Source organism: Ornithodoros turicata, chromosome 1 (genome assembly GCF_037126465.1).
Source record: "Ornithodoros turicata isolate Travis chromosome 1, ASM3712646v1, whole genome shotgun sequence".
Lineage (NCBI taxonomy): Eukaryota > Metazoa > Arthropoda > Arachnida > Ixodida > Argasidae > Ornithodoros > Ornithodoros turicata.
Window position 1 is genome coordinate 192,437,999 of NC_088201.1, and position 144,179 is coordinate 192,582,177.

Below are 144,179 nucleotides of genomic sequence, written 5' to 3' on the forward strand. Positions count from 1 at the left end.
GGAGAGGGATGTAGAGAGTATACCGGAATTCCCTCACTGGAAATCTGAGAAAAAGTCACTCGGACAAGGCCAATCACAGAGCGCCCCGAACTGCCGGCGTGTGGGAGGGCGTATACAGGTAGCTGAGAATCTGTGCTTGTGTAATGTCACCTTGGTCAGCGTCGGACGTGTTCGTACTGCCAGGAGCGTAACACCTTGATAATCGTGATGTCTCACAAGTAGTTTGGCTGTGGTGACACCGTCCACCTTCTGGTATTTAAAGGGAGCACTCCGCTGTCGTGGTTGTGATCACACCTGGCTGGGCAAAGAAGAAGCTCGTGGGGGAAAACGTGCAAAGTGTGTGACGAAAGGGGCACAGACAGAAGTGCACGGGCGATTGGGTTCTGCAAGGGAAGAAAGACCCCTTAGTGGCTAATGGCCACTACTCCGAGGACGAAGAAGAAGCACTTCGGCTTCGAAAGACGAAAGCTTCGAAATGTATCGGCTTCGAATTCTACCGCCTGGCTCTTGGTTCCAACTTCTATCTGGTCCTGGGCACGACCTACTACTATACTGAGAGACCTGGACATCCGCAAAGCACCCAGCGCAGGGGTTGTAGTTCTGGCAATCGCCGCTTGGCTACGGGATTTGGCGCTAGTTCGCACTATTCGTTACCACGTGACTTGCCGAAACCGCGGCAATGCATGGTGGGCTGTGTTGACAACGACGACGAAGCAGTAAGAGAGAGAATAGCGCGTGCTTAGCAACAGCTTGGTAGCACGAAAGACGGTGGCAAGGGTGACAGCGTCATTCCCTCTCCCCAATAATGCTATGTGGCGCTTGCAGTGGCCACTGCCGTAACTATCCCATGACCCGGCTCTCCCATAGGCGATTGCCAGTTGTACAGGTCTCTGGTCCTGGGTTCCGGCTGCTGGTCTGCCCACCAGATTCTTGCCTCTGCCTCTGGCTCGGAGTATATCGCTTGGATGCTGGCGTTGCGGTGTCCGCGCCGAAGGTTACTTCTGCTGGGCCTGCGTGGGAGGTGCACTGTGGTACAAGTACAAGCTACAGGCCCAGGGTCTCGACCTATGCTCACAGTAAAGTTTCCATACAACCTTGTTTGACTCTGTCTCATGCTAGCTTCTACCCTGGGCCTGCTTCTTCCGAACTACCCTGGGGCCTGCATGTGCATGCGCCTTCCTGTAGGTTCTGGTGTCATCCATATCGCACGACAGTGGCATAGCCAGAGCTGTTGGGGGGGGGGGGGTTCAAACCCTTTCCGAAGCCGTACCGGTAGTACATTTGGGAGAGGGAAACGTCGGTGAAATCCCCTCCCCCATGTAAAGTTCCCATCAAACCACATCAAACCTCTCCCGAAATATTTTTCTGGCTACGCTACTGTCGCACGAGGAAGTTACCAAGCCCGTGGCCGAAACTTGCTAAATAGTGAGACTACTTGTGACGTTACTCTGAGTACAGGAGGGAGCCTTCAAGAGTTTCGGTTTCCATATAAGCTTCAAGGCTCATTTGGCAACTACCGAGACCACGACCCCCGAAAACAACTTTGTTAATCATTCCTGAAGATTGTAACCCGGGCTTACTTATGAATCGACTTCACTCAAAGAAATGGTACGGAAAATATGAATGCAGGGTGTCGAACCGCAAAAAATACGGGTTCGGTTCGGGTTCGCGTTTCTTAGATTCCGTTCCGGTTCAGTTCCACGCCAAACATTCGACCGGATCCCAAACCGGTTCAACGCTCCCATTTTATATCTCCCATAAAACTGCTTCCACGAGGAAATGCGTGGCTAATAGCCTACTCCTGTTGTCTGCATTAGGCAGAGATGTGCTGTAACTACCTTTTTAACTATAGCTACCAACTATTGCATCGAATTGTAGTTTAACTACTAGTGTAGCTACATCACGGCCGCACTGGTTAAAACGAGTACTTTGCAACTGCTAGAATGTGCTTGTTTAACCAGATTTGCAACAACTCTGACATTTTGTGTGCGTCGTTATACCCATGATCGCTGGGGCGTAAAAATAGCGCGTGGGTGCATGGGAAGCGAGAAGACAGCGATCTCCCACACTCGGAACAATCATAGCACGCGCCCCTCCATACAATACTGATGCAGTGACATGCCATGCAATGATACAGTTATGGCCCCCAATCTGACGACGGAGGGGGCGTAAGCTTTTTAAATGTGCTGTGTGTGTCGATAGCTATGTACCCTGATTAGCACAAAAGACATACTTTCTGCTCATGTACCATAGCATTTCTCTCCGGAAACTTGACAACGAATATCTTCATTCCGCGTCTAACCAGTCTAATTCAACCCGTTTGACCTATGCTCCGACAGCTGATGGGCCTGTCGCAGCACGTTCGAAACCGCGTATTCAAAAGAGCGACATTCCCCAGAATATTCCAGCGGAAGGGGCGAAAAACGTCATTGCTTTCTGCTGTCACGTGAGTGCTCAACCTCGTGCCTTCATGTACGCTGTGTGCCGCCGCGCCGCCGCCGAGTGCATAAGCCTCGCCGCCGCCGCCGATACTGCAAGAGCTAGACGTGGCAAGAGGCCGTACAAGAGCCCGTACACGTTCTTTGTATTGGTTAAATCCGAAATATAACTCTGCTGCTCTGCTACTGCTAGCCGTGTTGAGTATCCTGCCACAAGATATACTGCGTAGCAGACGACAGGAAACCACGCTGATGGTGTCGTCTGCTAACTGTGCAGTACGCCACTCCCAATATTCCGCACCGCGTGAATGATCAACATAGCACGGGACGGAACTTCGGTTCTCATAGAGCAGTGCTCTCCCTTTTTCTTCCACTAGAATCTTCCGCGAGGATGTCGTTCGTGTGAATACACGGATACTCTCCTGACTCCACCGCCGAAACCTCTTCTCGCCCCACGTGATTCACGCGTGTGTGCCATGCAAAACATGCGTGTCTGTGCAGCTGCGCTGAGCGTTGCAGCACGTTATGCAATTCTCCCTGTATCACAATGCTGGATGAGCTTTTGCTGCCTGCATCAGGTGCACAGTGTGTGTTATTCGCAAGATGAAGAAATTCTCAGAGTTGTCGTTCATAAGCACAAAGAAAGAAGGCTGTGAAGCACACGGAAAACTAAGTGAAACAATGCGAAGTAGTTGTAGCCCGTCTAACTACTGCAGTTAACTAGAAAAAAAGTTTAGATAGTTTAGTAGTAACTACCATTTATGCAACTAGTTTCTATCTACTTTTTAGCTACCATGCAGTAGTTTAAGTAGTAGTGTAACTGCAAGTAATTAACTGCACACCCTTTACATTGACGTGTGGTCAGGTACTCACATTTGTCGAGGGAAAGGAGAAATGGACGAATGCTTGCAAATAGCGTCCACGCTCATGAAGCGGTGCAGTCCTGCTATCTTCTGTTCTCAAAATCTCTTTTTTTCACACGCACAGTGCCCGCAAGTGGAAGTCCAATAAGATGGACAGCATTTTACATAGACGACGGCACTCGCCGGCACACCGCATTCGCGGCGTGAATGGATCTGAAACCGTATTGAAGGATGTTGAAAGGCTGCCAGTGTTGCTCTGTTCCGGCTCACAACAGTGTAAAGGGAAATGTTGGGCGCTTCCTTAATCGCATATTCGTCCTTTAGAGCTACACAACTGGCCGACTTCATTCCTGCTTCATTCGTCCGCGTGGCGCCTCCTCTCTGAAGAGCAGACGCGGCAGCGCGTGCGTGGGGTGCTAGCCGCGGCGCTCACAAGGATAACTGCGCTTCAATATGTTAAAAAAAGACACTGAAAGCATACTTACTATACGTCCTCGTTTGACTGCTAGGTGAAAATTTGCGAAATCCATGATATGGAGACCAATGTGTCCTCGTTCGGGGATTGAGAGATTAAAATAGAAATTTTATGCTGACTTCTATACCGCGTGCTGTAATTTTTCCACCAGCAATTTATTTGTATTGCGCGCCGTCAGAAAGCGCATGCTCGGGTTCACCTTTGACCATGCATGGCCAAGACGGCAGAGGCCTCCGGAGCAGAGGACTCGCAGAGGAGCGGATCCGATGAATCGGATGCGGAAGAATAGAAGGCAGGGGTGCAGGGCTCTAGTCTGTACCATGTTACCTTTCTTCTCTCCCCGCGTGTATTATGTAGTCCCACGGTTGAGCTCTCGCTCTCTTCTATCTGAAACTCAAGGTGAAATACCAGGAAAGTTTTTTCACCTCTCCACGAAGTCTATCTATCGGACGAGTCAGTTTTCTTAATCATTCTGATGAGGCCAGAATAAACGCACTCAAAAAGAAGGGAAAACATTCCACAGAAAGACCACTGCGCGTACGTAGTCAGAACAACCGCCCGACTCAGTTGTACCGCGTTTTCCTACGTGCCCCAGCTGTTCCACACGAACCACTTCATAGGTGAGAAAACCCCACTTTTCAGGCGCAGGACATGGACGTTCATCGGGGTAGGGGACATATTTATTAGGCGAAAGGAAAAAAAAGAAAACGGGGGAAAGGTCCACCAAACGGGACGTCGGCTTGCTATTCCGCAACAAAAAGAAAATTAATGAAGATACAGAAAGAAGAATGAAATAAATAAAAAAGAAAAGAAGAAGAATGAAGATGAAGAAAGAAGAATAAAATAAATGAAAATAAAATAATTGTGGAAGTAAAGGATAGACCAACCAACGGTGAAAGAAGGGATGAGACAGATTAAAGACAAAGATGACAAAAGTAAAGATGACTAACAAACATTGAAAGAATGATGAGATGTATTACGGAAGACGACTTTAAAAGAAAAGCATGAGGTTAATGCGACGTTCATCGGGTGCAACCAAGTGCTCTGTGTTCGATCGGTGTAGCTTTCTTCCCGTACCGTACGACCAGCGCTCCAGTCGACGACTCTGCTAATGACGGTGCCTGACCCGTAAAGAGTGGATCCCCCGCTTCGTCGGAAGCCGCGCTTTTTGTCTGTCTGCTTTTCCGTCCATCACAGACCTGTCATCCTGTGGCCCGCCTCTTTCCGGTGTGTTCTTCATGCATAAAGAAAAACGTTTCCTAAAGGTGGTGGCGCACTCGATGACAGGAACCGGTTGTTTGAAACGTTCCTCCCCAACGTCAGCTGCTCCAATGTCATCAAAGGCTGCACTTGTGACGGGCAAAGTTTGCAGCGGTGAATAACCAATAGTGGATTTCCGTACGTGAGAACATATAGGCCCAACTAGCGCCGGATTTAACGGGAGATGGGGGGGGGGGGGGGGCGACAGTGCTATGCCCCATTGCACCCTATATATGTCCATGAAACGGGAACTACCAATCGTTTTCTTTTTAATATATTTATATATTTATATTTTATAATTTATATATTATATATTTTAATTGTCATATAGAGATCATTTGCATCCAGTCAGTTTTTATACAGCACAATATTAGCACTCTATAGGGTGCTAAATCAATTTAATCAACTAATTAACTAAAATCAATCTTTTTTAAATTGATTTTTAATGGTCATAGAAGGCACTTATTTCCGATCAGAGTTTCTATGCCGTAAGCGCCCAACTGCGTAAGGGGGGGGGGGCTCAGCCCCCCCCCCCCCCCCCCCCCACACACACACACACACCAGGAAGTTTCCCAGTGAGGCCAGGCCCCCTCGGGAAAGTCAACCCAGCTTACACATGAGATGAAAGTTTCGAGGGATATCCTAAGAATCGCATGTTGCATGCGAATGATCACGCACATCATCCCCTTTTTTTTTTTCACATCACATCAAGTCACATCATGAAAATCTAAAAATTTGCCTCACAACGTCACAACACGGAATTCCCGACACCCTGCCCGACGTCTGTGCATGAAGGGGGTGAAGAAGGGGGGGAGTTGTGCTTCGACCCCCTCCGGCAGATTGAAAACTCTCCGCTCTAATGTTCTACACAGTACAATATCTGCACCCTATAGAAAAACGGGCCACACCAGTCTTTTTTTTTTTCGATTATATATATATTTTTTAATTGTCATAGAAATCACTTATACCCAGTCAGAGTACGATATTGGTGGTAAGGCAAAATAAAAAAAGGAAATATCGCATAAGACGAGCACCTCAGCGTCATGGGAGGAGGACACTACACGGTGGTAATCGACGTTCTTCGACATTTGTCGCGGAGCCAGTAAGTTGAAATTATAATTTTTTTATTAATACTGTAAGCCAATATGTGACCCAAACAGGAGTGGCATACATGTTTGACACATATTCAACAATGGACAACAAAACAGATCTCAGTAAATTGACCCATCAAAACACGATCATACACTATATCTATTAAATCAACACCACAAGGCATTCCATTGAGATCAAAAATAAAATTGCTCCACGTTACTTATAAAATTATCTGACTCGAAAACACTTCCGGGCAATGAATTCCAATCTTCTATCGTTCGAGGAAAGAAACTATATTTAAATGCATTAGTTCTTGCAAAAATTGGTGCTAGCATTTGTTCCCGCTGACTGTGTCGTGTTCTTCTCAACAACGTAGGTTTCAGAGAATTTGGTAAATTTAATGCGACATTTCCCATCAGACCCTTACGAAGAAATAATATCCGACTAATTTTTCGGCGCAGTTCAAGTGTCTGAATGTTGTTTACCTGCATCAGCTTACTAGGTGAGTCAGTTCTTCTGTATTTCCCAAAAATGAATCTTATGGCTCTTCTCTGTACCCTCTCCAGTAGTGTAATATCCTTTTTCTGATACGGAATAAAAAGAAATAGGAATAAAAAATAACAAAAATAGAAATAAGTGAATTAGTGTTGTGATGACGTAGCTTTTGCTTACACGAGCATGAGAAGATGAAGTTGTAGCTCAAGCGCGCACGAACGTGTGACTTCAGCGTCATTCTTTTTGCGTCGTTCATGGAATAAACTGGTGTCTGGTACCTTCGGATGTACAACCACGGGCAGTCGTGTCTCCTGATCAGCAAGTATTGTTACTCGATTTAATAAATGAAAAAAGTAAACTGTACACAGAAAAGACGGGCAGGTCATACTGAAGTTATAAATCTGTAAATCTTCCTCCGTCCACCTGAACCACTATGCAGACAGGTAATACGTAATTTATTTGCAGCTTTTGCAGTAGATGTACACGATAGGTGTGCCAGGTAATGGACCATTTCCATGCACACGTCGCTCCTGGCGGCGAAATGACGAAGTAACACCACGTGGACTTGGCTGCTATTTTTTGAGGCTATAGCAGGACGACATTTGTTTAGAATGGTATTGCTTATATGGTATAGAAAGGAAGCAAACAACACGTGATGCACAAAAAATACAAAAATAAAGAGCATGAAAACTGCCACTCCGGACTCAGAAAGCGGCGTGTATTTTATTTAGTCCATGAAAAGAAGGTGCGTCAAGGATTCTATACGCGAAATTTCAATGCTGTTTAAGAACGCTCTGCATTTCTGTCAATTCTCGAAGATCTACTAAGCCTCCACGAGACGCGAAGACGCGAGGAGCGGGTGACGTTATCATGAGTCTTCAAATTGCAATGATGTCGTGTTCTGGAGAGGTACTCGTCTCTAACGACGAACGTGGTGGAAAAATCACGTGACGCTGATCGAAAGAGGGGAAAAATGGAAGAGGATTCCACCATTCCACGTACTCGTCTGAGGGTTCGCAGTGCTTGGATCTTTGACGCCTTTGTGTTACGTCCTTAACTCTAACATCGCTAAGCAGAAATTACTCGTATTGAAATACGAGGGACTCGTTTTACGTGCGGTATAAATAGAATACAAATGCAGGTTCATCATCTCATTTTTATTGACTTATATAGTTACGTACTTTGTAACACATAGCGCAGTCAAAGAAAATCCGACAGTTCTCTTATGGCATTTGTGTTAAAAACAGGTGGTTGGATTGTAAGATCAACCTGTTTGTAACACAGGATTTATACGAGTGCTGTCATTATTATTATTATTTTCTTTTTTTTTTAAACAGCGCTTCGTGTTAGAGATTATTTCTACAGTTAGCGTGGGCTACGTACATTCACGTTGGGTGGGCCGGCTGCTGTTTCAAAGACGTTGATTATTCAAACACTTCTCGTATCACAGCAGGCTCGTAGTCCAAGAGCCTGTCACTGTTGTGGACAGACGTTCTATATGGCGGAACCGTCTGATCATGGACTCTCTCAGGGTACGAAAGATAGCTTCATATGCCCGAACATCTGTTCTTTCTCTGTTTTTTTTTTGTATGTGTGTGTGCCTGTATGTGTTTCTGTATCAAGTTTTCCCTTATTTTTTCCCGCCGTCCACAAAAGGACAAAGCACTTTGCGGCGGCTGGGCCCATTGTAAGTGGTAACAAACTTCAGTTCTGGCATAACGTGGGGACGGCTGCGCCAAAGGACACAAAAGTACAAAGACAACTCTGAGTCCAGCAGTATACCCTGCATTTTGGGGTTGAGCTCAATGAACGTGACAGGTCAATGTTGATTGGAAATCACAGTCAGACAGTACTTTCGCCCACGGTAAGTAAAAGAATAGAATAACGTGATAAGGGTGGGGGCCAGTGAAAAGAATGCGACAAGGATAAGTTTTAAGCCCTGCGGCCTACGATTCCTTTTCAGTTGAGCTCAATATGCTTGGTAACAAGCATATCCGTTCTTGCATAGCGTGTTACGGCGCTAGGGGCAATGGGACATAAACGTGCAAAGGCAAAAGGGGGACTCGCCGCCGTAACCTACAACACAACCTCAGGATTTTCTGGCTTATTTTTTTTTTCTTTTGTGCGTGTGTGGTAAGAAGAGAGAAAACACCGAAAAGTCTTCACTGTTACCTGGCATATCACTTCCTTATTTAATACTACGTACAGCCCAATCGTTCTGCAATGAACATTGAACTTTATTTTTCGTCGGGAATTCTGACCAGCATGACGCTTTGACTGGTGGGATCTCTTGACTCGCCTGTCACATGACCGGTTGGATCTCCTGACTCGATGGATCTCTTGACCGGGTTGGAACTCTTGACGCTTTGGATCTTTTGACTCGCCTGTCACGTGACCGTTTGGATCTCCTGACTCGATGGCAGAGGCGGAGAGTTTTCATTTTCCCAGAAAGGGGGGGGGGGGGCAAGGGCGCACCGCGAAATAAGTACTGTGGCGGGGGTGGGGTGGGGGGGATATGTTTATTAAGAAAAAAAAAAGAAAGGTAAGCCAGATGGATGTCGGCGTGTTATTAAAAAAAAGTGAAAGGGGGAAGACAAAAAAGGAAAAGAAAAAGAAAGCAAAAGAAAACAAAAAGAAGGAAATAAAAGAAAAATGAAGAACACAAAACTAATCACACACCCTGGCGGGATTTTATGATGTATGCAGAACTGGTATAGAAATAAGAGGAAGGAAGAACAGAAAAAAAAACAAAAAAACAGAGAGAACGTAAACAGTGAACATGTGCACAACTGAAGGCGTTACGCCTTTGAAAACTGAGTGCAAAAGAAACAAAATGCATTGAATCCTCGGTGTTTGACCCGAAATGCGCGCAATATTATGAATATGGTCAATGAAATGGACCAGCAGGAGTTGAACCAGCTAACAACGGATATGCGTTCCGAAGATTCTACCGTTGCACCTCACTGGCAGCTGCAGGTACCTTTTCGACTGCTTTCGTTTCATTGATCTGATTGCTTTGGGCGAAATTCAGGCAATGTGTTGTGTCATCCTCTGTGTTTCTTCGCCTCACCTTCTACTGTGATAATGAGTATGGTGGGCGGATACATATTTTACAAATTGCAAGATGCATTTTTAGGGTTGGTGCCTCTTCGCTCTTTTGACCCGGGCGCTCCGAGCCCCAAAGGTTGGTGTCAGTCTCTTAGCGGGACTTCCCGGGGGAGGCGGCGCCCCCCCCCCCAGTTCATGTTCCGGGGGGGCAAGGGCCCCCGCGCCCCCCCCCCCCCCCGCAGTCGGCGCCTATGCTCGATGGATCTCTTGACCGGAAGCGATGGAAGAGGTGTCTTCTCCCTCCTTTGTGTTTTCTCCAAGGTCGGAGCGGTCGTATGATATGTCACGTGAGGCTCCGCTAACGGAGAGCAAAAAGCGAACCCCCGGAAAACACGAAGGGCAACAATGCTGCCAGATGAAAGAGAAAATAAAAATTAATTTTCTCTAGCTTTCACGTCACTTAGTGCCAAAATATTTTGCAGGAATGTAAAGTGAGACAAGAAGATTTCAGTACCATAACTTTGGTAGGATTCTGAGGACACGAGATTTAGTCCATTGTGGCACTTTAAAACGTGCCAACGATCATATCGATGCTCGTACAGTTTAACGCAACGCGGTACAGGCATTGCGAGAAGCTTCAAACCGCATGTGCAAACACTGGCATAAAGAAAGAGGTTGGGGACGGAGAGCATGACACGTGAGTTCTTCGTCGGCATCAACACGGAACCATCCTTCAAAGCTCCCGCGTCTTTTGGTGATGCTTTTCCGGTGGGAAGCGGAAAGTTACCGAACAGACACGTAAGCCTAGAATGTTTCGGCAATCGACGACGCAACAGATTACGAGGCATTGCGAGAAAAAGCTTCAAGTCGCGCCACTGCCTACAGCACGTTTTCATGTCAACAAATATAGCGGCCGCCGCCAGAAGTGTCTCGGCATGCGCATACGCATGTGGCGAGGAGCTGCACGTGACCGCAGATGATTTCGACCACCTTATGGGTTCTTTTGAGGTACGCCGGAGATCTCAGACACATGGTGCTGAAAGAAATGTTTGCCTCCTCCATATTGCTAGTCGTCGGCCGGGATCGAACCCACCATCTTGATTTCACCAGGCGAACACGTTACCAGTTGAGCTTCCGAGGGCGGCATGCATACGGGCTTCCACTGTTATAAATTCGAAACTGGGGCCAATCAGGGCCGTGGCTTCGGAGGGCCCGTGACTTGCAATCACGTGATCACCACTGTTTCCGCTACGCTGAAACGGTGTAACCATCCACAGAAGCAATAGGGAGTTTCAGGAAATCGTAAGCGCCCTCCGATTCCGACTCCGTATCGCTGCCAGCCAATCAGATATCAGCAGCGTGATATGTCAGCCACTCCAAAGGAATCACGCGACTGGCTTATCACGATTCTGGAAACGTTATCGTGAAACTTCTACGTTTTCCTAAAACTCCGTATTGTAAACGAAAAATTAAACGATTTCACGAAACCTTTATTACAATTTCAAAATGATTTCCACCGAAAATTTGCCGGCAACGATGCCCCTATAAAGCTACGGCATTTAAACGCAACCCCCATGAGAGCGGTTAGCACCGCGATGCAACTGTGGCAGTAAGCAGGTAATAGATCTCTACCCGTGAAACGTCATCATGACGTTGGTAGACAGACTAAAACCGAAACAAATCGGAAGGGGAGGGCTGGGTTCCACAAATGGACCTAAGGTCGCGTCCCTTTCAGGGACTATCGTAATCCCCCCAAGACCTTGGCTTTCGGGTGCGACCTTGTTCAGATAGCTTCGAGCGTAATTCAACTCTACCAAATTGGTGGCGCTGTCGAACACTGTGACGTTATTTGTTTACAAACAGGAGAGGCAAGCAGTGCCTCGAACCCTATCTCATATCAGCTCATAGCGGCTCTACTCCAACTCATAGCAAGAAAACTTCGGTTTAACCATCCTTCATTTCTTGTGGTCAACTATTATGGCATTATTGGTGCGCGTCACTCGCTTTGTACGCCCCCAATGCTTCCGGCGGCTGGTTCTCTCCACCGCACGTGCATACGATGTATCGACGAAAAAAAAAAAAAAAAAAAAAAACTCCCCTGTTCCCAATGCAAAACGTAATCTCACTTCCCAATTTTCGTGCGTTCTAAGGGCCGCTGTGCTGATCATTATGCCCGCGCACAACATATGATTTCGCGACGACCGCCATACCTAAGTTTTGTATCTGTATCATAGTTTCAATCGTCATAGTTTTGTATCGGACTATATTTTGCAACGTTACACATATTGGTGAGCTGACAGGGACCGTAGGGGAGTCGGGAGCTCTGAGATCGTAATATCGGAGTCATCGCTATACCGAAGATCGCAATAAACGGGTCTGACTGTATGACAGTTTATAGAGCAATCTCGTCACTTTTGCGTTCCCGTAACTTCACGAATAACTCGTTCCTCTTTTTAGGTAATTTTCTAAGGAAGTTCCAAGTTTTTTTTTTATTAAATCCACCGCAAATTTAATTCCACCGGTTTAATTCAACCGCAAAAATAATGCGAGCTGCGTCCTTCATCTCTAATGAGATGACATGAGAAGTGCGCAAATCAGTTGCGCGTGCATGGTGCCTCCTCGTCAGATCCCACTCCCTTGCTGGGTGGTGAACACTACAAATGCAGTCTTGGCTACGTAGTTTGAGAGCGGTCATCATAGTGGTGAGCAGTATACTACTTCTAATGGCACAGTTTTTTTTAGTTCCATGTTCACGCAGTAAGCAATTGTGGCTATGAGCGCCGTACAGATGTGGACAGATGGAGAGAAGGCAGCAGGGCTAGCATGCGTCCTGGGCCGACTTCAGGAGAAACTGTGCCGATACTAGTCAGAAAAGTCTTTGGAAAACCCAGGGAAAGCCTCAGACAGCACAGCCGGTGGTAGGATTAGAACCCACTGCTTCTGTCTTCAGCTCCAACCTTGGCTACCACCAACGAGTGGGACGCCTTAACCTGCTGTGCCATATGTCTCTGGTCACAAGACACTGTCTAGAGAGATAAAATGTTCTATGAAACAGAGGACGGCAATTCACTGAACCTAAAATGCCGATGCCCTGCCATCTTACAGATCCGAAGATTGATGTAATTTTGGCACAACAAAACAATTAGAAAAAATCTTGCAATACCGACTGTGACATCAAGATATGAACATTTTTATAGAAACTAGTTGTTTTCCAAAGGTAACTTGGGAACAACTTTCAGTTCCTTTCCATACCTTGTAATTTTGTTTGTTACTTATTACGATTTTTGGCACTGTAATTTGACTTGTAAAGGGTTCATTTTGTCGAGATACTTCATGTCTTCTTTCACCAGCTGCGTTCCAAACCATAGTTTGACATTTTGTCTTGCGGTTAAATAAAATTAATGTGCCTAGGTTTCATAACCGCAAGTATCACTAGTCTCTGTCCCACTGACACATTTCCACTCCCTTACACCAATGAATTAAGTCATCTTACGCTTCACCATGACCAGCGCCACAAAAAATATGTAAACCGGAACCAATTAATTACTGCGACAAATGACCCGCTTCAGTGGCAGATTTTTCTCTAAGAGGTGTCCACTGAAGGGGCCAAGGGGGTAGTACACATTTTAATGCCGACAGTGCCCTGCTTTAGAAGTTATGTTTTTTCACGAAACTCATTTGAATTTTTATTTAAATAATGAGCACCTTGCACTCATTCACACGGTGCGCAGCTTGTGGGTGGGATCGGACAGATACTTGTAGAGAAAAAAGTTTGTCGATTGGTGCACCCATCCGCGAATTATTTAGCCCGGGGATTTAACTGCAACACCCGGTATAACAATGAGTAAGCAATGCACCCATCTTGTGTGTACCTTCAGATAAAGAAAAAAGTTTGTCTGACACAACTGTTCCAATGCTTGCAACCAATACCAGGAAGGAGACCCATGAGAATTTTATCAATGCCAACACCACAATCTTCTTCCAGAATATTTCAAACTGTGGAGACAACAATTTCCTGTTGCCATAGTCCAGTATGACTTCAACGTATGTGCCACTAGAAGGGTCTGTATACAGGGTGTTTCACCTAAAGTGATAAAAAATTCAAACTGACGACATATTCCCCGAGGAACTATGGGACTTTGGGCGATTACCTTCTGGAAACCTTTGCCACCATACTGTAAAAAAAGAGTGATGATGGCTTGGCAATTTTCAAAGTTTAATTAAAAAAAAACTAATTTCTCTCAATTAAATATTGTCAAAAACCTTTCTAAATGGTGGCAAAAGTTTCCAGAAGGTAATTGCCAAAAGTCCCACAACCCTCCAACGAGTATGTCGCCAGTTAGAATTTATCACTCTAGGTGAAACACCCTGTATGTCGTACAAGCAGCAAACGATTTATTCAGTTTAATTAGCTATTTGATTGTTCAATCATAATTTGTTTAGTTATTATTACAGCACAGATTTTTGTGCAAATGCACGCTTTTTTCTTGGTATGGTTTCGTATCTGAACGATGAAAAAACACTTCTGGTTTTGGACCGACCGATCAGGAGTGTTCTATGGTGAATGCATGTTATGCACGTTGCATCATATTTAGGGCCTGACTTTTTTGGGTTTTATTTTTGGCCAAATTCGGGGGGTAAATATCGGGTGATATTTTTCATTTGAAAATTCGGGTGTATTCAGGTTAAATCCCGTTACGGCATATTCTGTCGTCAGGAATTCGGGCGTATTCGGGTAATTTTTTTTTGTTTAAGAAAAATTTGTCTTAACATGGAACTAATGTTTAGCAATGTTATCAAACTTTATTTTAATGCACACTTATGAGTGTGCCACGCGACCCGGATGTTTTCGGGTAGATTCAGGTTAAACCCAAATTTTACAGATTTCGTTCGGGGGGTAAATATCGGGCGGATACGGGTTTAACCCTAAAAAGTCAGGCCCTAATCATATTACACATGAAAGTGCATATTTATCCATGTTTGGTATCGTGGAATGCTTCAGCTGGTTTTGAGTAGTCTTTCGAGAAAATTGTGCAAAGTATCGACTAGTTTCCATCGTTCGGTGAGATGATGTGCGGTGTTCATTCTGTACCCTCCCTGCTCCATCCTCCATTGTGTGCATGGCTGATGGGCTGTACTTCACCTTCGCCACATTTCAATTACAAAGACTGGCGGCGTTCTCATTATAATCCTCATGATGCAGTGCCATATGCAAAGCCGAAGAAACAAGCCTGAGCATGGGAGACAAAGAAAAATATGAACATATTTGCATGTTTGTGTTGCCCATGCTCAAGCTTGTTTCGTCATGACTTTTGTCGTTTACATGAACTGACTTGTCCTTTGATGCAAAAAGTATGACAAACTCACATTAAAAAGATTAATGTTCATCATTAAAATTAAAACCACTAAAGTTACATACACACGTTGTTTACATGAACTGACTTGTCCTTTGATGCAAAAAGTATGACAAACTCACATTAAAAACATTAACGTTCATCATTAAAATTAAAACCATTAAAGTTACATACACATGTCATTTACATGAACTGACTTGTCCTTTGATGCAAAAAGTATGACAAACTCACATTAAAAAGATTAACATTCATCATTAAAATTAAAACCACTAAAGTTACATACACACGTTGTTTACATGAACTGACTTGTCCTTTGATGCAAAAAGTATGACAAACTCACATTAAAAACATTAACGTTCATCATTAAAATTAAAACCATTAAAGTTACATACACATGTCATTTACATGAACTGACTTGTCCTTTGATGCAAAAAGTATGACAAACTCACATTAAAAAGATTAATGTTCATCATTAAAATTAAAACCACTAAAGTTACATACACACGTTGTTTACATGAACTGACTTGTCCTTTGATGCAAAAAGTATGACAAACTCACATTAAAAACATTAACGTTCATCATTAAAATTAAAACCATTAAAGTTACATACACATGTCATTTACATAAACTGACTTGTCCTTTGATGAAAAAAGTAGAGACCTATCTACACACAGAATATACACAAAGTGTCACGTTCCTTGATGTGGAACAGGTCAGGGCCGCCGAAGCTTCCTGGAACAGAAAAAATAAGTAGAGATGAGAGCGGGTTAGAAAATTCGTACCCGCACCGCACCCGCGGGACAACGACCCGCATCCGCACATCCCCCGATGGGTAGTCGCACATCCGCAGGTGCACCCGCAGCCCAATGCGCAGCATGCTTCAGTTATGCCACGTAATCATCACAACACGTCGTGTCGAAAGATAGCCAAAGTTAGCCAAAGAGTGACAATAAGAACAACAGCAACAATGATGAATGGGGGAGTTTAGGTGCCAGGGGCGATACCCTACTCCATTTTATATTGCCCACGCTTCCAACCTTCCCGGGTCTCGTAATCAGCTGGACCCTCGCCCTCCCTCTCTCCTCTCAAAGAGTAAGCATAGAATGTGGTATCAGTAAATGACAAATAGAGCCTGAAGTTTTCGGGAAATATTTTTTCTAAATTCGGGGGGTAAAAATCGGGTAAATAAACATGTGCGCTAAATTCATGCGAATTCGGGTGAAAAAAACTTCCAGTATACTAAATTTGGGGAGAAATTGGGCTCTATTACAAACAAACTGTACTGGTTTGGTACAAACAGTGATGTAACTGCATTTGCTGCAAAACGAATAAGCTATTGCACTCCTACAGACATCCCAGTGAAGGCAATTTGCCGGGTAAAAATTCGGGTAAAAATTCGGGGCGCAAATTCGGGGAAGAATCGGGTAAAACCCTAAAACTTCAGGGTCTAATGACAAAGCTGTGATCACCTCGGAAGGACTGCATGTGGAACGTCTTGGAAAATATTTTGGGCACAATGTTTGCGGTAAATTGGGGCGTACACCAAAAGCCGACAGGCTGGTTTTGTGCTTGCGGGTATACCCGCACAATCCGCGGAGGCAGTGCGGGTCTACCCGCGCCTTACCTGCGAAGACACGTAAATGTGTACCCGCGAAAAAGCAAACTTGCGCGGATACCTGCAGGTATACCCGCACCACACCCATCTATAGAAATAAGCCACCTAAAACTCACTCACTCACTCAGGACCCACAACACACAACACGAAACGTAGTCAAAGTGTTGTCTTACGTGGACATGTAACTATAGCCTGAAGTTTTAGGGTTTAACCAGATTCTCCCCCAAATTTGCACCCCAAATTGAAGGTTGCCTCTTTAGGGTGCAACCCGGTTTTTTACCTGGCAAAAGGCCCTCCCTGGTACTTCTGTAGGAATGCACACTACCTTGTTTGGCAGCAGATGCAGTTACACCACCGTTTGTACCAAACCAGTACAGTTAGTTTCAGTAACTGAACCAGACTTCTCCCTGAATTTTAACAAACAAAGTTCTTTCACCCCAATTCGCATAAACTTAGAGGACACATTTATTTACCCAATTTTTACCCCTTAAATTTAGAAAAATATATTTTTCCAGAAAACTTCAGGCTCTACATATAACACGTTGTATGAGGTATTGAGTGTGCGAAAGATTTTACGGACACAAAGGAGATATCGCTCGTCAACAATCCTCCCTTCCTGTTGCTTCGCATTTTAACATACCAGAACATTACTTTAATATGCACTTAAAAATTACTGGACAGCTACAATTGTGTAACATATGAATTTCAACGGTAGCTGTTGTGTGTGGATGTTGACACTTTTATACGTGACACTGATATGTGCACAACTACTTTAGAGTGACGACTGCTGCCTTGTGATCTGTGAAGTGAGTGGTGACGTGTAGAGCTGGGATTAGTGGGTCAAAAATATTACTAAAATCTGGACAAAAGTGGGACGAGAAATGCCGAAAAATCAGGACACTTTTCGGGACAATGTACCCATCTGAGTATGTCAAAATTGCTTTTATTAGCTTTAGATTATTTGAACTTTTCTTGCATCACCGAAACAGACAGTCAACAGACAGGAGAAGAAGAAGACAGAAGGAGACAGAGAAGAAGAAAAAAGAAGAGGAGGGTCTTGTGATACAACCACAGCGATTTCCTGAAACCTTCCCGCTAGCAGATACCGCTGTAAAAGGCTGTCGTACAGCAAAAGAACACGAAACAGGTGCTAAAAAAAAAAAAAAAAAGAAAAGAAAAAAAAAAGAAAAAAAAAACGAAGCTGTGTGACATCGCACTGGCTTGGGAAAACAGCGACCAGAACTCGTGGAGGGAACCAGGGAGCATATCGGGACAACTTCTGGCAACACTATACATGTCACCATTCCGCAAGTCGGCTTCACCTAACACCTGCATGCTTTAGGAGAAGCTCGCTTTAGAACACTGTCGCGCGACTCGCGGGTGGAAAGCACGTGTTGGACCTTTTGAATCATCCCGCGAATTTGAGCAGCACTGACCAAATACAGAGACACAAAAGCGTTACCACATACCTCTTTCACTGACAGTATTGGAAAATGAACAGTCGCTGTCTATTTTCTTCCCTCGATTTTTATTTTGGTTTAATTCTTTTGATGCGAATTTCGGATGTCTCTGCAGTCTCCATCGCTGTACGCGGGTCGTTTCCCCATAGAAAGAATGTATATTTTTCACGGTAAAGTCACAAACCATCGTTTTACGAGGGATATCATTATATGCGACATCGCTATCCTCGGGTTTTACTGTTATAGAACGGGACTTTCAGACACAGTCCACCGACCGATAATTGAGACTTTCCAATTTTACGGACAAAACTGTTGGCAGTGTCAAAGGCCACATAGAACCAATGTACAGGGTGGGTGCTCTAAAAGGTCAGTCACATTTCGTGCAAGACGTGATACCTACTTGACGCACAGACTTACTCTGCCTCAGAGTAAAGAATTTATGCCGGAGAAACCTACGAAAAAATTGTGGTTACCAAGCACTCTTTAAAAAAAAATAAATACGACCAAGCAAACTTTCGCTTCCATCCATCGGTGCAGCGCATAGAAAATACATGAAGACGAAAGTTTGCGTGGCCGTATTTATTCTGTTACGCACTGGCTGGTACCACGATTTTTTCGTAGGCTTCTCTGGCATAAATTATTCACTGTGTGGCACTGGAAGTCTGTCTGTCAAACAGGTATAGCGTCATGCGTTAAAATGGGACTGACCTTATTGAGCACCCACTCTGTACTATTTCAGAGTCCAACAAAAGACGACTTCAGAAACTCCCAGGGAGCTTAGTGCCGCCTTGAACTATGGGGACTTGCTGGAATTTTTTTACAACGATTTCTGGGGTCACCTCAGCGCTCCTTTAATGCTTGTTCTGTTTTTTTATTACTTCCCTCACCTCCAGTGTCAAAGGGTCACGTGTACCTTGGAGCTTGTACACGCGCGTTTATCTGACGCTCTTTTGCGCGAGCGTGCAAATAAACTTCTCCCGAGACGCTGCACATCGTAGTAACCGTCCACATCACGCCAATCACGTCCTTCAACCCAGTCGAACTTCAGCGAAATTTCGAGCAAAATAAGAGATTCCGCGAAATATTGTCAAACGAAGCATTCTACGATTAATTCTGCATTTCGCAAAATTTTTCTGAATCGCGGGAAATTGGGGGCCTTCTACATGAGTAGAGCCTGGCGTCTTCGGGAAATATTTTTTTCTAAATTTGGGGAGTAAAAATCAGGAAAATAAACATGTGGTCTAAATCCATGCAAATTGGGGTGAAAAACCGGGGGGTCCCCGAAATCCACCATTAAGAATAAACGTTTAAGAGTAAAACATTCAAGAATAATCCGCTTAAAAAATACACAGTTAAAATATATCTCCTAAAACAAACCGCTTACTATCCCCGCTTAGAGATCACCGTTTAATAATCCACCATTAAAAATAAACTGTTTCAAAATCCCCTCACCATCTGGCACGGAGGCGGACTGATTGCAATTTATGCCGGGTTATATCATGTTATGTTAGGTTAGTTTAGTTTGGTTTCGGTTAGCTTGGGATAGTTTAGGCTAGTTTGGTCCTGTGAGGTTAGGTTAAGCCCCTTGCTTGCAGTTCACCTTGATTTGAGCCATATCACATGACTCTAGCAACTGTAGGGTGGATTTGGGGGGATTCTGAAACGATTTATTTTTAACGATATATTCTTAACCGTGGATTCCTTAGCATTTATATTTAAACGGGGATATTTTGCCGATTATTTTTGTGCGTTTATTTTTAGGCGTATATTCTGGGAGATATATTTTTAACAGTGGGCACTTACACGTTTATTTTTTAAAGATTATTTTTAATGGTTTCAAACGGCATACACCCAAAATCGGGCTCAGTTAGTCAAACTGGTTCGGTACAATGGTGATGTAACTGCGTCTGCTGCCAAACAAGTTAGTGTGCATTCTTACAGACGTCTCAGTGAGGGCAATTTGCCGGGTAAAAATCGGGTTTCACCCTAAAGAGGCAACCTTCAATTAGGGGTAAAAATTCGGGGAAGAATCGGGTTAAACCCTAAAACTTCAGGCTCTATACATGAGACAACGTAGTACATTATTATAATTTGGGGAGAAATTAAATTTAATCCAAACTGGTCCGAAACTGATTCTGGAGGGAACAATGGGGCGGAATCGGGTACAACCCAGAAGAGTCGAACCCTACTTGTATTCTACAATCTACATCGTGTACAGCTTTCTCACCTGAAGAAGTGTGGGCTTTGAGCTTGGGCTTTGAGCTTTGAGAGGGCATGAAAGCTTGTATGTAGTTTATTAAACTAAGACCCTGAAGCGTTTCAGTCTGTTTTAAGTTTGTTCATTAAAATAACCTCTAACTTGTTTTGATTGGTGTTACCACAGATGTCTTGTGGACTATTTCTACCAAGCGAACAACCAAGTCAGATCAGCGAGTATATGAATACGGACACTTACTTTTTCAAGGTGGGTTCCGTGTAAGAGACCGCCTTGGATGCCCGTCGTTTCGACCGCTTCTCCGTGGAATTCAGCGCTGCAGGTGTGTCATCACGTCAACGTTAATGCACTTTGCAAAGCCTCCCATTCATTTATACAGTCAAACTCCTTTACAACGAAGCTCAGGAGACAGCAAAAAAAGTTCGCAGTAAAGGTATTTTCGTTAAAAAGGATGTCCATTATTGGACCTATAGGCTCCAGCGGGACCGCAAAAAAATTTTGCTGTAGTGGTATTTTCGTTAAAAAGGTGTTCGCTATAAAGGAGTTTGACTGTACACGTTTCTATGCATATCTACATTAGCAGGACCTGCGAATGTCATTAAACAGGTCACGTCTGGTGCAAGTCACGAGGTACCAGACCTGTACCACAGCATAAACTTGTGTGTCCGCTGTTTTTATGAGCAACCATTTTAGGCTGGCACTGGCTGACATACCCAATGGAACAATGTGTGCCCAAATAGTGTTGGTCTGTTCTGTACTTCACTTGAATGCCATTCTTTATCACTACCTTATACACAGTGCCTATAAAATAGACCGACGCGTTTTCTGGTTTAATGTTTTTGAAAATTGGAGGGTGAAATTGGGTTGTACCGGGTTCGCCAAGATAAACTTCGGGGTTTGTAACGGAGATAAAACAAATAGAAACAGTGTCGGGAAGCTCAAGTAGATGTTAGAGGACGTATTATGCCCCAAACTTTTATGTCCGTACTGCCACTTGGTCCGCTTCTCTGCGGATAAATCGTGAAAACTAAAAAAATTGCCACTACCTGACATTTCCAATCGGCTTTACCTGTGTTTCAGCTCCTTCCGTCAGATTGTGAAACGGTTGAACGTGGCGTTGCAGACGATATTGAAACCAAGTGAACAAGTGGAACTGAATGCAGAGGACTACTGTGCTGAGCCGTCTGCAACGCCGCGTTCAACCGTGTCGCCATCTGGCGGAAGGAGCTGAAACACAGGTACAGCCGATTGGAAATGTCGGGCAACGGCGTTCTCTTTTAATTTTCACGATTTACCCGCAGAAAAACTGACCAAGTGGCAATATCGACATAAAATTTTGGGGCATAATACGTCCTCTAACATCTACTTTAGCATCCAGGCACTGTTTCTATTTGTTTTATCTTAGTTACGAACCCGAAGTTTATCTTCAGGCGATCCCTGTACTTCAAGAGCTCTGAAAAAGGGTAAAATCAGGGTGAGAAAAAAAAGATTGATTGATTGATTGATTATGTGTTTAATGGCACAAAGGCAACAAAGGCCATAGAGCGCCAAAACTATGGTGAGTGTGTCGGAGATGATTATGGGAAAGATGATGTGAGAGAGAGTGTGGTAGTTAAAACCTATCTACAGGTGTGAGCGATGAGCGATGATTGATTGACCAGGATAAGAGACAAGTGTGACAATGAGATATTTACATGAGGAGTTCGGTGATAATGGATAAAAGCGGAGCAATGCTTATCATCTACATCTGACTAAGAAACCCACACGTGGTCAAAAATTTGATTACGTTATCAAACGGCACAAGAGGGGTGTCACCCAGTAGAAGGGCTGGGTGGAGTGGGACATGGTATCTGTAGAATGCGGTGAAATACTGTTGGCGTTGGTGTTCGAAGTGAGGGCAGGATGCCAGTACGTGCAAGACAGTCAAGCTGTCACCGCAGTGCGCACAAGCTGGCGGATCCTGACCTCTGAGTAGGTGGTGATGCGTGAGCCATGTGTGTCCAATCCTCAATCTCGCGTAAAGAACTTCGGATGATCTGTTGATGTGTTCAGTCCGATGCGGGGGAGAAACGTGTGGCTGTGTGAGGTGTAGCTTGTGTAGTGAGAAAAAAAAGAGCCTTTATCGCATATCAGGAGAACACGAGATGCTGAGCGGCTGTGCTGAACTCACAGTGCTTAGTGTTCTCCAGTGCCTCTATTAATTGCACTTTGGCAAGTTCATTTCTGGGGTTTCTAAGCTTTTACTGTGTTTTAAGCCTAAAACACACCTCTACTATCAAACAATCTCAAGTCATAACAATAAAGACACGCTAGATGAAGACATGAAGGATGGTTAAAAAGAATGCAAGTCGGAAGCATAGAGCGATGACGAACACCGAAAGAAAACCATACCGAAAAGACACGTGCAACATTTATCTTGTTGTTCCTAGGCTGTTTCTTTTTTTCATTATGGCAAAAAACGAGTGTTCAGATCACGACCTACTACAGAAGACGGGGTTTATCCAACTCCAAACTTTGCGGACTGGTAGCCATTTGTCGGAAGTTTTGTTGGAATGTTTTTCGTGAGCGTTATAGTCTTGTAGAAGAAAAATTAAAAATCGAGCAAAATTTCACTCTACGCATTTTCTATGGCCCATCTCACTCAAAAGCCGCCATTTTCTCCCGTGTGCGCTACATTTTCGTTTCACCACACACACAAATGGCACAAGCATACTGAACAAGACACGGAACAAGAGGATTGGTGCATAACGCCAGAATCGGCATGTCACATCGTTGTTGGCAGCGCCGCCTGTGCGAAGTGATGTGAATGTGAAGCGGACGCAAGAAAAAAAATGGCGTTTTTTTGTGTGGGATAGGCCATTGAAAATGAATGGGACGAGATTTTGCTTCATCTCTAATTTTCTTTCTACATGACCATAGCACTTACAAAAAATTCAAATCAAACTTCAGACAAATATGGCTATCAGTCTGCAGAGTTTGGGATGGGTCAAACCCAGTCTTCTATTTTTACAATGCGATCGAAATATTGTAACGTTTGTTAGAATAACCCTGTAGATTATAATGACCATGTCACAATCGGCAACTCCTGTGACGAGCCCGTCCGAACGATCCGCTACTCATTGGCGCGTGAGATCTACATCATCATTGGACAATGGAAATTTGAATTTTGAACGCGCAGAAGCGGACGTATGATTTCCATAACAGACGACAGCAACAGCTCTTACAAAAATGAATGCTTTGTATTTGTGAGGAATGATTTGTACTTCGTATCGAAGTACTCTGCATTGCCTGTGCTCGAGGAGGAAAGGAAAGAAAAGACAGATGTACAGTCAAACTCCTTTACAACGAAACTCAGGGGACAGCAAAAAAAATTTGCAGTAAAGGTATTTTCGTTAAAAAGGATGTCTATTATTGAACCTATAGGCTCCAGTGGGACCGCAAAAAAAAAAAATTGCTGTAGTGGCATTTTCGTTAAAAAGGTGTTCGCTATAAAGGAGTTTGACTGTATACAGTATGATTCAAAAGGCCCAGCACGTGCTTTCCACCCGCGAATCGCGCGACAGTGTTCTAAAGCGAGCTTCTCCTAAAGCAGTGCCAGTGATGGCCAGTAGTTAACTACATGTAGTTAAACTACTAGTTAAACTACCTGATTGTAGTTAAAAAGTAGTTGTCAACTACTTGCAGAAATGTAGTGGCAACTACTAGTTAAACTACTATTTTAAGTAGTTAACTACAGTAGTTAGGTTACTGAAGGCGCCAACTACTTCCGATTTTGCCGTAACCTTTACGGCACGATTGTGCTTCCGACTTTTACCTTGAGCTACTTGTTTGATGAGAACGGAGGTGCAGAGCAGTTGTGTCGTGCATGTGTACTAAATCTTCACTTTTAATGCTTTAAAACAGGTTGCTTGAAAAACATTGTTTAAAACTCTGTTCGAAATATCGGCAGCTTCTGTCCTGAGGCAACTCCCTTCCTAATGTTTAAAACAGGTTGTTGAACGTACACCATAGCTGATCTGTTCTGTTTCCCACCACTGTACTACCGCACATGCTTTATTTATTTATTTTTTTTTGTAATGTCCACAGTTTGATTCCAAAGCGTAAGGATTTGTGTAGTTTGTTGCAATCCTGTGAATATGACCCTGTTGCACTTACTGAAACTTGGTTATCGCCAGATATAAGAGACAGTGAGCTGTTACCAGAGTGTCCTGGCTTTACCTTCTATCGCTGTGATCGTGTAAATAGACGAGGAGGTGGTGTTTGACTCGTCGTTAAAAACTGTTTTAAATCATATATGCTGTTCATTGTACATTTCCTATTGAAGTAACGTGGGTATTGATTGACTGCGTCACGTGTAGATTAGTAGTTGGTGCATGCTATCGACCTCCCTCAAGCAATGCATTCATCTCAGAATTACACAAATCACTACATCATATATTTCCCAAATTCAAAGGTTATTCTTCTTGGTAATTTCAACTACCCCTCAATTAATTGGAGATCCACCTCAGCCTCTGGCAGTGAAGAACGTTCTTTCATTGATTTGTGTCATGTGTTTGACCTTCATCAGGTGGTTCATGAACCCACCCGTGTAACTCCCACCTCGTCAAACATCCTAGACCTAATCCTCACTAACGACTCAGATATAGTAGGTTCTGTATTTTCTCCATGCGCCTTGAGTGATCACAAAGTACTACACTTTACAATATCTGTCCCCAGCGTGCCCCGTCGTTCCTCGTGCAAACGCATAAGATTATACGATAAGGGTAACTACGACCAAATAAATTCTGAATTATCCAATTACTTGGCTAACTTTCTCGCTAATTTTGAAGTACGGACAGTCGAGGAAAACTGGTATTTATACAAATCCAAGATTAATGCACTTATTGAAGCCTATATACCCTCCATTATCATCAAGACACATTGTCATGCCCCATGGTACAATCATGAAATCAAACTGCTCGCCCGTAAAAAGAAACGTCTGTACAGGCTTGCCAAAGCGCTGTAAGTCTGCATCATCACTGCTAAAATATCAAGAGTGCGCCCGGAAATAAAAATCATTGGTGACTTCTTCAAAACGCATGTTCTATAGCGAGGGCCTCGTTAACCTCTTGAAGCACAACCCCAAAGCATTCTACAAAGCTATAAACCCAAAATCTCCATCGGCAAACATCCAACTGAAAGATCGTGATGGTAATTTTGTTAGAGATAACCAATGTTCTCTGATCTTCAATAACGCATTTGCAAGCGTGTTCACCAATGACGACACAACTCCCCCTGCCGCGCCTCCCACATCCATCTTCAATAGCATGTCACCGATAGCGATATCTCCTGCTGGCATTGAAAAGATTCTCTCTTCCATCAAGGTTTCCTCCTCTGCTGGTTCCGATGGAATAAACAGCAAAATTCTTAAAAACACAAAGGCTCACTCGAGCAGATTTCTTGCTGCAATATTCCAACAATCACTTAATAGTTCATAGATTGGTAGAAATCCAGCGAACCGGTACAGATGTAGGGAGGGAGTTGCCTCAGGACAGAAGCCGCCGATATTCCGAACAGAGACTGTTCTTCTTCAGGGCACTGTCCTCATCATTGGCATGGTTTAAAGGGACAATTCGCATGAACCTTTAAACACGTCACACCTAACCCTTTATATACCATGCCAATGATGAGGACGGTGTCCAGAAAAAGAACAGTCTCTGTTCGAAATATCGGCGGCTTCTCTCCTCAGGCAACTCCCTTTCTACTTGATAGTTCAGTTCTGCCAGAAGACTGGCGTCGGGGAATGATAATACCAGTCCATAACAATGGTGTCACTCATTCACCGTTCAACTATAGACCAATCTCCGTTACCAGCGTCCTCTGCAAAATCATGGAACACATTATATATTCGCAGGTAATCAACTTCCCAGAGTCAAATGCTAACTTTTCCCCCTGCCAGCATGGCTTCCGTAAAAATTTCTCACAACTAGCTGGTTTTATCCACGACCTCCACTCAAATATGGACAGTTCTACTCAAACAGATGCCGTGTTCCTGGACTTTGCTAAAGCCTTTGATTCTGTACCGCACGCTAGATTAATGGTTAAACTCTCACAACTAGGCCTTGATGCACATGTTCTCTCCTCGATTCATATGTTCTTAACTGACCGCCTCCAGTCCACTTTCGTGAACAACCATTCCTCGTCCTTTTGTCACGTATCATCTGGTGTCCCCCAGGGTATGGCCTTCGGGGTATGTGAATAAATAAATAAATAATGCTTCTCTAGTGAAGGCTCATTTGCTGTGAAATAATTCTGCAATTTAGTTTATCGCGTAGGCACAAAAAGAATTTCGCCGCAAGCTTTGTATTTGACGATCATAGCAATGGCTTGAGCCAAAGTTTATCATTGCTTGTGATTCATATTTAGGTGTCCAAGAACACTACAAGGGATTGGTGTTGACGGACAACGTTAAGTAGTTATAGATGTAGTTAAACTACATTGCAGTAGTTAAAGAAGTAGTTTTAACTACTCCCTGAAAAGTAGTTGAACTACTAGTTAAACTACTCAATTGCAAAGTAGTTAGTAGTTATAGTTAAACTACTGTAGAAGTAGTTAGTGGCCATCACTGTAAAGCACACAGGCGTTAGGTGAAGCCGACTTGCGGAATGGTGACTTGTAATTAGAGCCTGAAGTTTTCGGGAACTACTTTTTCCCTAAATTCGGGGGGTTAAAATCGGGTAAATAAACATGTCCACTAAATTCATGCGAATTCGGGTGAAAAAACTTCCAGCACGTAAAATTCGGGGAGAAATTGGGCTCAGTTATTCAAACGAACTGTAGCGGTTTGGTACAAATGGTGATGTAACTGCATTTTTCTGCCAAACAAGTAAGTTAGTGCATTCCTACAGACATCCCGGTGAGGGCAATTTGCCGGGTAAAAATGGGGGTTTCACCCTAAAGTGGCAACCTTCAATTCGGGGGTGCAAATTCGGGGAAGAATCGGGTAAAACCCTAAAATTTCAGGCTCTACTTGTAATGTTGCCAGAAGTTGTCCTGATATGTTCCCTGGTTCCCTCCGTGAGTGCTGGTCGCTGTTTTCCCAAGCCAGTGCGATGTCAGATAGCTTCGTGTTTTTTTAGCATCTGTTTCTTTTTCGTTTGCAGCACACTTTTGCTTTTCGGGGATGCGCTATTTAGGTCAGCCCTCATTTAACGATGTACCCCGTATAGCGATGGAATTCGCGATTACCGTGAATATCGTTATACACGCGTTTCACTGTATTACTTTGCCTGCTGACAAGACTGCACAGTTTAGTGGCAGGCAATCTTAAGTGTCAATGGCAAGGTATCCTCGCACTCGTTCGTTTTATACGCTATACAAGTAGGTGAGGGAACAGCACATCACCACAGCTGCCTCCTTTCCCTGATTGGTTGGGCTTCAAATAAGGGGAAAAACAAGTGTGAGGTGGACAATGTCTGCTCCCACATGGACCCAGCATCAGAGACAAAAGCCAACCTGGCTTACAAAGCCATATACCCCAAAAATGAAGACCACGTGCCCATGATTCCCACTTAATTTTGGGCTAAAAATTCGAGGGTATTCCAAGGGTCTTTAAGGTTCAGCTGTCATTTTGCCCGGGATATAAACCATGGTTCATGGCCAGGCCTTCAAAATTTTGCAAAACCTTTCGTAAGCTACACGTATTACAAAACAGTCTATACATGGGCACAGAATGCAGAAGTCATCTGGTCCATAGGTGGGAAGCAATGCATTACATTTGTATAGTGAGTAATCGTAATGCATTACAATTTGGGAAAAGTCATCAGTAATGGTAGTGCATTACATTTTGACCTAGTCATCCGTCATGGCATCACTCATTACTCTCCTGGCAACAACTCTCCTCTCATGCGCAAGGCACAGAGTCACAGCCTATCATTACTGAATGAAGTTTTTCTTAATTCGCGGAGGAAAAGGTTGCTAGGCTTACATGAATCACGAGGCGTGTCCTGAGGATCTTCACGAGCCACATCCTGGGGATGTTCATGAGCAGGTGGCTGCTCAATGTCCGAAGGGGTCTCCGGCCTGAGTGATTGGTCACCAAGCACTTCTGACTTTTGTGGGGACCTGGAGGGACGTGGCTCTGCAGGTGTCGTCTGCTGGATCCTCTCGGATCTCCTCCGGTTGCCCAAACTCAAACGGAATGTAGACGTGCCGGGTGCAATGCTGCCGCGCCTTCTTCCGGATCTTCTCCTTGGAGACGGTTTTGGGGGACAGATGGGGGTGCTGGAAGTCGGCACTTCTGTAAAGGGAACAACACTTATTTAAAGCGGAACTAAAATGTAAAAAATAACTTGCTCTCAAATGAAAGTCCGTGTTTCAATTAGTGTAATGCAAGCAAAATTAGTTCACACAGCGTGACCGTTTAGGAGAAAAATGCAATGAAAACAGCTGAAACGACGTTCACTCGTTAGCGCCCAAGCAAGAAAGAGTCCAGTATAATTTGGATTGTAGCTCTGTAACGGAATCGAAGTTTTGAATTATGATAACAAGCAGTGATGGCCAGTAGTTGACTACATGTAGTTAAACTACCTGATTGTAGTTAAAAGGTAGTTATCAACTACTTGCAGAAATGTTGTGGCAACTACTAGTTAAACTACTACTATAGTTAGTAGTTATAGTTAAACTACTATAGAAGTAGCTAGTGGCCATCAATGATAACAAGTATGAAATTAACATAGCGTGTAACGTAATTTGAAGTGAACTTGTTTTCGCATTTTAATGCTCTTTTAATGACTGATTACTTATGCAACAACTTGCAGACGAAGTGGAGAATCTGCATGAAAGCTCGCGAATAAAACTTGGTGCTCCAAATGGTTTGTACCCTAAAGAGGATACCATGAAGTCATGAGGGGAACAAAACATGACCCGTTATCTCACATATAATTATTTCTGTAATTCCAGATGACATCTTCCTCAGTGTATTTATGGTAGTAGTTATCATATTTAAAGTCTGTATTTATATTTTGTATTTAAATAACCGCACTGAAAAGTATTTATGAAGAGTATTTAAATACCTTTTTCAAGAACGTATTTTGTACTCATATTTAAATACTCAAGATAATGTATTCCGTTCGGTTATCTGGACAAGAAGGGATGAGAGGACTCCCAAGGCCTCCGGATAATGAAGACTGTACTATGACTGTACTATTTCCATTTCTTTTTCTCGAAACTAGCAAAACATTAGATTATTTCACAAAAGAATAGCGTTTTGGACGACACTCAGTTGGCTAAGAACCACTAACTCAGTCGAACTAGAACTCAGTTGGCTAAGAAAGCAAAGACAAATAAGAAGCCTATCTGGACCACACTTGGCAATATGGCGACTCGGAACGAAAGCCTGGGGCTGTGAAGTCATCACGGTAAAAACCCGAGACAGGGGGCCAACAACGAAAAGGCACACCGTGTTTTTATATTTTAATATAGTTTGTGTCGTGTCTTTTTTTGTAGTGTATTGCATTACTTATGTCGTGTGCTCCAATACTATGGCAACGGTGGCCATCCTTGGGAACAATAAAACATTTTTTCAGTAATAATAATTATTATTATAGGAGATCTGTACCTTGTCGTCCCCTGGCTTTTTACTGAATCAATTCTAGTCCCCAGATCTCTTGCCACTGACCATGTCATGTTTTTCGAATTGATTTGTACACTCGATTCGGTATGTTGGACACCTCCCCAATTATTACACGATTTTGCTGCACCGCAGGTTATCCAACATCGGGAGGCATCACTGTAGAAATACAGTGGACTCCTCTTAAATGGAACTCCAAGGGAATGGAAATATTGTTCCATTTATCAGAAGTTTCATTTAAGCAAGGTATGCAGATTCAATGAAATGCAACTTTATTTCAAGATAATCAACTTCCCCTATTGTCGGTAGCAAGAAAAAAAAAAAAAAATAATTTACAGCTGTTTGCTTCACATTTTTCGATTTTTTTACAAAATATACCTGCATGAATGAGGCTTGGAAAAAATTTCATGTGGATCTCAATCGTCTGCAATGAGGTTTATCCTTCTGTTCTGCCAGGCAAACTGTGCATCCTCTTCCCGCGTCCAGGTTTCCGATATTACATGTCAGTATCATGTCGTGTCACCCACATCACCATTCAATGCGCAGCCTGCTATGACGACAGTGTTGACCTTGGCATATCAAATTTCATAGTTTGTTTTTTGGTTTGCTCTCGCGATCATGTCCCCGAATTATCCGCAATATTGATGGAAGTGAAACCCCTCAATATGGCTGTATCTTGAAAGACTTCATGAAGACACATGTGGACGCGAGCTAAGCCTAACATTGTACTACAAGTGACTGAAGGATTGGATTGAAATGGCTATGACTTCCACCCGGTGTGTCAGACGTGAATGGTAATCTTCCGGGTACGGCGGTATCTCGGTACTTCCACTTCGTTCCAATAACCCGAGGTACATAAAACGGGTTGTTTCAATTATCCGAAGATTTTTATCATTGCATCTATAGGAGACCAACCAATCGTGACCCTATTGTTCCGTTTATCCGTAACTTCCATTTAACCGAGTTTCGTTTAGTGGGAGTCAACTGTAATTGTCAGACCGTCACAGCCTGTAGCACGCGCTTGCAACTGTAGCCATTTACCCTGTGTCACGTCCAAGAAGCTCTCTTCAGGCGTCTGCAGTTCCGTTCTCTGCAGATCCAGGCTGTCCGCAGACACCCCTTTATCTGGTGGCCCTGTTAGCGGGCTGGAGCACCGTCTGCACAAAATCTTTTCTTCACTCCGAGCGTTCCTCTTCGTTACTGGGAATGTGAACGCATTCAAGACATCAGCTTCAGTGATTAAGGGCTGTTTCACGTGATGCAACGTTTTTGCATAGAACGGTTTCATGGAAGTAACACCCCTGTCACATGGCATATTGAATGTCGCACTGAACGGTATTTATTGCATGACACACGATGAAGCCAAATGACATTCGGCCAGCGAATGAACTTGTGGAACACATTCGCTTTCCCCCCTCACACTGTACTGTGTACTCTTCATCAGGAACAACTTCAGCAAGAACAACGATAAACCAGTAGGAGAAATGAAACACAAATTAAAAGGATAACTCCAATGTTATCATGTTTACTGGCAATGTTTACCATGAAGTTGATAACTTTTGACGTTGAGGAAGGAACGCTTAACATTGTTTTCCGGAGTACCACCGTCGTTCTCAGTCGCCATTCTGCCGAGTGTCGTTCATATGGACTTCTTACCTACCTTTGCTTGTGACACTTGGATTCAAACCCGGGTACCTCCCAGAGACTGGGAGGTACCCGGGTTCGAATCCCGGTGCAGGCTGTGCCATTTTTCCTGGGTTTTCCTCAGAGACTTTCAGACATATGTCGGCACAGTTCCCTTAGAAGTCGTCCCAGGACGCACATACCCCAAGGGCGTCAGCCCACCTCTGTGAGGCAGACGACGGCAATCCCTTTCACCAGCAAGGATACTTGGCAATCTCAGCATCACACAAAACGCAATGATTTGGTGAAATCGTCTATTGTTTTGGTAGTTTCGAGAAAAAGAAACAAATACTATATCGTATATAGCTTCCTATATGTTTGGTGTCTCAATAATTCTATTCATTATTGTAGCTGAATGCAATACAAACGAATGACATTACAATGTCATTTGCTGGAAATGCCATTCAATTTGCCATGTGACAGGGGTATATAAAGTGTCCCACAATCACGTGTATTTCACACGATAAAACTGAAGGGCACAAAATATCATAAGTAGAGCCCGGATCTTTAGGCACAAAAAGAACCTTGTTTTAGGTGCCTGTAAAAGGCTCTCAAAATGGCATTATAGGCACAATAAATTGTTGATTTTTTCCATCTGTAGCTCTGAAAGTGCCCAAACCAAGTGAATAAATCAGTCCCATCTGCAAGAACAATTCCGTAAATGACAGTTGACTGTTTTCTATTCCTTTTGCTGCACGAAATGCAAAGCCTATCCATCCTACTACGGTCACAAGGCTTCTAGCCTTGCGACTCTGGCCTGCAGCAGGTATTGTCATGAAATTGTGTAGCACAGTGGATCTCAACTTATGTTATAGGAGGGAACCTGTGCTCATGCCAGCCTGACCTTGGGGAAGCAACCCCTGGAAGCAACTTTCTAGAAGGGGGTCAGGCAAACTAGGTCTTTATTTTTTATATGTATTAAAATTTAGATAACCACATAATTTTGAGATATTCTCGTCATCTCCTACGGTAGTCGTACGACTAGTTTTGTGCGTTTAAAATTCAAATTTCAATTGTCCAATCGCGATGTAGGTCTCGCGGGTCGATGAGTAGCGTATCTAGCGGACAGGCTCCTCATGGGGGTTGCCAATTATGACATGGTCATTATAATCTGGTAGGTTGTGGAACTCACACAGCTGAACTCGAGCTGAAGCCAGTATCATCACAGCAAAGCCAAGCAGCAGTCAGCGGTTCTGAAGTCCTGGTGTCAAAACGTCACTGTCGTCCGCTGTTGCCATGCTGGGAATCGTACTCGCACCCATTTCACAACCCAACTCTACAGGGTCCCAGAAAACGTGTCATTGAATTATAATAAAAAAACTACACCACCTAGAGTACCGCAGCCAATGGCGTTTGTTCCTACTGGGTTTTTGCCACCTCCCCACGTGAATGTCGTGTAATGTAAGTCTAATTATGTAAATTTTTGCGAGCTTAAGTCGGAAATTTGCCTAGTAAAGGTCACTTTTTTACCCCACCAATCTGAAGAGCGTGTCTAATCTAGTCAATTTAATGATAATTGACAGGGGTATTCAGGAGCTATCCCATCAGAAAAAATAGCCGAACACCATGCTCTACGGAGGTCGCACAGAATAGCACACGATGAATTTTTCAGCGCAATCTTTGTCAATCCGACGAAAGGAGGTTGGAAACCCAGCCCTCTCAGACATCGCAGAAAGAGATAAAACAGGCACGGCTTATCACGTCCGACTTTCGCTGGAATAATGCTTTCCCTCTCCCAATTTTAGGAACTGTTACTTTTTCTACTATCACTCTGTGGGCTGGCTTCGGAACATCCTTTCGTCGCACTGAGAGCGATTGTGCTCAAAAAGTCATTGCGCGTTATGGTCCGGTGCTCCGAAAAGCATGATATTTGGCTATTTTTTCCGATGGGATAGCTCGTGAATATCACTGCGAATTATCATGAATTATCATGAATTCGGCATGGTCTTCATATTGGTGGGTTATAAAAGTGACCTTTACTTGGCAAATTTCCGAGTTGAGTTCGCAAATATTTACATAATTAAACTTGGAGTACATCACATTCACATTAGGAGGCGGGAAAAACCTAATAAGAACAAATGCTCTTGACCACATGATTCTAGGTGGCGTAGTTTTTTTTATTATAATTCAATGACACGTTTTCTCGGACACCCTGTAGATCGCCTACCCACTTGGTCACATGGTACAACTCTGTCACGTGACCAACTCCTACTCGAGAGTTTGTTTTGGAATGGAGCCCGAATAGCTACGGAGGCTGGTTGGAAGCCTTGTCATACCCTAGGCCAACTAACCATTATCCAGTGCCCGCCGTTCAAAGTGCACATGAAGCTCTTTTTTTATCTCAGTTTTCTGAGAAACAGTTTTCTCATGTTGTTGTTGTTGTTCTTCGTCCTCCTCCTCCTCATAGATGACTGATGCATGTGTCTGAAGATGGGAACCTGGAGGCCGAAGATCCTTCCTGCAACATAAAGTGCAGTGAAAACAATAATCGACAAAGTGTGCATGGAAGATAGATTGCACTCACAAAAATGTACTTGGATGATCTGCGTATAACAGCAGACAGACTGCAATGCAGCAACCTGTTCAGCCCTCAAGCAGATTTTCGTCGGCACGGCGATTAATTAGTGCAGCTTTTTTTAGAAACCCTAGAATTGTGCAGCTAACAGTCCCCTTAAACTGGTCTTCTAGGTCGGTCACTGTGAACTACACGTACACGTCATGGTTCCCACTGAATTTTGGAACAAAAATTCGAGTACCTTTTAAGGTTCAGACATTGTTTAATCTGGCATGCAAAACGCAACTGATAGCCAGGGTTTCAATATTTTGCAGAAATACAGGTATCACGTGAGAGACTACATGGGGACTGCACAATAGTGACCAGTACACAGATGTGGCTAACAAGTAGGACAGAAAGAAAAAAAATGTATTAATATAATAGAGGATGCCACTTGTTTCTTGCTGCTGATTCCTACTGCAATAAGGAATGATAACTTCTGCGATTTCAAAGCTACAGCTCAGACTAAGGAACAGTGTAATTTGCACGGGCAGCTCTATGAGAGAAAGAAAAAGGTGCCAAACCGAGGGTTCTCGAGGATAATAAAAGAATTGCAGAATTTTCCAGACCTCGAAAATGGCATTTTCAAATTCCAGGCGATTTCGAGGGTTTCAAGGACTGGTGGGAATGCACGCCACATGCATTTCTTACAGGCAGGGGATACGACGACACATTTTATTAAATGACTAAATGATACCTTGGAAAAATCTACATACATCACCATTCCCTACATAAATGGCATCGATTCAGAACAGATACTGCAGGCCCTAGCTCAAGCAAAACATAAAACTGCTTTTAAGCCTCAACCCACACTCAGGAATCTGATTAGCAATCCAAAAGATAAGATACGACGACACCAAAAGATAAGATACGACGACACCAAAAGATAAGATAGGACGACACCAAAAGATAAGATAGGACGACACCAAAAGATAAGATACGACGACACCAAAAGATACGACGACACCAAAAGATACGACGACACCAAAAGATACGACGACACCAAAAGATACGACGACACCAAAAGATACGACGACACCAAAAGATACGACGACACCAAAAGATAAGACGACACCAAGAGATAAGACAACACCAAAAGATAAGACAACACCAAAAGATAAGACAACACCAAAAGATAAGACAACACCAAAAGATCAATGTGATGTCGACAAGATATTATACCAAGAATGCCCAGCGATGTACATCGGGGAAACCGGGAGAAGGACAAAAACCAGAATGAACGAACATAAAAGAGATGTTGAAAAGGCCGCAGAGAAGCAAACTGAACTATGTGGACACCCGGTAAAAACAGGTCACAGATTAGGTCTCGATAACCTAGAATTTCAGCTTGTGAGGTCGTTGGCACAAAAAGATAACCAAAGAAGCTATCAATAGGAATCCGGGACCCCTATCGAAATGCTACACACCCTTGATACATAAAAAATGGGACCCACGTACATACCCATTAAAAAGTGCAAATTCAGCCACCAATATGGGCACTGGAGATTGCTAAGCGCTGTAGGTTCAGCAAAGCTGTTCCACATCTTATGTCAATCTAAAACACGAGAAGTGGTCTTTTTAATTTTCTACTCGAAAATCAACTTTGCACCCCATATCACGGCTCCTGAAATAAAATCAAATTTTTACTTCACGATTTTCAAAAACCATAAACTCATAACTAAACGTAACTCTGGATAGGACCCCTCTCGGAAGAGTCCAGGAATACAAATAACTAGGCGTCATTTTTTGTAGCGACCTCAGGTGGAAGACCTCACATTAGATATACTGTTACTCTATATTGTTCAGTACTGTACTGTTACCGTATACTGTGAATACTATACCGCACATTAAGGTTAGCACTACGGTTTTTAAAAAATGCGCCTACCAAGGTCAAGGAAACAATGCATTTTACGCACATTAGGCCGATGCTTGAATATGCATGTATCGTATGGGACACAAAATATCTCAAACATCTCACATATCACAAACTCATCTTGTACACGTAAACTAGAAAAAATACATAATCATGCAGCCAGGATTGCGTGCAATCGGTATCATATTGCAGATAGTGTTACCGAAATGAAAACCATGCTGGAATGGCCTTTACTGTCAGCCCATAGAAGAAACCTTCGTCTAAAATTTTTGTACAGTATTTACGACGACCAAACCATTTTCGCCCCTTTGAAGTACGTACTTGCAAACCACAACGTCCAGGCTAAACTAGGATTGATCATGTTCAGAAGATATGTGAATATAACACGTGGACAGATGCTTTTAAATTTCCTTCAGGTTTCAGTGTCATGTTGGAAGACATGTTTGTCTTGTTGGTACAACGCAAGCCACTGTTACTTTGTGTTTCATGCATAAATTCCTTGAATTGTATGTGCATTTTCACACCATCATTTCCAATTATGTTTTGCACTCTGTATTGCATTTGCATGAGCCAAACGAACGAAACACTGAAAGATATTGCCTCAAAATGAGGACCCGCCACTAGGAAGTCCCTACAGTGTCAATGACGACGGAGGAGGAGGAGGAAAGTGCGCATGCAGGCACCCTAGCAACATTGGTTGCCGCTATCCATCCATCCATCCACAGAAGGAAGCAGAGTTAGTGCAAAATTTGGCCGCCCCGTTGTTGACATGAACGGCGTTAGAGCAGCAACCTGGGATGGGTTCTTTGGGTAGTGAAGGTGCTAAACCAACTGAAATTCCCCGCAGGATGAAAGCACAGTACGGTGATTCGTGTGTGTCTTTGTAGCGGATGAAACCTGGTTGCACTATCATCAACAGCAAAAAGATCTAGCAAGAAGTGCCACCACAGCTAGTCGTCAAAACACCAAAAATTTCGCAGCCAACCATCAGCAGCAAAAGTCATGCTCACTATCACCTTTGTTGGAAATGAGTTGTTGAAATTGATCAAGTGCACGAAAGAGAGAGAGAGAGAGAAACAACAACTTCATTTTAAGATGATGAATGGGAAATTTCGTCGCTAGGGGCGATACTCTACCCAGCTGCTGGCGGTGATGAGGGTAATGAAATAATGAACCCTTTCACAATAAGGATCCAAGTCCTATTGTGTCCAAAAAGGTCAAGAGAGCTTTGAGCGCAGAGCATTGCTGGGCTGGATTCGGCCAGGGACCGAGCAATTTCGATAGAGAGAGGGGCCGAGAGTCCAGCTGATTAAAAGACCTGGAGAGTTTGGTTCGGGAGGATTGGTATTGTGGGCAATGAAGAAGAATGTGCTCTAGATCTTTAACGGCACTGCAGTGACAGCACCTTCAGTGTGTCTTCACACTTGCAGATATGAAGGTAAAATCTAGCCCTGAACTCACTGAACTTTCTCTTTTATTTCACCATGAAGATTGATCGTAATGCAATGACCATAATTCCACTGCGGCACCTTGATGACAAAGCACACGCTAAGGGGTAACTGTGCAGAGATTGGTCTGGAAAGTATGTCAGAAAACCCAAGGAAAACCTCCAACAGCACAGCCAGTGGTGGGATTCAAACCCGCCACCTTCCAGTGTTAATCTACACCTTGGCTACCACCAATGAGCAGATGCTTTTACGCGATCGACCATACTGCTGGTGCAAATTGAGTTACAATGAAAGCTTGCCTCTCTGGAAGCTCCTCTGATTCTGAGGTCTCCAGTGGAGTGAAGGAGAGGCTGCAATCTGGATCCAGGATGTGCCTCAGCAGCTCCACTGAGTTGATGTGATTCAGAGTGACCTTCCGCAGGGCGTCTACACTGTCTTCCATCCATGACTTGATCTGCGACACAGAGAGGATTAATGGCCCTAGAATTAATAACCACCCCGCGGTGTCATCACTACCTACCCTGGGCAAGTGGAGGCTGAAGATCTCGCGCTCACGATTCAGTGCCTTGCACTGCTCCGTGAGCTCCTGTTTCGATGCAGCCAGGCTCTTTGCCAGGGCCTTGTTTTCACGAAGGCACTGCTTGTGTTTCCTTTTCAGTGTGCCTGGAATACAAGGTGTGCTACAATTAAGGATACGCATCGACCATCCTTTACAACACGCTTGCAAAATTACAAGAACACTCAGTGTACGTACTGTCACTTATTTATTATTATTATTATTATTCGGGACGTCAGCCAGTAAGCAGCGTAGCAAGGATAGCCATAAAAATGTTATGGGGAGAGTTCTATGGGAACTTTACATGGGGGGTTCTAATAATAATAATAATTTGGAATTTTATTATATATATATTTTTTTATTATTTATTATATTTTATATATTTTATTATTTATTTATATTTATTATTTTTTATATATTATTTTTAGTAATAATACTAATAATAATAATAGTTAATGTATCACTTCTGCGAATGGGAGGAGGGAACAAAAAGTTCAGAGGACTTGACAGAGGCCCCAAACTCCCAGCAGCGGCGTACAAACATCAGTCATGGGCTCTTGACATCAAAAACAAATATAAATCCACTACAGAAGCCATGAGCATAATCAGTTCCAGACAAAGGAGGTTTTTGCGATTTTACAACACATAAATAAATTATGGGTGTAGTGCAATGTGGAAACACTCCATTGCATGCATAGGTTGCATACCACAAACAGAAAAAAAAAAAAAAAAAAAAAAAGGAGAAAGGTAAAGGTATTCACACCCGTTTCACTATCTGAAAGGCGTAAACCAATTGGGAACGACATCTACGTTACGATGTGTTGCTTTAGAGATATGATACACAAAACAGTGTAGGCCACAGGTAGAAAAATGGAGTGCAAACCCAATGTTGAGGCAGTAACTTTCACCCCGAGCAAGGTGGTTCGCACATTTTCAAAAATGTATTCCTTTTAACCGTGTCCCCCAAAGCTCTTCTTCGACTAGAAATCCTTCTGCTCATTCAAAACGTCAATCTACAAATCCTTCAATCTATAAAAGACTTTTGAGAAATCTTGGCAATATACGCGCCGAGAGCTGCACAGAGACTGTACATTAGACTGCATAAGCAACACATCCAAAAAGGCCTTAATTTAAAATTTCTCAAGGACTGTATCGGAGCTTGCACTTGATGAAGTTAATTCCAGTAGTTTCGTAGTATTTCTGCACTCTCGTGAGATATGGCACAACTTTCAGACAGGTGGCTTTTCATGTTGGCGTAATCGGACTGACAAACTCAAAATTTATGCCATGGGTAGTCCTTCCATTTGGAATAGACGATATGCAAAACGCGGCGCCCTCTTGTAGCGGACGTGAAAACCTCCGGAATTCCGCCATGTCTGAGGCTTCCTCCTCGACCCGAGTCACACACACTACTACTCACCTCCAGCTGTTCTATCGCGTGTCTTGCCTCGCACATGTGCTGTTTCGGTATGTTATTCACGTGGTGAGACGAGGGGTTCAAAAGGGAATGCAAGCAAGGTAGGAGTAATTCTGGATTAGTACTTGTTGCATTGGAGCGTGGTCATTTCGATTGTGGTGAAGAGAATTACATTAACCCAGTGCAAAGCTGCTCTTTAATGCCACCCTATGACATATTTAGACAGTTCAGTACAGTCCATTTAAGAACTATTTAGTGCGCCGTATACGCATAAACATTTACATTTGGTACAAAATAAAAGCTTAGTACGATTGCAGCAAGTATGGATGTTTCTGGACACTATATCGAAGGCTTATCGATCGTTTTGCATCACGCGTTCCCTTGGTAGTTTTCACTCTGGCTTATCCTCGAATGAGAAGACTGATGGCACAGCAAATTCATAGAGTCTTTCATCGGCACGTTTGGGACAAGATCCGTCTATTTGAAAGTGCTGTGAACACACCTTTGCTGTGTCAGCACTGAACTTATCTTTTTACTTGATGGCTAGCACTCATTTCTGTCTCAGGGAAGCCGTTGAAGGTGACTGTAAGGCGATCATGAAATGTCCTCGCACAAAATGATTGAAGCAGTCAGAGTGCACCGACTGAGGAGCACATTTAGGGAGGACTATCAGTCTGGTAAACAGTCATATGAAATGCAGTGCAACCAAACGTGACAATTATGTGGGAGATGCTCAGATGACGAAGACTCTCAGATTCACCAAGCTGAGAAAGGCCACATTTTATACCAGTACGTAACGGTGTGTATCACAGCGGGTTTCATAGCAACAACTGCAATCGCACTAAAGTTTTATTTTGTACAAAATGTTTTGTTTCTCAAATGAGCTGTACTAAGCTGTATAAATTTCTCGTGGGATGGGATAACAAAGCATCGTTGCACTAGGTTAAATTAATTTTCTTGCCCAACTTACATTACCGCGCTCAACGCTTCCAATGCAATAAGGAATACAGATATTTGAGGCTGTCAATCATGGTTTACATTCCCTTCTGAAACCCGCGTCTCATCAATCACACAAATAAGTTAGTGAAACAGCATATCAGCGGGAGTGCTATGAGATGGCGCTAAGTTTTGCATGTGGTCTATTGTATCAGAATCATCGCAACGAGCATTACTGCAAAAGCGTTACAGATGAATGCACACTTTAAGGGGTTGAGACACTTTCAATGATGTGGTTCATTACATCACGGACACATTGTACCTTACACGCCAGAATACGGAGGAAAAAAGAATTATTCTTCTACGGGTCACACTTTGGCGAGATACAAGTCCTTGAACACACTCCTCTTCAAAGCGCAGATGTCACAGACTTTACAGTTGCAGCCATTCATATTGGGAGCCATAAGCATGTGACTTCTCGGGCGCTGCCTTATTGGTGGCTGCGAGTGCTGTGATGTCACAGCTGCACGAGTCAATTTTCTCAGCTTCTATTACCCTCTTCATTGTGAAACTTTCAATACAAGTTCAAGTCCATGCAAAACACCGATCAATGTAAAGGTTGCATTTATCTAGGATAACCCGAGACGACCTGTTACAACCCTTTAGGGGGGCAATAAACAGGTATAAGAGGCACACTTAAAAAAAATCCATCGTGATATATTGACGATGGTGAACGTTTTCAGAAAATCGAAGACACGGTTCCATAGGTGGGGAAGTTACTTTTATTTTGTAGTGCACTACCGTTACTCACTACTTCTTCAAAAAGTAACGCGTTACGTTATTCGCTACTGTTGCAGTAGTAAGTAACGCGTTACTGATGCCATTACTTCTGATAAGTAATGCTGTTACTTTTGCATTACTTCACGAGGTTTTGCTTATAACATGCACCATTTTTGGTTGAGTCACTTAAGTGCATTCCGCAAATCAATACAAGCAATGTTGGGCACAAACAAGGGTCACGCATGAACACAACTTACACTTACGCTTTATTGCAACGCAGAAGTAGTTGATGTTCAAAATTTTCGTCTGTGAGCTTCGCCCGCAGGGCTGAGAGGACGCCTAATGACCAATGAGTGCTCCTTGTCAAGGTTGATAGAGACGGTGACCTCTTATCTCACATAGTAAAAATCCAAACAGCCAATCCCGTGGTACTTTGTTACTTGTTCAGATGGTAGAGCCTACTTTTCTGCAGCTTTTTCCCCCATTCGTCCGAAAAACACCAGAGGGAGTGAAAAACAGGTGGCCGGTTTCACGTGAATTCAGGCAGGGAGGTCCCATCGACTTCTTGGATTTTCATTATTTTTTTATATTTAGAAGCTCATCGTACATGATGAACAAAAACGCCAAAATGAATTATTTCTACCGAATAGTTTTTGTGCAAAAAAATCGAGAAAATGTGGGCCTGAATTCGAGTATTTCGCTTTTGTCGTTTTTGCACGCGTATATCTCCTGAGTTTTAAAAGCTATTGTTCTGCAGTTTTTTTACGCTTTAGCATGCCTACTGACAAACAGGCCGAGCACAAATTTTGGAGCGCAGGTGCAACGCTCTGTGATATAGAAAATGCTGAACATGCTCTAGAGCGCAGTTTTGTTCCAACTTTGACGCGTGATTTCTCTGGCTGTAGATGCCCCTCATTACCGTATTTGGTATCAGTTTACTCAGCTTTTAATGCTCTTTTATTTGATATGTCTCTCGCATGTGTACCTTCTACAGGTATCTACTGAGATTGACAAACGTTTAAGCATATTTCGAAAAAACAAGGATTTTGCGCGTCTGTTTCTCAAAAAGGCCCCTTTTGATTTCATTGATTTTTTGCCAGGACATGGCCCGATGTTAGACCTTCACCTGATATAAAAAAATTTTGCTTCAAAAGGTGTGCGCTGGCGATTAGCGCGTTAAAACGCGGCCCTACTCTGCGCGCGAAGTTGTCGGAGTGGGGCTGACCGTACCGTGCGATGGAGACCTCTTGTCGATGCGCCCTTCGTTTGGGCAAGGCTGTCTGGCTTTCTCCTTACTTCAGCTATTCGTCGGCAAGCTTTTGACTTCCTGCTAAACAAAGAATCCACCCCTGGGAGTACGTTGCTGTGTAGGTGTCCTTCAACTTCAAGAGGACTAAGTCTTCAACGAAAAGTCCATGACAGCTGCATTCTAACGACTAAATGGTCAGCGAATGTAAAACTTCTCTCTCGCAAGCTGCATACACGGTGACGTGCATACTGTACAAATAAATTTAGAGTTAGAAGCTGCTTTTTCAGGAAGCTCCCACAAGTTCCTACGAGGCTTTCTTTACTTCACTTTACAATATTTTTAAGTTATGCCAAGGGCTTTAGCTCAAAACGCGTGTTCTGTGCTGACTACAAGAGGAGGCATAAAAAGAATATTTTTCTGAACCAGCGACAATGGAGAAAGGTGAGCGACCTGAATATCAGGGCTCTTAAAGGGTTCTGTTTGTCTGTCAACGAAGCATCGCTGGTGTGTGAACACGACTATCTCTGTCATCACTGTTTCAGGTTCTATGATGCTTCCATCGTTCAAGCTCTATCTCAACAATCTTCCTCTTCGTCGTCTGCGAGTCAAGCGACATCCGTTGATCAACCGCGTCTAATCCAGCTTGATGCAACTGATGACGTAAACCGTAGTCTTGTTGCCGCAAATATTGATGTTACGCCTTTGAAGACCCTTGGTACAATGAAGCAACGACTACGAAAATCGTACGTCAGAAGAAAGAAGAGGGAGATCCAACAGGAGATGTCACAGAAAGTTAAAGCAGCCTATGACGTTGAGACATCTGAGCAGGACGAGTGCAACGTCTGCTCCCAGTGGGTGGAGGGCTTCCGTAAAGCCCTTCAGAAATGCACTTCGTATCAAGATCGGTGCCGACTGTACACGCTGCTTCCTACTTCCCTCAGGAAGAAAGATATTCAGCGCTTGGTCCCAGAATCCACGAAGCATATGATTGAAAAAGCGCGCAAGCTGAAGGATAAGGCAGGAGTATGGGCTGTTCCGGACATCTACGAGGGAAAAAAGGCTAGAAAGGAAGATGTGGACGTTGCCTTGAAATATTACACAGACGACGACTATAGATGCTCTGTGCAAAGCCCGAACATGAAAGACGTGCTCACGGTGGTGATCAACGACGAAAAGGTCCAAGTTGTCAGGCGCTACGTGACGCGAACAGAGCGTGAAGCGTACCAACTTTGCAAAGATGAAAACCCAGCTACAAGTCTAGGCCTCACGAAATTTTACAGCCTACGTCCAAAGTGGGTGAAAATAGATACTCGGCAGGACGTTTGGTTCTTGCATTTACTGCGCAAACTTCCAGTTATGTGTGTGTACCGTACAAAATAGTGGTCGTTCTGCAATAACAGCCGAGGAAATCAAGTCATATATGATGTGCGAAGTGAATACTGCATCTTGTTTTCTTAAACTTTGTCAGTGTTGCCCAGGAGAAGAGGGTTTATCTCTTGGTAAAGTCGGCATTGACATGGACGATGATGTGACAGTTGCCTTGTGGGAATCCAGAACTCTAGTCAAAAAAGAAGTCCCGGCTGTACATTTCCTCTCAGAGCTAAGGAAGTGGGCGGGTTCCCACATTTGTCATAATTACGTCAGAAACGTTCAGAGCAAAGCTATACGGGAGAAAAAGACTAATACACCTACCAAGACGCACATAATGCACTTTGACTTTGCTGAAAACTGGTCAGTAGCTCTGCCTAGTGAAATACAAGCATACCACTGAGGAAAAAAACATATTTCCATATTCACATGTATGGTTACAGCTGGCACGGAAACTTCCAGTTTTGGTTTGGTGAGCGAAGACCTGTGTCACGATTCAGCACACTCGCTGTTGGCTTCCATCGCTATTGAAGAGTGGCTTGACGAGAATGTTCCTCTTGCAGCTAATATGATTTATGTGTCAGATGGAGCGGCGAGCCATTTTAAAAATCGGTATAGGCTTTATGAGCTCTCCAAGTCTACTTCTGCGAGTGTGACATGTCTGTTCACGGGAACAGGCCACGGCAAAAGTGCGTGCGACGGGATCGGTGGAATAATCAAGCACCATGCCACGACACATAACCTGCGTTCACGTGAGCAAGACGCCATCCTCGGATCACAAGATATGATAACATGCTTGCCAAAATACCTAAAGCGTGTCCAGTTGCTGCATCTACGCGCTGAGGACGTCATTTCTTTTCGAATGGAAAAGAAAAGGGAATGGGTAAATGTATCGCATCAACCTGGCATACAAGGTTCGCATGTGTGGCAAAGCAAGACATCGGAAACTGGAAGCCGAGAAACATTCATAGCTCGTACCGCGGACAGCGAATGCAGAAAAGTGACATTTTCATAGAAACTCAGTGAAATCATTTCCTCTGTCACTGCTATTGCGAAATGCTGCTTCTGATTTTGCAGTCTTGGAAATACGTCTATATAAATTACCACTTTTGATTACACAAAGTTGTTCATTTTCTTGTACGACATCGACAGAGCGCCGACACCCCGCGGTACCGGCAGCCCCACTCCTACACCTACGCGCGCAGAGTAGGGCCGCGCTTTAACGCACTAATCGCCAGTGCACACCTTTTGAAGCAGAATTTTTTTATATCAGCTGAAAGATCTTACATCGGGCCATATCCTGGCAAAAAATAAATGAAATCAAAAGGGGCCTTTTTGAGAAACTGACGCGCAAAATCCTTGTTTTTTCGAAATATGCTTAAACGTTTGTCGATCTCACTAGATACCTGTAGAAGGTACACGTGCGAGGGATATATCAAATGAAAGAACATTAAAAGCTGAGTAAACTGATACCAAATACGGTAATGAGAGACATCTACAGCCATAGAACTCACGCGTCGAAGTTGGAACAAAACTGCGCTCTAGAGCATGTTCAGGATTTTTTATATCACAAGAGCGTTGCACCTGCGCTCCAAAATTTGTGCTCGGCCTGTTGGTCAGTAGGCATGCTAAAGCGTAAAAAAACTGCAGAACAATAGCTTTTAAAACTCAGGCGATATACGCGTGCAAAAACGACAAAAGCGAAATACTCGAATTCACGCCCACATTTTCTCGATTTTTTTGCACAAAAACTATTCGGTAGAAATAATTCATTTTGCCATTTTTGATCATCATGTACGATGAGCTTCTAAATACAGTCAAACTCCTTTACAACGAAACTCAGGGGACAGCAAAAAAAGTTCGCAGTAAAGGTATTTTCGTTAAAAAGGATGTCTATTATTGGACCTATAGGCTCCAGCGGGACCGCAAAAAAAATTTGCTGTAGTGGTATTTTCGTTAAAAGGGTGTTCGCTATAAAGGAGTTTGACTGTATAAAAAAATAATGAAAATCCAAGAGGTCGATGGGACCTTCCTGCCTGAATTGACGTGAAACCGGCCAGGTGGTAAACAAAGGTGACATCTCAACCAGGGTATAGGTCAATAACCCTTCTATCGCGTTCTTTGTGGGTGTCGATGTGACCTTAATCCTTGTCATCGTTGAATAATTGGAGAATGTTCGTCAATCTGTTTTGTGCCCCGTTAAGCCTCACAAACACATGAATGGAAATGTAGTGGACACTACAGCCCAGTTGAGGTGAAGCTGGTGAGCTTTAGTTTTTCTTCAATATTTTACTCAATAATTTTCCAATATTTGCAAAGGTTGCGTAATGTGCAAAGAACATGTGCTGCGTGCGCTGTGCACATGTACTCGAGTAGTGTTGCCTAAAAAGATGCGCGTTTTCACAGTTCGTGGTAGGACGTTAGATTCCGTCGCGCGTCTGTTTTCGACGCACGGACGTTTAGTCGAACAAGGCGTGGCTTTCAAACATTTTGACGCCACAGGATCACTCACGTAGGTTTTTGGCGAGAGATTCCATTGGTGCTTTCTTTCTGCTAACGTTGGACATTCGTAACTTTATGTGGTAACGCACGCTGCCGGCTGATTTCTGAAAAAACAAAACAGCAGCGTTAATCAATTAACAAAGATTGGAGATGAACATATCTTCAGAGAGCAACTGTATAACAGCACTGAGCTTGTAACAGATAGAAAAGAAGTAGAACGCAGTGATTTACCACGCAACACCATTTCTTTCCTCGGCACCGCATCCGTTCCATTCTGTAACGCCTTGTGACACCGCTGGCTCCCAGCCAATGAACAAACCGACATTTTTTTCCCCATCTTTGCTGATGTAGAGTTGTTCAACACATGCTTCAACACACCTCTCACCACGATGCTGCACTAATTCAAATGCGAGTCGATGCAGCTTTTACAGCTCAGTGGCGTTACCACTTGAGACAAATTGGCTCTCCTCAGTGCAGTCACTGCGGTGCTCTAGAGCACACTATTCTTCATTGCCCACACTACCAACTGTTGAGTTTGGGAAGATTGAGACTCCGTTGCTCACGATGAACCCGAACTGTACTGCTTTCAGGACTACATATGTCTGTTCTGCAAGAAGGGATACGCCCGACTGGCGCATTAGCGTGAACCACGAAACCAGAGAACACGCGCTTCCCCGCGATACATGATCTTCTCGCGCCAAAGCGGCGTCGTCGCACCTGGCTGAATCGTACACCTGGCTGAATCGTACACCACGCACCAATACACAACACCAACCTTCCTGAACCGAAACTCCCCATTCATCATCTTAAAATAAAGTTGTTCTACGTAGAAAACAGCGCAGAGACGGGACACCGTCTCTGTACCGCCTCTGCGCTGTTTTCTACGTAGTTATGTACCAACTTGCCCGAATCTCCGCCTTAACCAGCTAAAGTTGTTCGTTTGTTTCACTGTATACCCCGTGCAGGGGTGGGGGTGGGTGCTTTGTTGTTTCAGTTGGGGAAAAATATGTCTGCAATGACCACCGTGGCAATAACCACATAGAGCCCCCAGACGAAAGTTCCCAGAATCGCGTCCCCGTGGTTACCATTATGGATAAGCCACTGTTTGAACATATGCACAGAGCTGTGAACGCTGGGTGCAGTTAAGTGCGGCTCGTGACCGCGTGACAATTTTACTCGTAATTTTACTCGTGACAATTTTACTCGTCATTATCGATCCACAACATTAGCTCCTGAAGACATCCGTAAACTTACTCTCATTGTTTATAGACCGCACAACTCTTGTAACGAAGCAATGGGGGAACAGCCAACACAACACCACTGTCACGCAACCACGCACGAAACCGCCAAATGTTTGAAAACTCGAAGAGAGATATGAGATATAGCGTAAAGCGTAAATACGGAAATTACACAAGTTCAACATAAGAAAAGCAACTGGGAACGAGATTACAGGAAGTGACGTCATTTCTCAGCGTGAGGCAAGGCGGGTCGTTTTTTTGAATAGATGCCGTAAGTTTTTTGTCTTTATTTGAAATAATTTAGCGTTTTTATTGAAAATAACTGCTTAATATCGATAGATTAGTCGTTCCTCTACCTGCTGCAACCGTTTTTCTTTCTTTATACACGATTAAACTATAGTTAACACGATTTTGCTGCATGTCGTCCCCAGCGACGGATTATTATGCTTTTGTCATTTTTCCTAGTCTAGTCCTCATATCACGGAACACACTGACGCCAAATATCAATTGATTAGTGCATTCTGCGTCTAAATACATCTACTTCTCTTCATATATCCGCTGTTTTATTACAGGATTCCCCCTTACTTCACGTTTGCTGAAGGAGCACAGAATCCACGGCTACATGCGCACACTAAGCAATGCTATATTGTCCCTAAATACGTTACCATTTCAGAAATTGAACTCATTTAATTTGACTAATGAACTACCTCACGCGACACACCTCCTGGCCGAAGCATTTCTTCGCATTTCAATGTAAAGCTCACAAGAGTGTTTTTTAATCCAGCCTTAATATAACTCTACTAAAGTAGTAGGCATTATGGTATATTCCAGAAATCAGTTTCACCTCCTTTCCCCAATTTTTTTCATCACTCCACTCTCACACTTAACGGCATGACACATCTCCCATCCACTTACCGATGATTCTTTCCAATCTTAGAAAGTTTACTCCCCCACTGAGTCTAAATATATTTATGTTGTCTGTAACTAGTAAGCATGCCCTGCCCTAGAAATGAATTTCATGTCATTTGTTCAATTCTTTATTTCCAGAAATTACATGGTTTGTCCTACATTCCATCCAAGCCGTCAGCAGAAATTATTGCATGTTTTAAAAATATTTATTCACTGCTCAGACTAAACATATATAGAGCCTACAACTAGAAATCAAGCTGTGCTCTAGAAATGCATTTAATGCCATTTGGTAAATTTCTTATGTGCAGAAATGACACGTTTGATCCTGCACTCCACCTCCCAAGTTGTCATCGGAATGTTTTGCGTATGTTAAAAATATTCCTCCCGCACTCAGACTAACCATATTTATATAATATAGTGTACAACTAATCATCATGCCTTCCCCTAGAAATGAATTTCATTTCATTCACTTCATTTTTTATTCACATAATGACCACATTTTGAAAACACTGCGCGCGTCTGCAGAAGTTTGCGAAGTTTCTTTCCATTTCTCCCCACTGATATTCAATAGTCAATTCAATCAAATTCCATATCCTATAAGCAGACATTCTGAAGCATTCTAGAAGCAAATTTCATGTCATATGTTCATTGCTTTACCACTCAACTCAACTTGCACGTTCCAGGGCGTGTCATCTCTCCGAACCACCTGCCGATGTTTCTTTCCAATGTTCGAAATATTTTTACCTCACACACATTCAAGGTAAGTTCATACTCTATACATGGGTTGCACGTGACGTCACACCATAGCTTTCCTAGTGCTTTTTCCCCTCTTTCTTTAGGGCCGGTGCAACCCATCTATAAATATACACATTCTAAACCCTTCCAAAAATCAATTTCACCTTACTTCCCACTGCTTTATTCACTCACCTCATGCATTTTGCTGCACGTCCCATTTTTGAAGCACTTGCCTAAGTTTCTTTCCAATCTTAAAAATTTCTCTACCCCACTGTGATTCAGTTGAAGTCTCTATCCTTCAAATACGCACTCTGATGTCCCCAGAAACCAATTTCACCTCATTTACTCAATGCTTTCCACACACACCACTGACATTTTGCTGAATGGCCCATCTCCGAGGCACTTGCCGACATTTCTTTCATATGTTAAAAATATTTCCACCCCAACTGGATGCAATTTAGGTCCATGTCCTACAAATAGACACTCTGTAGTTTTCCAGAAACCAATTTCACCTCATTTGCTCAATGCTTTCCCCACCCACCTCTGACATTTCGCTGCAGTACCCATCTCCGAGGCACTTGCCGACATTTCTCTCATATGTTAAAAATATTTCCACCCCAACTGGATGCAATTTAGGTCCATATCCTATAAGTAGACACTCTGTAGTTTTCCAGAAACCAATTTCACCTCATTTGCTGAATGCTTTCCCTACCAAACTCTTACATTTTGCTCAAAGGGCCATCTCCGAGGCACTTGCCGACATTTCTCTCATATGTTAAAAATATTTCCACCCCAACTGGATGCAGTTTAGGTCCATATCCTATAAGTAGACACTCTGTAGTTTTACAGAAACCAATTTCACCTCATTTGCTCAACGCTTTCCCTACCAAACTCTTACATTTCGATGAAAGGCCCATCTCCGAGGCACTTGCCGACATTTCTCTCATACGTTAAAAATATTTCCACCCCAACTGGATGCAGTTTAGGTCCATATCCTATAAATAGACACTCTGTAGTTCTCCAGAAACCAATTTCACCTCATTTGCTCAACGCTTTCCCTACCAAACTCTTACATTTCGATGAAAGGCCCATCTCCGAGGCACTTGCCGACATTTCTCTATGTTAAAAATATTTCCACCCCAACTGGATGCAGTTTAGGTCCATATCCTATAAGTAGACACTCTGTATTTTTCCAGAAACCAATTTCACCTCCTTTGCTCAACGCTTTCTCTACCAAACTCTTACATTTCGATGAAACGCCCATCTCCGAGGCACTTGCCGACATTTCTCTCATATGTTAAAAATATTTCCACCCCAACTGGATGCAGTTTAGGTCCATATCCTATAAATAGACACTCTGTAGTTTTCCAGAAACCAATTTCACCTCATTTGCTCAATGCTTTCCCTACCAAACTCTTACATTTCGCTCCAGTACGCATCTCCGAGGCACTTGCCGACATTTCTCTCATATGTTAAAAATATTTCCACCCCAATTGGATGCAGTTTAGGTCCATATCCTATAAATAGACACTCTGTAGTTTTCCAGAAACCAATTTCACCTCATTTGCTCAATGCTTTCCCCACCCACCTCTTACATTTCGCTGCAGTACGCATCTCCGAGGCACTTGCCGACATTTCTTTCATATGTTAAAAATATTTCCACCCCAACTGGATGCAGTTTAGGTCCATGTCCTATAAGTCGACACTCTGTAGTTTTCCAGAAACCAATTTCACCTCATTTGCTCAATGCTTTCCCCACCCACCTCTTACATTTCGCTGCAGTACGCATCTCCGAGGCACTTGCCGACATTTCTTTCATACGTTAAAAATATTTCCACCCCAACTGGATGCAGTTTAGGTCCATATCCTATAAATAGACACTCTGTAGTTTTCCAGAAACCAATTTCACCTCATTTGCTCAATGCTTTCCCCACCCACCTCTTACATTTCGCTGCAGTACGCATCTCCGAGGCACTTGCCGACATTTCTTTCATATGTTTAAAATATTTCCACCCCAACTGGATGCAGTTTAGGTCCATATCCTATAAGTAGACACTCTGTAGTTTTCCAGAAACCAATTTCACCTCATTTGCTCAATGCTTTCCCTACCAAACTCTTACATTTCGCTCAAAGGGCCATCTCCGAGGCACTTGCCGACATTTCTCTCATATGTTAAAAATATTTCCACCCCAACTGGATGCAGTTTAGGTCCATATCCTATAAATAGACACTCTGTAGTTTTCCAGAAACCAATTTCACCTCATTTGCTCAATGCTTTCCCTACCAAACTCTTACATTTCGCTGCAGTACCCAACTCCGAGGCACTTGCTGACATTTCTTTCCAATGTTAAAAATATTTCCACCCCAATGGGGTGCAGTTTAGGTTCATATCCTATAAGTAGACACTCTGATGTTTTCCAGAAACCAATTTCACGTCATTTGCTCAATGCTTTCCCTACCAAACTCTTACATTTCGCTGAAAGGCCCATCTCCGAGGCACCTGCCGATATTTCTTTCCAACGTTAAAAATATTTCCACCGCACATATATTCAAGTTCATATTCTGTAAAGAGACACATTGAAACGTTCTAGAAACCCACTTGATTTGCTGAATTCTTCCATCACTTACCATGCATGTTTTGCTGCACTGCCCATTTCTGAAGCACTTGCCCATGTGTCCTTCCAATGGTAAATAATTTAACCTGAACTGAAATTTAATTGATAAATAACATAACATATATATAGACACTCTGAAGCAATCCAGAAATCAATTTCACGTCATTATTCACTTCATGTGCCAAATTTTGAAGGCACAGCTCCTGTCCGGAACAGTTTGTGAGGTTTCTTTCCAATGTTAAAAATAGTTCTCCCCACTGAGACCCAATTTAAGTCCATATTCTGTAAATAGAGATCTGGTACGCTCCAATAATAATTTTCATCTCGTTCACTCCATCTTTTATTCACATAGGACAAATTTCAAGATAACGCTTGTGTCTTCAGCAGTTTGAGAAACTTCTTTCCTGTGTCAAAAAGATTTCTACACTAGAGAGATTCAATTTAAGTCCATATTCTGCATGTAGATGCTCTGATGTGCTCCAGAAATCTGTTTCATCTCATTCAGTTAACTTTTTATTCACATAATGGCCACATTTTGAATATACAGGTCCTGTCTGGAGCAGTTCGCAAAATTTCATTCCAATGTTAAATATTGTTCTCCACTCATTTCAATCGAAGTCCATATCCTATAGGTTGACATTCGGAATCTATACAGAAATTGAACACCCTGTAACCGGGCGTTATGAAGCATACCAGTAAATTATTTTCATTGCCATACAAGTTTTCTTTTCTTTTTTGATACTTTGCAGCTTTCCCCCATACTATAACGCCGAATCCTTCTAAGAAATCCCTGCAAATGTAAGAAATGCTTAATGTGTGACTTTTATGACTACAAGTTCTATGCTGTTGTGGAGGTTACTACTGTTAATTTTTTTGCCTTCCTTTTTATGACAATTGCATGTCATGAAATATATGCTGTCCAACATCTACTTCTGATATTGCTGTGCTTCCGTCTTGGTATCCTGCTTTTCTTTTTGTTTTTCAGAGCTCCGTTCTCCTTCAACTTCACATAGGTGGAGAAAGAGCACTTTCATGTACCTTCTTCCAAGCTGCATCCTAGCCGGCTAGCCAAGGAACTAGGACAACAGAACCATGTAACCAGCAATTCCTGCATCTCTTGTGTGGCAATATGGCAATTTTATTTCTAATTCTAACCAAGGTAAACAGATGTTTTCACATTGTATATCATTTATTTTGAACTATACACATGTTTTTACATTTCACAATCTTAGACAACAGTTTATCTGCACACTGAATCCGGTACACTAAAAAATTCAATTAGGATTCCTTAACTCATACCAATCAACAATGTAATGGTGTGGGGCTAAAGTTGTCTTGTAGATAGACGCGTTAGTCATTGGAGTCGAGGATTTATTGCACAGTAGCTGAAGTTGCATTGTAGTACAGTTTTAAGCCAGTTAAGGAACTTGCTTCACCCTTGCTAATGTTGCTGCTGGCAAAGGAAGTGTGTCAGGGAATGGGGGATGTGGCTGTGTAGGGCTTAGATGGGTGCTACCAAGACTCTGTGCCCCTATAGTGTTTCTCACGACAGAGACGGTGATACTCGCACAGGACGGAAAGGATGCTGGAGAGGTGGAATGTTCTCGATGGCGTCACATGGTGTGTTCTTACTCCTCTAGTAGAGGAGACTTCCTCAACCTCAGGACCATCAGGAGGAGATGGCTTCCTCAACATGAGTTCTGACTGGCAGTGATGGAATGTACAAGCGAGCGCACATTTCTGGCTCCACGTGTGGCCACTGCCGTTACAACTGACTAACTGTCACGCCTTTGCAGGCCGCCAAAGGTCATTTTTTTTCTTGCACGTTGCCTACATTGTGAAACACTTGGACCATTGTAGTGGATGACAGGAACATATGAAGTCCTATAATTTGCGGTGTTCACTCTAGAGGTGTCACCCGATGAAGTGTGCCGCTTTCACTATTACGAATAATCTTGACTGATTCGTAGTCCTCAAAGTTGATAGTTTTACACTGTTGGTGTTCATGTGGGGCAAACAGGCACCTCAGGCATCATTGCTGTTGTTTGACCTCTCTCTTTTATAGACTTGGGCTGCACAAATGGAATCCTGTGGATCAAACAGATCTGGCTGTCCACTGTTGAGATAAACCTAGTCACTTCTGAAACGAAGAAGGCCACAAAACGAGATGATTTGTCTTTCAACACAGTGCATGGGTATCATTATATATGTTCAGACTGACGACCACAATGCAATATTTACTAACACCTTTTTTTTTTTCATGTATGTATATATACATGTGTGTGTGCTCCATACTGCACAATGATTCTCACAAGGGTTCCACGTAGCTTCACAATCTCTTAGTTTTTCTTTACATCGAGCCAGGAGTGGATTAAAAATTGGTACGATGTTAATATAAGCAGCACACAAAAATATTTCCAAATTAGGTCCACATGTACAAAACTGCACAACGTGAATTGAAAAGAATGTGGAAAAAATGAAGAAATTGAGCCTATTAGAGAGCAAAAAATACAGCACAAGTGTACAACATGTGGAATGAAAACACATGCACACATAACCAGTTCTTGAATTGCTTGACGATGGTACCGGGAAGGCGGTTCCACTACAACGACATACGAGGAAGAAATGAATTCAGAAATGACTTCCTTGAACATCAGGGAATACCCACTTTCTACAGGTGATCGGCACGATATGAGATATATATATAGCCTGCTAGACCAAAGATTCTCTGAGGTGATTATTATGAATGATAATAAATCTTGTCGAAACAAGGACTAGTTATGTTTTGACAAGTGCAAAGTAGAAGCAGATGGAGGATATGTTTCATAGCAGTGATACTGGCATTGTAGTTACCAAATATGAACAGGCTGTCCTGCATTGTACTGTTTCTATTGAGTTTGAAATGTTGATGTAGTCGGTATCCGACACAGAGCTGTGTCTTCCAACTTAGGAAGGGCTAGTAATTTATACAGTCACTATAGTTGGAGTGGATGAAAAAAATTCAGAGGTGTAACCTGGAGCACAAGATTTGTTGGTAGTGATGTGTTCAACATGAGGGAGCCAGGACAGGTTAGATGAAATGAAAATTATGAGGTATTTGTAAAGTGATACACAGAGACCATGGTGATACTGATTCAAATGGAATGCTTTTAATGGAATAAGTCACATGCACTTTATTAGAGCGAGAAATTATCACCAGAATTTGGTTCTTTTTTTGGGGGGGAGGGTATATTTACATGCTTGTCACTCAATATTCTGCAATCTCGCTAGATTTTATGGGGGGGGGGGGGGTCTGGATAAATCACTGATGTAAGATCATTTGGAAGGTTGTTAATGTATAGTTATGCTTCGCTTATCCGGATTTCACATATCTGGAAAACTTGCATTACCGAGAACGAGCCAGCTACCATAGGACTTGGTCCCGGTTATCCTGGAAGAAGACCAACTTTCTGAGACATTAGCAGGTTGACTCAGTGCATGCTGTGGGTGTGACCAGAATTCTGTCACACATTACTATTGATTGCAATCGGTTCCCCTTGCATGATTTTTTGAAGTAATCTTTTTTTTTGTTCCCTTTTCTGGAGCTATAAAGGAGAGTTTTAAATTTGTCGGGTTTTCCCGGAAAGGGCTAAAGATGGGACTGTTTGGTGGCCCATACTTTCAAATTGGTAAAAATTCATGTGCCAGGGAACAAACAAAAAAGACCCAGGGAGTAGGCAGGAGTATCAATTTTAAGGTTTTCCCAGAAGCTTGCTTGGTTCAGTTATCTGGTATCCAGATGAAAAGGGATGACTACTGAAGTGTCTGGATAATGAGACACGACTGTATATGAGAAAGAGAAGTGATCCAAGGACAGAATCTTCGCGAACTCCAGAGAGGACAGGCGTTAGACTGGATTCATTATCGTTCATAGAGACAAACTGTGAGCGATTAGTCAAGGAATGTATCCAAGATAGAATTTTATCATCAATGCCAACATTGTGCAATTGATGAAAAAAAGAAAAAAAAGAGAGAGTGTGATACGTTATTGGATGCCTTCGAGAAGTCAAGAAATCTGCAGTTCGTGCAGAACTTGTGATCCAGTGTGACATGAAAGTCATAAGAAAAGGGACTAGCCGCATTTCACAACAATTTTTTTTCTAATACCGCGTTGATATGGAGAGAAGGAGGAACAGAATTTTAGGTGTTAGATAATGTGCACTAGTATTGTACATGAAATTATGGGGCAATAATTGTTGCTCCTCTTGCACAATGCTTGTCTCCTGATTTATGGAGTGGTACAGCTTGGGACAAAAGTTTGCGGAACACGGCACTGGCACATTTCTTCATCCGAGCGGCCCCCTGTTAGATATTAGGAAGAGATCGAACAAGAAACAGGTGACCGGCTATTCTGTTAATTTTTCAGTATGTGTGTCTGCTCCTTTTGGCTGCCAGGGGGTCGTCCCAACAGCTAAATGCGACACCTCGGTGTTCCGTAAACTTTTGTCCCAAGCTGTACCACCTTTCCAGTCATGTGGAAGAATGATCTCTCCAAACAACATCAGCAATCGGCACCAGCATGCCTTCTGTTGAACTCCCCCTTCCAATTTTACACTATCTTTATCTATGAATTCTAAGTCCATTAAAAGTATGTGATGGTTTGAGCCCAGTGTGTGTGGTTAACTTTCTTTTCTTAGCCAGACTCAAGTGCATCTTTCTACATTCACCGGTGTGCCTCATATTATTTTCTTCATGAACTTACCTTGAATCTGTGTGAGGTAGATATATTTTTAGCATTGAAAAGAAACATTGGCAAGTGGTCTAAAGATTTGTCACTAGAATGTGCAAGTTCAGTGATGAAAGAATTGAGTAAATGACATGACATTTGTTTCTGGAATGCATCAGGATATCAGATTTGCAAATTGTTCCAGACCGGAGCCGTATTTTAAAAACGTGGCCTCTGAATAATATAAAATAATGTGTAAAATATAATATAAAATGTTTTTCATAATCTGTGAATAAAATAATGAAGTGAATGAGGTGAAATTGATTTCTGGAATGCTTCAGAATAGCTACATTTAGTACATTGACTTAAATTGCATCTCGGTGGAGGAGAAATATTTGTACCTAACATCGGAAAGGGATATGGGCAAATGCTTCAGAAACGGGCAGTGAGGAGAAGTGCGTGGGGAGAGTGATGAAAGGATTGAGAAAATGAAGTGAAATTGATTTTTGGAATGTAACGTAGAATATGTTTAACATTGAAAACAAACATTGGCAGGCGGTTTAGAGATGTGCCCTGGAATATGCAACTTGAGTAATGAAAGAATTCAGTAAATGACAGAAAATGTGGTTCTGGAATGCTTCACAATGTCTACTTATAGGATACTCAATTAAATTCAATCCCAGTGGGGAGAAAATATTTTTAATATCAGAAAGAAATTGTGCAAATTCTTGCAGACACGAGCAGTCTTTTAAAAATTTTGCAAATATGTTAACAAAAAATTGAATGAAATGAAATTAATTTTTGGAGCTCTTCAGGCTATCTACTTATAGTATACTGGAGGCGTCCACAACCTCAGTAGAGGTTCAACCTAACCTAATATACTTAACATTGACACACGTAAGTGCTTCAGACATAAGCTATGCATGCAAAATGTGTGAGGCTAGTAATGAAAGAATTGAGTACATGATGTGAAATCTGTTTTTGGATTCCTTAGAGATGTCTAGTTATAGGATATGAAGTTATCTGCAATCTGTTTGGGGAAGAAATATTTTTAACATTGGAAAGAAATTGCTCAAGCTGCACTGGACAGTAGCAGCGTGTTCAAAATTAGGCCTCTGTGAATAAAAAAGTGGAGTGAATGAGAAGGAACAGATTGCAGGAGTGCTTCAGAGTATCTTTTTATTGGACATGGACCGAAACTAAACCTCACTAGGGTGGAAATATTTTTAACATTGAAAAGAAATGTTGGCAAGTGCCTCGGAGATGGCTACTGCAGCGAAATCTAAGAGGTGTGTGGGGAAAGCATTGAGCAAATGAGGTGAAATTGGTTTCTGGAAAACTACAGAGTGTCTACTTATAGGATGTGGACCTAAACTGCATCCAGTTGGGGTGGAAATATTTTTAACATATGAGAGAAATGTCGGCAAGTGCCCCGGAGAGGGGCCGTTCAGCGAAATGTCAGTGGTGTGTGTGGAAAGCATAGAGCAAATGAGGTGAAATTGGTTTCTGGAAAACTACAGAGTGTCTACTTATAGGATATGGACCTAAACTGCATCCAGATGGGGTGGAAATATTTTTAACATATGAGAGAAATGTCAACAAGTGCCTCGGAGATGGGCCTTTCAGCGAAATGTACGAGTTTGGTAGGGAAAGCATTGAGCAAATGAGGTGAAATTGGTTTCTGGAAAACTACAGAGTGTCTATTTGTAGGATATGGACCTAAACTGCATCCAGTTGGGGTGGAAATATTTTTAACATATGAGAGAAATGTCGGCAAGTGCCTCGGAGATGGGCCGTTCAGCGAAATGTCAGTGGTGTGTGTGGAAAGCATTGAGCAAATGAGGTGAAATTGGTTTCTGGAAAACTACAGAGTGTCTACTTATAGGATATGGACCTAAACTGCATCCAGATGGGGTGGAAATATTTTTAACATATGAGAGAAATGTCAACAAGTGCCTCGGAGATGGGCCTTTCAGCGAAATGTAGGAGTTTGGTAGGGAAAGCATTGAGCAAATGAGGTGAAATTGGTTTCTGGAAAACTACAGAGTGTCTACTTATAGGATATGGACCTAAACTGCATCCAGTTGGGGTGGAAATATTTTTAACATATGAGAGAAATGTCGGCAAGTGCCTCGGAGATGGGCCGTTCAGCGAAATGTCAGTGGTGTGTGTGGAAAGCATTGAGCAAATGAGGTGAAATTGGTTTCTGGAAAACTACAGAGTGTCTACTTATAGGATATGGACCTAAACTGCATCCAGATGGGGTGGAAATATTTTTAACATATGAGAGAAATGTCAACAAGTGCCTCGGAGATGGGCCTTTCAGCGAAATGTAGGAGTTTGGTAGGGAAAGCATTGAGCAAATGAGGTGAAATTGGTTTCTGGAAAACTACAGAGTGTCTACTTATAGGATATGGACCTAAACTGCATCCAGTTGGGGTGGAAATATTTTTAACATATGAGAGAAATGTCGGCAAGTGCCTCGGAGATGGGCCGTTCAGCGAAATGTCAGTGGTGTGTGTGGAAAGCATTGAGCAAATGAGGTGAAATTGGTTTCTGGAAAACTACAGAGTGTCTACTTATAGGATATGGACCTAAACTGCATCCAGATGGGGTGGAAATATTTTTAACATATGAGAGAAATGTCAACAAGTGCCTCGGAGATGGGCCTTTCAGCGAAATGTAGGAGTTTGGTAGGGAAAGCATTGAGCAAATGAGGTGAAATTGGTTTCTGGAAAACTACAGAGTGTCTATTTGTAGGATATGCACCTAAACTGCATCCAGTTGGGGTGGAAATATTTTTAACATATGAGAGAAATGTCGGCAAGTGCCTCGGAGATGGGTACTGCAGCGAAATGTCAGAGGTGGGTGGGGAAAGCATTGAGCAAATGAGGTGAAATTGGTTTCTGGAAAACTAGAGAGTGTCTATTTATAGGATATGGACCTAAACTGCATCCAGTTGGGGTGGAAATATTTTTAACATATGAGAGAAATGTCAACAAGTGCCTCGGAGATGGGCCTTTCAGCGAAATGTAGGAGTTTGGTAGGGAAAGCATTGAGCAAATGAGGTGAAATTGGTTTCTGGAAAACTACAGAGTGTCTATTTGTAGGATATGGACCTAAACTGCATCCAGTTGGGGTGGAAATATTTTTAACATATGAGAGAAATGTCGGCAAGTGCCTCGGAGATGGGCCGTTCAGCGAGATGTCAGTGGTGTGTGTGGAAAGCATTGAGCAAATGAGGTGAAATTGGTTTCTGGAAAACTACAGAGTGTCTATTTGTAGGATATGCACCTAAACTGCATCCAGTTGGGGTGGAAATATTTTTAACATATGTGAGAAATGTCGGCAAGTGCCTCGGAGATGGGTACTGCAGCGAAATGTCAGAGGTGGGTGGGGAAAGCATTGAGCAAATGAGGTGAAATTGGTTTCTGGAAAACTAGAGAGTGTCTATTTATAGGATATGGACCTAAACTGCATCCAGTTGGGGTGGAAATATTTTTAACATATGAGAGAAATGTCAACAAGTGCCTCGGAGATGGGCCTTTCAGCGAAATGTAGGAGTTTGGTAGGGAAAGCATTGAGCAAATGAGGTGAAATTGGTTTCTGGAAAACTACAGAGTGTCTATTTGTAGGATATGGACCTAAACTGCATCCAGTTGGGGTGGAAATATTTTTAACATATGAGAGAAATGTCGGCAAGTGCCTCGGAGATGGGCCGTTCAGCGAAATGTCAGTGGTGTGTGTGGAAAGCATTGAGCAAATGAGGTGAAATTGGTTTCTGGAAAACTACAGAGTGTCTACTTATAGGATATGGACCTAAACTGCATCCAGATGGGGTGGAAATATTTTTAACATATGAGAGAAATGTCAACAAGTGCCTCGGAGATGGGCCTTTCAGCGAAATGTAGGAGTTTGGTAGGGAAAGCATTGAGCAAATGAGGTGAAATTGGTTTCTGGAAAACTACAGAGTGTCTACTTATAGGATATGGACCTAAACTGCATCCAGTTGGGGTGGAAATATTTTTAACATATGAGAGAAATGTCGGCAAGTGCCTCGGAGATGGGCCGTTCAGCGAAATGTCAGTGGTGTGTGTGGAAAGCATTGAGCAAATGAGGTGAAATTGGTTTCTGGAAAACTACAGAGTGTCTACTTATAGGATATGGACCTAAACTGCATCCAGATGGGGTGGAAATATTTTTAACATATGAGAGAAATGTCAACAAGTGCCTCGGAGATGGGCCTTTCAGCGAAATGTAGGAGTTTGGTAGGGAAAGCATTGAGCAAATGAGGTCAAATTGGTTTCTGGAAAACTACAGAGTGTCTATTTGTAGGATATGCACCTAAACTGCATCCAGTTGGGGTGGAAATATTTTTAACATATGAGAGAAATGTCGGCAAGTGCCTCGGAGATGGGTACTGCAGCGAAATGTCAGAGGTGGGTGGGGAAAGCATTGAGCAAATGAGGTGAAATTGGTTTCTGGAAAACTAGAGAGTGTCTATTTATAGGATATGGACCTAAACTGCATCCAGTTGGGGTGGAAATATTTTTAACATATGAGAGAAATGTCAACAAGTGCCTCGGAGATGGGCCTTTCAGCGAAATATAGGAGTTTGGTAGGGAAAGCATTGAGCAAATGAGGTGAAATTGGTTTCTGGAAAACTACAGAGTGTCTATTTGTAGGATATGCACCTAAACTGCATCCAGTTGTGGTGGAAATATTTTTAACATATGAGAGAAATGTCGGCAAGTGCCTCGGAGATGGGTACTGCAGCGAAATGTCAGAGGTGGGTGGGGAAAGCATTGAGCAAATGAGGTGAAATTGGTTTCTGGAAAACTAGAGAGTGTCTATTTATAGGATATGGACCTAAACTGCATCCAGTTGGGGTGGAAATATTTTTAACATGTGAGAGAAATGTCGGCAAGTGCCTCGGAGATGGCCCTTTGAGCGGAATGTAAGAGTTTGGTGGGGAAAGCATTGAGCAAATGAGGTGAAATTGGTTTCTGGAAAACTACAGAGTGTCTATTTGTAGGATATGCACCTAAACTGCATCCTGTTAAGGTGGAAATATTTTTAACATATGAGAGAAATATCGGCAAGTGCCTCGGAGATGGCCCTTTGAGCGGAATGTAAGAGTTTGGTGGGGAAAGCATTGAGCAAATGAGGTGAAATTGGTTTCTGGAAAACTACAGAGTGTCTATTTGTAGGATATGCACCTAAACTGCATCCAGTTGGGGTGGAAATATTTTTAACATATGAGAGAAATGTCGGCAAGTGCCTCGGAGATGGGTACTGCAGCGAAATGTCAGAGGTGGGTGGGGAAAGCATTGAGCAAATGAGGTGAAATTGGTTTCTGGAAAACTAGAGAGTGTCTATTTATAGGATATGGACCTAAACTGCATCCAGTTGGGGTGGAAATATTTTTAACATATGAGAGAAATGTCGGCAAGTGCCTCGGAGATGGCCCTTTGAGCGGAATGTAAGAGTTTGGTGGGGAAAGCATTGAGCAAATGAGGTGAAATTGGTTTCTGGAAAACTACAGAGTGTCTATTTGTAGGATATGCACCTAAACTGCATCCAGTTGGGGTGGAAATATTTTTAACATATGAGAGAAATGTCGGCAAGTGCCTCGGAGATGGGTACTGCAGCGAAATGTCAGAGGTGGGTGGGGAAAGCATTGAGCAAATGAGGTGAAATTGGTTTCTGGAAAACTAGAGAGTGTCTATTTATAGGATATGGACCTAAACTGCATCCAGTTGGGGTGGAAATATTTTTAACATATGAGAGAAATGTCGGCAAGTGCCTCGGAGATGGGTACTGCAGCGAAATGTCAGAGGTGGGTGGGGAAAGCATTGAGCAAATGAGGTGAAATTGGTTTCTGGAAAACTAGAGAGTGTCTATTTATAGGATATGGACCTAAACTGCATCCAGTTGGGGTGGAAATATTTTTAACATATGAGAGAAATGTCGGCAAGTGCCTCGGAGATGGGTACTGCAGCGAAATGTCAGAGGTGGGTGGGGAAAGCATTGAGCAAATGAGGTGAAATTGGTTTCTGGAAAACTAGAGAGTGTCTATTTATAGGATATGGACCTAAACTGCATCCAGTTGGGGTGGAAATATTTTTAACATATGAGAGAAATGTCAACAAGTGCCTCGGAGATGGGCCTTTCAGCGAAATGTAAGAGTTTGGTGGGGAAAGCATTGAGCAAATGAGGTGAAATTGGTTTCTGGAAAACTACAGGGTGTCTATTTGTAGGACATGGACCTAAACTGCATCCAGTTGGGGTGGAAATATTTTTAACATACGAGAGAAATGTCAACAAGTGCCTCGGAGATGGGCCTTTCAGCGAAATGTAGGAGTTTGGTAGGGAAAGCATTGAGCAAATGAGGTGAAATTGGTCTATGGAAAACTGTAGAGTGTCTACTTATAGGACATGGAGCTAAACTGGATGCCATTGGGTTGGATATATTTTTAACGTTGGAAAGAAACACAGGTAAGTGCTTGAGAAATGGGCCATTGAGCGAAATGCATTGTGGGTCACGAAATGATTGAAGTGATATGAAATTGATTTCTAGAAGGGTTTAGAATGTCCATTTATAGCATATGAACTTACCTTAAATCTGTGTGAGGTAGAAATATCTGTAAAATTGGAAAGGTGCTGAGGAGCGGATGGTTCGGAGGCGTGACGCACCCTTGAAAGTGCAAGCTGAGGGGTGAAACGAATGAAACGACATGAAATTTGTTCCTGGAATGCTCGACAATGTCTAGTTATAGGATATGCAGTTAGCATGAGAATAAGTGGAGTAGAAATATTTTTAAAATTGGTAAGAAACATTGACATGTGCATCGGAAATGGGCCATTCAGTGAAATGCATGAGATGCGTGATGAAAGGATTGAGCAAATGAGGTGAAACTGATTTCGAGATTGTCTAGGGGTGTTTGTGACAGTATATGGAGTGAGTATATGGAGTAAGGAGATTGTATCTCAGTCAGGTAGAAATATTCTTCACATTGGAAAGAAAATTCTCAAAGTGCTCCGGAAAGGACGAGCGTTTTCAAAACGTGGCCATTATGTGAATAAAAAATGAATGAGGTGAAATCGGTTTCTAGATTGCTTCAGGGTGTCTATTTATGGGATACTGTTAAATCTTGGTGGGGTAGAAATATTCTCAACATTAGAAAGAAACATCGGCAAGTGCTGTGGAATCGACAACCCAGGGAAATGTGTGAGATGAGTGATGAAAGCGTGGAGTAAATGAGGTGAAACTGATTTCTGAAAAGCTTCAGAATATCTATTTATAAAATGGTGACCAAAATTGAGTCTAAGTGGGGTAGAAATATTTTTAACATAGGCAAAGACTTTAGAAATGGGTGCAGCAGAAAAATGCATGACGGGGATGACGAAAGCATTGCGCAAATGAGGCGAGACTGGTTTCCGGGGACATCAGAGTGGATATTTGAAGGATAGAGACACAGAGACTTCAACTGAATCACAGTGGGGTACAGAAATTGTAAACGTTGGAAAGAAACATCAGCAAGTGCTTGTGAAATGGGACATGCAGCGAAATTCATGAGGTGAGCGAATAAAGCATAGAGAAAATGAGGCGAAATTGATTTCTGGAAGGCTTTACAGTGTGTATATTTATAGAATATGAACTTATCTTTAATGTGCGTGAGGTAGAAATATTTTTAAAAGAGGCAATAATTTCTCCTGACGGCTGGGATGGAATGTAGGATAAACCATGCAATTTCTGGAAATAAAGAATTGAACAAATGACATGAAATTCATTTCTAGGGCAGGGCATGATTTCTATTTACAGACAATACAAATATATTTAGTCTGGGTGTGGGAGTAAAATTTCTAAGATTGGAAAGAATCATCGGTAAGTGGATGGGAGATGTGTCATGCCGTTAAGTGTGAGATTGGAGTGATGAAAAAAATTGGGGAAAGGAGGTGAAACTGATTTCTGGAATATACCATAATGCCTACTACTTTAGTAGAGTTATATTAAGGCTGGATTAAAAAACACTCTTGTGAGCTTTACATTGAAATGCGAAGAAATGCTTCGGCCAGGAGGTGTGTCGCGTGAGGTAGTTCATTAGTCAAATTAAATGAGTTCAATTTCTGAAATGGTAACGTATTTAGGGACAATATAGCATTGCTTAGTGTGCGCATGTAGCCGTGGATTCTGTGCTCCTTCAGCAAACGTGAAGTAAGGGGGAATCCTGTAATAAAACAGCGGATATATGAAGAGAAGTAGATGTATTTAGACGCAGAATGCACTAATCAATTGATATTTGGCGTCAGTGTGTTCCGTGATATGAGGACTAGACTAGGAAAAATGACAAAAGCATAATAATCCGTCGCTGGGGACGACATGCAGCAAAATCGTGTTAACTATAGTTTAATCGTGTATAAAGAAAGAAAAACGGTTGCAGCAGGTAGAGGAACGACTAATCTATCGATATTAAGCAGTTATTTTCAATAAAAACGCTAAATTATTTCAAATGAAGCTAGAAAACTTACGGCATCTATTCAAATAACGACCCGCCTTGCCTCACGTTGAAGTATGACATCACTTCCTGTAATCTCGTTCCCAGTTGCTTTTCTTATGTTGAACTTGTGGTTCAGCCCGTAAATACCCACATGTGCCCAGAAGTGCAAAGAGGCCTTCGGCGCGTTGCCTCCGCGGAACAAAATAGCCCCTTGCTGCTTTGCGCATGCGCCACGCAATGGCGGCCGTGATCGTTTGATCAGGTCGTTCGCAGAGTGGAGACCACTCTAAACCCATAATAAAGAAGGAAGGATTGTGTGCCAGTCTCCTGGTTGAGGATCTGCTATCGCTGTCGCTTGCTCGCGGCAATGGCTTGCGCAGCCGAAGGTTGTAAAAACGTACAGAACCGTTGGTGTACTGCAGCGTTCCACAAATTTCCGCGAGACGCTGAATTACGACAGAAATGGGTGGATGCCATTGGCCGTACTGGATGGACGCCGAAGAAACGTAGTGTGGTGTGTTCGGACCACTTCGCGGACGAGTGTTACCAGCAGAGATTGTCTATTCGTAGCCAACTGGGGTATGCCATGAAGCGTGCCAAGCTCAAACCTGGAGCTGTACCTTCGAAGAAGTTGGTTGAGGCTACACCGTCGAGTCCGATGACTGCAAAGCGAATGCGCGTGGAGGTAAATCTTCCGAAATGTTCGTTCCCCGTGCATGGCCCGATAATGCTATTTTCGGGACACCTTAACTGACATACGCAGGTCGCACCAAGTCTAGTGTCAAATTGAACGCGCCCGCATATATCAACGCGATAAAGAGAGCTCGGTAGATTGATCCGGATGAAAATAGAGGTGCAAGGCCATCAACGGGCTGTCGATATAGTCGACTATCGCAGAACTATATACAGTCAAACTCCGTTACAACGAAACTCGGGACAGCAAAAAAAATTCGCAGTAAAGGTATTTATACATTTTTTTCTATATATTTTATATATATTTATAAAGGTAGGTATAAAGGATGTCCATTATTGGACCTATAGGGCTCCAGCGGGACCGCAAAAAAATTTGCTGTAGTGGTATTTTCGTTAAAAAGGTGTTCGCTATAAAGGAGTTTGACTGCACCAGTTGTCTCTGACAGTTAACTATAACTAGCGCAATACTATCAACAAAAACAGCACGAGGAAAATGTAAATGACCATTATGCTGTTAATCAAAATCATTCTGTGTGTACTAGAACAGTCGATCGGAATTGTAGCAAAAATAGCGCATAAGTGCTCAAACCCTCCTCTGGAATGGAATAAAAGCATCGCTAGTGAGGACAAATACGCGAAAAAGGAAAAGAACAGTGGAGTCCTATCTATAGTCCACTGTCATTAAGCTGTTGATAGTTCCTCGACGTTATTGATACTTAAAAAAAATTGATAGTATCTATAGTAATCTTTTTAATAGTCTCGTATCACTTGTTGAGGGCGGAGTTTAGGGCGGAGCCTTCCTGCGTTGCCACGTCGTTATGAGGTATCTTAGAAGAGAGTGTTGGGGAACTAGAGATTAGGATTACAAAAGCCTGGGACACACATTCGCACAAAAGGGGCAGAACGTAATCTTAGAGCGTAATCGCCGATACTGCTTGACTGTCTTGCACGTACTGGCATCCTGCCCTCACTTCGAACACCAACGCCAACAGTATTTCACCGCATTCTACAGATACCATGTCCCACTTCACCCAGCACTTCTACTGGGTGACACTCCTCTTCTGCCGTTTGATAATGTCATCCAATTTTTGACCACATGTGGGTTACTTAGTCAGATGTAGATGTTCAGCATTGCTCCGCTTTTATCCTTCATCACCGAACTCCTCATGTAAACATCTCATACTGTATCACCTCATCGCTCACCTTTGTAGATAGCTTTTAACTGCCATACTCATTTCTTATCGTCATCCTCCTCTCTCTCTTATCCCGGACCATCTCATCGCTCATACCTGTGGATAGCTTTTAACTACCACACACTCTCTCTCTTACATCATCTCTCCCAAAATGCACAGTTCCCCTTGAAGTCGGCCCAGAACGCATACTAACCCCCGTCTCCCCACCCCTTCCAGCTGTCCTCTCTCCATCCGTCCACGTCTGTACGCCGCGCGTTGCCACAGTTTTTTTCGCGGCGCTAACACGGAATTAAAAAAAAATTGAGTGATTCTTGGGGGGGCCAATGAAAGAGTTCTCTGTCAACCAGACGCGAGGAGCCGCTGTGCGAGGTCGTCCGTCTGCACCCCACTCTCTAACAAAGCAATTTTCTCAGTAAATTTGTACTTACGAAAGGAGATACCATATTTTCCGGTGTATAACGCGGGCGTTATACAATAAAAAAGTGCTCTGAAGAGGTCCCGCGCGTTATACACAGAAATATTTTGCTGCAGAGTTCCTTTTCAAATTCTAGCCACTTCCAGGTTGTGCTGTCGTTTTCTCCCGTATCTCTTAGGGTCAGTTGACAGATCCGGCGAAAGGACACTGGACTTCATAAACGGTCAATAATCTTGAATTCATTTCAGAAAAATGGCGCGATTGAGAAGGGACGTGGAACGGAAAGCAGAGAGGACACTGAAGTATACTATGACGTTTACTATGGAGTTTAACGGATTTGACTAAATGTGTTTCAAATATAGCATATGCATGATGCACCGCTTTGGTTTTATTGTGTATACTGGTGGCAGAACAGAATGTTGTAGCACCATTGCGGTGCGCGTTGTACGTCAAACATTTTTCAAATTCAGCCCGTTTTTAGGGGTGCGCGTTATACACCGGAAAATACGGTACCTTGCGTGACGGTTCCTGAAAGTAGTGTGCCCATAGGATGGTGTACAAAAAAAAATGTTCAAAGTCCATTCCATGCTCCTTTAATTGCTTTCCACTGCACAGGTATACAGTGCTGCATCGAGAAAGGGTGCAAGACCTCAGGCGCAATGTCGGTCACAGTCTGTGCAAGGACCACGTCCTCTCGAACCAGCCACACGTTCGAAGTATGTGCAAGTTTTCGTACCAAAGAATTGGAGCCGAAGCATCGGCATTCAAGCAGCGAAACCAACAAGAGTGATGTGTGCATGTAAGATAATTTTTTTTGCGAGCCATCACGAAGCGAAAGTTTTTTTTTTTTCCAGTTACAAAACTAATTGCCTCTCCACCATCAATACTTCAGTTACACAGACCGAGCCACTGGTGATGAGTACCTTTTCACAATGAGTCTGCTGTCTGAACTGGTGCTGCGGATGAACAGCCGTGCCATGGAACCCTGTGCACTCCGCTCCGAAGGAATCCGAGGCCCATAGTGCAAGTAGCCGTTCGAGCGACCATGATGAGTACGGAGAGCCGTGTCAGACATCCCCTTTGAGTAAGCATGCTAGCAGATTGATTGTTTTTCTTTTTTTTTTGTTATACAGTACTAAAACCCTATTAACTCTAAGTCACAAGAAACTGGACAAAATTTGAGATAAGTGTGGATTCAAGATAAGCGAATTTCCGAAATTTTCTCCGTAGACGCTGCATATAGCTCGAAGTTTGCGTTGCAAATATTCGTTTGGCAAAAACAAAGTGAAAAAAAAAAAAACTAAGAACGATCGCAAACATGCATAAGACACGAAAGTACATGGCGCGTGGTGCTGTTTGGGAATGGTGCAGAGATATTCAAAACTGGACACGGAAGAACTGATGTTCTGAGGCTGGAACAACGTAGAAGGGACAAATACATACAAAGCCTCAATTTGCCTATGAAATTAACGATGAAAGATGAAAGTCCAGAAAGATCCAGAAGGCAATCCAGAAGATGTGGGTTCGAGTCCTACAGCTGGCTAACCTTTTCGGTGGCTTTCATCTTTCAAAACTGGAAGCAGGTGTCCATGGGACAAATAATTTATTGCAAGGAGGAAAAAATAGCATTTTCCCATTCTCCGCCTCTAACGTTCTCCTCTCTCACTGATGAGCGAGGAGCCATGTGGGGACGGTAATTTTCATGGAGATTTTGAGATAACCGAACGTCCCCCATAAAACCCTTCGAGATAAGGGGTGAAAAGTAGATGGCGTATGTTTTGTGATGCGAGAAACTTCAAGACTTAACCGAGATTTCGAGATATGAAAGTTCGTGTTAACGAGGTATTACTGTGCAGGGTGCTTTTTATTCGTTACAGAATTTTTATAAAAAAACTGTTGTTCTAGCAGCTGGGCTACACAGCCAGGCGAACATCATGTAGGACAGTGTACGTAACCACTGGATGACTAATAAGCTAAAATGAATTAAGTTATTAATTAACCTTTTTGGGGAATTGCGAGATAGCAGCATAGATTGAGAAGTTACCCGTCAAAAAGAACTCGTTACAAGTTAAGTTACCGCGTGCAAAATGTGACTAAGTTAATAACAAAGTTCTTCAGCATGAAATCTAACTCACAGTTACTGAGTCACTTAAAAAAAAGAACGAGTTACTTCTAAGTTACTTCGGACACAAAATAGCATTACGCAGGTGCAGCGCGCGTGAGGAGTTGAGTTAGACCTGGAGTTAGAGCCTGCGGAGGAGTGCAACACGCTTAGATCGTCTTTGTTTATATGTTCAACAATAGACCTCTCCCTGTTTGTAAATAAATGACGTCATGGTGTTTGACAGCGCCAAAATTTGGTAGAACTGAACTACGCTCGAAGTTAGAGGTGAACAAGGTCACGCCCGAAAGCCACGGACTGGAGGGAATTACGACACGATCCCTTGAATGGACGTGACCCTCGGTCCTACTTTTCTTTCAATGGGAGACAGCGAACAAGTGTCCATTCGTGGAACCCAGCCGTCCTCCCGGTTTGTTTCGCTTTCAGTCTGTCTACCAATATCATGATGACGTTTCTCTGGTAGAGGTCTATTCGAACGCTTTGCATCTTACCCCCTGTGGGCGCACAATGTTTCAACTTCATTTCAATGGCAGCGGTTCTTACTCCCTGAATAAAATACTGTCACTCATTGAATATCACGTTTTACAGCGAAATATGCCATGAAGGAACCGGAGAGAAAGCAAGAAAATTTGTGGACAAGAGTGAAAAGCGAGTTAAAAGTATCTGGGAACTTAAGTTACTTGGGCAAAGTTACCAAAAAAAGGAACGAGTTCCTCTGAAAGTTACCACGGCGCAAAAGTGTCGAGTTAAGTTACAAGTTACCAAAAAAAGGAACTTAGTTACAGTAACGAGTTACTTGTAACGATGTAACGAGTTACCTCGAACTCTGGATAGCAGTACAGGGTGTATTCACATGACGTCAAACAAACGCGTGTTGGCAGCTCCACCGCTCCAAAACACGTGACCGTCTCACACAGATTGCCTGTCGCTGTTTTTGCGCTCGAGCGGTGAGTAGTTCTGGTTGCGGCTCATTTGCATAGCGAAATTTCGCAGTTTATACATCGAAGTATGCTCGCATCTCAGGATGTCTAAAAAGGACAATCGATTTGAATAATGGCTGGCTCTAATTCCGCTATCTGGCATTTTGCAGACAACATCTCATTAATAAATAAATTAATTAATTTAGCTAATTAGTCATTCAGTAGTTGCATACATTGTCCTATAGGATTTGCACCTGCCTGTTTTTTCCACCTGCTAAAACAGCATCTATTTTGCTGTGGTACCTTTGAAATAGAAATTCCGTAATGAATATAAAAAAAAAAGCACTCTGTACGTTGAATTAAATTTTGCTCCCGAGCATGATAATTAGGGTTCCTGGTTTTGGACCTCATTTCATTGTATGTTCGGAGGGTGTTTGTTGAAGTTTATTCAGTTTTGAGAATCCTGAGGTTTTCGTCTTTTATTTATCGTATCTCTGTTAGTGAAACGACATACAGTGGACTCCCACTAAACGAAACTCGGCTAAACAGAAATTACAGATAAACGGAACAATAGGGTCACCTTTGGTTGGTTTCCTATACATGTAATGATAAAAACTTTCGGATAATTGAAACAACCCATTTTATGTACTTAGGGTAAACGGAACAAAGTGGGGGTACCGAGATGCCGCCGAACCTGGAAGGTTCCCTTTCACGTCTGACAACCCGGGCGGAAGTCATAGCCGTCCAATCCAGTCCATCAGTCACTCATACAGTGTTAGGCTTAGCTCGCGTCCACATGTCTTTTCATGAAATCTGTCAAGAAACAGCCACATGAAGGGGTTTTGCTTGTGTCAATGTCGCGGATAATATGAAGACATGATCGTGAGAGCAAATCAAAAATAGAAACCGTGAAATTTGATATGCCAAAGTCAACGCTGTCGTCACACCAGGCCGTGCATTGAAGAGTGATGTCGATGATGCCACATGATACTGACAAGTAATATCGGAAACCTGGACGCGGGAAGAGGATGCGCAGTTTGCCCGGCAGAACAGAAAGATAAACCTCATTGTAGACGATTGAGATGCGCATGAAATTTTTTCAAAGGCATGCAGGTATATTTTGTAAACAAATCGAAAAATGCGAAGAGAACAGCTGTTAATTCTTTTTTTCCTTACTACCTACAGTAGTGGAAGTTGATTATCTTGAAATAAAGTTGCATTTCATGAAATCTGAGTGCTTTGCTTAAATGAAACTTCTGATGAATGGAACAATATTTCCATTCCCTTGGAGTTCTGTTTAAGAGGAGTCCACTGTATTCACAGAAAGAATGAGACGCTGCCTTTCCAAAATGCTCAGTTGTTACGCTGCAGAATGTGCAGACAACAACATCCATGCTACAATCACCCGGTGATGTGAGCACCTCAGAATCCTGGTATCCCTCTGCGTAATCATCGTGCCACTTTCGCTTGCGTCCAATCATGCTGTCAGTGTCGCAATATCAAGCTGCCCTTTCAAGAAGACAATTTGTATGCCATGTGTGTTTCCTTGTCTGCTTTGAGGGGAAAGTGTGATTCACAGAAAAAGAGAAACCCTAGGCATTGGACATTTTCCGAGCAAACCTAAGAAATGGCCACAAAATGCCCTCATGCCAAATAGTGTCACTAAGTAATGTATCCTATTGAGCGACTCCGCTGGCAAGGATGGAGTTCAGCACATTATAGGGATGCTTTGCGCAAGGCAGCTGTGTGGTCGTTTGGGGTTGATCACCCGTGGTGTGAGGTAATCTCGACACCAAAGGAAACAATCAATCCAGTCATCCAGGCATGGCTTTTTTTTTCTCAGTTATCGATTACTGGAAGTGACAAATTCGGAGTTTTTGGGATGAACATGAATTTGTTCAAATTTTACCAGCGTACGTTTTTTGAATTTTTTCGTATCAGTTCGAAAACCCGAAACCCTACTGATAACCCAGCTCGTGATTGTTGTGGTGTAGAAACTGTCTTAACATCTTCTTTCCTAATGATGCCTGCTTCTTCCTGACAAATGCAGAGACCTGCCCTGACGAGGAAACCAGGAAGTTAGTAGTTTCCGAGGCTTGCCTCATGAAGCTGCTGAGCTGCTGCCACGTGTGCCTGATCCCTGTCATACCTCAACTTACTGTCGCGGGATCATGTGTCCTCCGCGGTGCTCTGCGCAGATCGTCATGTGACAGCACGGCAGAGCCAGCCGATATGGTGCAGTGTACTGACTGCAGCTGGCACTGTGTTCTCCGGTAATTTCATTGGAGTTTTTGTATAAAGAAAAAAAAAAAAATTATACAAGTACAATCTGTTACAGGCGATGAAAGATGGAAGTCACTCAAAAGGTTAGCCAGCTGTAGGACTTGAACCCCCATCTTCTGGATTACTGGTCCAGGGTTCTACCAGTTGGGCTAAGCTAACACACCTCCCCAGCGACTTTCAAGGGTACGTAATCTGAAGGGACACATCAACCACTCTCTCGCTCAAAGCCCCTTTCACTCTTACAATATTCTCACCCATAGGGACCGTGCGACACCTAAAGGGGGCGCGCTGCTCCGTCGCGACAGCGCCGCCAGTGGCGGTCTTGGACGTATCCGACGGGATACCACGCCGCCCGTGCTCTATGCATTCTCAAGTGGAACCGTAGCTTGCGTGGCGACCGCCGTAATTACAAGGGCTAATTTTCGAAGTGCAAATAATGTGGAACCTTTCTGGGGCACGAACTAAGTGAATGGAGACAAACTGCACAGAAGCAACCACCGTATTTATAATGCATCGAACAGTACGGAAGGAGAACAGCCACTCGCGTCTGTCCGATCAAAACACCTGTAAGTGATACGTCGAGAGGATGGTTACTTGACTCCTCACAAAATCCTGGCTTGCTAGCGAAGGCATATACGTGTATTCCTCTGACTCCAGCCATTTGTAATATCATGTTTCTGACTGAGTCTTCTATTTCTTTCGTCCTCCTTGCACACACCTAGCTTCGTCACTGAAATTTATATCGTGCGTCTGTTTTATCCATACAAATAAACACGTGGGGTCACAACTTATTGCCTGAACTTGTACTGCAGTTTTTCCAGTATCTTCAGATACAATAATGCTAAAGAGATCCTCAAAGAAGAAAGTATATGAGTTCTTACCTTGGCTATCGCCGTAGGCTTGCGGGACAACAGCTGTGAAATGGTTGGTGAGTAAATACTAAACCTTTTGGACAACGTAGAACTTCTGTTCTCACTGTGAGACTCGTCATGCCGGAAGCAGTATCGGCTCTGGGCACTGGCGATGAAAAACCTCAATCATTATCTTGAAGTAGGTTGCCGTTTGGTCGGTGCATTTGACGGTGATATCCAGCGGCGTTTCACCGTCACGAAAGTGGCAGCTGTAAATCATTGATTATTTTGCAGGTCCTCATTCAGTTTCATTGAAACTAGAACAAAAGAAATAGAATATATTGGCTCATGTCGTGCACACCTCATACAATGGCCAAATGCGCGTCACAAATGCTATTATGGCGCGCCACCAACGCTGGTATTGGAAGCGTAGAAATCACGAGAAATTAAGCATCTGGTCCCTAATGAAGAGTTCTTTTAGGTGCTGGCACAGTTAGCGATGCTGTGGCAAAAAAAGATGCCCGCACTTCACATGTAAACAAAGCTGGCTACCCGGCGGCTATCATGCAAGGTACTTTCTCCGGAGGCCGCATCGCAGCGCCACCAGTTTGCCGCACAGTCCCTATACACGCAGTCATACGACGGGATCGACGCAAGCGGCAACTGTTGTGTGTATAAGTGAGAAAATTGTAGGAGTGAGAGGGGGTTCAGTGAGCGAGAGTGTGGTTGATGTGTCCGTTCAGATTACGTGCCCTTGAAAGTCGCTGGGGAGGTGTGTTAGCTTAGGACAATTGGTAGTGCCCTGGACCGGTAATCCAGAAGATGTGGGTTCGAGTCCTACAACCAGGGTGTCAAACCGCAAAAAATACGGGTTCGGTTCGGGTTCGCGTTGTTTTGATTTCGTTCCGGTTCAGTTCCGGTTCGGCCAGGCCAGAAATTGAACCGGTTCGCAAACCGGTTCGCAGCCCCGAACCGGTTCGCGAACCAGTTCAACGCTTCCGTTATATATGTTCCATAAAACTGCTTTTATCAGGAAATGCGTGGCTAATAGCATACTGCTGTTGTCTGCATTGACGTCTCTAGCGGTGAGGTAGCCCTTTAGTGAGAGAAATGAGAAATGGATGAACACTTATTGCAACTAGAGTTCACGCTGTTGAAGCGGTGTAGTCCTGCTACTTTCTGTTCCCAAAATATCTTTTTTCACACGCACAGTGCCAGCAAGATACACTTAAAGGAAGCCTAATAAGATGGACAGCGTAACATAGACGACAGTACTTGCTGGCACACTGCCTTCGCAGCGTGAATCGATCTGAAACCGTACTGAAAGATGTCGAAAATAAGCCTGCAAGCCTTACTCTGTCCGAGCTCACAGCAGTGTACTTGTTAATCCACAACACAACGGCAATGTGTCACGACGACACAACTGCGCTACCAATAAGCAGAACCACATTTACTTTTCAAAGCACGACCAATCAACCAGGCACCGTTCTGTGTACGCTCCTTCTCCAGTTCTCATGTTTCTGACTTGTTTAATTTGTGCTGCTTACGTGTAAAGGGAAATCTTGGGCGCTTATTTGATCACATATTCGTCCTGTAGAGCTATATAACTGGCCTACTCCATTCGTGTTTCATTCGTCCGCGTGGCACCTGGTCTCTGAAGAGTAGACGCCGCACCGCGTGCGTGGGGCGCTAGCCGCGGCACTCACAAGGACAACTGCGCTTCAACATGTTAAAAAGACGCTGAAAGTATACTTACTATACGTCGTCGTCTGACTGCTACGTGAACATTTCTGAAATTTATGATATAGGCGCGTGATGATGATACCAATGTGTCTTCGTTCGGGGATAGAGAGGAACTCTTACGCTGACTTCTTTTATGTCCGAACCGTGTTGTTGCGAACCGGTTACCGCTATTATTTTTTACGGTTCTGCTCCGGTTCGGGTTCAACAGTGTCATGAAAATTTCGGTTCGGGTTCGGGTTCGGTTCCGGCAAAAATAACGGTTCGGGTACGGTTTTCGGTTCGGGTTCGGGTTCGGTTCGACACCCTGCCTACAACTGGCTAACCTTTTCAGTGACTTCCGTCTTTCATTGTTAATCTCTTAGGCAGATTGAGGCTTTGTATGTATTTGTCCTTTTGTGTGTTGTTCCAACCTCAGAACATCAGTTCTCTCTGTTACAGGCGAGGCGCATCCAAGCAAGGCGCAGCACATGCCACGTACCATTGGTATCGCTTGGTTCCATGACTGGTACTCCTACAAGTTGCACTTGTACCGGTACTTCTTCAAGTTGTTCCCTGCAATACGTGAGGTTTGCAAACAGGTCTGCAGTCTCTTGACCATAATAACCGATGCATTATTTCATCGCAGGTATGGGATGGACAGCGGCAGAAGCATGTAGCTGCCTCATACGGCTCCCCTGTTGCCCTTGCTGGAGTTGGCAGGGCAGATTCTCCTGGCTTCAGCACGGGGTATGGGTCGTGCAGTTTCCTGGACCTCAGCACAACAGCTACGATTCATCTTGAGCTAGTTCAGGTTACAAACGTTTGCTGAATTGTATGTTCTCCATAGTCCTGCATGAGCGGAGGACAAATTTAGCAGTTACTACGCAATGTGACAAAAGTGTAAGATACATTGCTCATCTTGGAGTTTTGCAAACTGATGCCCCGCAACTGCAACCTCAGACCTTGCAAGGTTTGAGGTTGGTGAGGATTTAAATCGCACATATATACAGGGTGTTTGACTTAAGAGTGACCACTAATTATTAAAAAATTGTGCTTGAGATAAAAATTGGAAACCTCCTGTGTCATACTTGCGAAGGTTTTTGCCGCCCAAACAGGTGGTTTCCATCAGTGTACTTCGTTAACTTATCTAATTCGCTTAATTGAACTAAAAAAATTCCCAAGGAAAGGTAAAATTTTTTGCGCTAATTAGAAAGCCCACGGCCACAACAAGCAAGGATAGTCAATAAATTTAGGCGGTCACCGGTTTGCAAAACGGTTCAGACATAATGTGCGTTGTGAGAGATCTGAACAACGCATTGCACAGTGGATGGGGCTGCCTTGCCAAAGAAATTTGAAACTGAAACTGAACAACTGCAACCCAAGTGCGCGATGTATCTCCTCGCCCAAGTGTGCAAGGTAGTTGTGTTAGTTTTGAGGTCGTCCTTTTGGCAGTTGTAGGCTTCTTTGTACACGATTTTTGTTAACACATTAAAGCATACTTTGAACTTGAATCAAGAACAAAAGCAGTGTACGGTAGAAAACAACGCTATAAACCGATAGATGGTCATTATGAGTATCATTCCCAGCATATAATTACATAGAACTGAGATTATACCATTAGGTTCATACAAGGTTCAGGTTCATCAGACAAGTAACCTCACGCTTGAAGGATACAGTGAAAGTGGAGATAAAGTCACAAGACTAAGGAAGTGATTTTAAAAGAATTTGACAATGAGTAATAGGATCAGATGGCCAAATTCTTTCAACGTAAAATGATGATGGATTCCGAAGTGCAGTACGTAGTAGGTCAGTATACCCAGGGTACGAAGAGCAGTGCAACGAGTTGCTGTGACATGTTCGTGAAAGAGAAGCTTGGAGTAAAAAATAACGCCAAGGTCCCTAATGGTACTGGCACTGCAGACTACACCATTAAATATTGTTAGTTTTCAGTGATGGCCAAGTAACTACTTGTACATTAGTTTAACTATAACTACCAACTACTTCGCGATGGAGTAGTTAAAACTACTTATTTAACTTGTAGAGCGAGAAATGAGGCGACCAGGCTCTACTGAGGTTGATGGGTTTAATGACGGTTAATGGCGATGAACCGAAAACGAAAGCTCGGGTCACGCGCAGTGCTGCGCGTAACCGATGGCGGTGCTGGTGATGATTATGACGCTGCTGCTACAGGGCTCCCCCCCGTGGCGGATGACAAAGCTGGCGAGGAGGGCCGAGGTTGGCGGAAAGGTCGGGCGCCGAGGCCAAGGAGTGCAGGAGCCGGACCCGAGGCGGCGGGCGGCTCGTAGTGTGCGAGCTGCGGCGCCCAATGCACTCGACGTGGAGGGGGAGGAATGCTGGAGACAGGAGCTGAGCACGGACGTAGGGAGGGCAGGTCGGGCAATACCAGAGGTGCCGACTCCAGGAATGCGGGCTTGAGCCTGTCGATGGCCACAGTGTCAGGTCCCCGCGGAAGATCGAGGCGGAAAAACTTCCCGGCTCGCGAGATGACCCTGTAGGGGCCGTCATAGGGAGGCTGCAAGCTGGAGCGCACAGAGTCCCGGCGGACGAAGACGTGGGTGGCTTGATTAAGGTCGGGGCTCACGAACACGCGTGTTGCGGGTAGGCGTGGGCTTGAGGTCCCGGAAGAGCTGGCGGAGACGGTCGATGTAGGAGGAAGGGTCGTGCACGAGCGGGGCCGATGGGGTGAAGAATGCTCCGGGAAGGCGGAGCGGGCACCCGAAGACCATGTGGGCCGCGCTGCAGTCATCCTGGCGGATCGCGGCGCGAAGGCCAAGCAGGACGAAGGGTAGACGCTCGGGCCAGGTTGTGTCGCCGTGGTCAGTGGCGCGGAGGGACGCCTTGAGCTGCCGATGAAGGCGCTCGACCAGGCCGTTGGCAGCTGGATGGTAGGCCGTGGTTCGGATGTGATGGGTTCCGAGGGCGCTGCACAGGTGACGGAAGAGGGACGATTCAAACTGGCGTCCTCTGTCCGTGGTTACAGTGGACGGGACGCCGAATCGGGAAACCCAGGAGAAGAGGAATGCGTGGGCCACCGTCTCTGCCGTGATGTCAGGAATCGGCGTTACCTCCGGCCAGCGGGTAAAGCGGTCGATGCACGAGAGCAGGTAGCGGTAGCCTTTGGCCAGAGGAAGCGGGCCGACTAAGTCGATGTGGACCTGGTCGAAGCGTGCATCTGGCGGAAGGAACCGCGATGGAGGCGAGATGGTGTGGCGGTAGATTTTGGACCGCTGGCAGGCTAGGCAGGCCCGCGCCCAGTCACGGACATCGGCATTCATGCGAGGCCATATGTAGCGCTCTGCGACGATCTTTTGCGTGCCGCGCACGCCAGGGTGGGACAGCGAGTGGAGGGCGTTGAAAACATGCCGGCGGAAGGCCAGGGGAACGAAAGGGCGCGGGGTACCAGTAGAGGTGTCGCACCATAGACTTGTCGTCGAACCGGGGAGCGAGATCTCCCGAAAAGTGGTGGATGAGGCGGGGGATGAACGAAGGGCGGCGAGCTCTTGATCAGCCTGTTGCGCCTGGGCGATGCCGTCCAAATCGACCGCGGGGGGCGGATGGAGAGCATTGACGTCCAGCCGCGAGAGTGCGTCGGCAGCGGCATTGTCTTCGCCTGCGACGTGTCGCACATCGGTCGTGAACTCCAAGAGGTAGCACATGTGGCGGGCTTCACGAGGCGAGTGGTTGAGGGAGGCCGATCGCAGGGCGAACATGAGAGGCTTGTGGTCGGTGTACAGCACAAACGGACGGCCCTCGAGAAAATGGCGGTAGTGTCTGCATGCCAGGTAGGCGGCGAGGAGCTCACGCCCGAAGGTGCTGTATCGTGTTTCGGCTGGTGAGAGGCGTTGGGAAAAGAAACCGAGAGGTTTCCAGTGGCCATCCCGACGCTGCTGCAAGACTGCGCCGACAGCAGCAGTGGAGGCGTCGACGAACAACGCTGTCTCGGCGTCAGGACGAGGATGGTGGAGCAGCACAGCATCTGCCAGGGCCTGCTTGACCTCTTCGAACGCGCGTTCTGCTGCCGGTGTCCACTCCAGAGGGGCAGCACGGGCCTCTTTCGGATGGTCAGCGCCGAGAGCTGCGTAGAGAGGCTGGAGCAAGGCAGCACAGCGAGGCACAAAACGTCGGTAGAAAGTCACGAGGCCGAGGAATGAACGAAGTCCTTTGCGAGAAGTGGGGGCAGGAAAGTCGCGGATGGCCTGGACCTTGGATGCGAGTGGCCGGATGCCTTGCGGGGTGATGGTGTGTCCCAGGAAGGTAAGGGTGGTAACGCCAAACTCGCACTTCGCGGCATTGATGGAGACTCCGTAGTCCTCCAGGCGCGAGAACAGGGCGCGCAGATGGGCACGATGAGCCTCCGGAGATGGACTTGCGACGAGGATGTCATACATGTATGCGAATGCGAAGTCCAGGCCGCGGAGCACTTCGTTGATGAATCGTTGGAATGTCTGCGCAGCATTACGCAGGCCAAAGGGCATCCGCACGTATTCAAAAAGGCCAAAAGGGGTGGTTATAGCAGTCTTCGGGATGTCAGGGGGATGGACGGGAATTTGGTGATAGGCTTTGATGAGGTCTATCTTGGAGAAGATGGTCGCTCCGTCAAGATTCGCGGTGAAGTCCTGAATATGGGGAAGCGGATATCTGTCCGGTACTGTGACGATGTTGAGTGCACGGTAGTCCCCACATGGGCGCCAATCACCAGGTGTTGCTTTGGGCACCATGTGGAGAGCGGAAGACCACGGGCTGGAGGAAGGCCGAATGATCCCCAGTTCGAGCATGTGCTCAAATTCCCTCTTGGCAATGACGAGGCGCTCCGGAGCCAGCCATCTGGGGCGAGCGAAGACAGGGGGGCCCCGTGTCACGATGTGGTGAGTGACGCTGTGGCGAGGTGGGCAAGAGGCGTGCGATTGGCGCAGGACAGCGGGGAACTCCGTGACAATGTCGGCGAAAGCAGTGGGCAACGGTAGCCGTATGGTGGGACTAATGGCGGCTATATGCGCTGGGCTCCATAAACGTGCAAAGAAGTAGTGTTGTCGACGAGGCGCTGGCGTCTAATATCCACAAGATGGTCGAAATGGTGGAGGAAGTCGGCGCCCAGGATTGCGAAGGGGAGGTCGGCGATGGTAAAAACCCAACGAAATACTCTGCGCAGGCCGAGGTCAAGGGTGACGGAGCGTTGACCGTAAGTTGAGATGGTGGACTTGTTGACGGCCTGCAAAGCCAAGTCTAGTTGTCGGTGTCGTTTTTCTGCGGGGGTTGGTGGAACGACGCTCACGTCAGCCCCGGTATCCACCAGGAAGCGACAGCCGGACACGCGGTCCGTGATCCGGAAGAGCCGGCTGTTGTCGCCCCCAGCCATGCCAGCCGTTAATGGTTGGGGGGAGCGTTTCCCGGCCACGAGCAAGGGGCCTGGCAGTTCCTTGCGGCATCGCCGAATTTTCGATGATACCAGCAGAAGTGGTGCTGAGAGGGCGAAGGAGACCGTTGACGGGATGGCGAGCAGCGACGGCAAAATGGGCGCCGAGGGGAACGTGGTCGCTGCGGGGGAATGGCGTCCACCCGGTTCACCAGGGCCGCCACCGTAGTCTGGAGTTGCTGGAGCGACGTGCTGATGGCATTGATTGCAACGTCCACCGGTGGAGGGGAGGTGCGGGGGGCCAGGGCGGCAACGCCTCCTGGTGATGGAAGGCCAGCAAAATAGCAGAATACGGTCCGCCATCTTCGCCAAGTCATCCAGGCGGGAATTTTCGCCGGCGGCCAGGATCATGCGTACATTGTGGGGCAAACGTTGTAGGAAGAGCTCGCGTAGTAGTGAGTCGTCCGTGGTAGGGTTGCCCGCGAGGTCGCGCATGCGGCGTAGTAGCTGTGTGGGCCGTCGATCGCCGAGCTCTTCCCTGTTGAGAAGCTGTTGCAATCGCCGCTCCTCCGAAGCAGACGTGCGGCGAATTAACTCGTCCCTTAAGGTGTCGTAGGGTAATTCGGGGTGAGGGTGGATGATTAGGTTGCGGACTTCCGCCGCAGCTTCGGGAGGAAGGTTTGCGGTGGCGTAGCCAAACCTTGAGGCTTGAGAAGTGACGCGGCGTCCCTCGAAGAGAACCTCCGCCTGCGCGAACCACAGCTGAGGGTCGGAGATGGAGAAAGGCGGCAGGCGGAGCGGTGCCACAGAAGCCTCAAGCGGGGGAAGTGGCGGTGGCCGGCTGGGAGGCGAAGAGCTGGTGGAGTGCTGGTCACCGTTCATGATGGTGGAACGTTAAAACATCACGTTCGGGTCACCAGTTGTAGAGCGAGAAATGAGGCGACCAGGCTCTACTGAGGTTGATGGGTTTAATGACGGTTAATGGCGATGAACCGAAAACGAAAGCTCGGGTCACGCGCAGTGCTGCGCGTAACCGATGGCGGTGCTGGTGATGATTATGACGCTGCTGCTACAAACTACTGCAGTGTATTTTAACTACATCTATAACTACTTAACGTTGTCCATCAACACCAGTCCCTTCTAGTGTTGTTGGACACCTAAATATGAATCACAAGTCGTGATAATGATATTTAAAATATGCTCTTGCGCCTACGTCGCTTAATTCACATACTGTCGTAAAATCCACTGCCTGTCTCTTGTATATTACTGTATAAGCAATAATTTTTGCAAGGAACTAATTTCCGCGAAATTCGCGAGCGCTCTTTTCTTCGCGAATTTAAAGTTTCGCGAAATATTCAAACCAACGACTGAAAAATATGCGAATGAAATATGTAAGAAATTTTACCCAGGGCGCTGAGGCAACTTATGTACGCAGTTTTTTATGCCATTATGCTGCGTTGAATGTCAATCGTATCTGCGGAATGCGGTGACAGGAATGACGGGTGAGAGGGCAATTCTGCGATGACCCAGATACTAACCGAGTAAGGACCCCCCAATCTCAGCCCTCCCTCTCAGTCAGAAGGGCTCGAGAAGAAGACAAATGCAACAGGATATTACCCAGTTGTGATACCTTCTGTTAACTTCTTTCTGGATTTTCAAGGTGGAGGGCCCCTAAGAATCCTGGTTCAAGGTCAGTGCACCACGGTACCGCGAATTCAAGGTTCCGCGAATAATTACCTGATCCTGGCTTCTCACAAATTCGCGAATTACTGAGCCCGCGAATTTAACCACTTATACAGTATGCGCTGAATAAAGAGCTTGCTGCAAAAACATTTTCTATACAGTGAAATGTTCCGCTATAAAGGTACGTACAACATACGAGATTTACGCTCTAGGCTCCTTCATCACAGATGAATGGGCCACGCACAGATATTGTGATGGGTGCCGATTGTGCCACTGTGGTCCGTAAAATATTTTCGCTTAGCCACGATGATCGATCACGTAGCCATCCTATGCGGTTTTAGTGGAAATTCATGCACATGAGGCTTCACTAGACGAGCACTGAAAGTGAACATTTGGTACACACGCACGGCACAATTGCTCTGCACCTCCGTTCTCATCAAACAAGTAGCTCAAGGTAAAAGTCTGAAGCACAATCGTGCCGTAAAGCTTGTGGCAAAATCGGACGCAGTTGGTGCCTCCAGTAGACTAACTGCTCTAGTTAACTACTCAAAACAGTAGTTTAACTAGTAGTTGCTACTACATTTCTGCAACTACTTTTTAACTGCACGTAGTTAACTACTGGCCATCACTGTTAGTTTTTCGTGTGAATGAGACAACTTTAGTTTTCGAGCTATTGATCTTGAGAGAGTTATCAGAGCACCAGGACAGAACGCCAGAGATGTCGTCTTGTGGTTTTAGACAGTAGGAAGGCGATGAGATAACCTGCATGATATTAGTCGTCAACATATTACAAAATTGTGGAATGCTTAACAGATTCTGCAAGATTGTTTGCAAAAACATTGAAAAGTAATGGTCCAAGATGAGAGCCTTGAGGTACAGCAGTCGTAGGCACATAAATCTCCGAACACACATGGGAAACACAAACGTAACAGGAATGCTGCCACAAGTAGGAATGAGAAAACCACACAAGAGGGTTGCAAACACCATATGATCATAATTTGTGCATAAGCTGGTTATGGTTCACCCAATCAAATGCCTCCAACACATTAAAATAAATTACATCGCCTGACCACGAGAGTGAACAACAGGATTCTAATAATACAGTGAGTATGAAACGGGAAGATGAGGATCACGTTTTTTTTTCCTTGATGTATTAAAGACATAGTTCACTCTCCATGCTTCTGTTCGTTGATTTCATTGCACACTGTAGTGCATTTCGAATTTTATCAGATCTTGCTTGTATAAACTTGCGGCACCTTTCTATCCCTCTTAATTCTCGAGTTATGGCAACAGCGGGTCCTTATACAAGGGGACCGGTGGCATTTGTTTCGATATCGGTTGTTTTTTGGCATAGGAAGGTGATTCGGTCTTTCACAAGAACACATGCTCATTCCGATAACCTTGGTCCCATGCTTGCATGTCTTTCCGTTCTCTTGATATAGCGTGAAGAGCGCCGCGACAGGTGGCGCCCTCGAAGCGCCTCCTTCAGAGCCATTTATAGGGAGAGTTTGGCCATTCTATGATCTTTTGCCGCCTCGTGGGTGGAGCCTATTTTGACGTCAGAGTCGTCGTTGCGGCGCCCAAAAAGACTGAATCCAAGCAGAATCCGTTATCAGCCATCTGATGCGCGCCATATTGATGCTGTTCGTCAGCTTTGTTGTCGCAGTGAATGCAATCTACAGGAATATCCGGCTTATGACCCACAGCCGCCTCTGATAAGGGGGTTTTGTTGCCAAACTGAAGGAGTTCAAGGACGAAGGGCTTTCGAAGGACAATGTACGCACGTGTCTTCCCTCCTTGCATCGTAAACAACGATCAGCACCAATATGGCGTCAGCGACCGGCTGACCACGGGACAACAATAGAGCAGGTGGCTTAGCCGTGACGTCGCATGATGCGCTTCAAGTTAGGCTCCTCCTAATAGCCAAACTCATCCTATAAACGACTCTGGCCTCCTTGCTCATTCGGCCTTGTTGAGTGTCCGAGGCACGCATGTTCAGAGGGCTCCCGCTCGGGAATCTTCTTTCGTCGTGGTTTTGGTGCTGTGACTGTGTTTTTGTACCTTACTAGTGCTGTCTGGATCTGTTTTTGTGTGTGTACCGTGGAAGATACGTCCAAAAGTCTTTGGATTTCATGAACTGAAGGTTGTGTGCCTGTAGTGCCATGTTTCGTGTCCCTTTTGTTTGGTAGTCTTCCTAGCATGTGGGTTCTCATTATTTTATCCGCTCAGTGTGATCATTAACCTATTGATTCCTATTACCTTAACGGTCACCTCAGTGTGCTCGTTACCCTATTGGTTAACCTATATGATCATTTAATATCAGGGTGAAGATGTCACATTTAATGCTCCAGTGGCCCTGTTACTAAAGTGGAATCCATGAATTTCAGATGCTTTTGACAGATTCATTTCGGTGAACAACACAGATGAGCCAGCACACAGACGACGTGGGAAAATGAACGATACGTCGTGGAGATGTTGAACGACATCAAGCAATCTAAGCTAAAGTGCGTTGAAGATCTCTTTACTGACTTGCGTTTACTGTGAAACACGGCGTACACTTCACCCATACAACTCCATCGTCTGCTCCGTGGCAGTGCAAGCTTTTACAGCTGTTCCCTTGAATGTAAAAAATGCTGAATGATTTTAATAAATAATCTGCAGGGAAGTAGAATGTATTTTTTGTACATTGCATGTGCGTGCATGTATCACCACAGCCAAATCTCATGCTATGCTGCCCATACACATGTTGCATGCCATGTTGCACATGTTTAGGTGATATAGAAGATAAAGGTCCTATACCTCCTATAATACCTGTATTTTCTATAACCCTTATAAGACCTATAACTCCTGTAATACCTATATCGCGTACGGGTCCCATAGTCAATAAATATTTCCAGTACGGCCTCGAAATAAAGTGATTTAAATAAATGTTTCGTGGTCCCCCCGATGCGTCCGTGATGCGGAAGCTGTGGGACGCACAAGACAAGCAGTACACCCTGCAGAGAAAGTTGGCACAGGTCCGTGCAACCTGCAAGGTGTCACATGTACCTCACATGTATGTCACATGTCCGGGTGCTAGCATTGGATGCAGTGCGCTCTACATCCAGAAACCAGCTGAATTTTTTTTAGAGATGTCGGCTGCACTTATTTTCGCGCGAAAAGAACAAGAAGCTTAGCCTGGCTAGTCCCAGATCACGCCCTGCTGCAGGTGGCGGGAAACACTCACCACTGACGGTGAACAGTGCAAATAAGTCTGGCCATCCAAGGCCATAAGACATTTGGTCATTCCATGAGTTGCCTTGGAACATTGTTTTTGCCGATTATCATAATCGATGATGTAAAGCCAAGGCACTCACGGCCATTGATGTTCTGTGATATAAAAGTCCTCATTGCCAGCGCCTCTGATTGTGATCACTGTTGTTTCGCGATTCATAAAATGTATAATACAATTATAAAATGTAGTTAATTAAAACCTCCATGGTGTGGGAACCACGTTGCAATAGCAGTATTGTGGAGTTCTGCTAGACCTAAAATAGTAAATCTGCAATAAATGATGATTGGGTGCATTGCTGTAGCGCAGGTAGAGTCTTCATTATTTCGGACATCCAACGCCATCGGAACACGTACAGTAAAGCGTGTTGATGAGATAACTGCCTAAATACAGCGTTTTTAAGTGACAAAGCCACGTACCGAATCGTTAACGCCTTAAGCGCCGCTGCAAATTTGCGATCAGGCCTATTTGGACGTCGGTATGTGAAAGCAACTGCTCCCTGAAAGTTCTCCCGCGTCCGCAGCCGATTATACTGCTCAGAGAGCTATATACCGCTGCACACCCGTGCACTTCACACCCGTGCACTTCAAACCCGTGCACGTGCAAATTATAACAAGATTCAAATACGCTGAACAACCTTATTTGGTTTGTTGTGCCTAAAACCACCCAAAACGGCCCGCTCAGCCCACGCGCGACCGTCACCCCCGCTGCTTATGCGCGTGCTGCCGCGCAGAAGCTCCGGTCCCTAGGCTAACTTCCCGGCGGAGTTTCGTGACCAGAGAGAGTATCAAAGGACTGTGGCGCTGCTTATACCCGCTTATACCCGTCGGTCGACGTCACAGGTCACGTGACAGGGAAATAGGATACGTCACGACGTAACCTCCTCATACTCCTTTCCCCATTCTCCGACATGCTCTTTGTAGGAGCGAATGACTTCTGAAAGTGTGAAGAATAGAGGCCTCCCGCGTATTCTTTCGCAGGAGCTCATTTTATTCTTTGCAGAACACGGCGCAGCCGAAAAGAGCGCGCGCGAGAAAAGAATGTGTCACCTTAGCGTTGTATAAGAACGGACGCGCAATAATGCCCTGTCAATGGATCTTTTTCACAATGGCCTAAGCGCATGCGTATGACCTTGAGGCGCCGAAGAGGATTACCTCCGTCTTCCCCAGATGGCGCACTATGAGGACGACAGAAGTGGAGACCAGTGAGGAGACCGCACGAACGGCGCGAGCTTGTCGGCCCCACTCCGAACCCGTTTTGGTCATTGGTGCTGCCCACATGCATCTGTTTTGACGCGTGCCGAGCTTGGTTCGTTGGAGAGCCGTTAGGGTACGACCCGTATGTGAGAAAGGTCCACTCACCAAGGAAGCCCGTACACACAAGCACAAAAACATTCGTTTGTCCTAGTAGACCGTGTTCACCGGAAGAGAGGACTGCTCGAAACAGGATTTATTTCAGCAAACCCTAAATAAAGGTGGATCCTATTAAGAGTCTCACCTGGCATTACAAATTGAACCGATACGAGTAATACATTCTGAAAGGAAGTCGTTCTTCACAAGAAAGGATGTCTCTTCTGCATGTGCTTCCTGAGCTCGGCCGGACAACGAAACCCCTGGCGACACGATCCACACCTGTGTGGGAAGTCCTTGGTGTGGACACTCACCGTGTGCCTCTTGAGAGCGCTGTGATCGGCGAAGCCATATCCGCAACGATCGCACTGGTAGAACATTTTTCCCGCGTGGATGCGAAGGTGCCTGGTTAGGTTGCCCCTCACTGTGAAGGTCTTGTCGCAATGCCCGCATACGTAGGGTCTCTCGCGAGTGTGCACTTTTTCGTGGTTCTGCAGGTGGACCTTTTGCGCGAACGCACGGCCGCAGGTGGAACATTCGTATTCCCTCTCTCTCGCGTGTAGTTTCTTCCAATGGGTTTCCATGTTGCCCTTCTGCGCGAATCCCTTGCAGCACAGTGGACACACGTAGGGTTTTTCTCCCGTGTGCGTTCTCTCGTGTGCTTTAACGTTGTTTGTCTTATCGCTGGAGTAGTCACAGAAAGTACACCGATGCTTTATTCCCTTGCTAGGGTGCTTGGCCGTGTTGTGCCTGTTGAGGTACTCTTCGGACGCAAACAAACTGCCACACAGGGTGCACTTGAAGACACTTCCCCTGCATCCCTCTTTGTTACCTGGAAAGGCAAAGCAAACGCGCACACCCTGTATGTGTACACAATATTACTGAGAACACAAAGCGATAAATAAGTGATAGTAAATTAATGGTGGATTAATGGACGAATTAATGGATCTACGTCACCAGCTCGCTTGCTTCCTAACTATTCTATCTGGAGCAGAAATGGCTGTATTTTTTTATATAGAGTTGTTAATGTTTGATGAGATTTGCCTCCTGAGGGCACTGGGTGAAAAACGTGATTCCTAATATATACAGGATGTTATCTTTTTAAATCGACACAGATTTTTGATAAAGAAAGATGTGAGGCGGGCATAACTGCGCCCCAAACTCGCCCTTCTTCCCGAAAGGTCAAATGCAGGGTAATTTTAGGATGTAAGTCAGTGTATTCTGTATTTAGTAGTATGCCTATAAGATATTACCCGAGAAAGAAATACCCGAAAATCGGTATTTAAATACAATCATAAATGCATTTTTCTAGTCTGTATTTAAATACGAAATATAGATACATGTATTTATATTACAACAAGTATTTTAATTACGATGTTTTTAAATACTGCCCATCCCTGGTACTTCAGAAATTGAGGGAGCAAAAACCGGGCCGTTGAGTAGCGACACCACTAGCCTCCAAATGCGGCGCTTGGAAGGGGTGCCTATATGGCGATGGTCGCTATAATCTAGTAGGTCGTGTCCGGGGCGCATCGCGTCAAGCGTCTTTCACCTGCCTCAGCACTCCATGGTCAAAAACGCAGTGTGGGGCTCACGTGCCCAATCATCGTAGAGGTCTGCGCAGTATCACGTACCGTTGTCTTCTTCGTTGACTTCACCTTGAGACCTGGAAGTGACGATTCCCAGTTCCCTGGCAAACTCCGTTCCGCACCACACGAGCAGCTCCGTTCCTGGTGAGGCGTTCTTGTAGGTCCTGTAGTAGATGGAACCCTTGTACTGGAAGGCTACCAGGTTCTGTTCCGCCTCCGAATTGGCGCAGTTGACGTAACGCATCCAGTTGGACAGCGACAGAGGGCGAGCGTCCACTAGGTAGCGCCGGCCACGACTGCAGATCTCCCACGTGTAACTGGTACCCTAATGATAGTAAAAGTTAATTTTCCTGTTTGTAGTCAGTTAACGAAGTGGCACATGATCATACTCGACAAGGTTTAAAGCTTCCTACAAGGGAGTACCCCTCAATGCCGCCTAGCCGGCGAATGGAACACGCTGTTAAGCAACCTAAATTTTAATTCCCTCGTTCCTTTAAATTTGGAGACTATAACCTAAAGAATAATGCTACAATACTTTGCTGGTATCCGCGACGACAACGCCCTCAAATGGTCCGAAGCACGTGCGTTTGGGAAGCCCCACCATGGTGTAGACACCACGCTGTGCTCCGGGGATGGACGACCTGCCCAGAACGAGGCCCTCAGGAAAGGTCAGATCCGCCCGACAGGGCGTACCCATGGGCACCTGCGTTTAAAGGTGGTTAAACATAGCTTGAGTGTTATTAAATTTACACAAGTTGCTTCGTGGCGGTAATGCTTCATAAAAATATGGGCTACGAGACTAATACTAGACGACGCCAGCCTATCTTGAGACTGTTGTGAGTGCTAACAGCGCTTCGACTAGTTATCAAGAGTTACTGGATACTTAAGCAGGACTCACTTCTTAAGAAAGTCTATGGGGAATTTTTGTTCGCAGGGTTCTCGTAAACCTCGCTAAATTTCGACACGAAATGGGTACAGGCGTGATCCCCTCGAGTTTGTCTAGGGTATGACATATTTTTAAAGGCCTGACGCGATTCACTGATTTTTTTGCGAATTTAAGTTTGTCAAATTTTCAATACATGGGAGTCTATGGGAGATGCAACAAAATTGCTTCTCTCGGCACGCTCGCCCGTGATATTTGGGTCAAAATTATGTCATTTCCTACAGTAACAGTCGGACAACTGATTGCAATCAACAAATTTGACAAGCTTACTGCAGTTTTCCAGATCCCTGCGAATGAAAATAATGGCTTTGTCGTTTTTTAGCATGTTCTGCATGCTGGAGCCGATTACATTACTTCCTTAAAGCGCGACAGGAAAGCAAAACGAAGAAAACAAATTTGCGGCGGTGCAGCCAACTCTCTTCGGAAGCGAACGTTAACTAGACCGCCTTAACACAGAAAGCGCTTCAGTCACGACCATTTCTTTCGAACCAAGCCGTTAACCTGCTTGCTAAAACGCACCATGCGAATTGATTCACTCGACAGGTGCATACATATCGCGGAATGCGGTTTTAGAAAGTCGCCACCGCGCGCAACGGTTGGCAATGACCGCAACTAGCCGCCAGAGTCGCTTTGACGTCATCGCGGTCAGAGCCATTTATAGGGAGAGTTTGGCCATTCTCTGATCTCTTGCCGTCTCATGGGTGAAGCCTATTTTAACGCCAGAGTCGTCGTTGCGCCACCCAAAACGCCTGAATCCAAGCAGAATGCGCTTGCTAGCCAATAGCCATCTGGTGCGCGCCATTTTGATGCTGTCCTCAGGCTGGTCGACAGCTTTGTTGTCGCAGTGAATGTAATATTCAGGAATAACCAGCTTCAGACCCACAGCTGCCTGTGATAAGAGGGGCTTTGTTGCCAAACTGAAAGAGTTCAAGGACGAAAGGCTTTCGAAGCATGGCGTATGCACGTGTCTTCTCTCCTTTCATCGTAAACAACGATCAACATCAATATGGCGCCGGCGACCGGTTGAAGACGGGACAAAAATAGAGCACAGCGAGGGAGGTCGCTTAGCCGTGGCGTCACATGACGCGCTTCAACTTAGGCTCCTCCTAATGGCCAAACTCTCCTTATAAACGGCTATAATCGCGGTACAACCCGCTAACTGGCTTGCTTGTTTGGAGATGCGTCGTCTGCTACACGGAGAGAGAACTGAGAGGGAAACTTACACACACTGGCTTGACGTAACAATGAAACAAAATGTAATATGACGTTTCGATGCCTGTTCGGGCATCATCATCAGAATGAAACAAGAAACAGTACGCCATCCGAGTTCTACTTATAGCTTAGTCATGACCTTGTAGCAATCAGGTAGTGGCCCTTTGTGAGTGTTACATGCGTTATCATTACGATGAATGTGCCAAGATTACAAAAATTTTCGTACCCACCATCTATGCTCGTGTGCCACGGTCTTTGCATTGTGAAAGTCAAAAATGACCTGTTTTTAGCACGTGCTCGACAAGTTCTCTGCGGTGATTCACTGCCGCTGGTTTTGATATCTGTTGCTGATGTTCTTTCTTTCAGTTTCTTCCACGTAGCAGGCACAGAATAGAATATCTGATGTTCATGAGAAGAACCCCACTCCTGAAAACATTGTATGCATTCCCTATGTTCGGGGCCTATCAGAAGCTGTGCGAAGAATTTTAAAACCAGTTGGCATACACACATCCTTTAAACCCATCAAAACACTGTATAATATTTTATGTCACCCCAAAGACCCTGTGCCCCACATGGAAGAATCTGTTGTATACAGGTTGGAATGTGAACAATGCAGTGCCTGCTACGTGGGAGAAACTGGCAGAAAGAAAGCCACGAGACTGAAAGAACATCAGCAACAGATATCAAAACCAGCGGTAGTGAATCACCGCACAGAACTTGTCGAGCACGTGCTAAAAACAGGTCATTCTTTTGACTTTCACGATGAAAAGACCGTGGCACACGAGCATAGATGGATGGTAAGAACATTTTTGGAATCTTGGCACATTTACCGTAATGATAACGCATGTAACAGTCACAAAGGGCCACTACATGATTGCTACAAGGTCATGACTAAGCTACAAGTAGAACTCGGATGGCGTACTGTTTCTTGTTTCATTCTGATGATGATGCCCGAACAGGCATCGAAACGTCATGTTACATTTTGTTTCATTGTTACGTCAAGCCAGTATGTGTAAGTTTTCCTCATGATCTCCTCTGGCTTTTTTGTCTATCTTCAGAGAACTGAGAGTAGAAACGGGGGAAAAAGTTGAGAAAAATAGTGCGTCCAGAAATTTTTTTTAACATGCTATAGCGATTTCGGGTGGTCATTTCGTAGCAACAGAGCGCTCGGAAATTGCTAGGTCGGCGACCGAGCCGGATCACGTGACCGTTGCCACCCGAACATGATTGCTAGTAATCTAGCGGTTTTAGGTACTTGGATCACGCTAGGGGCGTCGCGATCGCCCGTCTTCGAATTCTGTCGTCTGCTAAACCACGTGATTTCAACATGCGGGCCAATGAGGGCACTCGCCACCGTTGCAATGCGGATGTGACGACACCGGATACAGTTGAGCAATCTGCTGCTCGACCGTTTTGAGACCGGGCAAAAAAAGTCCTAGCTGGCAAATTCCGAGCGCTCGGAACGCGCCACGCGAACATGCGAGATTGCTTCATTTTTGACCAAGCGAACATGACTGCTCGAGATCTGGCAAAAAAACTTGCTACGAAATGACCACCCGAATTCGCCATTAGTTGTTACGTCAAGTTGCGTCCTTTCGTTCCTTTCTGGACTCCTAATTATTGCAGTAAAATGAGCACGCGAGAGATTACACTGGGTAGTCCAAGCTGAGGTACGGTTTAAAGTAAAAAATAAAATATGTCCACCCGACATATCACACGACAACGATAGTTGTGTGATTAGATATTTTTATTAGAATAAGCACAGTTCCACCACCTCCTTTCTCCTCTCCTTTTACATTTTTCACATGTATCTCACTCAAGGTGTCTATGACTAGACGGCTTTCATGTTAGTGGTGCTCAAGTATTGATATTTATAAGATTAGATTACGGTATCTCGTGGAATCCTTACCGGTTTATCTTTAATATACTTGAGAGGTCCATGAACTGGGCAGTCACCCAGGTGGACGTCACCACAGTCATCGCAGTCTAAATGAAAATCAATCAATTCATCACACGTGGTTCGTCCCACGAAACTAACAGCCCGCTTGACATCGCGTTGGAAGAGATAATTAAGTTACAATTGCAGCTACGTGACTCAGAAAGCAATTTTTGTCACGGCTGAAGTCAGGGTTACTCAGGTTATGCATCTCAACGACATGGTAGAAAGCGCACAAAAACACGGACTAGAAGACGACAACACCAGCGCACATATTTGCGCGGGTGTTGTCGTCGTCTTCTAGTCCGTGTTTTTTTGTGCGCTTTCTACCATGTCGTATGCTTACCAACTAGCCCAACGTTGTTTGTTATGTATCTCAGTCAGTCCTGGCGGTGACCCAGTTAGAAGTGAGTAGTTACAGGAACTAGTTAACTAGTGGTAACTAGGGCCGCAGAGCAGCTCTGGCTATGAGCTGCGTACAATTTGGTGAGATGGAGAGAAAGGGCAGCAGGAAGGGAATGGGAGACGGGAGGTTCGTATGCATACCTGGGCCGACTTCAGGAGAAACTATGTCGACATGAGGGTATTTTTTCGACTCTATGAAGGAGCGCCCTGCTGTTTGAATGCAAGGACAGGGATGCTAAGAACGAAATCTCGGGTATGTAAAACGTTTGTGACATGTATCGGACAGAAGCAGATGCTACATGAGCATACGGTCTGGAGGGGCGCCCCCCCCCCGTCCCCCCAATCTGTAAAACCCAACCTGGACTAACGTCACTAGAGTGAGGTGATTTAGCCCAATTAAACGACCCTGCCTTTTGCACGGTGGCAAGTTTCCAATCCGTTTGGCTTAGCATTCGCGTGTTTCTCCTGCGCAGGCATGGGCAGTATTTAAATACATTGTAATTAAAACATAAATACACGTATTTATATTTTCTATTTATATACCGAGTCGAAAAATGTATTTATAATTATATTTAAATACTAATTTTGTGATATTTGTTCTTGTAAATACTTTATAAATACTCCTAAATACAGAATATACTGACACGTCTTAAAGTTGGCGTGCATTTGACCTTTCGGGAACAGGGGCAAGGTTGGGGCGCAGTGTTTGAGCTAGCATGCATGCGACAGATCATTTTAGATGGCGAGTTTTTCGCTGTTGTTGCGGACGATGGTCGCGGCTGATTACCTTGTTGTACGAAGCATCTTTATCAAATTTAATGCAAGCCTTTGTTCATCGGCACCTGTGGAGATGCTGTTCTCCTTTGCGAGTCTGATTGTACGGCCGAACAGAAGACGCCTAAAAGATGCAGTCTTCGAGAAACTTCTAATATTAAAAGTGCCATGATAATGTAACAAATAAATGCTAGGGTTACTTGCTGATTTGTTGTCATGATCGTCGTTATTTCTGTAATTCCAGATGACATGGTCGTCACAGTATTTATAGTAGTAGTTACGGTATCTAAATACTGTACTTATATTTTGTATTTAAATACTCACATTGAAAAGTATTTATGAAGAGTATTTAAATCGTACCTGGGTAGTAATGTCATTACTGTAATGAAATTACAGTAATGAATTACTTTTTCTGGTAATTTGTAATGTAATGCATTACTTTGACATTATGTATTTGTAATGTAATTTGATTACATTTGGGCAGTAATTTTAATGACATTACTCATTACTTTTTACAAAAGAATCGAGTGTTCAGTTTAACGGTTTGTGGCATTGGATAATCATTGTTTGCGGGCCCCATCCTCCGGACAGTCTTCCCGTTGCCGTGATACATTGTGTCATCTTCGTCTCTACAGTGTGGAACGATAACTCATGCGCGGCACCCTGACATGTAGAAGAGACAAATAGAAGAGTGTGATTAAGCTCGCGGTAATGACTTAGTAATGTCATTACTTTCTCGTAGTAATTGTAATGTAATTTCATTACATTTCAATTGCAGTAATGAGCAATGTAAATTAATTAAATTCTAACTGGAGTAATGCGTAATGTAATTTAATTACATTTTAGAAGTAATTTACCCAGGTATGATTTAAATACCCCTTTCAACAAAGTATTTTGTATTTATATTTGTACACACTGTACCCCCAAAAAATGTATTTATGCCCATCCCTGCTCCTGCGCTAGATGTGTGTCCGAAATACGTATAAAAAAAGCTCTAGCCCACATAATTTTATAATTCATGCATTTTTAGATTCAGTATATGACCTCCTTCCACTTCCACGCAATATTTACCTTCCAAACGCTTTCACTAATTTCTAAAAACGAGTGGTCCCGATACCCCCGGAACTACCCTCCATGCGCCATAAGACCAACGACGTACAGCGGGTATCGTATCGGACAGACTATAACACCTGTTCACTAAAACTCTGTAATACCCACTACCTCCTACAGGGTTATTCTAGCAAACGTTACACATTTCGATCGCGTTGTAAAAATACAAGACTAGGTTTGGTCCATCCCAAACTTTGCGGACTGATAGCCATTTATCTGAAGTTTCATTCGAATTTTTTGTAAGCGCTATGGTCATGCAGAAAGAAAATTAAAAATAAAGCAAAATCTCGCACCATGCATTTTCAATGGCCTATCCCACACAAACACCGCCATTTTTTTCTTGTGTCTGCGTCACATTCACATCACCTAACACAGGCAGCGATGCCTACAATGATGTGACACGCCGATTCTGATGTTTTGCACCAATCCTCTTGTTCCGGTCTTGTTCTGTATGCTGGTGCCACCTGTGTGTGGTGAAATGAAACTGAAGCGCACACAGCAGAAAATGGCGACTTTTGAGTGAGATAGGCCATAGAAAATGTATAGAGTGAAATTTCGCTCGATTTCTAATTTTTCTTCTACAGGTCCACAATGCTCACAAAAATTTCCAACAAAACTTCAGACAAATGGCTACCAGTCTGCAAAGTTTGGTGTTGGATAAAACCCGTCTTCTATTTTTACGATGCGATCAAAATGTGTAACGTTTGCTAGACTAACCCTGTAGATTATAACGACCATGTCAAATAGGCACCTCTTCCCAGGGCCCCCATGTGTAAGCTACACTGTTCAAACAGAACTCCACCACATAGCACGCTCCTAGCCAACCATCATTCCGAATGATATCATTCTGTGTCCTGATTTGTTGAAAACAGGGGGAGGTGCCTATCTGGGACAAGCATAATGTGTCTCAGATACGCACTTCCTCCCATTTTTAATAAATCAGTGCACAGAATGATATCAATTGGAATTATGTTTTGCTAGGAGCGTGCCATGTGGTGAAGTTCTGTTGTAACAGTGTAGCTGTGGCGGTAGACTGCTTCCTCGATTTCTGCGATACTTTGTACTTCACCTTTCCTTAGTATTTTTCTACAAGCAGTGGACCTCCCATGGGAGGTGTTTTTTCTAAAGTTTTTTATCATCATCATTCTACAAGTTCTCATACGGGATGTTGCTGTCGTCTGCGGTGGTGGTTGTGAAAGGGCTCGGCGTTGTCGGCCTCAATGAGATGGGCAACGTCACGACTGATGCCCTGGGGGAATGTGCATCCTGGGCCGACTTCTAAGGGAACTGTGCCGACATATGTCTGAAAGCGTCTGAGGAAAACCCAGGAAAAACTAGAGATGCAAAATTTTCGGAAATTTTGAATCGCTCGAAAAATACTCGATTATTTTCGGTTTTTTTTCCGAAAAATTGGGGGAAAAAATGGAAAGGAACACTGTTACTACTGAGTCGAAGCATTGCCGGCCCAGCCACAGCATACAATGAGCTAGAAACTTTAGTAGTGTTCACCCTCTAGGCATACATGCAGAGCATCCCATGAGACTGCTGTCTTCTGCGATAGGTAATTGGAACAACCCATCCACTCCGACCAGAACTCCGACAATATGTGAACACGATGGCGATCGCTTGGAGCAGCCTGACGGAGCTCTAAGTTGTTCGTTGTTGGCGGATTAGATGCACCTGAGGCACTGTTGTCGGGTTGGAACGCATCAAAGGCGCGAAAATTTACATTTTTGAATTTTGTCACCTGGAAAAATTTTGGCTTTTTTTCCGGAAACGAGGAAAATAACAAAACAAAATGTTTTTCCCTAAAATTTCCATTTTTTTCGGGGGCTTCGCATCTCTAGGAAAACCCCCAGAAAGAACAACCGGCACCGGGATTCGAACCCGCGGGTACCTCCAAGTTTCGACGTCACATGGCCAGCCACGCGAGCTGGTTGCTGTCGTCTGCTACGGTAGCCGTACGTCCGCTTCTGCGCGCTCAAAATTCAAATTTCCATTATCCAATCACGATGTAGATCTCGCGGGCCGATGAGTAGCGCTCCTAGCGGATCGTGCGGACGGGCTCCTCATAGGGGTTGCCGATTATGTCATGGTCGGCATAATCTAGTAGGTCGTGGTAATACCAATGCATGTTACGACAATACGATAGAACTTACAAAGATAGTGATCCTCTTCCACATGTTCTTGTGTTTCTTCTTCGTCTTCTTTGTAGCTGACCTGTTTTCGGGTTCTCGAGGGGTACCTTCCATCGCTGGAACTGAACCCAGTCTTACCGGCTTCTCGTAGGGTGTCGATGCGACGTGGAGGACGTCTTTGTTCACTCCTAACTCTCTTCTGCTCTATCTGGTAGGTTTGATTAGAAGTCACGTAATATATACCACACATCACGTTCTCTCCAGCGATTTACGTGATTTTCTCGTGCGTAACAGGGTTAGTGCCTTTTTTTTTGTAAGACGAAGTAAATATAATTTCTTACTGTCCCTTTTTGGAACATACATAGAATCATTTGTACATAACCCTTAAATACTATTATACTCTACAAGGAAAATGTCGTGTGCAGCACACTAGCGTGGATACGATAAAAGATAGAGCTCTACCCGAGAAACGTCATCATGACGTTGGTAGACAGACTGAAACCGAAACAAATCGGAAGCGGAGGGTTGAGTTGCACAAATGGGCACTTGTTGGCTGCCTACTGTGGAAAGACAAGTAGGACCGAAGGTCGCATCCCTTTCAGGGACCATCGTAATCCCCTCAAGACCGTGGCTTTCAGTCACGACCTTGTTCGCTCCCTAACTTACAGCGTACTTCATTTCGAACACTATGACGTAATTTGTTTACAAATGACGTCAGTTGAGTTTGGTGGAGTTGGTAGAGTTTGATAGAGTTTGGTATGTTCACAAAAAGTGCAAAATTAAAGTAGCACAGAAGTCATTTTTAACACTCTGTTTTCTTTCTAAAAAACGGTTAAGTAGACCAGTAAAATGCGCTATGAGGAGTAATTCACCCCACAGAGTCGTAATTATCGCAGAAATTGAATTTAAAGTGCGCCGCAAAGAGCGACCGTGCGCAGTGGTGGTGGAGAGCAGTATCAGCCTGTGACCTTGCGCTGATGCTACAGAGTCCGGGCTCGCTGATTGGTTCAGAGTATCGTCTGCTAGTCAGCTGTTTGGGGCTCTCAACAAGCATTGCCTATTTAGTGACTCTAGTATTGCCCACAGGGAAACGCCCGCGCGACAATGAAATCCCTTATGCCCACGGTCACCTTTCCTATTGCTAATCCCCTCCCAAGGGAGCAGGTTTACAAACTACAAAAGAAGAAAGCCCTGACTAGAGTCACTAAATAAGCTTTCAGAGTATCGACACTGAGGTCCAAGGGAGAGCAGGGGCGCCATCTTGTTTCCGCACCACACCGATATCATCCCCATTTGAGGATCAAGGACGGCTAACGTAATGCTCCCTGTGGGATAGAGAAGCGTGTATGATTGTCGTGCGATAATCCATGTATTGTCCACCAGAGCGTCCCCAGGATGTCAAGGTGAGCTCAAGGCCGTCAACTACTCCTTGCAAACGAAAGGAACATTTCACCCCCGCACGATACGATTTCACCCCCGCATCATGCGCGAAAGTGCGCATTGCGCGTGCGCGTGGGTAGCGTGGCGCGGAAACAAGATGGCGCATGCTCGCTCTTGGAATTCAATATCGATACTCTGAAGCGTAGCTTATTTAGTGACCCTAGCCCTGACGCACAAAAAGAAAAAGACAGGCGTTGACCTCGACTGACTGCGCAGAAGTTACGACGTCATAAGTAGTCCCTCTCCTCCTTGTCGCTCCCCGCGTGGAGGGTAGAGAGTGAACGAGCGCGGCTGTGCTTTTCTTCTTTCTTGTAAAAAAACTACATCCGTCAACACCTTTCGTGCTGTTCGGCAAATTGACGCATATACTTTCATCAGACGTCTTAAACTGAAAATATTTTGGATGTCCCCCTCCTCTGGTACCCCTTTAAAGAGCCACTACGGACTAAATCTCGTGTCTTCAGAATCCCACCAAAGTTATGTTACGGAAATCTTCTTGTCTCCCTTTACATTTTTGCAAAATGTTTTGGTCACGCGAAAGCTAGAGAAAATTAATTTTTATTTTTGAGGACTGTGACGTCATGTTAGGCTGCGGCGGAGCTCTCATCTGGCAACGTTGTTGCCCTTGGCGTCTTCCGGAGGGGGGGGGGGGCTCACTTTTTGCACTACGTTAGCGTAACGCCACGTGACATATTATGCGAACGCTCCGACCTTCGAGAAAACACAAAGGAGGAAGAAGACATCTCTCTCATTTCCCAGTTTTTCGATAGCGTCACGTGACCCTCCCGGACGCCGGTGTCGTTGCTAGGAGACGAGTGCCCTTTCCATGACATCCATGACAGCTCCGCAGATTTTCAAAAATTGATAGAAATGCAGAGCGTTCCTAAACAGGATTGAAATTTCGCCTATAGAATCCTTGCGGCACCTTTCATGGACTAAATAAACGCTGTTTTCCGAGTCCGGAGTGCCACTTTAAGTACCTTTTTCTGCCCAACAGCAGAGGAAGCCCTGTTCACTGCAGAGGAAAATGTAATGCGCTCATTAGGGTAATCTTATTCATGAAGGATTTCAACGTACCTCCAATTGGAATTTGCCCCGATTTATGTTTGGCTGGCTTCCGCCTCATAAATGCTGGTCTGCGGTGCTTGAAACCTGCGATGAGAAAGTACGTTCTCAAATGTGTAATGCCCAGATGCAAGAGAGGAAAATATTGTGGGGCAGTATCGCTAGAGGACGGCTGTATCTCATGTGCTTACAAGTTGAGCGCGGATAAATATATGCACTGAAAGCTCCAGAAATATGCTGCAACTATGCACTGAAAATATTCAAAATATGCATTAAAGGGAGACCCAAGGGACGATACGAAACTATTATAATGGTTTGGCAGTTGGGGACTCGTTTAGTTACCAAAAGAGCTGGGAAGCTCAAACGAAACCGAAACTTCTGAAGGTACCTCCTGTACCATGCGTGACGTCACCGGTAGTCCCGTGCAGACCACCGGCTGTTTTCCGGACACGCGCTTTGTAACTTCTTTGTGTCACATAAATGAATTCGATCTACTTCCTCGATTTCGTTCTAAGATACACGAGGCAGGGAAAGGTAACGGAATCTTTTTCGTTTCCGTTACCACCTCCGTTACTGGCCCTCATTTGTTTCTGTTTCAGTTTCGGTTACCACCATTGTTGCTTTCGTTTCCGTTACGCTTCCGTTTCGGTTCTTAATCCCTCTATGTTCTGAAGTCTATTTAGAGGACTCCAGGGATACATGCATTCAAGAGACAACGATTATTCAAAATACACATATAGGTATGTGATTTCTATGAACAGCTAATATGAACATGGTTTCCAGGAATGTTACTCACGCTTGCAACTTCCAGGTCACCATAAGCGTATTAGAACTATGCTTCTTCTGTTTACTGTATACTACTTACTTATATGCTCCAGTTTGATAGTTCATTTTAGTTATAGTTCTTCAGTCAATATTAGTATGATTCATTGACGTTTATTTCATAAATTTATCTACGTGATATGGTAAATAATTGCAATAATTCGGGTCCTGCGGTACCCGATTTAAATTATTGTCGGTCTCCTTTCTGTTTCAGGTATTCTAACTGTGCGATATCTCTTTCCGTTTCTGTCACCGTTAACTGCTATATTTCCGACATAATACCGTTTCCATTTCTGTTGCTGTTTCTGTTACCTTTCCCTGACACGAGGCACACGAGGAATATCGGTGAGGCGAAGCTCAGTGTTGCTGGACTGCTTTCCCGTGGAGGAGCGCCTAATCACTCGACGGAATATATTCCTTTTCTAATTGTCTGTGCCACTTGGGGATGAGAAATTGTATTCACTGAAATATCACACGGTACGGATTCATGTCGCACCATTACCTCAACACGATTTGGTGCGGATTCTCCTTTTAAGAATCCTGAATATACGCAATGTTTTCACTTTTCTTGGTACGAAAGGGTTGCATTGAATTTCTATTTTTTTTTTAAATTGAGCGTCTTATTCTGGATCGCACGGTAAAATAAAGTCGCATTCGTTCTCCAGCACACAACAAAGACTACTTGCGCCACAGATATAAATAATGGAGCTGAAAGGCTTTGAGTTCGGCACTGCATCACATTGCCGAATAAAACGCCAACGACGCTGTGTTCGTATAACGGTAAAGTGGTGAAGGTGAAGTGCGGCCCATTGGCCGTGCACGCAGTGGAGGGTGGGGGGTGGGGGCTGAACACCGCATGCACCTCAACCCACCGGAACATCGAGAAATATTTGATTCTGACCCGAAGTTTCGCGAAAGATTATCCAAAGCCTGCAGCTAGACCATCCATGAAAAAGAAGAAGTAAGCTATTGCATCTCAACATATGGCAAAATATGCACTATGCATTCATTTTCTTGCAAAATATGCCAAAACGTGCAACCATAAAACCTTTCTGATTGGTTCGAAATCTAGACTAAGAGTGTTGTCTCATCATACAGATACGAAAACATATCGTGAAAAAAAGAAAAGAGCATACATTTGCATGAAAATCGGCACTCTACTTAGAAGCGCCAGGAACATAATATATCCAGTCCTCCTCAGGTAACCGAGGATGCGGCTGTAGAGTATGTACCACTGCGCCAATCTACAACGTTACAAGCTCATTGGCCCAGACTGCGTGTGCGCTCCGACTGGTCGACAACGTTTTGAAATCGCATTTTGTACGCGCGCATGTGTGTGCAGCGTCCCGGCGGCCGTTTCAGCGGTTTCAGCATAGTTTCGAAATAGCTCGCATCGGTCGGCACGGTGTCCGTCCTCTTGTGTTCCGTGTTTCGGTGATGTCAATCGGCAGAACAGTTTGTGATTCTACGCGTGTTGTGCTGTTCCTGGACGCGACTATTATCCCACGTACAGTCTATCAACTACGGAACTGGAATGCTTCGTGGGCTGGTGCGGTTGGAGCGTGAAGAACGCGTTCGGGCGCCGTCGGATTTTGAGGCCTGACAACAAGGACAGGATTACGATTACGTGCCACACAAGCGCCTTTTCCGCTCTGCAAGCAACGAAAGCAGATGCTCATCATAAAATCGGCCGGCAAGGCGTCCTCTTGTTTCGGTGATGTCAATCGACAGAACAGTTTGTAGAAGTGTTCGCTGGTTTATTCATGCGTCGATGTGATTCAACGTGTGTTGTGCTGTTCCTGGACACGACTATTATCCCACGAACAGTCTATCAACTCCGGAACTCGAATGCTTCGTGAGTTGGAGTGTGAAGAACAAGCGCGGGCCCCGTCGGATTTCGAGAGCTGTGTTCGTTTTAAGTTCGAACTTAGTTACAGTGCGTGAGCAACGCAGTGGACTTTGTATTCACAGTGCATCCATGTATCAGATCTTTGAATCAGTGCTTTGTGTCAAATAAATATTTCTTTTAGCCAAAAGAAGCTTCAGTTATTTTGAATATCGGGTAACTGCGGTAGGCGTGAAATCCGGTAGAAGTCGATGGTAGCCAGAACGGGTCGAAAGGTCAGCCAAAGTTAAGGCTCCTGATTGGCCGACTGGCATTGCATAATTTCTACAACGTTGCACTCTCATTGGTCGTGTGCCCAGTGTTGCGTGAATTATCTCAAACTATGGGCTCTATGGGGAGCTGTTGGAGCCTCATATATCTTGGAGGCGATTCCTGCAAGTACATGCACCTGTGGTGTTAGAAGCGAAACTTGCGGTGGCTGTACACGCAGGGTTGTTTGGGTTTAATCTACATGGATTTTATCCAGTGACAATTTTATCCGGATTTTTTATAGAGATTTTGTCGAGGTGTGATGTGAAAGACAATCCGAATTCAACATCCCACGGAAAACTCCCGGTTTATTTTATTGTACTGTAGGCTGTTTGCAAAGCAGCCACCAGGTAAGCAGACATTAATTTTTTTACTTTTTAACTTAACTTTGTAAACTCACTCACAAACTTTTCAGATTTTCCCGCCATACAGGGAGAGGCTTTCTTCCGCTTCCTGGAGGCACTGTAACTGAAGTGTGACGAAACACGACAGCTAATCCAGGCGTGTAGGATCTACACCATTGAACCACGCGTGCATGCAATACACTTTTCGGAAAACAATAGAAACTGATACAATGTTGCTGGGACAAGCAGTTCCATAAACCGAAACTATGAGAGGTCACCCGAAATCAAGAACAGCAAAGTTCATTTGGTTTTACTCTGTGTCGCATTTCTAGGCTTGTATATATTCTCCAAAACTATCTAAAAATATCCGGGTTTTATCCAAAAAAGCCCACTGTAGAGGATCCTTTTAAAAATATCCGGCTTTTTTTCAACCCTCTGTACACCACAAAGACTATTTCAATTGAATATGTGCACAAAATACAAGAGCACACTTTTCCGTGCATGCTTAAAAAAGGTTGTACTCTAATGTAGCACCTCAGTCTCGGGTTGCATTTTCATTCACCCAATCCGTCACGTTAGCCCTTTTGGCTTAATGCGCAGTTCAGTTTAAAAGTTCTGTTGTGCATGTGGCGCGTGAACATTCACTTTTTTTTGCAATACTATCAAAATGTATAATACATGAAATGTCGTCAAAGCAGTGTAGGCTACGTTTCGTGCAAACCAGTATCATGCCTTCATGAAACCCTCCATGCCTCTCTGTAAATCTACTCCGAATTTGAGTTTGATTTTGCTTCACTCCTCTCAAACGTGATTACGTTTAATGCTTAGCAGTCGGTAAGTATGGTTTGTAAGGTGGTACTTGGTAAGGTTTAAACTTCTTACCGGACGGCATGATTTCCTTTCTGCGGTACGAAATACTGGCACTGAAAAGCGAGATGCCTTCGTCGTCTGCAAGCTGCGCTTCTGATCGTCTGCTAGGAAAAAAAAAAGAATGAGAAAGAAACGAAACAAAACAAAACAGGATATCAGCGCACGAAATACCTTACAGTAATGCTTGTAACATTTTTCATTAAACTATCAAGTAGGTAAAGGAGGGCAGCAAATAAGGCTTGTGTTTTGGTCGTAGCTAGCGGACGCGCAACAAATCTAGCGGTTAGCAGACGACACGCGTAGTCGTTTAGTTCCGGTTTCGATATCCGTGGTTTGAGACGGCGCGCCGCATGATATCCCAGTTGAAAGTTCCATTTCCTTCGTCTCCCTGGTAGAGATGTGCGCCGATGCCATTTTTGTCGGCGGCGTTGGGTCCATTTTCGGCTGGCGGCGGCGGCGTTCAGCGCAGATCGGCGGCGTGCTCATCCGTGCGTCCGCAGGTTAACCTTATCTCCGCGGTAAGGTTAACGACAAAATTTTCGCGACAAAGCAAGCGAGTTGGTGTCATACACTCAATGGTTCGAAATTAGAAGCGAACTGTGAAACGCAGTCTCGATATGACGAACACTGCCATGCGGATGTACGCATCGTTGAATTGTTAGAGCCTGAATAAATGAGTTTCCAAGTGTGAGTTTACACCTTTAGTTTTAACGCCGTCCACTTGGACATCTCATCCTAGATAGCTTCTGCTCGAAGTTACGAACGCTAAATCCCACATATTTGATGTCAGTGCTTCAATGTAACAATCTGTCCAGAATTATATATCGAAAGAACACAACAGATTTGTGCATCTTGGATTTATTGAAGGTAGAATGACAGGTAGTAAGAAACTGCAAACAGTAAATGCAAAACGTACACAAAATAGATGACGTAGAACCCATGCTCCAGATCACCTAGGAGTATATACAAAATACAAGGGTCCCATTATGTCGCACTACATATTTCTGCATAACTTTGACTTTGTCATGGAAAAAATGAAAACAGGAAACACATCACCAACACATACACTGCTGACTTCCCTCCCCCAACAGGAAAATCATGAAGTCGTATTAAAACTCCATCGCGGACCGTATATCCTCCAGATCCAATAGTGTGGACACGCAACACACACACAATTGTCGAAGACTCCAAAGAGTACAGGGGCCTGTCCCTCTGTGGTTATTGCCTTGCCTAGAGCTTTGCCGGGGCACTGTTTGCGGAAGTATGATTACTGACGGAAAGCGTCTGCTTCTCTGTAGACAATGAAGTATCCACAAACACGGTTGGGCAGGCAGTGTATAGTGTCCGTCACCTTAACAGATTTTTTAAATATTTATTTATTAATACTGTTGCCAATATGTGGCCCAAACAGGAGTGGCATGCATGTTTGACACCATACTCAACAATGGACAACTAAACAGAGCTCAGTAATTTGTCCCATCAAAACACGATCATACACTATATCTATTAAATCAACTTTTTATCAACGCCGCAAGGCATTCTATTGAGAAAAAAAAAAAAAAAAAGAATTGCTCCACGTTACTTACAAAATTACCTGACTCGAAAACACTTCCGGGCAATGAATTCCAATCTTCTATCGTTCGAGGAAAGAAACTATATTTAAATGCATTAGTTCTTGCAAAAATTGGTGCTAGGATTTGTTCCCGCTGACTGTGTCGTGTTCTTCTCAACAAGGACGGTTTCACAGAATTTGGTAAATTTAATGCGACATTTCCCATCAGACCCTTACGAATAAATAATATCCGACTAATTTTTCCGCGCAGTTCAAGTGTCTGAATGTTGTTTACCTGCATCAGCTTACTAGGTGAGTCAGTTCTTCTGTATTTCCCAAAAATGAGTCTTATCGCTCTTCTCTGTACCCTCTCCAGTAGTGTAATATCCCTTTTCTGATATGTGTCCCAAACTACTGCTGCATATTCAAGGTTTGATCTAACAAATGTGTTATATGCGAGTAGCTTTGTTTGTGCCGGTGCATATTTAAGTTTCCTTTGTATAAATCCTAATTTCTTCAGGGCTAATGCACAGATGTCAGAAATGTGATCAGACCCACGTTAGTCTACTATTGATTGTCACCCCCAAGTATTTATACTTCTGTACTTGGGATATTTCTTGACTCCGAAGCAAATATGGGAGCACACATTTTCTTGTAAGTCGCATCAGTACTGTCTTATCCAAATTAATCTTCATTCCCCATTGGCTATATCATTCTAAAACAGCTACCATAGAATTCTGTAATAATAAATGATCAGCATGGCTCGTGACCTCCTTAAAAATCACACAATCATCTGCAAATAGCCTTATTGAAACACTTTCTGGAATCACAGTAACGATATCATTGATATAAATTAAGAACAGCGGTCCCAATACGCTTCCCTGAGGGACACCGGAACTAACAGCACACACGCCTGAAGGACAATTACTAATTTTTACAAACTGTTGACTGTCATTGAGGTACGTTTGGATCCAACTCACAACAAATGCAGGGAGCCCTAAGCTTTCCAAACGATAGAACAACTTTCCATGTGGGACTTTGTCGAAGGCTTTGCAAAAATCCAAGAACAACACATCTAATTGACCACATTTGTCTAATACACTGAAAAATTCATGTACAACATCCACAAATTTGTTTTTTCATACATTTCGACGAAACGCAAGAGTCTAACGAAACGGAATTGCAATACGCTCGAGAAACGTACCTGCTTCCACCAGACGACACTCGCGCGTCCCGCGAGGAGCAGCAGACAGGACAGTGGGTGACCCCCCCCTCCCCGCCCCGCTCCAACACCACCACATTGGCCGAAGCCACTGCGTGACCACCAATGGCGTATCTTTCTCCTCCGTATTACTGTTTTTTTGCTCGTATTTGTTTATCAGTTCATACCTCCTTCCCTGGTCATCCTCCTTTCTGGAATAGCTATACTAGTTCAAACTGGTCAGAACCATGCCGTTTTGGAAACGCGCGATGTTGGAACCTTTGAGAGTCGAGAGGCGTCTCCTTTCTGTGCCGGCAGTTATTGTGGTATGCGATGGGATGCGTTTTCTGTGTTTCTCCGCAGCATGATGCCGTCGATCTCAATGTGCATAAAAGAACATCTTTAAGTCACTCTAGTCAAATAACATTTTTACTGACTGCGTTCACCTCTATGTGAGATTCTTTTTCGATTATTACGAAACATAACAGGCTTTACTCGAGGCACCAAAAGTTTATTTATGCCAACAATGTTTCAAACTCCAGGGAAATATATTCCACAAAAGATATAACACCAATTCAGAACTGTGAAAACTAGTTGCGTTATTTCGTCAAACCGTCGTCCAAGCTGGTGCGCCCGACTCTATTACAACAGTCAACCATCCCCCATAAGAGATTAAAAACGTAGTCAGTGCGGTGCGCTCAACATCTCTCCTCAAATTTATTTCAGACAATTCGTAGGTCAATCAGCCGCATTTTCATATCAATATTTGTATTTATGCTGGTCGCGTCACACATAAATGCTTCCAGCGTGCGCGCTTTAATAGGAGTTCGCAGGGATGCGTTGTTACGGTCTGATCGCTATACAAAAGCCCTAACGCGAAGAGAGAGAAAAGAAAATTAACCAAAACTGTAAATGAGCTAAAAGAAGAACCACTACCGCTATTGTTAAAGGTCGGACACTGCTGTCTGTTCCTCAAATATAAAGTTTATTAGGTTATCTTAATAACATTTGCTCATTCCACCGTTATGCAACGCGATATGCTGAAATCCTCGAGGCGCGTCCCCCGTTTCTGTGTCAGCAGTTATGGCGCGTTTTTGTTTTCTCTCTCTTTCTCTGACGCACAATGGCGGCGCAGTTGTAATCTCAATGTGAATAAAAGTGATTTTTGTACTCAGCGCGTTAGTCAAATTATACATTTACTGGCTGCATCCGCCTCTCTGTGAGTGCTTGTTCCGATAGACACTAAACAGAGCAGGGTATATGTATAATCGAGGCTCGAAATGTTAGATTGAGTCAACAACGTTTCGAACTGCGGGAAAATCACTTCCACAGAGGTAACCAAACCTGTATCCTCCGGCGCTGCCTGTGGGGAGCTGTGGTCCTCAGGCCGCCGCCACCCGGAACTTTCACATGGAGGGCCTCGGGCCCACCGAGAAGCCTGCCCTGCTGACAGTCAAGATGAAGGTTAAGGGATATGCGAAAAATCGTATGCTTAATGCGAATGAACATTAAGAAAAAAGAAAGAAAGACTCATGACACGGAATCACACGCACCCCGACTGACCGCTGGGGCTATACTTATCGTCGCCATGCGATTCATGGCTCACTTTATTCGGTGAAACCCATACCTTGTTTTGTCCTTTACGTGTATCCTGTGCGGTAGAGGATCCAGGATTTTTCCTCGGAGTATTGGGCTCCGACCTTGGACAACGTGCTATACACATGCGTTGCCTAAAGCCAATTGAAGCGCTATTTATTGACAGAAATTTAGGAGGACCAAGCCATGCCCCCTCCCCGTAATGTCCACGCCTGATTCGTGTATGAATCGATTCAGAAATGCGAAAATCAACCCGGTGTAGCATTATTTCTCGATACAGTCATTTTAGTTGGTTATTTCGGACTCACGTCCACGAACTGTCTGCTTGCTAAACCCGTATATTTTTATTAGGCTATCTAAATTAGAAAATACATTTTCTTATAACACCTTATTGAATGCGATATATTCCTGGAATCTGTCACTCCGGTTTCTCACTGCAGCGCGTGGCGGACTCAGATGGTGGGAACATTCCCAGACGAATATGACGATCGCGATGTTCACTCTGTGATGAAGTTGCGTCTTGACGTAAGGTTTTTTTTTTTACCTTTTTCTGACACCGTTGGAATCTGTGTGAATTCATCTTCAGATTTGGTTTGACTGACCTGACCTAACCTAACCTAACCTAACCCAACCTAGCCTAAAGTGTAACGAGAAATTGCGAAAGTGCTATGGGCATTTTTGAGGGAGACTTCACACTATCATGTTTGTCTTCTTTCTCCCAATCTTTATTCCGTGTCTGCCAATGCACTTGTAGCGGCCACCTATCAGTGCCGCCCGTCGACGACGATCGCAATAAATGTGATGCGAGCTCACGAGGCCGCTTCTTCGCGCCAGTGCGCTTTCGCATTCTTCCTGACATCGACAGTCAGTCTGGTTGTCCTTCCTTGTCTTCCGAGGTACACGCTACAACTGGTGACCCGACAATGAACGTTTCTCCAGACGCTCCTTTGGAGCCGCTTCCTTCTGCATCGTCCGCTTCGACAGACCCCACAATAAGCGCCGTTGGCGCAGAAGTACACCTGCCGCCGTTTTGGACGAAAAACCAATAAAAAAACAGCAATCATCACACCATTTGGCCTTTTCGAGTTCATCCGCATGCCCTTCGGTGTGCGTAACGCGGCGCAGACCTTCCAGAGGTTTATCAACGAGGTTCTGCGCGGGCTCCCTTTCGCCTTCGCATATCATGATGATATACTGGTCGCCAGCAAGACTCACGGTGAGCATGAAGAACATCTACGCCGGCTATTCCGCAGATTGGACGAGCATGGCCTTGTGCTTAACCCCGCAAAAATGCGTTTTCGGCCAATCGTCCGTGCAGTTCCTGGGACACGAGGTAGCTCCGGAGGGTATTCGGCTTCTCCCATCCAAAGTGCAGGCGATCCAGCAGTTCCCCGTCCCCACTTCCATTCGGAAACTCCGCGAATTCCTGGGACTCATCAACTTTCATCGCCGCTTCATTCCGCACTGTGCAGACATTCTTCGCCCTCTCACTGATACGCTGCGGAATTCTGGGAGTGCGGCAAAGCCTTTCCACCTCACTCCCGAGTGTCTGGACGCATTTGTACGTGCCAAGACCGCCTTGGCCGATGCCGCACTACTGGTACATCCTGATCCTTCGGCAGACCTCCACCTCATGGTCGACGCATCAACCCATGCCGTCGGAGCCGTGCTCCAGCAATAGTCCCCATCCGGTTGGTGCCCGCTGGCCTTCTTTCCCCAGAGACTCAAGCCTTCTGAGGAAAAGTACAGCACGTTCAGTCGAGAGCCCCTGGCCATCTATTACGCGCTTAAACACTTTCACCATTTCCTCGACGGGCAGACCTTCCACGTGCTCACGGACCATAAGGCTCTGACGTTTGCGTTCAAGTCTAACCGTGCTGCGTACTCCTCTACCTTCCTTCGTCACCTGTGCTACATCTCTCCGTACACCACGGACATTCGCTGTGTGCACGGTGCTGAAAACCAAGCAGCGGATGCCCTTTCCCGCATCGAGGCTGTCCGTGTCTCAGGCATCACTCTCGAAGTCATCGCGGAAGCAGAGGCAAATGACAGAGATCTCCGTGATTATGCGTATGCTGGCCAACGCAAGACGTCTCTCAGCTCAAGTACATAGCTCTCCCCATGGCGCCTTGCGACATCGCATGCGACGTTTCCGGTGATTCGCCGCGCCGGTATCTCCCTCCTTCGCTCCGTTTCCCAGCCTTCCAGAGCTTACACTGCATTGCTCATCCCGGCATCCGGGCCACTCAGCGTCTCTTGTGTTCTCGTTTCCCGTCTAAAATAACCCGTCACACCAAGTCGCCCGTCGGCCAGTTTCCCCTGCAGACAGCCGCTTCCGTCATCTCCATGTCGACATTGTCGGCCCCCTACCACCGTCCCGTGACTATTGGTACCTTCTTACCATGGTCGACAGGTATACCCGGTGGCCTGAAGCTGTGTCAATCCCTGACATGACCGCCGACACGGCACCTCGTGCAATCGTCTCTACCTGGATCGCCCGCTACGGATGCCCCACTCGCATTACGGCCGACCAGGGCAGGCAATTCCAAAGCGCCCTCTTCAAGGCTCTCATGACCCTGCTGGGAGTTCACCACATCAGAACGACTGCCTATCATCCGGCCTCCAACGGTGCTGTAGAGCGCTTCAATCGCCAACTTAAGGCATCTCTTATTGCTCGTGAGGCCCAAGTCACCTGGGCAGACTATCTGCCGATTGTGCTGTTGGGCATTCGTTCTGCCCTCAAGCAAGATCTTTCCTGCTCCGCCGCAGAGCTCGTCTTTGGAACGACACTGCACCTCCCCGGCGACTTCTGGCTCGACCGGCCATGCTGAAGCTCGGCAGTCTGAATACGTCGAGTTACTTCGCCGCTTCTTCCGACGCCTTTCGCCGACCTCCCCCAGGACCCCCAATTCCCCGGCCGTCTTCGTCCACCCCAGAGCCGTGTATGCGAAAGGGAGTCGGGTCATTAAAGGGGTTGAGAAACCACACGGATAGAACTTTGTCTCTGGCAGAGTCTGTACGCCTTACTCCACGCACTCCGTACGCAAAGTCCCACTTCCCACCTCCTATTATTTTTTATGCTACAGAGTTTTAAAAATCTCAAATTTTTGAGGCCCCCGCAGACCGTGGCGCCAAACTGTGCCGGGCAGCTCCACGAAGTCGGCGGGAAGTGACGCCTTGACCAGTTGCTCTATGGCTCTACGTCATAGCCCTTCCGCTCATTTCACTTCGCCGCGTCGCGTCCCAGCGCTCGCCGCGTCCCTGTTTACAGGCGTCGTCATGGGGACGGGAACTCCGCACTTCCGTGGCGCGCTCGGTACTACGTCATACCGAGATCGGGCGAGGAGGAGGCGAGCCAAGAGTGAAAAAATCTCCTCATATTCAAAGCGCCATAACTCCGTGGCGCGGGAGCGCAGCGTGAAAGGGTTTCGACGGAGTTGTTTGGCAGCCATAAATCTACATTTCAAACATGATTTTGTGTGATATTTGGATTTGGATTCACAACCCCTTTAATGGGACCTGCTTATAGCTGGAGCTCCACCCACTTTTTGAGCTCTCTGGCCAATCATGAGGCAGAGTACAGTTCACTCTTAATCCCAGGCTATCCAAGCTATAAATTACCTCTATTCACTGGGTGCCGACATTTTGGGGAAACTGGACTGGATTGGATTGAATAGGATATCCCCTGACGACCAAACAATATAATGGATTTTGCGTCCACTTTTAGCGGCGCCGTCTGGATGGAGAGGGGCATGTCGGGAAGACGCAGAATAGCAGAAGGGCAAAAGTAGCAGAAACAGAAGTGTATGCTAGCAGAACTGATTGGCCGGTAGAACCGCTAGTGGGAACAGACTGCCGGTTTATTATTTTAACTATAAAACATAACATGATTGAATCAAGATTAGGCAAAGGTGTGTACATGAATAAAAGTATGTCATAAAATGCAAATTTTTGGCTATCCGTAGCGTTTTTCTTACTATTTGCCTGTGATTGCTGTCGTTACTAGGCCTAACAAGGACGACGAAACATGTTATTTTCAGGTAAACATGGACACTGGAGCGTAATTTAAAGGTGAGTTGCAAGATAACTGCAACAGAATGTACACTTGCGGAATAACATTAACGTAATTTGTGAAAAAAATTGGTCATGAAATCATCGCTACGACGTTCCGAGCTACGCCGCCATTTTCGGGAAAATTTTGGTGTCATGGCGGCCCTCACCCACCTCGCGTCAAACCTCGCCGCACCGTTACCTTGGCTACTCCCCTCTCTCTGTCTTGTTCTACTTCAGCCCTTCTTCGGGGAGGGGGAGCCCTGTAGCGGCCACGTATCAGTGCCGCCCGTCGACAACGATCGCAAGAAATGTGATGCGAGCAGACAGGGCCGATTCTACGCGCCAGTGCGCTTTCGCATTCCTTCTGACATCGACAGTCAGTCTGGTTGTCCTTCCTTGTCTTCCGAGGTACACGCCACACACTCATCGAATTTGCTATCATCTTTCGCTGGTGGTGCCAATGTCATTGGTGTTTCATTGCTGCTGAATGCTGAAGCTCCAGTTCCCCATAATAACTGGACGGTCTATGGGACTCATGTTTTCACCCTGTTGACTTGTAAAATCCGCAGGAAAAGATAAAAATTTTGTTAACCGACAGCGGTGCGCCGATCACCGAACCGGCGGCAACGAGCAAAAAAAAAAAAAAAAAAAAAGCGGCGGCAGCGGCGTGGTGGCGCATTTCGCAGTATCATGCGGTGTTTTATTACTTCTTTTTGTCATTGTGATATTTCATGACTATTTTCATGTTCTGTGCCATGAATCAATTTTATGGGACTGCCGCTTCTTCAAACAGTGTCGTACAGTGCTTTATGACTACCGACGGTCATTACGACATTCCATGACAATTTTCATCACTTGTGCCATGAATCAATTTTATGGGACTACTGCGCTTCAAGCAGTGTCATGCAGTGGTTTATGACTACCGACGGTCAGTACGACATTTCATGACTATTTTCATGATACGTGCCATGAATCAATTTTATGGGACTTCCGCTAATTCAAACATGCCATACAGTGTTTCATATCTACAGACGGTCATGACATTCCATGACTATTTTCATGATATGTGCCATGAATCAATTTTATGGGACTAAGTACTGCTGCTTCAAGCAGTGTCATACAGTGTATCACAACCGCCGACAGTCATTATGACATTCCATAAGTATTTTCATGATATGTGCCATGATCAATTTTATGGGACTACTGCTGCTTCAAGCAGCGTGATGACTACCGACGGTCATTATGACATTCCATGGCTATTTTCATGATATGTGCCTTGAATCAATTTTATGGGGCTACAGCTACTTCAAACAGTGCCATATAGTGTTTTACGACCACCGACAGTCATTATGACATTCCATGAGTATTTTCATGATGTGTGCCTTGAATCAATTTTATGGGGCTACTGCTGCTACAAGCAGTGTCATGCAGTGTTTTACGACCATCGACAGTCATTATGATATTCAATGAGTATTTTTCATTATATGTGCCATGAATCAATTTGAGGTCTGGACTGTAGGGGGGACGTGGCAGCAACTGTCCGCTAAGTTCCTGTAAGGTGCGTGTCGTGAGGTGCGCGGTATGCGGGCGTGCACCGTCCTGTAGGAGGAGGACTCCTTTGGTGATGAGGCCCGGACGTTTTTGCTTCAGCGCCTTATGCACATCCCTGAGAACCTGGCAGTAATATGCACTACTGATGGAGGTACCACTGGGCAGAAAATCAACATGAACAACGCCAGCCTTCTCTTAGAAAACCGTGGGCACGACCTTACCCGCAGACGGGGTGCTTCGGAACTTCTTGGGAGCTGGCGAGCCCGCATGCTTCCACTGTTTTGATGCGCGTTTAGACACAGGAGTGAAATGGTGCACCCACGTTTCATTGAACGTGATGATCCGATCAAGGAACGGCTGTCCTTCAGTGGCGAAATGGTACCTTAGCTCTTGGAAGATTTCTAGTCTTCGCTGCCGGTCAAACATGGAGAGCTGCCTCGGGACCCACCGGGCACTAACTTTCCGAAAGTGGAGGTCTTCATGAATGATAGTGTTCAACGTTCCCACAGAAAGGTTCGTGTTTCGAGCCAGTTCGAGACATGTTATCCGTCGGTCCTTGAGGATCAGGCGCCCCACAAGTTCGATGTTCTCAGTTACTCGGCTCTCAGTCGCCCCGGCCGGGATCATCCTGCACTGATGTACGGCCGTCTCGGAACCGTTTGCACCACTGAAACGCTTTGCTGCGGATAAGTGTATCGTGGCCATACTGAGCCTTAACTCTTCTGTGAATTTCAGATGACTTTACGGCTTCATTCACGAGAAACTTCATGACAATTCGCTGTTCGATGTGCGCGCTCACTTCGTTGTCGGTCATCTCGTCCAGCACGTGTCTTCTGTTTGCACAAACTTTGGACCACCACGCGGTGAACGCGGAGACCTGTCGCGCGTGAAAATGACGAAAATGAAGTAGCGAGAGCCATTTGCACACTCAGGAGACAGAAAGTCTCGGCTTGACTTGAACACCCCTCGTACGTTGGAGCGCTCCCTTGTGGTGCGCGTTGACGGCGTGCACGCTGTCTTTTTTAGATGGAGAAGAGGTCCACGTGACTAGAGCAGATTGATGGGCTTGTTGGTACATGACTCAGAGAACAAGGAGCAGTCAAAAACAGGGACAACGACACAAGAAGACACCTGGAGCCTCTGTTTGTGTGTCTTCTTGTGTGGTTGTCCCTGTTTTTGACTGCTCCTTGTTCTCTGAGGTCCTCGTGAGCCGTGCGTCGTTGGAAAGAGTTGCGATTGCTGTTTCTCGTCAAATTTCTAATTGACGCCTCGGGTCTAAAGTAAATAAAAGAAAGCTTGCAGCGTAAGCATATGAACCAATAAAATGCCTGAATAATTAAGCACAAAAAAAAAAAAGAAAAAGAAAAAAGAAGTCTGGCGACTAAACCACAGGGCTTTGAATACTATCCAGCAGTTCCACTTCACGTAGAGCACCCTATATCCTGTTTAGACCGTCAGTGTACTTTTGGCTTGGCACTCTGTATAACACTCATGTTCAACAGTTGCCGCTTGCATCGATCCCGTCGTGTGATTGTGTGTATGAGTGAGAAAAATGTAAGAGTGAAAAGGGGGGATGAGTGAGAGAGAGAGTGGTTGCATTGTCCCTTCAGATGACGCGCCCTCGGAAGTCGCTGGGGAGGTGTGTTAGGTTAGCTCAGTTGGTAGAGCCCTGGATCGGTAATCCAGTAGGTGTGGGTTCGAGTCCTGCAGCTGGCTAACCTTTTCACTGACTTCTATCTTTCATCGTTGACCGTTTCCGAGCACGTTCCTTCAGGAATGGTATGACATGCAAGTACGTACCCATGCTGACAGGGAAAGGTAACGGAATCGTTTTCGTTTCCGTTACCACCACCGTTACTGGCCCTTAATTGTTTCTGTTTCGGTTACCACCATTGTTGCTTTCGCTTCCGTTACGTTTCGGTTTTCGGTACCGCCCCACCTCCAGCCCCCCTTTCGTTTTCCTCCTTTCTTTTCTTTCCTTTTCTTTGTTAAAGGGTCTCTGACCAGAACCTGGTCAATGTCTTTGTTTGTATGGAACCTACATGGTGCCTCCAAGTTACAACTGAAACGTTTCATCTCTGCGGAGCCGCCAACTATTCCAAACAAGGAGCCGAAAAGCGGTTTCGATTTCTGCCCCTAACTCGTCCGATCAGCGCAAAACTCTAGCTATTATGCAGTGATTTTCCCATGTGTATGACGTCAAACGCCCGCGACGTTTATTGGTGGAAAGTCCACACCGGAAGTTCGGGTGGTTTCCGCAACTTCCGTATTGCTGGGTGCTTTTTCAATATGGACGCGGAAGCACAGCGGAGTCGACAAGTCAGCTTTTCAGCTAGCTTCCGTCACTGAGCCTCTCCCCCGCGGAGATAAGCTATCTCGGGAACACGTTGCAGTGTAACCCGATGGTGTCATGTGACTAGAAGCAGGCTCCCCCCCCCCCTTTCTTTTGTGTATATAAACATGTTTTGTTTAGTAAAAACTGCCAGTTGAGAGTTAGCAGTCGTCCTGTCTTCCTTCCCAAGCAGCACAATGTACTGAAAGTCGAGTGCAATAGGGGTGGACGGTATGTGTCTTATCAATGTTCCTTAGTTTCGAGAGTCTGTACAAGGTCTTCCACCTACCCGTCCACCCCTATTGCACTCGACTTTCAGTACATTGTGCTGCTTGGGTTCTTTGTCCGCGTCTTTGTGCTGCTTTATCACGATGAATGTACACCAACTACCCCGCCTTCACACACTCTTTCAGCTACCTTTCAGCAGCTGAGAGGCACCTGCTACGTGCAGCAGAGTTTGGAGGCCTTGCTTTTGAAATGTTGAGTCGCGAATCGACTTCAGCATGAAGAGGAAGTTCCAACGACAGACTGTTAGATGAGCTTTCAGCAACCATCACGATGAAGCACATGAACAGTTTGTGTAAATTTCATGTTTGACGGCGCCGTGTAAAGGGGCCGGAGTGGTTCATTGCATAATAATGCCGAAAGAAGTCGAGTGCTTATGTTGCAAGGAGCTGCTCTTAAAGTAACATATTTCGAACTTCGAGGGCAGCACGAACCTAGCGCTCATATTCACAAGTAAGAAGCGTACGTGTCTCATGCACAATCATGCTGGTTGGTTTCAATACAAAATAGTTTTTCTGAACTTTTCGTTATGGTTCGTCACTTATTCAGAAAGAGTGCAGCTGAATTAATACTCGGCGTCCTACTAGCTTTAGCTTTTTTCAAAGCTTGCGTATCTCATACAGGAAATAGATACGTACACTACATACCAACAGTTCGTGAGATGGATGTTGCACAAACTTGAAAAAAAAAAACAAGAGAATCGTTATACCAGTCTGCGCGTTGAACAGGATACGCAAAGCCTTTCCCATAGTAACTACTACATGCTTTAAATACCCAAGATACTAGGTGAAAGTACCCGCTACAGGGGGTGCCCTTGCAATTTTAGCTGTAGACTAATGATGCAACTATAATAATGATCCCCCTCCCCCCGAACTTTTTTCAACACTCCTCCATGCTTGGGATTCTGGATAAACCACTGTGCTGACCCCTGACACAAAGCACCATCTCATCAGCCTGCTCCGCCTGGTAAGAATTACATTGGGCTCTCAATTCCACCACAGACACAAATCCAATCCTGTTCTGACGCATCCTTTTGTCCACCCATTCAGTCAATGTCGTAAGTGTTGTTCGAACTCTTACTGTCTGATAGCACCCAAATAGTATTGTTTAGGCACCTCAAGTATTTTAATGATCGTTATGTGGAAGTAAATCAGACTGTTATGCAGGTTACCCTGTGTGTGACCTCGGTTCCTGCTCTCAGTCCTCCAGAAGTGCTCACTACACAAGTTGACTATCGAAAACCTCAATCTTCCATGCATGATGTAAAACCCCAGTTTACTTGCTTCCTAGCCATTTTTTCGTTCTCAATCATCCTTTTGTGTGCAAAGTGCACACCCAGTTCGAGTAGGATGTAGACCTTGAGGAACCAAGCTTTGTATCTTGGGCTGCTCGAATACTCAAATAGGCATGTTTTAGTCAAAGATGATGTAACATGAAATGTGGTTCATATAGTTTATTGTGGCGCTCAGATAATATCTTCATAATATGTCTGCAGAGATTGCTCCAAAATAGCATATGTGATGCAGCGTTCTACATTATTGGACTTCTGGAAAAAATCATGATTCACCTGATACAGACGGCAGCCTTTGTAACGGTGTCTGACACATTTTTAGGAGCCACTGTTTTAAAAATGCTCCAATTATGAAAGTATCACGAAGTTCTTCATTTCATTTGTTTACTTAAAGACCCTTGTGAAGGGATTTACATAAACGCGGGAGGTTTTTTATCCAAAAAAGACAAATACCAAAATGATGTACACAAAATTCGTTCACTCACCACAAAGAAATTCATTTGATCTGAAAACGATCATAGCACTTGGAAATAAATGACGATACATTTTGTTCTGATGCTATGTGGGCAGGAAGGTCATTCCAGTTTGACACCGTCGGCTGGTGCGGAGAGTAGAGGAGTTTTTTTGTTTGTGTAACTTACGAAAGAATGCCAGGCCTGATACCTTTCATCTGGTAATCAAAGGAGTAAGAAAGAGTTTGGCTTTAATGGCTGAGACGCTGGAAAAAGGATGATAAACACGAGCAACAAACCGTGCGGTTCTGTACAAATTCTACTTTGTCGATTAAGAGATGTTGGGATGGCTTCCAGATTGCAGAGGCATATTCCAGTTCTTTTGAACATGGCAGTTGATGTTCTGAGACTGGAACACATAGAAAAGGCAAATACATACAAAGCATCAAGTGCCTAAGAATGAATGATGAATGAAGGCAGTCACTGGAAAGGTTAGCCAGTAGTAGGACTTGAACCCACATCTTCTGTATTACCGATCCAGGGCCCTTACCAATTGAGCTAAGCGAACACGCCTCTCCAGTTACTTCCAAGGGTGCAGATGTACCCTAGGAATAGGTTTATGGGCAGGAGAACATTAGTCACCGTTATTATGCAGGCATAGCTCTCTGTCCAGTATGATCACCACAGAGAACATTTACAGGAACTCACAGGCACAAAACTTGCATAATAAATATGTAATAACCTCAAACAGCTATTATCTATAATAACTGGGACATGGAACTCCAATAGCAGATGGTCTGGCAGTACAACACAGGTAATCTTGCCATCACTATATTTTTCCAAAAATGCTGAAAATAAATCGAAGTGAACTGCTCAATTTTTCACCTCAGATATATTTTTAGCACTCTGTCTTTCATGTTTCAAAATATACATGCATCGAACCTGCAGAAGCTTGTGTGCGTAAGTAGAGTCACACATTTCATGTGCAACAGGCAGGTCTAAGTTGTATTGAGATATGTCAATTCCTTATGCGTGCTCACCACCTGTAGCTTCCTTTAAAGGGAACAAAAAACTTTTTGTTAGTAACAACTTCACTCTATATGCCACATTTATAAAAGAAATTGGTCTGGTACCTGACGGACAACTGTCATGACCATTGCCAGATGTCTTCCTCTCCTGTTCCTTCCACTTCCATGAAGTCATCACCCTAACATTGTTAAAAAAAAGCCATATAAATGCGATAACTGAGATATTACCACTACGAGCATACAGCAAATCACAACCACATAAATAAAATACACAATTGCACCGAGCTGTCCACCATTTTCACACACACACACACACACACACACACACACACACACACACACACACACACACACACACACACACACACACACACACACACACACACACACACACACACACACACACACACACACACACACACACACACACACACACACACACACACACACACACACACACACACAGACAGACAGACAGACAGACAGACAGACAGACAGACAGACAGACAGACAGACAGACAGACAGACAGACAGACAGACAGACAGACAGACAGACAGACAGACAGGACAGGACAGGACAGGACAGGACACACACAGGACAGACAGACAGGACAGACAGACAGGACAGACAGAGTGGACTGTCTCTAATAACACTTCAACAAGTTTGCGTAACTCTGTTTTGAAACTGGACACAGGAAGGCCATTTCCAATCAGCTGAAAAAATTTGTTCGGAAGAGGAACAGTCTCTGCTGATTTCTGGTAGTTGGTCCGTAGCAGTGGAACCTTGTAAGGTGGTACAGTGATAGATTTCATACCGTAATGGCAAGTGCTTGGGATGGCGCTAAAAGATCCTGAATTTTCAAGGCAATTTTGTGTAAATGTCTGATTTCCAAGTGAACGCTTTGTCTACTGTATTTTGCATGTGTTGAAGGAGCTGAGGGGCTGGATGGATGGATTGTAGTAGCACCCCTGGTGGGCCTCTTTGCAACGAGGGTCCAGCACATTGCACTTGTAGACAACCTGTAGACATGGTTGTCGTATACCAGGCTTTCTTTCTTTCTTTTTTTGTGCACTGCAATTTTATCGTAGTTGCCCTCTGTGGTGTTTAACCCAGATTAGACAACAATAGTACAGCTTGGGGTAAACTAAGGATTTCAACTGCGTGGGTTTAGAATCCAGAACCCTTCTTTACTATGTGCAGTATGCTGCATATTATAAGGAAAACAAATAGAAGAAAACTTGTACCTGATCCCTGCCATGTATTTCCAACATTTGGTTCCACATCTTGTCCAAGGAAGTCATGAACTACATTGGTGCACACTGCTGTGACAATTATAATGTTACATCTGGATGCGGAATACACAGCTTAATTTTACGTACTGTGAATGTTGCTTACTGCATGGCTGCATACTGCTATACTGCATGAATGTTGCAATTGGCATGGCTGCATTCAACAACACTCAGAATTGAACAGTAATCTTTTGATTTAGTGCGTAAACTTCAATTTTCTTTAATCCGTATTTTTCTTTGTTGCGTAAATGGTCTCCTAACATCTGCATGCCACAACGTAATTCTCACAAGGAGAGTAATCATTGTATAAATTATACAGAAGACACTAACCTCGTCACGTCCAGATGCAACAGTCTTGGAAGATAGATTCAAGGAAAGCACTGCGGACTGCTGTAGGCGGAGGTTCTTTGTACTCAAACTGAGGGGTCCGTCTCATAGTCTGCATTCTTCAAATATGATTGGCAAAATCCGCTGCGGTATTATCCTGCCGCTGCGGTTGAACGCGCAGTATCGTACGGAACTGAATGCCCGCCGAGAAATCTCGCTTTGACGACACAACCGAGGCACGTCAAATGAAGTAAGGGCTATACCCCGATAAATTGGTCGTTGTTCCAAAAGATATAAAGAAAGAAAACTTGGAAATACACACACTACGCTAACGCAGTGAAATAGCGCGCTGGATCCCGAAAGTCGTCGTAGCTCGTAGCCTCGTATCTCCTCTTTCCACGGAAGTCGCTAATTGGATTATCGCAGTTATAAAACAGGTCGTAGATTTCGAAGTATATACATACTTTTTATTTCCAGACATTGTGACAACAGTATATCGGCGTAAAAATGTTGGTTCTTGCTGAAAGTTGTTGTTGTAGTGCTCGATCACGTGACGGCATTCTGCGCGCTGATTGCATGGGCGATTGACGTCATCCCGGTGGGATGACCAGATGAGTTTTCTATATATGCGTACGTTTTCTTGGTTTGACGCTAGGTGTGCCAGCGTCGGCGTGAACCGCGATGTTCAAAATTCGAGTTTACGAAAACTACGAGGTGTTGAGGCATGAATTTTCGTATATGAAGTTGCTTTTGTGTATTCTATCGGTAGCCACTGCGGAAAAGGCTCTCCAGCTTCTGGTCAGAGACCCTTTAAGAAAAAAGACTATTGAGACCGCGACAGAACCTAATCCGTCTACGTTACAGGGATACATGCATACAAGGGACAACGTTTATTCAAAATACACATTTAGGTACGTGATTTCTGTAAACAGCTAGTATGAACATGGTTTCCAGGAATGTTACTCACGCTTGCAATTTCCAGGTCACCATAAGCGTATAAGAACTATGCTTCTTCTGTTTACTGTATACTACTTCCTTATATGCTCCAGTTTGATTTCATTTTAGTTTTAGTTCTTCAGTTAATTTTAGTTTGCTTCATTGAGGTTTATTTCATAAATTTATCTACATGATGAGATGATGAATTGCAATAATTCGGGTCCTGGGTACCCGAATTGTTACCGTAAATTATTGTCCTTTCCGTTTCTCTTACCGTTACCTGCTATATTTTCGAGATAATACCGTTTCCGTTTCTGTGACAATTTCTGTTACCTTTCCCTGCCTATGCATACGCGTAGTATCGCTCATTACACAGGGCGGTCCACCAACCACAATAGAAATTCATGGTACATAACATAGGCAACGAAGAGACATGCGGTCAATATATTTTTTGTTTCGTAGATAGTGTGGTAGGCCATTAACACATCTGTGACTAGGGGTGCGGATGGGCCCCGTATGCCGGAATTTTCAATTGCTTGAAGTGCAGATTTGGAGTCGTGTGGAGGCTAGTTATCCAGTGGGTTCCAGCCCATTGGGGAACGAGCAGGCCGACAGCGCCGCCGAAGCAGCACTCTCGTATCGGAAACTGACCAGTATTGTTCTGCTGAGAGGAGACCGCCGTTCAATTCTCCGACGCCTAGTGACACTCCTGGCTTCCCGCCAATGGACAACCGACATTCTTCCCCCCTCTATGTTGAGCAGAGTTGATCCAACGCTCGCTTTCCGCATGCCACGAAACACCTCTCGTCAAGATGCTGCATTAATCCACCGAATGCGCCTCGATGTGGCCTTTACAGCTCAGTGGCGTTACCGCTTGAGACAAGTTGACTCTACCACCTGCTGCCACTGTGGTGTTCTTGAGGATCTGGAGCATATTCTTCTTCATTGCTCCCACTACCAACCTTCCCGAACCACACTGTCCGAGTCTCTTCGTCAGCTGGACTCTCGCCCCTTCTCCCTAGCGACATTGCTTGGTCCCTGTCCTAATCCAGCCCAGCAACGCTCTGCGCCCAAAGCTCTTCTGACATTTCTGGACACCATCGCACTTCAATCGTTGTTGTGAAGGGGCTCGTTATTTTATTCCCCACATTCCCACCAGCAATGGGATAGAGTATCGCCTGTGGCGATGAACCTCCCCACTCTCCGAAGCCAAAATAAAGTTGTTGTTGTTTCTGCTAGGAACATTTGCCACATACGTGTACTGGTACAATTTTCATTTCATTTCAGGTGGTGGAAATCGAATTTCTTGAATTGAGCTTCGAAACTTCCTCAGTCAACCTAACGTTTTCGTTGCGGACATGGGTTCCTCGTGTTCGTTTTACTGAGTATTGCAGCTGATAAGGCACGTAAGGCAACGACAATTGCTCAAAATAAATTCGCCGAAAATCAGCGGCACGAATTCCTTGGGTCCGCTTCTCTTTTGTCGGCACTAGTTTGAGCGCCAAAGTGCGACGAAAGGAGGTTACATTGACACGCCGTACAGGGCTGTTGCAGCGAAGTTTGCACAGCGCCATTCCAGGCCCAAGCGGCCATGGACCCAAACACTAGGGAGTTCTATCAGCGGGTGCTGAGTGGTGTGTGAAGCGGCATGACGTCAAAGAAAGCTACAAAACCTGTAGGAAACCCACAGAAAAAGTGGTGCATCTCGCCAAGGGCGTACAACTCGAGAGCATGTATTTCAAAGTGCTGCGTCGTCTGCTAGACTCCCGCGTGTTGCATATTTTGGGGGCGCTGACGTCGCTGCTCACTCGCGCCACCTGGCCCACAGAAACAGGACTATATAGGGGCTTCATCGAGATGAAACCTGTGCATAACGGACGAAAAGTTTCGAGGCAGCCGTTTGGGCAGGTTGAAGGGTGAATCGCGATCCGCTTGTCCCATGAGGGTCCTTTATGGGACATCTTGACACAATTGGAGATGGGACAGGGGCCTCACCATGTCGGCAAGGTAACTTTTTCTATCCCCTTTGGGGAGTGTAATTGATATTGTCGGTCGGAAGGTCATATCCTGCAGGATGTCTGTAACCACATTAGCAAGGTATCCACGAAAACCCATATGTGCATCGCAGGGCAGCTTTAGAATCACAATATACTACCGAGCTACTTCGATGAGTGAATGGGACATTCCTGAAGAATAGTAAGGGAGCATGCAGCTCTGGAGACGTTGAGGATATGCGAAGCGGTAATCGGTACCCATAAGTAAATCATTCATCCGGAATGGTAAATGCAGCTGTCGAGCATCGAGAACTAGCAGATAAAATCTGTGAACACCGCCGTGTGCGCATGCATATCTGCTCTGCATTATGCCCATAATCAGTTGTTTCTATAATGGAGTTGCCGTCTGATCCTTCTGGCCTTTCAGCCCGAGAATAGAAAAAGAAATTGAAGCGGTCGAGAAAGTCCAAGGAGGCGTCACAGGCACCATGGGGCTGAGAGCAAAGGCAGGAAACGATAGGTTCACTCTTGAGATGCACTTGGAAATGTTACTTCGCTTCCATGGATAAATCTTCGAGATTAAGGGGTGACGATGAGGTGAGGAACCAGCCACAACTAATGATGTACAGCAGTGTTACTGAACCGGGGTCTCGCGGAACGAACAGGTTCCGCGACCCTTGTCCATAGGTTCCGCGAACAAGGTACTGTTCCGCACTCGCAAGTGTAACTTGACCGGCTAGCAAGGTTCGCTTTCGGAAAGCCTTGTTATCGGACCGTGCTCGACGTTTGGTCGTTGGCATTGGAATCGATATCGAGATCGCAGGACCAGGTTGTCGCGTCTGGCGGTCATTGCAAACAGTAGAGCCACCAGGTGTCGTCTTCATCGGTTGACTCAACCTGCAACTCAACCCGACAATACACCTTTTTAGAAAAGCGCCACCTGTGGCACCTGTGGCACGAAAGGGGTGGCACACGGGAACTTAGAGCGCCTTCAGCGCATCTTTTTAAAACCGTCTATTGCTCCACACCACGCTTTTGCTTTTCTCTCGTGTTTCGAAGTGTTTACAAAGGCGTGGAAAGTTGGAGCTACTCTAGAGCTATTCTCCTACTTTCATGGACTTGGGATATACAAGCATCAGTGGCAACCCACAATGTGTTAGCTACAGGAAAGTATTTGTGAAACAGTTGCACCGTCCGCGGCTGAGCGTGGCTCGAACGCCAACACGGCTCTTCCAACTCAGCACGCTTGACACCCCTACATGTGCAGCCTGCTCTACCGAGGGCAACACTTCCCACCTACTCCTCCACTGTCGCCTGCTCGCCGCTCCCCGTGCCACTCTGATGGAGCGGCTAGCTGCCCTAGGGCTGAGGGAGGTCACGATGGCAACGCTACTGGGCCCTCTGCAACGCCCCATTCAGTGGCGCGTCGGAAGGGAACTCGTACGCTTCCTTACTGACACAGGGCTCGCGCTGAGCCTGTGACTGCGCCTCTTCTTTCGCTCTTTTCGTTTTGTCTTTCTTTTTCTTCTTTTTATTTTTCCTTTTTTGTAAGCGGGAATAGCAAGTCGGCTTCTGGAGCCAGGCTAACCTTTCCCATCTTTCGTGTTTTTTTTTGTTTTGTTTTGCAATAAACCTATATTCCCCCCCCCCCAAATTGCAAACCTCCGCCACCCTCAATCCAGCAAACCTCAAGCCACAAATCCGGCAAACCTCAAGCCGCATCCTGTTACTAATAATTAAACAATTAAATAATCAGTTATACACAATAAAAATTTGCTACTTCTACGACATCTAGCTCACCTCACCCACTTCTACATAGTTGTCCCAGCGTGGTAGGTTATTTCAGGTCTTGCTGGCATGGTCACGGGTTCCGTCAAAGAAACCTAGATTGTGAACCTCTGATGTACATTTTATTCGAGACATAAGACCTCCACTGGCGTCTCGTGGACCTCCGCCAATACCATTCGGGTTTCCGCCGCTCGTGGCACTCCGAGGCAGATACGCAGCCTTCTTGCCCACAGTCCACGAAGTCTCTGCTCGGACGTTTGTGAAATCCCGTACAGAGCCATTCAGCTGTACAGGAGTGTTCCACTTTCCAATGCAGAATGGATGGTTAGGAGAGGGGAGTATCTATTTATCTTGGCAGGAGAAGTCAGCCAGAAAAGACGGTTAGGAGACCCTTCTGGTCAGTCCCCCAAGTAGCACAAAGTTACGTAGGACCATAGATAGAGAAGTTAACCGTCAAAAAGAACTCGTTACGACTTACGAGTCAAGTTACCGTGCGAAAAATGTAACCAAGTTAATGACGAAGTTCTTCAGCCTGAAATGTAACTCGCAGTTACGGAGTTACTTCAAAAAAGAACGAATTACTTCCAAGTTACTGCGGACGCAAAATAGCACTACGCAGGTGTAGCGCGCGTGAGCAGTTGAGTTAGACATTGAGTTGCCTGCGGAGGAGTGCAACACGCTTAGATCGTTTTCGTTTGTATCCAACAATTCGAACGCTTTGCATCTTACTTCCCGTGGGCGCACAATGGTTACCTTTATCTCAATGGCAGCGGTTCTTACTTCTTTAATAGAATACTGTCATTGATTGCATATCACGTTTTATGGCATAAAATGCCACGAAAGAACCGGAGAGAAAGCAAGAAAATATGTGGACGTGAGTGAAAAGCGAATTAAAAGTAACTTGGAACTTAGCTTAAGTTATTTCGGCAAAGTTACATGAAAAAGAAACGAGTTCCCCCGAAAGTTACCATGGCGCAAAAGTAACTGCTGCGAAAGTAACGAGTTAAGTTACAAGTTATCAAAAAAAAAAAAGAACTTAGTAACAGCAACGAGTTACCTCGAACTCTGCGTAGGACGTTCAGCAGCTCTGCACCTTCATGCGCTGCAGATACCTGATGTGGACTCCTCATGACAGGTAGTTAAACAATTTAAAACACAGGAACCTATGAGATCTGACTTGACGTGGGCTGGTATTGTCAAGTGCCACATACGCTTCCGTGTGAATGGGAACAAAACTGACTTTCGAGTTGAGATATCCATGCTGGCATTTGCGATAGGAGCTGCTGTTGGCATCCAACGAATGTTGTTGTTTCATCGGGAAACAGCATTGCGTGTCAGCATTTTTCGATTTAGAAAGGGCCTGCGACAGTGCATGGGATACGGAATCATGCGTGATCTGTACTCTTCGGAGTACACGGTCGTCTTACAAAAAGAGGAACTTTCCTTTAAAGAGGAACTTTCAGACTTCCGTTAGGCAACATCCAGCCACGCCTTTTCACTGAGGAGAACGGCGTTCGTCAAGGATAGGTCTTAGTGTTGCACCCCCTCCTCCTCTATAAGGAGCCGACGGAGGGAGGAGGCAAACGGATACGCGGTAGATCGGAAGCCCAGGTGACTGAGCGGGAAACAGAGCGGGTGGAGGGGAGAATGGGGTGAACGGGGGCAAGGGGAAGGATACCGGGAGGAGGCTCGAGGTACGCCGGTTTAAGCCGATCGAAGGAACCAACGTCCGATGATGCCTGCCGTTGATAGTCAGCGTAAAGGTTTTGGCCGCGCGGCTGACAACCAGGTAGAGGGGTCGGCAGAGCGAGACACCCAGGTGGCAGCAGTAATGTCGGGAATAGGGGTTGCCCATTCCAAGTGGTGCGTATCAGTACCAGTATACCAGTGTATCAGTACCCATATGTACCAGCATCAGTGTAGCGAGCAACCGCGAAGTCTTATCCCACACTAAAAACGTTGTCTAGCGCGCTTGCAGGAGGAAACAGGTCTTACCGGAAGCCCCTCTGACATTGCTTTCAAGTTTTCGGACCATATACTCATACCTCATACTCATGTTGCATAACTAGGATTCCGCGAAACGCCGAATATAAATGAATGCCCGAAGAAACACTGGGGGATTAAGCGCTGCACACGTTAAATTAAAAAAAAAATAAGAAGAAAGACCTCTGCTTCCACGATTTAGGCACCACTACTTCGCTGAACAGCAATAAACTGTTCCTTTTCTGATGTCTCACCTGGGATAATTTTGTATTATCGTTTTGTTTTAAGGCCGCGCTGAGATGCACAGTTTTGAAACTACGTTGCGATTAGCATTCTCCGACAAATGGATGGTATGCCACAAAAATCACCGAAAAACGCGGAATTCGTGGAAATAAATAAACACCGAAAAGCATACGCTGAATCCGCATTAAAATAAAATCCGAAAGCACGTGACTTCCTATTCCTATTACTCCTTCTTATTCTTCAATTAATTATGCGGGATATCTGTCTAAGGTATCATGAAATTTCGATTGAAGCGCCACAGCGACATAGGCCCGGTTTCACCAACGCCGGTTAACTTTAAACCAAGATCAAGCGTCCCCTAAACTTGAAGCTAGCGGTCAATTCTCTTTCAATAACGTTAGCTAGTGATGTAAGGTGAATTCCAGTAGCACTTGCTAACGTTTCAGAAAGATGGTTGAGTCGTAATTTCAAGTTAAGGGACGCTTGATCGCGGATCAACTCTTAACCGGCGTTGGTGAAACTGGCCCATAAACACCGAGATTACACTACCGTAAGTTTGTTACGATATATGTGTCTGCAGTGGCGCTCCAGTTCTATCTGTTTCCACACAACGTGCAATAGATTTTGGTCAGACGGGATAACCATCGATTCAAACGGCTACCATCCACCTACAATCTCGAAATTTCAGTGAAATAAAGTCAACTTCCCAATGACGCTAAGCTGTTGCCCCCACATCTCTATGCTTTATCATTCGCTCCAGTTACATACCGCCAAATCTAGCGAATCTGGGCACGCGCCGCGCAGCGGTCACTAGCGACAAGCGACAAATATCTACGGGGAGTAGACGCAAGATTTTGTGTAGCCGCGACATAGCTTTTTTTGTCGCAAGAGAGCCCGGGTGCCGCCGCAGAACTTGTCGCGTGTAGCTGTCGCTTGTAGCGTGTTATGGGATCCGGCCCACGACCTACTGGATTATAACGACAATGTCATGGGCACCCCTTTTCAGCGCCGCATTTGAAAGCTAGCGGTGGGGCTACTCATCGGCCTGGTTATTGCTTCGTCAATTTCTGCAATACTTTGTACTTCAGCTTACCTTAGTATTTTTGTACAAGCGGTGGATGTCCCACGGCAGATGCTTCTTTCTAAAGTTGATTATCATCATCATTCTACGCGTTTTCATAGGAACTGTTGCTGTCGTCTGCTACGGTAGTCGTACTTTGGGTCCGCTTCTGCGCGTTCAAATTTCCATTGTCCAGTCATGATGTAGATCTCGCGGGCCGATGAGTAGCACCCCTAGCGGATCGTGCGGACGGGCTCCTCATAGGGATTGCCGATTATAACATGGTCAGTATAACCTAGTAGGTCGTGATCCGACCTTACCTGTGACGTCACGCAGGGTACAGGAGAGGCAGCCTTCAGAAGTTTCGGTTTCGTTTGGAGATTCCCAGCTCTTTTGGCAACTAAGGCGTCCGCTGCCGCCAAACCAACTTTGTTTCTCATTTGTGAAGAATGTACCGAGCCTATTTACACGGTCAGCGCAGATCGACGCCGCCGTTGTACCTTTGACATGACCCTTCATATGCTAACGGGTTTAAAGAACTTCACCACGTTTTAAGATGTGGTGCCATTGCCATTGCCACGAATGATAGGGTTATCGCCTCTCGTTCGAAGACAGGTGGGGACGTACGCCTTTATGTTTCAATTACCATATATCCGGTCTCACGCAAAAAGGCCTACGCCCCCATCTCTCTTCCAATCAGAAGTGATGACCCTATCATTCCTGCCAATGGTTGGCGCACAGCGTGGTATGCCGTGAAGTTCTACAGTGCAGTTCCGTATATTACAATTGTTCTTCAATTTAGGCCCCCTGGCACTGAAATTTAATCATCAGGACACCAATGGTCCTCTGAATACAACAGTCTACGTAAATATGTGCTCATTGCGAATTTGATGCAACAATATACACAGGGTGCTTTTTTTCTTATCTTTTGCAGATTTTTTAAAATAAAAAAGCCATAAGAGCAGCATAGATGTCGCTTTCGCAGTAGTTCAGTTACGTATACGGCCAGGCGCGGCCATCCTCTCGAAGAAGGTATATAACTACAAGATAACTAGTTGTCTCAAATTAACTCTCTAATAGGAGATATGCGAAATGAAGCGCCCTCTCTTGCCCTTAGCGAAAACGCACTCGCGCCATTTTCGTTGGGGCAATGCTTGAAAAGCATGGTTCCGCTATTCCGTGTACAAACTGCTAGTGAGTAAGTTTGACTGAATAGTGGCAGTTGAAGAGGGCTTGTGTTGTTTTTGTCCTTCTATCTGCCTAATCTAGCACTACGTTAGTAAAAGTTTGTTGTGCAGCAAGGCAAGAGCCGGCACCATCGTGTGAACGACACTGCAAGCTTTCTCTTCTACTTAGTAAAGAATCGTCTGAATACCACAACTTTTTGTCGTGAAAAGGACGGTGTATATCGAAACTCTGGGGACCAAAACACAACGTTATTTAGGGATGTTCAAGGTGCCATCGCACGGCTACGTCAAGCTGTGCTAGCAGAGAGGAATTTTTTTATTGCGTGTTAGCGCCGCGAAGCAACTGTGGCTATGAGCGGCGTACAGACATGAACAGATGGAGGAGACAGCAGGAAGGAGTGGGGGACAGGGGGATTAGTATGCGTCCTGGGCCGACTTCAGGAGGAACTGTGCCGACATTCGTCTGGAAAGTCTTCGGAAAACCCAGGCAAAAACCTCAGACAGCACAGCCGGCGGTAGGATTCGAACCCACCACCTCCCAGTCTACAGCGCGACCTTGGTTACCATCAACGAGCGGACACCTTAGCCCACTCGGCCATGCCGCTGGTCAGAGAGGAATTAGACGACAAAGAACGTGCGTATTCATAAATTGCTGTCGCATATCAGTATCGCAGCAAATCGCTCGCAGAACAGTAGGAAGCGCCTGAAATAGTATTCTGTAGTTGAGGCTTTAGCGGAACCCCCTCTAGCCATGCTACAGCTCGTAAGAGATCTGCACCAGCCATGGTGGTCGGGATAGGCATGCTCGACACACGGCGCTATTTCGCATACCTCCTATTAGGGGATTTAGGCAAAACCGAGATTCGCAGTATGAAAAACTAACCCAGTTGAAAGCCATTCCACGGCTAAAAAACTGTGAAACACGCACGTGCGTTAAGATATCCATCCCCGAATTTTGTTATGCAAATGAGCCGAAACTGAAATAGCGCGCCTTAGTAGCGAGCGCATATCACCTTCGCCGACGGAGGCTTATCTGGGACGGAAAGCGCTTTATCTGACACGTGGATCGTACCTCCAATCACATCATCTCCATCGCTCCAAATCATGTGGACGTGAAATGAGAGCTTAGCTCCCTTCGTTCCCGTTGTGGCTCACTTGCATATCAAAATTCGTGGTTGCACATCTTAACGCACGTGCGTGTTTCACAGTTTTTAAGCGTGGAATGGCATTCAACTGAGGTTGTCTTTTATTCTGTTATCTCGCTTTTGCCCTAAATCCCCTAATTAAAGAGTTAATTAATAAATTTTAGGTAATTAGTCATCTTGTAGTTGCATACTTTTTCGAGAGTATGTCTGCGTGGCTGTATAACTTAACTGCAGAAACGACATCTATGCTGCTCTCATAGCTTTTTCAGAAAAATTCTGTAAAGGCTAATGAAAAAGCACCCTTTATAATTACGCAACCTTTAGCTCACAAAGTCACAAACAGTGGTTCTTCCCTAGCAGATTGTGCCCTATGCATGTCACAAGATTCTATCTTATACACTCTAAGAAAAAAGTTGTGAAGAGGTGGTAAGTTCAGTAGTTACCACTTAGCTCGACATAGCGTCTGATAAAGGGTGTAAAACTGTGTAAAAGGGTGGTAAAAGCAATCATCATATATCCAAATTGCTACAAAAAGGCGTGCGCCCCCCTCGCTCACCGAATCAGAAGCGGTAACCCTATCATTCGTAGGTAGCTGGTACAACTTTGCAACCTTTTAGGCACAACAACATATGCGACAACTATTACCTCCTGAAAGGTGTATCTGCTCCACCCTTTTTTCTGAGAGTGTACAGGGTAGTGTCGTCTATGTGTTCTCGTCCGTGTTTCGTGCTCCGGTTTTAATCCAGTCATGTACCAACAGGCCCACTCTGCCATTTTGATGTATAGGGTGCATTACGTAAGACTGAGAGAATTTTCGTAAAAGAGCTATGAGAGCGGGTCATTTGTAGCAGTAATTAATTGGGTTCGGTTTACATATTTTTATCGCGGCTGGTCGCAAACGGACACTCTCCCACTCCCTTATCCACCAACGAATGATACCCATGAATTACGTCCTTTTGTGCTTCTCCCGACCAGCCGCGACAGAAATATGTTAACCGAAACCAACTAATTACTGCAACAAATCACTCGCTTCTGTGGCAGATTTTTCTCTAAAAGGTGTCCATTGAAGGTTGCAAAAGGGGTAGTACCCGTTTTAATGCCGACAGCGCCCTCGTTTGGAAGTTATGTTTTTTTTTTTTTTACAAAACTAATTTGAACTTTTACTTAAATAATGAGCGCCTCCCACTCATTCACACGGTGCGCAGCTTGTAGGTGGTATCAGACAGATGCTTGTAAAAAAGAAAGTTCGTTGATTGGTGCACCCGTTCACGAATATGTATCCCGGGGATTTAACTGCAGCACCCGGTTTTCCTCAGACGCTCTCAGACATATGTCGGCACAGTTCCCTTAGAAGTCGGCCCAGGACGCACATTCCCCCAGGGCGTCAGTCGTGACGTTGCCCACATACGTGAGGCCGACAACGGCAAGCCCTTTCGCCATCACCACCACCACCACCAGCACCCGGAATAAGATTTAAATACAATATGTCGGTTCACTGACATTCATGTGCATCGATTATGTACACGAGGACTGCGAGGACAAAACGTCAAATGCTATACCCAGTCTATTACATTCATTTAGCCCCATTCGTTTAGTCCAGAAAGACACAATTAAAGGGTTGTAGAAATTCATTTAATCCCAAAAAGTCTAACACACAGAGGAAATTTAGTGCTTTGCGACGTTGCTTTATGATGCTATACAACTCCTCTTATCTTAAAGTGTGGCATGTGAAAGTCCTTGGCATACATCAGTCAAAACTCTACGTAACACAATTTAGATGTCCTCCACACTCTTCACACATCGTCACGACTATAGCCAAAAAGAAGTGATGGCCACTAACTACTTCTACAGTAGTTTAACTATAACTGCGAACTACTTCGCGATGGAGTAGTTTAACTAGTGGGTGGTTCAACTACTTTTCAGGGGAGTAGTTAAAACAACTTCTTTAACTACTGCAATGTATTTTAACTACATCTATAACTACTTAACGTTGTCCATCAACACCAATCCCTTGTAGTGTTCTTGGACGCCTAAATATGAATTACAAGCAGTGATAATGATATTTAAAATATACTCTTGTGCCTACGTCGCTTAATTCACATACTGTCGTAAAATCCAATGCCTGTACTCTTGTACATTATGCGCTGACAAAAGAGCTTGCTGCGGAAATATTTTCTATTGAGTGAAAGCTTCCGCTATAAAGGTACGTACCACATACGACGGACCATGTACGAGATTTACACTCAGGCTTCTTCGTCACAGATAAATGCGCCATGCACAAATATTGTGGTGGGTGCCGCTTGCGCCACTGTGTACCCAGAGCCGTATATTAAAAGGGAGCCTGGCCATTGGGAGGAGTCACAAAAAGAGGCTCGACCTGTCAATCACAGTTTCGCTCCTCTGATTGGTTTGCTTTTTACCAAGGGGGTCGCCATGACACCATACTGCCACCCAAAATGGCGACGAAAACAAACACAGTGAAGCGGGGATTTCGTGACAAAAAATTTTCACAGACTAACCTGATTTTATGCTGCAAATGTACATCCTAATATAAATTTCTCGGAAATCAGTTTCAACTTATGCTCATCCATCAATATCTAACTGAAAATAATACGTTTTGTCGCCGGTGTTAGGCCTAGTGAACACGGCGATCACAAGGAAATCATAACAAAAACGGCGCTGTGCTGTACGATCTTATTTTTAACAGCTGGATTTCATGGATATAAACATTATTGCCTCTTATATTCCAACTATTCATGGAGATTTGTTTAAAAATCATACCGACAACAGAATGTGTCCCAGCAGGTGGTTCTGACGGCAGCGGTACAACGACACAACGACGGAAGCAGACGACAATTCCCAACGTGCCTTACGCTCCCTAGGTGGCGCTTATCAAATTTGCACCAACAATCCACTACTTTTGCAGATTGCGAGAGGTATCCATTTCAATCCCATCCAATCCACTTGCCACCCAAAATGGCGCTGCCCATGTTGGATAGGGGGGCAAATAGTGAGGATAGGCTGATTGATAGCGCCCCATATTTCAAGACTTCATTGGTCGGAAAGCTGAAAAAGTGGGTGGAGCTTCAGGTATAGGCATGACCCATTAATGGCCAGACTCCCTTTTAATATACGGCTCTGTGTGGACCGTAAAATATTTTGCTTAGCCACGATGATCGATCACGTAGCCATCCTATGCGGTTTCAATACGAATTCATGCAAATGAGGCTTCACTAGACGAGCACTAAAAGTGAGCATTTAGTACACACACACGGCACAATTGCTCTGCACCTCCGTTCTCATAAAACAAGTACCTCAAGGCAAAAGTCGGAAGCACAATCGTGCCGTAAAGCTTGTGGCAAAACCTGAAGTAGTTGGCGCCTGCAGTAACCTAACTACGGTAGTTAACTAATCGAAATAGTAGTTTACCTAATAGTTGCCGCTACATTTCTGGAAGTAGTTGAATACTTTTAAACTACAATCGGTAGTTTAACTACATGTAGTTAACTACTGGCCATCACCGTCGAAAAGAAAAAAAGAGAGGGAGGGGGGAGAAGAGAGTTGACGATTTGAAAGTGAGGCATAGGCAGGATGAACGATATGATGGGACGGAGGTGCACTAGAGTGGTCTTTCCGCTAGGCCCGTTTCTTGAAGAAACCGCACGAGGTTGCGAATTTTTGTAAGTCGTAGTCGTCCTGCATATGAACCTTCGCGGAAGAGGACGTCCGTCAGTATGCCAGGCCTGGAGTGGGGAACGTGAGTTTTCTGCAACGGAACTTCACCACATAGCACGGTGAAGGCCAACCATTGCACAGGGGGCGATACTTTTATCACTGTTGATCTGTGGACAGCGTTAGGGCGTACGCCCTTTTGTGACAATCTCACGTAACTGCATACAGGGTGTCCCAGAAAACGTGTCATTGAATTATAATAAAAAAACTACGCCACCTAGAATCACGTGGTCAACAGCATTTGTTCTTATTAGGTTTTTGCCACCTCCTAATGTGAATATCATGTACTCCAAGTTTAATTATGTAAATATTTGCGAACTGAACTCGCAAATTTGCAAAGTAAAGGTCACTTTTTTACCCCACCAATATGAAGAGCGTGCCGAGTTCACTCAAATTCATGATAATTCACAGTGATATTCAGGAGCTATCCCATCGGAAAAAATAGCCAAATATCATGCTTTTCGGAGCATCGAACGATAGCGCGTGATGACTTTTTGAGCGCAATCGCTCTCAGTGCGACGAAAGGACGTTCCGAAGCCAGCCCACAGAGTGATAGTAGAAAAAGTAACAGTTCCTAAAATTGGGAGAGGGAAAGCATTAGCCCAGCGAAAGTCGGACGTGATAAGCCGTTCCTGTTTGATCTCTTTCTGCGATGTCGGGGAGCGCTGGGTTTCCAACCTCCTTTCGTCGGACTGACAAATATTGCGCTGAAAAATTCAACGTGCGCTATTCTGTGCGACCTCCATAGAGCATGATGTTCGGCTATTTTTTCCGATGGGATAGCTCCTGAATATCCCTGTCAATTATCATTAATTTGACTAAATTAGACACGCTCTTCACATTGGTGGGGTAAAAAAGTCACCTTTACTAGGCAAATTTCCGACTTAAGCTCGGAAAAATTTACATAATTAAATTTACGTTACACGACATTCACACGAGGAGGTGGCAAAAACCCAGTAAGAACAAATGCCATTGACCGCATGACTCTAGGCGGTGTAGTTTCTTTATTATAATTCAATGACACGTTTTCTGGGACACCCTGTATGTCATAAAAGGGCGTACGCCTCCCGTTTTCAAAGAACGAGGACAGATGAGGATTTCGTTTGGGATGACGGTTGCCTAGGTGCGTGCTATGCGGTGAAGTTCTACGAGTGTGCACAGTCGGAAATTTGGGTAGGTGTGCACCGTTATTTGAATGGGTTGCCGAAATTTTTTTAACGGTTCAGTTCCTGTTTGGCTAAAGGTAATGCTTAATATCCGTCTTCGGTTCAGGATCGGATTCCGTTCGACTCCCTGGAACAGGTTCCAGCACCCGGCCGAGCTGTCCGGGGTTCTCCCTAAGTTTTCCAGGAGACTTTTCAGACGAATGCCGGCACAGTTCCCCCTGAAGTCGGCCCAGGACGCGTACTAACTCCCATGTGCTCCACTCTGTACGCGTCTGTACGCCGCTCATAGCCTCAGTTGCTTCGAGGCGCTAACGCAAAAAAAACAAAGAAAAAAGGCTAGTGATTTATTCTTCCAAAGTATAAATTGGGCAAAACCTGGTAAAATGCCTCCAGGCACTTGAAGACCTAGTTGTTGTTCTCTGGATTTTCAGCGTACTTTGTGGCACGTCTTTGAATATGCAGAACCACTGGAATATAGCCGCACCCACGTTTCCGCTTTCAGCAGGCACAAGGGCGCGAATCTCTGAAGCGCCACCCACTCAACCCAACAATCTACACCTTCACCACGAAAACGCACAGTTCCCTCTAACGTTGTAGTAGATGAGCCAATAGGCCTCTCCCTGTTTGTAAACAAATGATCACATAGTGTTCGGCAGTGCCACCAGTTTGGCAGAGTTGAACTACGCTCGAAGCCAGAAGCGAACAAGGTCGCGCCCAAAAGTCACGTTCTTGAAGGGATTGCGATGGTCCCTGAAAGGGACGCGACCTTCAGTCCTACTTTTCTTTCAGTAGGAGGCAGCAAACAAGTGCCCATTCGTGGAACCCAGCCCTCCCATTCTGATTTGTTTCGGTTTCAGTCTGTCTACCAATGTCATGATGACGTTTCTCGGGTAGAGGTTTGTTAAATATAAAAGGAAGAACGCAACACAAGCCTCACCAACGCCCACTCACATACTGAATAACGGCAGTTGAAGGGAAAAGGCACCGGCCAGGTCCCCCAAACTCACTTCGGAAAAGCGTGCAACGAAGAAGACCGCCACTAGGTACCCCACTGTTGCCGTTCCGGATCACTTCAGCGCGCTAAGTTTAGCGGCAAAATGGTTTTGTTGTTTCTGCGAATGAATCTAGTCTTTATATGTCCAAATAAAACGCGTATAACAACTTTCTGTGTCGTGTTTCACTTTTTGGTCCCGTTTTTAAACGCGTTGAGCGATCGGAAGGATCTAGTGCAGGGCTAGATTTTGAACTTGCGCTATCCCGTAACGCTTGCTAAACGCTCGTGCTCCCCGATCAACGGCCAATGCGCGTGACGGAATGAGCGCGCAAATTTTGAAAAATAGCTATAACAATCGCTATGTGCAGATCAAGATTGAGCCCCAGGGCTGCGTGCATCACATAGCGTACCTGTCGTACCAGGCGCCGCCAGTGGGCGCCGCAGGCGCAGTCGTCCGTTTCTCATTCGGTGACTTGGCCTGGCTTGAATTGTGCTTCAACTGGATCTTTTGCGCGCTACAATCAAACGCAAGCCAACGTCTGATAACAATGGGGTATCTAAGGGCGGCCTCCGGCATTGCACGCATCGGGATAGGAACAAATACATGGGAAAATGGCGACCTTGGGAGACCTGGCACCGGCAGTGTGATTCGTACTCACACCCTGCGGTTTGTGGTCAAAGATGCTGCCAATAGACCTCTGCCGAAGAAACGTCAAAGTGATGTAATCATGACGTTGTTAGATGTAGCGAAACCAAAACAGCGCGGACCGGGAACACTGCCGTTTCACAAAGCCGTATAGACCTCTACCCGAAAAGCGTCATCATGATGTCGGTAGACAGACTGAAACCGAAACAAATCGGTATGAGAGGGCTGGGTTCCACGAATGGGCACCTGTTCGCTGCCTCCTACTGAAAGAAAAGTAGGACCGAAGGTCGCGTCTCTTTCAGGGACCATCGTAATCTCCTCAAGACCGTGGCTTTCGTGCGCGACATTGATCGCCCCATAGCTTCAAGCGTAGTTCAAGTCTACCGAACTGGTGGCTCTGTCGAACACTATGACGTCGTTTATTTACAAACAGGGAGAGGTCCATTCCTTCACGAAGGTCAAAGCTAGCTTCATTGTGTGAGTGGTGCACACAAATGAGGTCACGTTTTTAGTCGCTTTGGTGTCGTCATTCACGTTCCCAGTCCGCCGCTCAGAGGCGCCGCTTGTCACACATTTCAAAAATAACTTACGCGACGTCTACGCCGTTTTCAGCCGAGATATTCCGTAACTGCGTTCGAAACGTGTCAATAACCGTAAAAGTAGCAGAAGCCTGCGACCGATTTTCTTTCGAAGACTCCCTTTAAAAAGGACTGACCGTCCGAAAGTAGGCTGTCGTCCTATGGTCACCGGATAGAAAAAGTTGTAAAGATGTAGTGGCCGCCGGATACAAACGGAGGTGTGGAAGGAGCAGATCAGCGTGGACCAGAGTGATGACCGAGTTTGGAAGACATCGCAGGCAGGGATTTCCCTACACCCTCCCTGCATTTTTGCAACACCCCCCCTGAAATTTCTGAGGTGACCCCAACCAGCTGGCCACCAACACGTTTTGGTAGTGAGTCCGGCGCAGCGAATTACATTCTGTACTATCAAACTTGGGCTGTAGGACCACAGACATGCCGATGATTATACCATGCATTTGTCCAAAATCATTTGCAAGTGACTGTTCAATGCATATATTGCGCGCATATACGAGCAAAAGTGCATGCGGGCACGCAAACTCAATGTGGATCATCAAGAACCATTTGCGCCCAACTCAATCAAGCGAGGTATTCTGCTTTTTTCGTCTAAGGTTTTCACCGTTGGTTGCTAGGTATTTACTGAACTTCGTGAGACAAGGCGCTAGTCTTTTTTCTTTGTCGGTCGCATGATTATGCATCTTAATGTTGAAATGCCGTTGATCATGAATCTGTATTCTAATGTACTGTGTTCTAACGTAATAACTGTGATATCTGTATCGATTACGCGATAACGTGTTGACGGTTCAAGGCCTTCCGCCGTCTCAGCGTTCCTGATAAAAGGGCGCAGCTTTCTTGTGTACGCGTCTTTTATGTCTGCGACACCAACCTGTCAGTATGCACGCACCTGAGAAACCGTCAGACAAAACTCTCGATGATTTGATGAAAGTGCTACGTGATCACTTGTCCCCGAAACCATCAGTGATTGCGGAGAGGGCGAAGTTCCACAAATATATACAAGGGGAGGCTCAGACTATCGTCCAATTTGTTGCGGAATTAAAGCGACTTGCGCAGGACTGCAAGTTCGGAGCGAATCTCGAAGAGACTTTGCGAGATCGGTTTGTGTGTGGACTACACCGACTTGATATCCAGAAATGCTTATTTGCTGAGAACGAATCGCTCACGTTTAAAAAAGCCGTAGAAAAGGCGCTATCACTTGAAATGGCGACAAAGAGCGCCTCGGAATGTCACGCGGCGGACACGCCCCCAAGACTGAATAAGATTGATAAACCAGAGAGAAGAAAGAAACGCTTTTGTTATCGGTGCGGCGGCAGCAATCATGCGAGTGAGGCGTGCAACTTTCGAGACGCTGTCTGCCATAGATGTAAACGGAAGGGACACATCAAAAGAGCTTGCCAGTCTGGAACGAAGGTCAAGCCCGCGGGACGACAATCCTTGGGTAATTTGAAGGAGGAGAACGACTGGGTTCAGAATAATCCTGGGGGAAACGCTATCCTTCGACTGGAGTCGCACAAGAATGATCCTATGTATGCTACCGTTTCCGTCGAAGACGTTCCACTTACGATGGAGATTGATACCGGTGCTGCTGTTTCTGTAATGTCTTTACAACAGTACCAGAACTGCTTCCCACACCTGACCTTGGAACCCACATCTCTACGTCTGCGCACGTATACTGGTGAAGCACTAACGCCCCAAGGGTACATTACGGTCAACGTCAACTACGGAGGTCGTCAGCGGACCCTGCCCCTTCATATCCTGCGTCAACCAGGTGTCCCTCTCCTGGGCCGTAACTGGGTGCGTGAGCTGCGGCTAGATTGGGCCGGACTGAACACCATGTCGCTTGACGTCAACACAATTACCGGACAGTTGACTGAGAAGTACAAGCCTCTTTTCACCGAAGAACTCGGAAAGATTAAGGGTGAGCAAGCATGTCTCAAGTTAAAGGAAGGCAGTACGCCACGTTTCTTGAAAGCTCGAAGCTTACCGTTTTCTCTGAGGAATGCTGTGGAAAATGAGATAAATAAATTGGAGAAGATGGGAGTAATATCGCCAACAAGCTGCAGCGCATATGGCACGCCAGTAGTTCCGGTCGTCAAGAAGGACGGCTCCGTCCGATTATGTGGTGACTACCGAACAACGTTAAACCAAGTCCTGGAAGTCGAAAAGTATCCCCTTCCGAGGTTCGATGAGATTTTTGCGGCGCTTGCTGGTGGAAAGTACTTTTCGAAAATAGATCTTAATCGTGCATATCTTCAAGTAGAAGTCGACGAGCAATCAAGTCAGTATTTAACGCTGAATACCCACAAAGGACTGTATAAGGTAAACCGTCTTGCCTTTGGTATTACTTCGGCCCCTGCAATATTCCAGAGAATCATGGATAATATGCTGAAAGACCTGGATGGTGTCATCGTCTACCTAGACGATATTCATGTTATGGGGAGGTCAGAACAAGAGCATATTCGGAATCTGGAAAGGGTTCTGCAGCGCCTAATGGAACGAGGGGTCCGTATAAAAAGGGGAAAATGCGAGTTTTTGAAGACCGAGTTACAGTACTTAGGACATGTCATTAACGCTGAAGGCGTGAAGCCGTCGAAAGAGAAAGTTGAAGCGGTACTGCGTGCCCCCGCGCCGACAGACAAACAACAGCTTCGCTCGCTGCTGGGAGTAATCAATTTCTACGGGAAATTCCTGCCAGACCTATCAAGTGTCCTGTATCCCCTGCACAGGCTTTTGAAACTAAAAGTGGCATGGTCGTGGAACCAGCAGTGTCACATGGCATTCAATAGAGTAAAGGAATTACTCGCATCACCGCGGGTCTTGGTGCACTACGACCCGGACGCCCCGTTGCAGCTTGAATGCGACGCCTCGGCTTTTGGAGTAGGTGCGGTACTGTCGCACATACAAGAAGACGGAAGTGTGAAACCCATAGCCTACGCGTCACGAACACTAAGTACAGCGGAGGCAAATTATAGTCACTTGGAGAAAGAAGCACTTGCCTTAATATTTGGCGTTAAAAAGTTTCATAGCTTCTTGTATGGACGAGAATTTGTGCTACTGACTGACCACAAGCCACTTCAGACCATATTCGGTGAAAAGTCAAGCACACCTACTATTGCTGCTGCACGTCTGCAGAGGTGGTCCCTTATTCTAGCAGCATATCGCTACGAGCTTCGCTACAGGGCCGGAAAGGCCAACGTCGTCGCGGATTGTTTTTCTCGTCTGCCGTTGCAAAGGACTCAGGAGGACGACGATGACGAAGTCAGTGCGATCTACTCTTTGGGACTTGAAAGTTTCCCTGTGAACTGCGCAGAAATAGCTAAAGAAACTGCTCGCGATCGAGTACTAAGTGTGGTGGCGGAAGTTATTGCCAAGGGGTGGCCTGCAACTATAAATGATGAGGCACTGAAACCTTATTTCTCACACAGGACAGAGCTAACAATGCATCAAGGATGCATCCTGTGGGGAATGAGGGTCCTGATACCTTCAAAGCTACGCACGAGGGTGCTCGACGAACTCCACTGCGGACATCCAAGAATCGTCAGGATGAAAGAAATTGCAAGAAGTTACACATGGTGGCCACGAATCGACGACGAGCTGGAACAGATGGTAAAACGATGCGACGACTGTCAGGAACAACGCCCTCAACCACCGAAGGCTCCGTTGCATCCCTGGTCCTGGCCGTCGCGACGATGGGACCGTGTGCACCTGGACTTCGCGGGTCCCTTCTTGAGTAAGAACTTTTTAGTCGCGGTGGACGCGCACTCCAAGTGGCCGGAGGTGTTTGTGCTCCAGTCAACGACCGCAGCAGCTACTATACAGTGTGTGCGAGAACTGTTTACGCGATGGGGTATCGCGGGTACAATTGTCACAGACAATGGACCTCAGTTTTGTGCGGAGTCTTTTCAGATGTTTCTCAAGCAAAATGGCGTGAAACACATAACATCGGCGCCCTACCACCCATCAAGTAATGGGTTGGCAGAGAGGTTCATCCGGACGTTGAAAGAAGGCCTGAAGAAAGATCAAAGTCACTCTCTGGAGGTGAGACTGGCTAACCTGCTTTTAGTTTACAGAAACACTCCACATGCCACAACGGCACAGTCACCCGCAACGCCCATGTTGGGACGACCATTAAGAACCAGACTGGTCCTCATGAAGCCGTCCCTCGACCTCACCGTCCGACAGAAACAAGTAATACAATCCTTTACCCGGAGTCCCAGATGCCGCGTTTTTCAAGTGGGAGATCCTGTGCGCGTCAGAAACTACCGTGGTGGTGAGAAATGGGTAATGGGAAATGTTGTTGAGAGAACGGGACCGGTGTCATATAGGGTCAAGGTGAATTGCCAGAATGGTACACTCGTCTGGAGGAGGCACGCTGACCAAATGATAACAGCTGACGTTCCTGCCAAGAAGACAGCCCAAGAAGAATCGTCAGACCTTTTCCCGTCGGTTCAAAGTGGATCAGCTACCTTTACCGACAACGCCACCGCTACGGTGGAAACACCACCGTCACCACAGATGGAACGAAGATACCCGTCACGTGTACGCAAACCTCCTGACCGCTATCAGGCTACTTGAATTGTTCCATGTACAAGCTGCACATGAGAATACGCAATGATAAATTTTGCATGACAATTGGTATTGTATAAATATTGTTTTAGCCTCGGATGGGCGAAGATGTGATATCTGTATCGATTACGCGATAACGTGTTGACGGTTCAAGGCCTTCCGCCGTCTCAGCGTTCCTGATAAAAGGGCGCAGCTTTCTTGTGTACGCGTCTTTTATGTCTGCGACACCAACCTGTCAGTATGCAGACAGCGGTGCTGCCTGTCGTTTTTGTCGAGCAATAAACATTGCTGTGAAGTACGCTTTTGCTGGCTCTCTGCGAATAGAAAGACACTACAATAACATGTACAAATAAAATAGGAAAGCTGTCCAGATATGTCAGCATTGTACCACGATTATTTCCGTGTCTAAGAAAAATTCCGCAAGTGGAACCTTCACCAAGCATACCCCCCCCCCCTTGAAAGCTCCGCACCCCCCCAGCAGTGAATTTCTGGGGAAATCACTGATCGCAGGGAGCTGCGACACTTTGTGCAAGCTAGTTTGTTGCGTGGGTCTGTGTACCTAGGAGAAAGAAGGAGAAACATCCGCCGTGATCCAGAGGGCCGTCCGAAAGTGTCGACAGCAACGAAGCCTCGTCCGCCTCAGTGATAGCTGTCTAGTTCGAACTTTTTTTGTTGTACGAACTTCGTTGAACTATTTTAGGCAGTAGCTGGACAATTTGCGTGTATGTCGCGTTTATTTTTTATTTTTTTGTATCATGTTAGCGCCGCGAAGCAACTGTGGCTATGACCGGCGCACAGACTTGCACAGATGGAGGGAGAACAGCAGGAAGGAGTGGGAGACAGTGGGGTTAGTATGCGTCCTGGGCCGACTTCCGGGGGAACTGTGCCGACGTTCGTCTGGAGAGTCTTCGGAAAATCCAGAGAAAACCTCAGATAGCACAGCCGCTGACAGGATTCGAACCCGTGTCACCTCCTAGTCTCGGCGTGGAAAGCGATAACCTTAACTACTATGCCACGGGAGCTGGTATTTCGCGTCTAGCTTGTAGCGTTCAGTGTGGCGCGATATGTGTCTTAGTTGTTTGTCTTGATTCATTCCTTGCGTATTTCCTATCGTGCGCTATTTTTATTGCTATTGCTTATCTTTCGTGGAAGAGTAAATAGTTGTTGCTTGTTGCGGAAGCAACGTGTCCTCGTTCTCTTGTTCACCGACTGATCGATATCCACCCTACCTGCTGAGTTCAAATTCCTTCAGAGATCGAAGAGCTGGAGGATATCACGCACGACCCACGAGCCCCGTGATGCAGCAACCACACTGTCCGCTCAATAGCGCCTGCGCGAAAAAACAACAACAACAACAACGTAGCAACCAGTTATAAGGGCAACAACCACGTTACTTGAACGTTCACTTCATTTTACAACAGTGTCAACAACACCCAATAAATAATGACTATGGCATGGGGTGATTCACCGCTGGAGAGCAGTACACTGCTCCATTATGCGTGGTTCACACTA

The 144,179-nt window shown here is 45.0% G+C and overlaps 5 protein-coding genes and 2 long non-coding RNA genes across 12 annotated transcripts; 4 read left to right on the forward strand and 3 right to left on the reverse strand.

Annotated features, from left to right (window-relative positions):
• Positions 1–15,296: 15,296 nt before the first annotated feature.
• LOC135378901 (uncharacterized) lies at positions 15,297–47,677 on the reverse strand. Of its 2 annotated transcripts, none has more exons than XM_064612070.1 (9): positions 47,546–47,677; positions 46,302–46,395; positions 38,004–38,146; positions 37,783–37,937; positions 33,900–34,066; positions 30,967–31,125; positions 28,282–28,593; positions 20,556–20,631; positions 15,297–15,757 (listed from the first exon to the last, which is right to left on the reverse strand). In XM_064612070.1, the coding sequence occupies exons 1-9, from the start codon at positions 47,549–47,551 to the stop codon at positions 15,739–15,741; spliced, it is 1,131 nt and encodes a 376-aa protein (XP_064468140.1). In that variant the 5' UTR covers positions 47,552–47,677; the 3' UTR covers positions 15,297–15,738. The 2 variants fall into 2 exon arrangements, with proteins under 2 accessions (XP_064468140.1, XP_064468139.1); XM_064612069.1 differs by lacking the exon at positions 47,546–47,677 and adding an exon at positions 46,523–46,955.
• A 19-nt stretch (positions 47,678–47,696) lies between these two features.
• LOC135378903 (uncharacterized) lies at positions 47,697–56,431 on the forward strand. Its single transcript, XR_010418617.1, has 3 exons — positions 47,697–48,802; positions 49,122–49,198; positions 52,774–56,431. It is a non-coding gene; the product is annotated as an uncharacterized LOC135378903 (long non-coding RNA).
• Positions 52,286–65,056, reverse strand: LOC135378902 (uncharacterized). Its single transcript, XR_010418616.1, has 3 exons — positions 65,026–65,056; positions 63,112–64,249; positions 52,286–53,876 (listed from the first exon to the last, which is right to left on the reverse strand). It is a non-coding gene; the product is annotated as an uncharacterized LOC135378902 (long non-coding RNA).
• Positions 65,057–68,241: 3,185 nt separating this feature from the next.
• LOC135378904 (uncharacterized) lies at positions 68,242–84,909 on the forward strand. 5 transcript variants are annotated; one of them, XR_010418618.1, is made up of 6 exons: positions 68,242–68,379; positions 72,388–72,610; positions 72,676–72,803; positions 72,881–75,780; positions 75,840–76,004; positions 84,638–84,909. XR_010418618.1 is itself a non-coding variant. In XM_064612071.1 (6 exons), the coding sequence occupies exons 3-6, from the start codon at positions 72,679–72,681 to the stop codon at positions 84,662–84,664; spliced, it is 345 nt and encodes a 114-aa protein (XP_064468141.1). In that variant the 5' UTR covers positions 68,242–68,379; positions 72,388–72,610; positions 72,676–72,678; the 3' UTR covers positions 84,665–84,909. The 5 variants fall into 5 exon arrangements, 2 of the variants coding, with proteins under 2 accessions (XP_064468141.1, XP_064468142.1); XR_010418619.1 differs by having other exon boundaries at positions 75,653–75,780; XM_064612071.1 differs by having other exon boundaries at positions 72,676–72,703; positions 75,653–75,780.
• Positions 84,910–86,955: 2,046 nt separating this feature from the next.
• Positions 86,956–92,663, reverse strand: LOC135374539 (histone-lysine N-methyltransferase PRDM9-like). Its single transcript, XM_064607479.1, has 4 exons — positions 92,524–92,663; positions 88,995–89,162; positions 88,505–88,784; positions 86,956–87,702 (listed from the first exon to the last, which is right to left on the reverse strand). Exons 2-4 carry the CDS (start codon positions 89,154–89,156, stop codon positions 87,074–87,076), a joined length of 1,071 nt encoding a protein of 356 aa, XP_064463549.1. The 5' UTR covers positions 89,157–89,162; positions 92,524–92,663; the 3' UTR covers positions 86,956–87,073.
• A 17,761-nt stretch (positions 92,664–110,424) lies between these two features.
• Positions 110,425–110,853, forward strand: LOC135392700 (uncharacterized protein K02A2.6-like). The gene has a single exon (XM_064623429.1). The coding sequence runs from the start codon at positions 110,425–110,427 to the stop codon at positions 110,851–110,853; it is 429 nt and encodes a 142-aa protein (XP_064479499.1).
• A 28,448-nt stretch (positions 110,854–139,301) lies between these two features.
• Positions 139,302–142,676, forward strand: LOC135392710 (uncharacterized protein K02A2.6-like). The gene has a single exon (XM_064623436.1). The coding sequence runs from the start codon at positions 139,302–139,304 to the stop codon at positions 142,674–142,676; it is 3,375 nt and encodes a 1,124-aa protein (XP_064479506.1).
• The last annotated feature ends 1,503 nt before the right edge of the window (positions 142,677–144,179 follow it).

What these genes read in the sequence shown, in the direction of transcription:
- LOC135392710 (XM_064623436.1), top strand. Translation starts at nt 139,302, where the DNA reads ATGGCGACAAAGAGCGCCTCGGAATGTCACGCGGCGGACACGCCCCCA.
- LOC135378904 (XM_064612071.1), top strand. Translation starts at nt 72,679, where the DNA reads ATGAAAGATGGAAGTCACTCAAAAG. An exon ending in TGTTCCCTGCAATACGTGAG is followed by an intron (nt 75,781 to 75,839) that starts GTTTGCAAACAG and finishes ATTTCATCGCAG; the next exon opens with GTATGGGATGGACAGCGGCA. An exon ending in TTCATCTTGAGCTAGTTCAG is followed by an intron (nt 76,005 to 84,637) that starts GTTACAAACGTT and finishes CATGAATTTCAG; the next exon opens with ATGCTTTTGACAGATTCATT.
- LOC135378901 (XM_064612069.1), bottom strand. Translation starts at nt 46,564, where the DNA reads ATGGAACGGATGCGGTGCCGAGGAAAGAAATGGTGTTGCGTG. An exon ending in CTTCTTGGACGTGACACAGG is followed by an intron (nt 28,594 to 30,966) that starts GTAAATGGCTAC and finishes TTCCCTTTACAG; the next exon opens with AAGTGCCGACTTCCAGCACC. An exon ending in GGACACGCCTCGTGATTCAT is followed by an intron (nt 20,632 to 28,281) that starts GTAAGCCTAGCA and finishes ACACACCTGCAG; the next exon opens with CGCTGAATTCCACGGAGAAG.
- LOC135374539 (XM_064607479.1), bottom strand. Translation starts at nt 89,156, where the DNA reads ATGGGTACGCCCTGTCGGGCGGATCTGACCTTTCCTGAGGGCCTCGTT. An exon ending in TCGTCGCGGATACCAGCAAA is followed by an intron (nt 88,785 to 88,994) that starts GTATTGTAGCAT and finishes TACTATCATTAG; the next exon opens with GGTACCAGTTACACGTGGGA. An exon ending in AGTCAACGAAGAAGACAACG is followed by an intron (nt 87,703 to 88,504) that starts GTACGTGATACT and finishes TTGCCTTTCCAG; the next exon opens with GTAACAAAGAGGGATGCAGG.
- LOC135392700 (XM_064623429.1), top strand. Translation starts at nt 110,425, where the DNA reads ATGGTCGACAGGTATACCCGGTGGCCTGAAGCTGTGTCAATCCCTGAC.